This window comes from Bombina bombina, chromosome 4, assembly GCF_027579735.1.
Source record: "Bombina bombina isolate aBomBom1 chromosome 4, aBomBom1.pri, whole genome shotgun sequence".
NCBI classification, from domain to species: domain Eukaryota; kingdom Metazoa; phylum Chordata; class Amphibia; order Anura; family Bombinatoridae; genus Bombina; species Bombina bombina.
The window spans coordinates 798,033,297-798,177,475 of NC_069502.1; the positions used below are offsets into that span (position 1 = coordinate 798,033,297).

The 144,179-nt window shown below is 41.7% G+C and overlaps 1 protein-coding gene across 1 annotated transcript; it reads left to right on the forward strand.

The window, feature by feature from the left end:
* Nucleotides 1-21,249: 21,249 nt before the first annotated feature.
* On the forward strand, nt 21,250-106,168 carry LOC128657872 (zinc finger protein OZF-like). Its single transcript, XM_053712301.1, has 4 exons — nt 21,250-21,325; nt 23,395-23,481; nt 80,768-80,875; nt 102,823-106,168. Exons 1-4 carry the CDS (start codon nt 21,250-21,252, stop codon nt 103,836-103,838), a joined length of 1,287 nt encoding a protein of 428 aa, XP_053568276.1. The 3' UTR covers nt 103,839-106,168.
* The last annotated feature ends 38,011 nt before the right edge of the window (nt 106,169-144,179 follow it).

A 144,179-nucleotide genomic window follows, 5' to 3' on the forward strand; every position in this document is an offset into this window, starting at 1 on the left:
TGAAAGGCTCCGTGGCAAATGTCAACAAGTCTTTAAGAACATTCACAGACCCACATTTTCAGCTGCTGTTGAGGCGAAGAGGTGTTTTTTTCTTTTGTTAAAAATGCATTATATTGATATCATCTAACTGATTAGCAGTGCAGTAAAATTGTTAGACGTTTATTTCTTAAAGGCACAGTATCTTGTCATGTTTAAATGTATTGACAAGTATTTAGTTAGTGTTTATATTCATTGTGTATATTTGGCCATAAATTGACAGTCTATATAATTTAAAGGAGCCAAGACCAATATTTTCTTGCTTTTTGCTATCATGGATTCGGATGATATCCAGAATGTTCCATGTGTTTGAATGCCACTGTGGACCCTCCTGTTCCTTTTTGTCCCTAATGCATTGAGTGGGCTTTACACTATAGAGAAACATTTTTTTTTATATAAAACTGTGCCCAAGGCAGATGCTTCTCAGGAGTCTACAGATGAGATGCAGAGTATGCCGCAGCTTTCTCCCCAAGCGTCGCAGCCCTTAACGCCTGCTCAATCGGTGCCATGTATTTCACCAGTTTCTGCAGCATTCACGTTAAAGGACATAGCTGCAGTTATGTCCTCTACACTTTCTGATGTGTTATCTGCCTTTCCCATATTGCACGGCAAGCATACAAGAAGGGAGATCTACGTAGTCAATGCAACCTCTGATACTATAATGGCGATCGCGGATGTACCCTCCCGGGGTTCTGAGTTGGAGGGTACGGAGGTCCTATCCGAAGGTGAACTTTCTGACTCGGGGAGTGCCTTACCCCTGACTGTTTCTGAAGTGGTTTCTTTCAGGTTTTAAGCTTGATCACCTCCGCCTATTACTGAGGGAAGTGTTGGTGACTTTTGATGATTGTGACTCAATAGTGGTTCCTCCAGAGAAATTGAGTAAGTTGGACAGATACTTGGAAGTTCCTTCTTACTCTGATATTTTTCCAGTTTCAAAGAGGACTTCAGAGATTATTGCGAAGGAATGGGAGAGACCAGGCATTCCCTTCTTTCGTTTTTAAAAAGATGTACCCTATAGCCGACCCTGTTAGGGACTCTTGGCAGACGGTCCCTAAAGTAGAGGGAGCTATTTCTACCCTGGCCAAATGAACTACTATTCCTATTGAGGATAGTTGTGCTTTCAAGGACCCTATGGATAAGAAGTTAGAGGGTCTCCTTAAGAAGATTTACGTTCACCAGGGATTCCTATTGCAACCAGCGGCTTGCATTGTTACAGTTACCAGTGCGGCTGCTTATTTGTTTGATGCTCTGGAAGAGTCTCTTAAGACTGAGACTCCTTTGGAAGAGATACAGGATCGGATTAAAGCTCTTAAATTAGCTAATTTGTTTATTACGGATGCTTCTCTGCAGATTACTAAATTGGCGGCTAAGAGTTCGGGCTTTTCCATCTTAGCACGCAGAGCCTTATGGTTGAAGTCTTGGTCTGTGGATGTGTCATCCAAGTCTAAACGTTTGGCTATTCCTTACAAGGGGAAGACCCTGTTCGGACCTGACTTGAAGGAAATTATTTCTGACATCACGGAAGGCAAGGGTCATCTCCTCCCTCAGGATAAAAAATCCAAACAGAGAGGTCGACAGAGTAATATTCGTTCCTTTCAAAATTTCAAGGGAATCCCCCCTTTTCCTCTAAACAGGAAGGGAACTATTCACAAACCAAGTCCACTTGGAAACCCAACCAGTCTTGGAACAAGGGTAAACAATCCAAGAAGCCTGCTGCTGCTTCCAAGTCAGCATAAAGGGTCGGCCCCCAATCCGGGACCGGATCTAGTGGGGGGCAGACTTTCCCTCTTCATCCAGGCTTGAATAAGAGATGTTCAGGATCCCTGGACACTAGAAATAGTGTCTCAGGGATACAAATTGGAGTTCATAAATTCTTCCCCCAGAGGAAGGTTTCTTCTTTCATGATTATCTACAGACCAGATAAAAAGAGACGTTTCTTACGTTGTGTAGGAGACCTCTCCTCCATGGGAGTAATCTGTCCCGTTCCAATACAGGAACAGGGACAGGGGTTTTATTCAAATCTGTTTGTAGTTCCCAAAAAAGAGGGAACGTTCAGACCTATTTTAGACCTCAAAAGTCTAAACATGTTTCTCAGAGTTCCATCCTTCAAGATGGAAACTATTCGTACCATTCTTCCATTGATCCAGGAGGGTCAATTTATGACGACAGTGGATCTAAAGGATGCATATCTTCATGTTCCTATACACGCAGATCATCACAAGTTTCTGAGGTTTGCCTTTCTGGACAAACATTTTCAGTTTGTTGTTCTCCCTTTCGGTCTGGCCACGGAGCCCAGAATTTTCACAAAGGTTCTGCGGTCTCTGCTGGCGGTTCTAAGACCGCGGGGCATTGTGGTCGCGCCTTATCTGGACAATATTCTGATTCAGGCATCATCTTATCAACTAGCAGAGTCCCATGCCGACATTGTTCTATCCTTCCTGAGAACTCACGGATGGAAAGTAAATCTGGAAAAGAGTTTGTTAATCCTGCAAACAAGGGTACCCTTCTTGGGAACTCTAATCGACTCTCTATCCATGAAAATTTTTCTGACGGAGGTAAGAAGGTTAAAGATCCTGAATACATGTCGAGCCCTTCAGTCCAATCCTCGGCCGTCAGTGGCTCAGTGCATGGAGGTAATTGGATTGATGGTAGCGGCAATGGACGTCATTCCGTTTGCTCGGTTTCACCTCAGGGCTCTGCAACTGAGCATGCTCAGGCAGTGGAATGGAGATTATACAGATTTGTCTCCTCGAATAACCCTACATCAGGAGACGAGGGACTCTCTTCTGTGGTGGTTGTCTCTGGATCATCTGTCATGGGTGATTGTGACAACGGATGCCAGCCTTTTGGGGTGGGGAGCAGTCTGTGGCTCTTTAAGGGCTCAGGGAGTATGGACTCAGACAGAGTCTCTCCTTCCCATCTACATTCTAGAGCTGAGGGTGATATTCAATGCGCTTCTGGCCTGGCCTCAGTTGGCCTCGGCCCAATTCATCAGATTCCAATCAGACAACATAACGACAGTGGCTTACATCAATCATCAGGGAGGAACAAGAGTTCCTTGGCGATGACCGAGGTAGCCAAAATAATTCATTCGGCGGAGACTCGTTCTTGCCATCTGTCGACGATCCACATCCCAGGGGTGGAAAACTGGGAAGCGGATTTTCTGAGCAGGCAGACCTTTCATCCGGGAGAGTGGGCGCTTCATCCGGAAGTATTTTCCAACAAGATTCTTTGGTCTTTCAGCCCTGCATATGTATTCCCCCCGTTTGCTCTCCTTCCCCGGGTGATTGCTCGAATCAAACAGGAGAGGGCATCGGTGATCCTCATTGCTCCTGCGTGGCCTCACAGGATTTGGTATGCCGATCTGGTAGACATGTCATCTCTGCCACCGTGGAAACTTCCATTGAGGAAGGACCTTCTTGTGACGGATACCCCGGCTAACCCGACTGGGTAGCTCCGCCAAACGGGTCCTGCTTCCTCCCTGCCGACTGCAGCTATGTAGCTGGCAAGTGACCACAGCCTGTAGCCACCCCTGATGCCCGACAGCATCAGTACCCAGGGTCCCACCCTGTGGAAGACTCCAGCTACCCAGACTGGGTAGCTCTGCCTGATGATCCTTTCTCTGCCTGGAACAGGCTGCTATGTAGCCCAGGAAAGTGATTTTAGCTTGAGCCAACCCAAATAACTAGACAGATTAGCCTTTAGGTGAAACAAGAACTGATTTTATTGTAAAACATACACTCCTTTTATACACACAGCTCATCTTGATAACACAAAGGACAATCCCACAATTTCCCCGCCATTCCTGCCCCTCCAGACAGCCCGGCACCTCCATAGGAGCCACAGTCTCTCATAATCCCATTACCTAGGGGTGGCAGTTTCGGGTGAGGCGGCGGCACTTCCAGTGTGTCATTTTAAAGCCCTCGGTCCCCAGATGCCACAGTCCAAAAATCAGCATGATTCGTTACTGGGGACTGGAGTTACAGTCTGTTGAAGTTATGGGGTTAGGGGTGTCCAAAAACCCCAGTTCCCAAAGGAGCTCCCCTCTGATAATTCCTACAGCTCTCGTCCTCCCTAGGGGCTACCAATCCCCAAAAGAGCGGAGCTCTGGGTCAAAGGGCTGCTGGAGCGACCAGCGGTAAAGTTAGCGGGTGTCCTGTGGCCAACCGGGAGTTCCAGGAGCCCAGGCGGCCTGAGAGGAGTTAGGCGGGTGTCCGTTGTGAGGCGGCCGACCAGGAGTTCCAGGAGCTCGGCCAGCCTAGGAGGGTTTCCCTGGTCATAAACCAACTCTTCTCTGAACACAAAAACAAGCCAACACAAAGCAAACAAACAGCTTCCAGAGATGGTGGTTGCTCTGAGGAGCCCAAAACCACTGAGAAACAACAGGGGTGAGGTTAAGGGTTTAACCCTTGCAGCCCAGTATCCGTGAGATCTCCCCCCCTCCAGTTCGGCAGACCCTTAACGGGTCGGTCTGGGGCTGTCCGACGGTGGGCCTCCACTTCTCGGTTGCTGGGAGAGGTTATTCTATCTCTCCTGAGCTTGGCGCATCCTGGGGGATTCCTGCTGTAGTTTATACCCTGCACCCTGGGCGCAGGGATAGTCACATAAGGCAAAGTCCCAAACAAGTTTGCTAAGGCCGGCTCCCAAACAATTGCTGTCCCACAAGTTCCAGTGTCCTTAAGTTCCATGGACACACTGCCTCTCTCTGTGACACTCTGTTTAGTACCGGCTGACCCACCCACAAACAAAGCTAGTGCTGGCTTCCCAGCTGTATTCCCACCCCATACCGGAGGGTGAGGTTGCTCCTTGGTGGGGCAGGCAAAGCTCGGGTGCCCAAACATGTGGCACCAACTGCATAAGCTTTTATCCTCCTTGCCCAATGCAACGCCTGCCCCCGGTGATAAATACTCTGACAAGAAAAGGGTAGAGACCCTGCCAAGCTACTGAGGGGAGAGACCGTCTGTCTCCTTCTCCCGAGAAGGAGATCTACCGCTGGGGAGGGAGGTCTGCACTCTCCGCTCCATGGGAAACTGTGCTGCCGCTGGGGAGAGAGACCAACTGTCTCCTCTCCCAGAAAGAGATTCAGCCGCTGGGGAGAGATACCGACTGTCTCCTCTCCCAGGAACGGGTTCTGTTTACTGGGAGGGAGGACGACTACCTCTGCTCCCAGGGAATGGCTCTGCCGCTGGGGAGAGAGACTGACTGTCTCCTCTCCCGGCTCCTGGCTCTGCCACTGGGGAGAGAGACCGACTGTCTCCTCTCCCGGGAAGGGGTTCTGTTTACGGGGAGGGAGGACGACTACCTCCGCTCCCAGGGGATGGCTCTGCCGCTGGGGAGAGAGACCGACTGTCTCCTCTCCCAGGAAGGGATTCTGTTTACGGGGAGGGAGCACGACTACCTCCGCTCCCAGGGGATGGCTCTGCCGCTGGGGAGAGAGACCGACTGTCTCCTCTCCCGAGAAGGGGTTCTGTTTACGGGGAGGGAGGACGACTACCTCCGCTCCCAGGGGATGGCTCTGCCTCTGGGGATAGAGACCAACTGTCTCCTCTCCCAGGAAGGGATTCTGCTGCTGGGGAGAGTTATCAACATCCATCTCTCCCTACAAGGGGTTCTCTGTAAGGGGAGGGAGTACGACTTCCTCCTCTCCCTGGTTTCCTGGAGCTGTTACAGGTGCTGTGCAGAGGCCGGCGGCTCTCTGCCCTGTTGCCAGCGCTTCTGCTGGGGTGGCTCCTTTGTCCAGGTCTATAAGCTCGGGCCCAGGCTGCTGATCTGTATCTAGCAGCTCGTCGTCGCTTATGCTCAGTTGCCACTCATCTAAGGCCAACCTCCATGATTCCCAGAGTGCTGCAGGGGAGGGGATTTTGAAAATAAACTGGTCAAGAAAGAAGCTGAACTGATCTATGATTTCAATACACTTCATCCACTCGGCCTGAATTCAGAGTTGGAATTAGCCCCCTTTTTGAACTATGTTTTATATTTAGACTTGAATTATTAGGGTGTATTCTTGATATGAATTCATTTTAAATCTAGGTTTTTTTAACTAGGTTTTAAATTTGATCAGACTGGAATTCTCTTGATATGAATTAATTTTAAATATTTTTAAAAAAACTTTTGGTTGAATCCTTATAGTCATACTATTTTCCTTATGTCTATTTAATGAAATAGTGGTTTTATCTATATTTAGTTTTTTTTTAGAATTTTATATGAATTTTATATGAACTTAACATTGATTTGAGGTTAACCCTGCACTCTTTACCCTTTAAGTCATTTATTGGATCCCCATCTGTTTAATCCAGTTTTTTACATACATTAAAATTTTTTAGTCCTATTTCAGAATGTTTTAGAGTAGATTTATATTAATTTTGAATCGCTCTTTAAGAAATTATGGTTTGAAGTTATGTCTTTCAATATGTGTGGAAGTAATGTATAATTGGGTTAGATTATTGTAAGAAGTCTTGAATAGCTGTTCCAGAAATATGGGTTTGCATGAAATTTATCAAGGATGGCTGATTAAGGAAAGAACTACATGTGCAGCTACCTTTCCCCCCAGAAATAGATACTTGTCAAAAGGAAGTGGAGCGCCGACGAATCACCTGTGTAGACAGGATATTTAAGGATTGAAGATGCAGGAAATAGTATCTTGACAAAGACCCTGAAAGGGGTTGAAACGTGTAAGAGGACTATCCTGCTGTTTGAAATTGCTGTTTGCTGTTTGAAATTGTGTATAATACTGAACTCTGCGTACCCTGGTGTACTCAAGTGCAGTGGATCGTCTGGACACAACCGTAGTAATACTTGCGCAAGTAGTCACCTAGGATCCGGAAACCGGGTGACATCACTAACGGAATTTAGAAGCCGATACCAGAGGAGAAGCCGCAGTGTTGAGTCAGGTGAGAAGGCCGACAAGAAGACATAAAGAGTAGGTAAGAAAGCCTCCCTGCTCCATCCAGTATTAGAGACTTTTTTCATCGCTGACACAGCAAAAGGGGAAGAGGAGGTAAGCCGCTCTAAATATTGCAGACACATTATACCGAAGCTATCAAAGGTTAAGCGAGGACGCTGACAGCTGGGGGCACATAAAAAAGTTTCTGTTTGGAGGACTTTAAAGTCATTTAATTTATTGGCCCTAAGATTTCTGGATTCTTATTTGGGGATCCCCTAAAGAGACATTAACAGCTGGACATTTATGATCATTAGCATTGAACTTATTGTCGTTATACATATCTGAGAGTGTTATGTGTTTAACGATTCTGAGAGATTGGTGTTTTGATTGAATCAGTGTGAATGTGTTTTTGGTTATTATTTTTTAGCTTTTCTGAGGCATAGATTTTACATTTTTACTGTGATTTTAAAAGAGAATATTAAATTTTATGTTACTTTTGGTTTACTAATCCTTTACACATAAGGTTGTATATACCTATCTATATATCCTACAGCTCTTTAGCGCCTTCTACACCTATTGTTTTGTTTATTTGTTTTTGGACTATCTAGGGAGGAGATAGTTAAATATAGTTAGGCTTAAGTGGGATTGGTCTAGCGCTTTACCCTATCAATTTTTTGATATACAACTTCCCAGAGTGCTGCACCACAGCTCTGTGCAAACTCCATGGCATGCTGCAGAACTCAGTCTAGCAGCCTCTTGTATGCCTTTTTCAGTCCCCATTCTTGGACAATAAGCGATACCATATCGGATACCAGCCAGGGTACCCCCGAGAGAACAGCTGCTCTTGGGAGTGGCCAATGTTCGTTACTCTCAGCTCCGCCCCACTCCCACATTCTGGGTCTTCTGTCAACTTTTCCAATAATAACCTAAGGCCGCCGAAGCCAAAGCCCTCTGTGGGGGAGCAATCCTCCAGCCATGGCCGTTCTTGCATAGCGAGCCATCGGAGGTCCCGATAGCCGTCCTCCACCCACATCTCTGCCCGGACCAGTCGGTCTAGATCTGATAGCCATTCCTCCATGGGCTGCTCTCCCAGGAAAAGCACTCGCAAGTCCCACCGGACCCAGTACCTCTCATCATCTGTGGGGAGGACCTTTCCATCACAATCCTTTTCTTGTTGAAGCCTCTCCCTCCATAGTTGCTGGCGGACAATGCTCCTGCAGCTCAGCTGGTCCAGTTCAGAACCAGGATCGTCCAGCTGGGTCAGTGCCTCCTTTACTCTCCTTAGGTACTCGGTTTCCATAGTTACCAGCTACTGTGGCCCTTCTCTGTCAGCAGGAAATGTGTGGAAGAAGCAGATCCCACCGCTGCCAGCCAATGTGACGGATACCCTGGCTACCCCGACTGGGTAGCTCCGCCAAACGGGTCCTGCTTCCTCCCTGCCAACTGCAGCTATGTAGCTGGCAAGTGACCACAGCCTGTAGCCACCCCTGATGCCCGACAGCATCAGTACCCAGGGTCCCACCCTGTTGCAGACTCCAGCTACCCAGACTGGGTAGCTGTGCCTGATGATCCTTTCTCTGCCTGTAACAGGCTGCTATGTAGCCCAGGAAAGTGATTTTAGCTGGAGCCAACCCAAATAACTAGACAGACTAGCCTTCAGGTGAAACAAGAACTGATTTTTTATTTTTTTTTCCAAAAGGTTTTTTTTTATTGAGGATTAAACATTACAGCAGATGTCACAGCGCAGGTGACCAACAGGTTAACATACACAAAAACATTATGCCGTTGTAATGACACAGTAGACCTAGCTATTAATGAAAATACTGAGCATATAGGTCAAGCATGTCAAATATGAAATAAGATATCTACCATATAAACCTCATTTTCGATTAATGTGAACTAAGAAATATATCAATTATGAAAACCTCGTTTACGAACAGTATGAACAAACTTAGAATACAAGGACCGGGTAGTACCTCAGTCCTGCACAGTAACTCAACTTTCTAGGAATTTCGTGAAGTCAGTTTAGGAGTACCTCTCCGTGTACTGCAACTAGTAATTATAGTGCGCATCTCCAGGCGGGGGGGCCCGGTAGGAAAAGAGGCGGGGGGAGGAGGAGTATGAGCTTTCATGCTACATGAGGGGGGAGGGGAAGAAGGGGGGAAGGACAAGAATGTGGTGGTAGGGGTGGCTGGCATCTTAGATTCGACTTGGCATTTAGCTTTGAGCTCCCTGGTAGTTAAACCAGGACTCCCAGATCTGCCAGTAAAGCTCTTCCTTGTCCATATAGGAATAGAAACTTTGTTCCATTTTGGCGTACACCTGCATTATAGATGTAACAACTGTTACATCTGGGGGATGGGTTTGTTTCTAGGCCCTTGCTATCGCCAGTTTTGTGGCCGCTAGGACAAAGATGACCAATTTAGAGACGTGGGTTGGGACGCTCTTCGGGAAAATGTGTAGAAGAGCGATTGCAGGAGTGAGTGGGATAGAGAGCCCAAGGTTAGCACAGAGGGTTTTTACCTGTGTCCAGAGAGGTGCCAGTTTTGGGCAGTCCCACCAAATATGCATATCTGAGCCTCTTTGCTTGCACTCCCTCCAACAAAAAAGGGGGCGTAGTGGGGAACATCTGTGACAACCTCGTGGGGGTATAGTACCATTTTAGGAATAATTTCATGTAAGCTTCTAATGTGTTTGCACAGTGTACCGTCTTTTTAGTTAGCGTCATGGCTGTGGATAGGTCTTTATCTGAAATAGGTCTGGATAAATCTCCCTCCCAAGCCCTTAGCTGCCATGGTCTGTCTTTGTTAGTGGACGACTATAGAAGATCATAGTGGAACGATATGAGCCTAGGAGTCCTAATAGGGAGTTGTCATAGCTTTTCCCAGTTAGTCAGGGGCCTGTTTAGGGCTTTGGGGAATCCCCAAGATGTCATAAAAGCGTAGAGCCTCGAATGTTCAAAAGAGGCCCACGGGGGGGGGCTCTGGGATCATGGTACTGATATTATGGGGTGAGATTAAGGTGCCCGAGAGGTATACACGGGAGACCACTTTCAGGTCCCAATCACTCCACTGCTGTATGTGTGTGTCAGGGAGAGCCGCCAGTAAGGCTAGTATAGAATGAATGGGAGACGGGTGTGGAGCGATGTCGCGTAGGTTTCTAAGGCTATACCATACTTTCAGATTATCTCTGATAATGACATTTTGTAATCCCAAGCTGTCAACACAGTGCCTAGGGATCCAGGGTAAGTCTGCCAACTTTAGGCCCAGGGGAAGGGCAGATGTTTCTATGCTTTTCCAGCCTTGTTGTTCCCCCTTGTCTGCCCACGCTGTGATATGAGAAAGCCTGGCTGCCTCATAATATCCACGTATACTAGGCATTGCAACTCCTCCATATTCATATCTTTTTTGGAGTATCTTTGCCGCTATCCGGGGCCTGGACTTATTCCAGATATAGTGTTGCCTAAGTGATTGGAGCTTATCTATTAGAGCGGTAGGTACATTAAGAGGGATACAGCGAAAATAGTACAGAATTTTTGGCAAGATCGTCATTTTGAAGGAGGCGATGCGGCCCAGCCATGAAATTTCTTTAAGACTCCACGAGGATGTAAGCTCAGTAACCTCTTTAATGAGGTTTGTATAGTTAATGGAAATAACTAATTTCGGGTCTGGACCAAGTTGTACCCCCAAATGCCGAATGGTGGTTCGTGACCATTGGAAGGAGTATGATGTTTGTAGTGTATCCAATTCAAATGCTGGTATGCATACTGGTAAAGCCTCTGTTTTGGTGACATTTACCTTGTAGTAGCTGTGAGCTCCGAACTCAGTGATAGTATCAAAGAGTACTGGCAGGGAGCCTATTGGGTTTGTTAAGAAGAGCGTAACATCGTCCGCGTACAGTGCGACCTTCACAGTCACGCCTCCAAACTGGACTCCTCTTACTGCAGGTGATTGCCTAATAGCCTGAGCTAGAGGTTCAATGGCCATGGAAAAAATTAAAGGTGACAGGGGGCATCCTTGTCTGGTGCCGTTGGTGATACATATTTCCGGGGAGGCAAACCCCATACCCTTAACTACTGCTGAGGGGCAAGAATACAGGGCACGAATTGCTTTAATCACGGTCTCTGGTATGCCAAATTGAGCAAGCGTATGCCATAGGTATTCCCATCTGACCCTGTCAAACGCTTTTTCTGCGTCTAGCGACAGGGCCAGCATGGGTGTCCTCAGTCGGGAGGCTTCTGTAAGTATGTTTAGCGTTTTTCGAGAATTGTCTGGGCCTTCTCTACCAAACGTGAAACCAACTTGGTCTGTATGTATCACCTTCGGGAGCATGCTATTAAGGCGGTTAGCCCATAGCTTTGCATATAGCTTTACATCACCATTTATCAAGGAGATTGGTCTGTAACTCGTACATTGTGAGGGATCTTTGTTTGGTTTCGGAATGGGCAGAATTACTGCTTGTAAAAATTCTTTATGGAATGAGCCTGCCTCTCGGGCTTCCGAAAAGACCTTGAGGAGGATCCCATGGAGTTCCGATTTAAACAATTTATAGAAGGCTGTTGGGTATCCATCTGGGCCTGGAGCCTTGTTATTTTGGGAGTGTTTAATGGCTAAACTAAGCTCATTTAGTGAAAATGGAGCTTTAAGTGCTTCTCCATCCCCGTCTGGGAGGGATGGCAAGCCCAGCGTCTGTAAGAAATGTACTATTTCACACAAGGAGGACTCTTTAGTAGCCATCGAGGGCTTAAGATGGTACAGATTAGAGTAATATTCCGCGAACGTCTCTCCAATTTCCCTAGGGGAGTAGACCGAAATGTTACCTCTCTGGAGAGATAAGATCCTAGCCGCCGCTGTCCTGCTCCTTAATTTATGGGCAAGGAGGGTTGAGGCCTTATTACCTTGGCAATACATCAGCTTCTTGAATCTAGCATAAGAGTCTTTAACACTTTGTAGGTCTCTATCTGCCAGTTGCGTTCGCAGTTCCTTAATTTTATCAGCTAGGCTTGTAGTTGGGGAGTTTTTATTCTCCTGCTCTACAGCGCGAAGCTCAGCCATGAGAAGGCCTAGGGGTAGACCTGCTTGACGTCGTAACATTGCCTACCTTCGAATGCATATCCCTCTTATGTATGCTTTCAGAGCGGCCCATATTGTTTGGGAAGACATATCCGGGGTTTCATTTATTCTTAAAAACTCTACAATAGAGGCTTGGAGGGAGATTCTAAATGTTTTATCTTGGAGCATTTGTTTTGGGAATTTCCAGCTAGGTCTAGTCTCTGTGGCTAAGTCAGTAGAGAGAGTAAACTTCAGAATATCGTGATCTGACCATGAGCAGACCCTAATGTGTGACGTTAGGACTCTATTAAGTGTCCATGAGTCGGTGAAGAAATGGTCGAGCCTCGAGTACGAATTATGGGGTCTAGAAAAATATGTATAGTCTCTATCATTGTGGTGTAGTGCCCTCCAGATGTCATACAGATTATGTTGGATAATGTGTTGTCGAAATTTGTTGGCAGTAGTCACAGAGTATGTGTCTATTGTTTTCCCACTCTGAACCTTCTTATCTAGTAGGGGGTCCCATATCATATTAAAGTCCCCCCTAGTATAATAGTCCCAGCTTTGTGTTTCTCAATTTTAGACAGTGCGTCTTTCAGGAACTTAGTTTGCATTTGATTTGGGGCGTAGATGTTAACCAGAGTGAACAGTATACCGTTTAGTTTACAATTGAGCAGTAGAAACCGTCCCTGGCTATCTCTCTCTGCGTGAATGTGGTCAAAATGTATAGATTTGTGTATGGCAATCGCTACTCCTCTAGATTTCTCAGTATGAGAAGCTAGGACCACCACCGGATATTCTGGGGTCCTATATGGAGTCTGGTTTGACGCCAACCAGTGTGTCTCTTGTAGAAACATGACTTGTATTTTCAGAGACTTCATGGTATTGGTTAGCATACTTCTCTTGTCTTGTGAGTTAAGTCCTTTGACATTTAATGTTGCAAAGGATATGTTATTAGGGGTTGTCGCCATCTTGAGCTTGGGGGGGGGGTGATGGGTAGGGAGAGGGAAGGTAGAGGGAAGGGTTTAGATGATAGACTCACCCCGTCTGGATCTGCGCACCTGAGTGTGGCCCTCGCCGGGCACAAAACTTGTTTATCGTATCCTTAATCAAGAAGGGCCACTAGGGATTATTTCCCTTAGGGAGCTTAATTTCACCTAGAGAGTGATAAAAAAGAGATATATTGAACAGTTGAATATGAGAAACAACTAGTCAATTCAAATAGTATAATAAATGTCTTAGAAATTTGGACCAAGTGTATCTATGTTGGTAATTTGAGGTTTTGAATATTATCAGGTATGGTGAACCTCTGGATCACCAAAGGGAGAAGTGTGTCTGAATACTAAACTGACTTCTCCAGTCCCCGTAAAAGGGGATAACACAAATAAAATTTGCGTATATGGGGTGGGGGGGGGGAGGTAGTACAAGTATTAAACTTGTATGTAGAGATTGACTGTCATTGGGGGAGTGTGAATAAAAGGAATATACCAAAGTTTGTTCGTTTAAACTAAATAAAACATCACATTACTGCAAGCATAGTAACATGTAAAGTCAGTGATATAAGATATATTGTAAACACTATTATATCGCTATACAGTTTAGGTCAGTAGCATATAGGTGCCTGAGAGAGACTAGATAACCTGTGGAACTGAAAAGAAGCGACATGGGGAGAGCTCGCGAGTCCCGTCATAACCAAATGGCCACTAACAGAGTAGAGCAGGTACTGCTGGGCAAGCGCCCGTTCGCCCATGGGAAGTCACAGGTCCCCCCATGTCCCTTGCACATTAGACAGCTGATACCTGGAAATTACATTTAACAATATATACATGTTTACTAGTTATAGACCAGAACTATTTATTTATCTTTTGGTGAACCATATACCAGTGCCTGTCTTTTAAGTTATTACTAACGCATGAGATATACATCTAACAATATGTACGTGTGTACCAGCTTCAGACCAGCAGGCATAGCAACATGTAAAGTTAGTGATATAAAATATGTTGTAGACACTATTAACTCGCTATATAGTTTAGGTCAGTAGCATATAGGTGCCTGAGAGAGATTAAACCACCTGTGGAACTGGAAAAGAAAAAAAACAACAAAAAAAAAACGAGATGAGGAGACCCCTTGAGTCCCAACAGAGCCAAATGGCTACTAGGATAGTAGAGTAGGTGTTGTTGGACAAGCGTCCTTTCTCCTATGGGAGGTCACGGGTCTCCACCTGTCTCTCATGTGTTAGACAGCTAATACCTGGAAATAACATTTAACAATATATACATGTTTACCAGCTGGAGACCAGGACGGATTATTTACCATTCGGTGAACCATATATCAGTCCTTTTCCTTTAAGATATCACTAACCCATGATAAATACAGCTAACAATATATACATGTGTACTAGCTTCAGACCAGAGCTCTTTATGTTATCATTTGGTGGGCTTTTGTAGTCTAGGGGTAAAATCTGGGGCGCCCGCCCGGATTTCAGTGGCAATAGGAATGTCCTTTACATTAGATCTTGGTGAAGGTTGGACCATGTCCGTAATAGCCGGCCTATCTCTAGGGAGCAAAGAATCAGTGTCCTTTCGGGATTTGGTGGATGCTAAGCCCCAGTCTTGTAGCAGGTCAAAGCCTTCTTTAGGAGTGAAAATTGTGTGTGTCTCACCATCTTTAGAAACTATAAGCCTTGTCGGGTATCCCCATCTGTATCTAATATTTTCTGTTCTCAGAATTTGGGTGATGGTCCTGAAGGACCTTCTCTTTTGTAAAGTGTAGCTGGAAATGTACGGGAACACCGCTATTTGTTGAAACTTATCAGGAAGTTGTGGTTTATTTGCCAGCTCTCTCATTATCTTCTCTTTGTGGGTAAAGAAATGGACCCTAGCTAGAACATCTCTTGGTTTTTCTTGAGAGACAGTTCTAGGTCGTGCTACTCTGTGGACTCTGTCAAGTAGGAGACCGGGCGTCTCCGAAGAGGATAATAAGATATTACAGAACTCCAGAACATATGACTCCAGTTCTTGGGGGCCAACCTCTTCAGGTATTCCGCGGAATCTCAGATTATTCCGTCGGGAGCGGTCTTCCATGTCAGCCAGTTTCAATTCTAGGTCAGATATTTGGATTGCTAGATTTTGGGAATAGGCTTGTAAGTGGGCATGGTCCACAGCAAGATCTTCTTGTTTACGCTCCAAAGTTTCAGTGCGTTCTCCCAATGCACCAATTTCTCTACGGAGCTCAGCTGTGGAACCCTTAATTTCCTTTGTCAGTGTCTCTTGAAGGAGATTCATTCGCCTGGTTAGGACATCCACAATGTTTGCAGATAAAGTATCTGACATAGGAGATTGAGAATCTATACTGCCTTCAGATTCACTGCCTTCCAATGCAGGAGTGGAGTCCCTGTACATTTGAGTTTTCCCAGCGTGATGGTTTTTAAAATGATCTGCAACAGTTTTTCCAGATGTGTGAGACGGTTTAGTTTTTCTTTTGGAATTTTGGGACATGGTTTCCGGATTGTTTCTTCTGTCAAAGTCAGGTGTTGAGACACTGGTTTTGCAGTGTAGGATATATTGAATAGAACAATGGTGAGGAGAATGATACTAAAGTCCCCCTGACGTCAATCTTAGTTTAGGTAGCCATATTTAGCTGTGTTCCGCAAGCCACAATGAAGTTCTGCTGCTTAACCCTCGGTATTATCAAATCTAGGTCAGTCCTCCTCGAGGGTGGGTAAAATGAAAAGCTCCGTAGACACCCCCTCCAGGGAGATTGCCCTCACCTGGCCAGGACGGGAAAAGGAATTGAGGATATGACCTGCTGTCTCTTCGTACAGCAGGAAATGGATGGAGAGAGTGTCAGAGAGTATCAGAGGAGTTAGGCTCTATTCTGCAGTACCTGCTGAGTAGCAGCACATCCAGGGGATTGCGCCTCTATGATATTTTAGAAATTGGGTAGGTCAGTTACACTCTTAAGTTGCATATAAACATACCTTTATACCAAGATACCTTGCTCTGAATCTAGTGCACCAGTCCTGAGAAGTGTGGCCTTTTAACTGTCCAACCTGTAAATTGCAGATAGTGAGAATGCTGTAATAGATAGGACCTGTAGGTAAAAACAATTGTTAGACAGAAATAGTAAGTAAATAACACTCCACTCTGGCCTAAGGGCCCAGATATACACAGGCCGACGCAGCGGCAACAACAACACACAGTAACAAGGCAGGTTGTTCTGATAATGTATTTTCCCAGGTCAACTGAGGTTGCTCAGCATGAATGGATCACCTAAAAGAGGGCAGCTCAGGCAGAAGCAACAGATGATGTGGGGGAGCATAGAGAGTCCCTCTCCTAGGTAGACAACTGGGGAGCTTCTTATCACCCGCACTTTTATGTGCTGCTCTCAGGACCACAAACAATTTTAAGGCAGAAAGGTGAAAATGTCTCAGAGAAATCCACTCTAAATGCTTAAGTGGCTAATAAGGAGGGACTCTGTATGTTCACTTGTTTGGTGGGTGTCTCACAAACTTTATGGGCCCATTCCCATATCCTGCAGATCTTGTAAAGGCTTTAGTTACAGTGCCCTAGTTCACAACACAAACAATGGCGTCTTTATAGGAGGGAGCTATAGTTGGTGCAGGGGTAGCAATAGTTGGTGTAGGGGTATTTATTAGTTTGTTTAGCAGATAGATTGGGTGTAGCTGCACTTGGTGATCTGTGCGGTATAGAGAGGAGGGGGAAGGACACACACCCCCCCTAAAAGCAGGGCAATCCCAGCAAGCAAAGGTGGAAGTCCTTGAGGTAAATAGTAGTTGTGCCCCCCGTTTTAAAAGTCCTATGGGCTACCTTTAGTGGGGATGTAGAGTGTGTAATGGGTTTTTACTGCTTATCAGTTGCGGTATACGGCAGCATAGTATCAGTGTGCAACTCGCACTGGGAATAGGCCTCACCTGTTCCTTAATGCGGCTCCAGCCCAGAGTGCAGGCTATATAAGAACAAGCCTACCCAATGATCCCTTAAGTCAGGCTTACCCGTGCTCCCACTTGCGGTGTCAATCTCAGGCCTGTCTTCGTAGTGCTAGTAGGCTCAGGTAGGCCTCTCCTATAGCTGTAGAGAAATGGGTCACCCGCCGGAGCTTTCCAGGAGCCCCTTACAGTGTCCAGGCAAACTCTCAGCCGACACCGGGTCTTTCGTGGACTGTTACCAGAAGGGCAGCTGCAGGATCTTATAGGCACAGTTTTCTCCCCTCACATGCGGCAGCTTCTTCTTGATGTCTGCGGGCAAGATGGCCGCAGTTCGCGCCAAAGTGGATCACAGGTGGGTGTCCCGAGCTCTAGGTGACCTCTTTCCCCTCAGCGGGCTCCGTTTACTGCCACCTCACCTCCGCTCTCTCTCTAAGGGGACACAGCCTGGCTTGGTGGCTAAAGTGCCGGTTCGTGTCGAGTGACCGGTAAGGTGCTTAGTTAAGCTTGGAGGCTCAATTGCGGTCAGTATCACCCCGGCCGGGCTGTATCTGTGGCACAGTTCTTCAGCTCCGGAGCGGATCCCCGACCCTCCGGAGCCTGATGGGGTGCAGCTTTTCTGTCTCCTGTATGTAAGCGGCTTGTTGACGGTAGGAGTGTGGCTCAAAGCTTTACTTCTGACGCCGCCGAGACTTCTCTTTTAAAGGAGGCAGTGGGTGCCTAAAGTGGTAGGAAGAACTATGTTACCTTTTAAGTATAAATTCGGCGGCTAAACACTTGTTTTATTCTGGTTTTGGCTGAATAAAGCCTGGAGCACTGATAGTGTGCGTCCGGTCGGCTCTGCGGTTAGCTCCGCCCCCCACAAGAACTGATTTTATTGTAAAACATACACTCCTTTTATATGCACAGCTCATCTTGATAACACAAAGGACAATCCCACAATTTTCCCGCCATTCCCGCCCCTCCAGACAGCCCGGCACCTCCATAGGAGCCACAGTCTCACATAATCTCATTACCTAGGGGTGGCGGTTTCGGCTGGAGCGGCGGCACTTCCAGGGTGTCATTTTAAAGCTCTCGGACCCCAGATGCCACAGTCCAAAAATCAGCATGATTCTTTACTGGGGACCGGAGTTACAGTCTGTTGAAGTTATGGGGTTAGGGGTGTCCAAAAACAGCGGGTGTCCGTTGTGAGGCGGCCGACCGGGAGTTCCAGGAGCCTGGCCAGCCTAGGAGGGTTTTCCTGGTCATAAACCAACTCTTCTCTGAACACAAAAATAAGCCAACACAAAGCAAACAAACAGCTTCCAGAGATGGTGGTTGCTCTGAGGAGCCCAAAACCACTGAGAAACAACAGGGGTGAGGTTGTAGGGGGTAGGGTTTTAACACTTGTAGCCCGGTATCCGTGACACTTCTCATTCAGGGCCACTTCCATCACCCAAATCTAGTTTCTCTGCAGCGGACTGCTTGGAGATTGAATGCTTAATTTTAGCCAAGCAAGGTCTTTCTGATTCGGTCATAGATACTTTGATTCAGGCACGTAAGCCTGTCACTACGAAGATTTACCATAAGATATGGCGCAAATATCTTTATTGGCGTGAGTCCAAGGGCTACTCATGGAGTAGGGTTAGGATTCCTAGGATTTTATCTTTTCTCCAAGAAGGATTGGAGAAGGGGTTATCTGCGAGTTCCCTAAAGGGACAGATCTCTGCTTTATCTATTTTGTTGCATAAGCGTCTAGCAGATGTTCAATCTTTTTAGTTCTTAAGGTTCTTCAGGGGGTTCCGTTTGAACCTATGCATTCCATAGATATTAAGTTATTGTCTTGGAAAGTTTTATTTCTTGTTTCTATCTCTTCTGCTCAAAGAGTATCTGAGCTTTCTGCATTGCAATATAATTCCCCTTACCTTATTTTTCATGCGGATAAGGTGGTGTTGCGTACTAAACTTGGTTTTCTTCCTAAAGTTGTTTCAGACAAGAACATTAATCAGGAGATTGTTGTTCCTTCCTTGTGTCCTAATCTTTCTTCTTGGAAGGGATGTCTGCTGCACAATTTGGATGTAGTCCGTGCATTGAAATTTTACTTACAAGCGACTAAAGATTTTCGTCAATCGTCTTCTTTATTTGTTGTTTTTTTGGGAAAACGTAGGGGTCAGAAAGCTTACGGCTACCTCTCTTTCCTTTTGGCTGAAGAGTATCATCCGCTTTGCATATGAGACTGCTGGACAGCAGCCTCCTGAAAAGATTACGACTCATTCCACTAGGGCTGTTGCTTCCTCATGGGCATTCAAAAATGATGCATCTGTTGAGCAGATTTGCAAGGCTGCAACTTGGTCTTCTCTTCACACTTTTTTCTAAATTTTACAAATTTGATACTTTTGCCTCGGCTGAGGCTGTTTTTGGGAGAAAGGTTCTTCAAGCAGTGGTGCCTTCCGTTTAGGTTCCCTGTCTTGTCCCTCCCTTTTCATCTGTGTACTATGGCTTTGGTATTGTATCCCACGATTAAAGGGACACTGTACCCAAATTTTATCTTTTGTGATTCAGACAGAGCATGCAATTTGAAGCAACTTTCTAATGTACTCCTATTATCAAATTTTCTTCATTCTCTTGGTATGTTTATTTGAAAAGCAAGAATTTAAGTTTAGATGCCGGCCCATTTTTGGTGAACAACCTGGGTTGTCCTTGCTGATTGGGCAGCACCAATAAACAATTGCTGTCCATGGTTCTGAACCACAAATTTGCTGGCTCCTCAGCTTAGATGCCTTCTTTTTCAAATAAAGATATCAAGAGAATAAAGAAAAATTGATAATAGAAGTAAATTAGAAAGTTGCTTAAAATTGCATGCTCTATCTGAATCACAAAAGAAAAAAATTGGGTACAGTGTCCCTTTAAGGATGAAATCCGTGGACTCATTGTGTCTTTAAAAAGAAAAGAAAATGTATGCTTACCTGATAAATTTGTTTCTTTTTAGACACGATGAGTCCACGGCCCGCCCTGTTATTTGAGACGGGTTTTTATTTTTGGTTAAACTTCGGTCACCTGTGCACCTTAGCTTTTCCTTTCTCTTCCTAACTTCGGTCGAATGACTGGAGTGGGAGGGAAGGGAGGAGCTATATATACAGCTCTGCTGTGGTGCTCTTTGCCTCCTCCTGCTGACCAGGAGGCGTAATCCCACAAGTAAGGATGAAATCCGTGGACTCATCGTGTCTAAAAAGAAACAAATTTATCAGGTAAGCATAAATTTTCTTTTTATTACCTGTTTTATATCTGTCTCTAATTCTCTTCAGCAGGAAAACAGATAAAGGGCAACTTAAGCTCAAACATGGCAGCTCCCATACTTTATAGAAACTAAGTGGAATTTAGAAATCAAAAAATGTCTTGGTTAAATTACAGGAAAAGGGAACAAAATAAATAAGTATATTGGTAAGTCTTTTTTAGCTACATATAATTAAACATTTTATATTACAGCTTCATACTCTCTAATATCCCTTTAATTCCTGATATATACTGTGCATATATACAATATTTACTGTAGGTGCAGATATTTTGCAATGCAACACTTAATTCCTGATATATACTGTGCATATATTCAATATTTACTGTAGGTGCAGATATTTTGCAATGGTTTTCCATGTGACCATGATGAGATGGGGAATGTGATAACAGGATACACACAAGTGATGTGAGAGGGGTCAGTGATGTTTTTATGTTTTACTCTTGCAGCGTGTGACTAACTCACTGACAGCGAGTGACATGACCGGGGACAAGATGACAACAGAGAGGATACTGACCCACACCCTGCAGATCATGTACCTGTTGACAGGGAAGGTGATGGAATATGTCATAATAACAGCCACGTGTCCCTGTCACTGGTTGTATTTCTCTATTTACACATATTAACATGGTTTGTAATGATTAGAATATGCTTTTTGCAGTCTGACATGTCCTCGCTCAGTCTGTACATGGGGTATATAACCTTTTCATACTAAGGGCCAAACATATGTATCTTTTTTTATATACTTTAAAAAGCAAGGGTAATCTGAAAAACAAAACATCCAAAAACATATTATTATATTACACCAAATATATTCAAATATTTATGTAAAGTTTTTAGCATTTCTTATCACTGAGGATGCCCACAAAGCTGGCACATTTCAAAGAAATTTGTTTATGCAAAGAAAAGTTACAAGCAAGATTATTTTGCAATGGTTTCCATGTGACAATGATGAGATGGGGAATGTGATAACAGGATACACACAAGTGATGTGAGAGGGGTCAGTGATGTTTTTATGTTTTACTCTTGCAGCGTGTGACTAACTCACTGACAAGCGAGTGACATGACCGGGGACAAGATGACAACAGAGAGGATACTGACCCACCACCCTGCAGATCATGTACCTGTTGACAGGGAAGGTGATGGAATATGTCATAATAACAGCCACGTGTCCCTGTCACTGGTTGTATTTCTCTATTTACACATATTAACATGGTTTGTAATGATTAGAATATGCTTTTTGCAGTCTGACATGTCCTCGCTCAGTCTGTACATGGGGTATATAACCTTTTCATACTAAGGGCCAAACATATGTATCTTTTTTTATATACTTTAAAAAGCAAGGGTAATCTGAAAAACAAAACATCCAAAAACATATTATTATATTACACCAAATATATTCAAATATTTATGTAAAGTTTTTAGCATTTCTTATCACTGAGGATGCCCACAAAGCTGGCACATTTCAAAGAAATTTGTTTATGCAAAGAAAAGTTACAAGCACCTGAAAAATGTCTGTTAGGGGTATAGTGGTTGTGGGGAATTATTGTAGTGGGTCCTGGCAATTAAGCGGTTAAATGTTATAAGGGTGTGTCAGTTTATGTGTTTATTGCGGAGGGGTTATGGAGCCTATAATGCCAGTGGGTACTGCTCGCGGTCATTCTATGAATTGTGCACGTGATATTCAGCTGGTAATATTATGCTAAGTTTGGCCAGCACGCTAATTAGCACATCTTATTATAAGCATGTGATGCACTAACTAAGTTGTCTACAACAAACAAGTCTTTCAGAAATATTTTAACCAGTGAATTCTAATACCAAATTGAGAAATACTATAAAACTCGGACCAAAATCTCTCTTGACTTGTAATCTAGATTCTAATAGTTTGTTCTGGTTAGTGGTGGCATATATTTGACTCTAAAGGTCACATACCAACCCTTGGTCTTGGTTGGAAAATGTTCTCTATACCATTACAGGAAATATCCACCCCCCCCCCCCCCCTTTGCAGCAGCATTCACTGACTGATTATAGAGGTGCGCACTGCTGGGGAATGTGACATTATACTAGTGCCAGGGCTCAGTAACTCATTACTTACATATCTGGCCCTTTGAGTATATTCCTAACTTCTGTCTGTGTCTCTGTATGTTCTCATTATCCTGGCTCTGTCAGTAAAAGTGTGTGACAGAACCAGTCCCTGTGTCAGCGCTGAATGAGTTGTGTGTGTTTCAGGTGCCTATAAAGTGTGATGATGTTGCTGTGTATTTCTCTATGGAGGAGTTGGAGTATATAGAGGGACACAAGGAGCTTTACAAGGACGTCATGATGGAGACTCGCCAAGCACTAAGCACTATGGAGATCCCAGGAAATGAGAGCTCAGGTAATGCTGTGTAGTAATAAATATCTCACTCAGGAAATGCACAAACACTACTGACAGAGAGTAAATCTACAATCCGTCATGTGTGTTAATCTAATGAGCTGTCTAATTATAAACAAGTTTTATACCCAATAAATATCAAAACATTTTTTACAAGGGTGTGAGAGGCAAAACGTTTGTCAGGGATATTAATGCAATATATGAATATTTTTATATGCACACATTTATTTAAGGTGATGATAAACTCGCCCTTTATAAAAACAGATCTGTAACATTAGTGATATTTTAGATGGAGTTTAAGTCATCAGTGGTAATGAAGATGTGCAATAACTTTTTAATATAGATATGAAATTCAAATGCTCCGCTTCCCACTTCAAAAGTCAAATTTTCTGTGAGCTAACGGTTTTAATTGTCAAATCAGCACTCTCCCCATTTGTCAATTTTGTTGTAGCTAGAGTGCCGATTGGAGAGCAATTGAAACCGTTAGCTCACAGAAAAAAATAATTTTGAACTGGGTGGCGGGCGCAAGCTATCTGAACTTCATATCTATAATAAAAAGTAAGTTATAGTGCATCTTCATTGCAACTGATGAGTTAAACTCTGTTTAAAATATCAGTAACATTCCGCATCTGATTTAATAAATAAGAGACTTTACTATCACTTTAAGCAATGGACTAGCAGGAAATGCATTTCACATTCTTAGGTTGTGATGCGCATTGGCTGATAGAGAAATGTAGCTTTATCCAGCATCAGATCAGCTTTAAACAATTCTAATAGAGTACATTGTACATTGTTTAATGATTAGCAAAATAAACTAAATGTATTCTCTATTAGAACTAACAGGTCACAGAGATGAAAATCTAGACACAGGAGCACAAAGAGAACTTGTACAGATTATTCAACCATCAGTTGTCTCTGCAAGTGAGTGATCTATTGTATAAGCTTCACAGTTAGAAAAAAAACCTCTGATTCTGATATTATTTCACCCTATAAAAATAATGAGCCTCAGTACAGACAGATTGCAATGCTAAAATCTATTTGGTACATAAACATACCTTCCCTTCTCTCTCACCCTCTGCTGCATGCAAATACTATGCATACACACATGCTGTCTGTTGTCTCTCACCCTCTGCTTCATGTGAATAGTGCACACACACACACACCCTCTAGTCTCTTCACTCTCACTCTCTGATTTATATAAATGGTACACACACACCCTCTATTCTCTTCACTCTCACCCTCTGATTTATGTAAATGGTACACACACACCCTCTATTCTCTTCACTCTCACCCTCTGATTTATGTAAATGGTAAACACACACCCTCTAGTCTCTCCACTCTCACTCTCTGATTTATATAAATGGTACACACACACCCTCTATTCTCTTCACTCTCACCCTCTGATTTATATAAATGGTACACACACACACACCCTCTAGTCTCTTCACTCTCACCCTCTGATTTATGTAAATGGTACACACACACCCTCTATTCTCTTCACTCTCACCCTCTGATATATATAAATGGTACACACACACCCTCTATTCTCTTCACTCTCACCCTCTGATTTATATAAATGGTACACACACACCCTCTATTCTCTTCACTCTCACCCTCTGATATATATAAATGGTACATACACACACACACCCTCTATTCTCTTCACTCTCACCCTCTGATTTATATAAATGGTACACACACACCCTCTATTCTCTTCACTCTCACCCTCTGATTTATGTAAATGGTACACACACACACCCTCTATTCTCTTCACTCTCACCCTCTGATTTATGTAAATGGTACACACACACCCTCTATTCTCTTCACTCTCACCCTCTGATTTATATAAATGGTACACACACACCCTCTAGTCTCTCCACTCTCACTCTCTGATTTATATAAATGGTACACACACACCCTCTATTCTCTTCACCCTCACCCTCTGATTTATATAAATGGTACACACACACCCTCTATTCTCTTCACTCTCACCCTCTGATTTATGTAAATGGTACACACACACACCCTCTAGTCTCTCCACTCTCACCCTCTGATTTATATAAATGGTACACACACACCCTCTATTCTCTTCACTCTCACCCTCTGATTTATGTAAATGGTACACACACACCCTCTATTCTCTTCACTCTCACCCTCTGATTTATATAAATGGTACACACACACACCCTCTAGTCTCTTCACTCTCACCCTCTGATTTATATAAATGGTACACACACACACCCTCTAGTCTCTTCACTCTCACCCTCTGATTTATATAAATGGTACATACATACACACACACCCTCTAGTCTCTCCACTCTCACCCTCTGATTTATATAAATGGTACACACACACCCTCTAGTCTCTTCACTCTCACCCTCTGATTTATATAAATGGTACACACACACCCTCTAGTCTCTTCACTCTCACCCTCTGATTTATATAAATGGTACACACACACCCTCTAGTCTCTTCACTCTCACCCTCTGATTTATATAAATGGTACACACACACCCTCTAGTCTCTTCACGCTCACCCTCTGATTTATATAAATGGTACACACACACCCTCTAGTCTCTTCACTCTCACCCTCTGATTTATATAAATGGTACACACACACACCCTCTAGTCTCTTCACTCTCACCCTCTGATTTATATAAATGGTACACACACACACCCTCTAGTCTCTTCACTCTCACCCTCTGATTTATATAAATGGTACATACATACACACACACCCTCTAGTCTCTCCACTCTCACCCTCTGATTTATATAAATGGTACACACACACCCTCTAGTCTCTTCACTCTCACCCTCTGATTTATATAAATGGTACACACACACCCTCTAGTCTCTTCACTCTCACCCTCTGATTTATATAAATGGTACACACACACCCTCTAGTCTCTTCACGCTCACCCTCTGATTTATATAAATGGTACACACACACCCTCTAGTCTCTTCACTCTCACCCTCTGATTTATATAAATGGTACACACACACACACACACACCCTCTATTCTCTTCACTCTCACCCTCTGATTTATGTAAATGGTACACACACACCCTCTATTCTCTTCACTCTCACCCTCTGATTTATGTAAATAGTAAGCACACACCCTCTAGTCTCTCCACTCTCACTCTCTGATTTATATAAATGGTACACACACACCCTCTATTCTCTTCACTCTCACCCTCTGATATATATAAATGGTACATACACACACACCCTCTATTCTCTTCACTCTCACCCTCTGATTTATATAAATGGTACACACACACCCTCTATTCTCTTCACTCTCACCCTCTGATATATATAAATGGTACATACACACACACCCTCTATTCTCTTCACTCTCACCCTCTGATTTTATATAAATGGTACACACACACCCTCTATTCTCTTCACTCTCACCCTCTGATTTATGTAAATGGTACACACACACACCCTCTATTCTCTTCACTCTCACCCTCTGATTTATGTAAATGGTACACACACACCCTCTATTCTCTTCACTCTCACCCTCTGATTTATATAAATGGTACACACACACCCTCTAGTCTCTCCACTCTCACTCTCTGATTTATATAAATGGTACACACACACCCTCTATTCTCTTCACCCTCACCCTCTGATTTATATAAATGGTACACACACACCCTCTATTCTCTTCACTCTCACCCTCTGATTTATGTAAATGGTACACACACACACCCTCTATTCTCTTCACTCTCACCCTCTGATTTATGTAAATGGTACACACACACCCTCTATTCTCTTCACTCTCACCCTCTGATTTATATAAATGGTACACACACACACCCTCTAGTCTCTTCACTCTCACCCTCTGATTTATATAAATGGTACACACACACACCCTCTAGTCTCTTCACTCTCACCCTCTGATTTATATAAATGGTACATACATACACACACACCCTCTAGTCTCTCCACTCTCACCCTCTGATTTATATAAATGGTACATACACACACACCCTCTAGTCTCTTCACTCTCACCCTCTGATTTATATAAATGGTACACACACACCCTCTAGTCTCTTCACTCTCACCCTCTGATTTATATAAATGGTACACACACACCCTCTAGTCTCTTCACTCTCACCCTCTGATTTATATAAATGGTACACACACACACACACACACACCCTCTAGTCTCTTCACGCTCACCCTCTGATTTATATAAATGGTACACACACACCCTCTAGTCTCTTCACTCTCACCCTCTGATTTATATAAATGGTACACACACACACACACACCCTCTAGTCTCTTCACTCTCACTCTCTGATTTATATAAATGGTACTCACACACACACACCCTCTATTCTCTTCACTCTCACCCTCTGATTTATGTAAATGGTACACACACACCCTCTATTCTCTTCACTCTCACCCTCTGATTTATGTAAATGGTAAACACACACCCTCTAGTCTCTCCACTCTCACTCTCTGATTTATATAAATGGTACACACACACCCTCTATTCTCTTCACTCTCACCCTCTGATATATATAAATGGTACATACACACACACCCTCTATTCTCTTCACTCTCACCCTCTGATTTATATAAATGGTACACACACACCCTCTATTCTCTTCACTCTCACCCTCTGATATATATAAATGGTACATACACACACACCCTCTATTCTCTTCACTCTCACCCTCTGATTTATATAAATGGTACACACACACCCTCTATTCTCTTCACTCTCACCCTCTGATTTATGTAAATGGTACACACACACACCCTCTATTCTCTTCACTCTCACCCTCTGATTTATGTAAATGGTACACACACCCCCTCTATTCTCTTCACTCTCACCCTCTGATTTATATAAATGGTACACACACACACCCTCTAGTCTCTTCACTCTCACCCTCTGATTTATATAAATGGTACATACACACACACCCTCTAGTCTCTCCACTCTCACCCTCTGATTTATATAAATGGTACATACACACACACCCTCTAGTCTCTTCACTCTCACCCTCTGATTTATATAAATGGTACACACACACCCTCTATTCTCTTCACTCTCACCCTCTGATATATATAAATGGTACATACACACACACCCTCTATTCTCTTCACTCTCACCCTCTGATTTATATAAATGGTACACACACACCCTCTATTCTCTTCACTCTCACCCTCTGATTTATGTAAATGGTACACACACACACCCTCTATTCTCTTCACTCTCACCCTCTGATTTATGTAAATGGTACACACACCCCCTCTATTCTCTTCACTCTCACCCTCTGATTTATATAAATGGTACACACACACACCCTCTAGTCTCTTCACTCTCACCCTCTGATTTATATAAATGGTACATACACACACACCCTCTAGTCTCTCCACTCTCACCCTCTGATTTATATAAATGGTACATACACACACACCCTCTAGTCTCTTCACTCTCACCCTCTGATTTATATAAATGGTACACACACACCCTCTAGTCTCTTCACTCTCACCCTCTGATTTATATAAATGGTACACACACACCCTCTAGTCTCTTCACTCTCACCCTCTGATTTATATAAATGGTACACACACACCCTCTAGTCTCTTCACTCTCACCCTCTGATTTATATAAATGGTACACACACACACACACACCCTCTAGTCTCTTCACTCTCACCCTCTGATTTATATAAATGGTACACACACACCCTCTAGTCTCTTCACTCTCACCCTCTGATTTATATAAATGGTACACACACACACACCCTCTAGTCTCTTCACTCTCACCCTCTGATTTATATAAATGGTACACACACACACCCTCTAGTCTCTTCACTCTCACCCTATGATTTATATAAATGGTACACACACACACCCTCTAGTCTCTTCACTCTCACCCTCTGATTTATATAAATGGTACACACACACACACACACCCTCTAGTCTCTTCACTCTCACCCTCTGATTTATGTAAATGGTACACACACACCCTCTAGTCTCTTCACTCTCACCCTATGATTTATATAAATGGTACACACACACACCCTCTAGTCTCTCCACTCTCACTCTCTGATTTATATAAATGGTACACACACACCCTTTATTCTCTTCACTCTCACCCTCTGATTTATGTAAATGGTACATACACACACACCCTCTAGTCTCTTCACTCTCACCCTATGATTTATGTAAATGGTACACACACACCCTTTATTCTCTTCACTCTCACCCTATGATTTATATAAATAGTACACACACACCCTCTAGTCTCTTCACTCTCACCCTCTGATTTATGTAAATGGTACACACACACCCTCTAGTCTCTTCACTCTCACCCTATGATTTATATAAATGGTACACACACACACCCTCTAGTCTCTTCACTCTCACCCTATGATTTATATAAATGGTACACACACACCCTCTAGTCTCTTCACTCTCACCCTCTGATATATATAAATGGTACATACACACACACCCTCTATTCTCTTCACTCTCACCCTCTGATTTATATAAATGGTACACACACACCCTCTATTCTCTTCACTCTCACCCTCTGATTTATGTAAATGGTACACACACACACCCTCTATTCTCTTCACTCTCACCCTCTGATTTATGTAAATGGTACACACACACCCTCTATTCTCTTCACTCTCACCCTCTGATTTATATAAATGGTACACACACACCCTCTAGTCTCTCACTCTCACCCTCTGATTTATATAAATGGTACACACACACCCTCTATTCTCTTCACTCTCACCCTCTGATTTATATAAATGGTACACACACACACCCTCTAGTCTCTTCACTCTCACCCTCTGATTTATATAAATGGTACATACACACACACCCTCTAGTCTCTTCACTCTCACCCTCTGATTTATATAAATGGTACACACACACCCTCTAGTCTCTTCACTCTCACCCTCTGATTTATATAAATGGTACACACACACCCTCTAGTCTCTTCACTCTCACCCTCTGATTTATATAAATGGTACACACACACCCTCTAGTCTCTTCACTCTCACCCTCTGATTTATATAAATGGTACACACACACACACACACCCTCTAGTCTCTTCACGCTCACCCTCTGATTTATATAAATGGTACACACACACCCTCTAGTCTCTTCACTCTCACCCTCTGATTTATATAAATGGTACACACACACACACCCTCTAGTCTCTTCACTCTCACCCTCTGATTTATATAAATGGTACACACACACACCCTCTAGTCTCTTCACTCTCACCCTATGATTTATATAAATGGTACACACACACACCCTCTAGTCTCTTCACTCTCACCCTCTGATTTATATAAATGGTACACACACACACACACACACACCCTCTAGTCTCTTCACTCTCACCCTCTGATTTATGTAAATGGTACACACACCCTCTAGTCTCTTCACTCTCACCCTATGATTTATATAAATGGTACACACACACACCCTCTAGTCTCTCCACTCTCACTCTCTGATTTATATAAATGGTACACACACACCCTTTATTCTCTTCACTCTCACCCTCTGATTTATGTAAATGGTACATACACACACACCCTCTAGTCTCTTCACTCTCACCCTATGATTTATGTAAATGGTACACACACACCCTTTATTCTCTTCACTCTCACCCTATGATTTATATAAATAGTACACACACACCCTCTAGTCTCTTCACTCTCACCCTCTGATTTATGTAAATGGTACACACACACCCTCTAGTCTCTTCACTCTCACCCTATGATTTATATAAATGGTACACACACACACCCTCTAGTCTCTTCACTCTCACCCTATGATTTATATAAATGGTACACACACACCCTCTATTCTCTTCACTCTCACCCTCTGATATATATAAATGGTACATACACACACACCCTCTATTCTCTTCACTCTCACCCTCTGATTTTATATAAATGGTACACACACACCCTCTATTCTCTTCACTCTCACCCTCTGATTTATGTAAATGGTACACACACACACCCTCTATTCTCTTCACTCTCACCCTCTGATTTATGTAAATGGTACACACACACCCTCTAGTCTCTCCACTCTCACTCTCTGATTTATATAAATGGTACACACACACCCTCTATTCTCTTCACCCTCACCCTCTGATTTATATAAATGGTACACACACACCCTCTATTCTCTTCACTCTCACCCTCTGATTTATGTAAATGGTACACACACACACCCTCTATTCTCTTCACTCTCACCCTCTGATTTATGTAAATGGTACATACACACACCCTCTATTCTCTTCACCCTCACCCTCTGATTTATATAAATGGTACACACACACCCTCTATTCTCTTCACTCTCACCCTCTGATTTATGTAAATGGTACACACACACACCCTCTATTCTCTTCACTCTCACCCTCTGATTTATATAAATGGTACACACACACACCCTCTAGTCTCTTCACTCTCACCCTCTGATTTATATAAATGGTACACACACACACACTCTAGTCTCTTCACTCTCACCCTCTGATTTATATAAATGGTACATACATACACACACACCCTCTAGTCTCTCCACTCTCACCCTCTGATTTATATAAACGGTACATACACACACACCCTCTAGTCTCTTCACTCTCACCCTCTGATTTATATAAATGGTACACACACACCCTCTAGTCTCTTCACTCTCACCCTCTGATTTATATAAATGGTACACACACACCCTCTAGTCTCTTCACTCTCACCCTCTGATTTATATAAATGGTACACACACACACACACACACACCCTCTAGTCTCTTCACGCTCACCCTCTGATTTATATAAATGGTACACACACACCCTCTAGTCTCTTCACTCTCACCCTCTGATTTATATAAATGGTACACACACACACACACACCCTCTAGTCTCTTCACTCTCACTCTCTGATTTATATAAATGGTACACACACACACACACACACCCTCTATTCTCTTCACTCTCACCCTCTGATTTATGTAAATGGTACACACACACCCTCTATTCTCTTCACTCTCACCCTCTGATTTATGTAAATGGTAAACACACACCCTCTAGTCTCTCCACTCTCACTCTCTGATTTATATAAATGGTACACACACACCCTCTATTCTCTTCACTCTCACCCTCTGATATATATAAATGGTACATACACACACACCCTCTATTCTCTTCACTCTCACCCTCTGATTTATATAAATGGTACACACACACCCTCTAGTCTCTTCACTCTCACCCTCTGATTTATATAAATGGTACACACACACCCTCTATTCTCTTCACTCTCACCCTCTGATATATATAAATGGTACATACACACACACCCTCTATTCTCTTCACTCTCACCCTCTGATTTATATAAATGGTACACACACACCCTCTATTCTCTTCACTCTCACCCTCTGATTTATGTAAATGGTACACACACACACCCTCTATTCTCTTCACTCTCACCCTCTGATTTATGTAAATGGTACACACACCCCCTCTATTCTCTTCACTCTCACCCTCTGATTTATATAAATGGTACACACACACACACCCTCTAGTCTCTTCACTCTCACCCTCTGATTTATATAAATGGTACATACACACACACCCTCTAGTCTCTCCACTCTCACCCTCTGATTTATATAAATGGTACATACACACACACCCTCTAGTCTCTTCACTCTCACCCTCTGATTTATATAAATGGTACACACACACCCTCTAGTCTCTTCACTCTCACCCTCTGATTTATATAAATGGTACACACACACCCTCTAGTCTCTTCACTCTCACCCTCTGATTTATATAAATGGTACACACACACCCTCTAGTCTCTTCACTCTCACCCTCTGATTTATATAAATGGTACACACACACACACACACCCTCTAGTCTCTTCACGCTCACCCTCTGATTTATATAAATGGTACACACACACCCTCTAGTCTCTTCACTCTCACCCTCTGATTTATATAAATGGTACACACACACACACCCTCTAGTCTCTTCACTCTCACCCTCTGATTTATATAAATGGTACACACACACACCCTCTAGTCTCTTCACTCTCACCCTATGATTTATATAAATGGTACACACACACACCCTCTAGTCTCTTCACTCTCACCCTCTGATTTATTTAAATGGTACACACACACACACACACCCTCTAGTCTCTTCACTCTCACCCTCTGATTTATGTAAATGGTACACACACACCCTCTAGTCTCTTCACTCTCACCCTATGATTTATATAAATGGTACACACACACACACCCTCTAGTCTCTCCACTCTCACTCTCTGATTTATATAAATGGTACACACACACCCTTTATTCTCTTCACTCTCACCCTCTGATTTATGTAAATGGTACATACACACACACCCTCTAGTCTCTTCACTCTCACCCTATGATTTATGTAAATGGTACACACACACCCTTTATTCTCTTCACTCTCACCCTATGATTTATATAAATAGTACACACACACCCTCTAGTCTCTTCACTCTCACCCTCTGATTTATGTAAATGGTACACACACACCCTCTAGTCTCTTCACTCTCACCCTATGATTTATATAAATGGTACACACACACACCCTCTAGTCTCTTCACTCTCACCCTCTGATTTATGTAAATGGTACATACACACCCTCTAGTCTCCTCACTCTCACCCTCTGATTTATGTAAATGGTACACACACACACCCTCTAGTCTCTTCACTCTCACCCTCTGATTTATGTAAATGGTACACACACACCCTCTAGTCTCTTCACTCTCACCCTCTGATTTATATAAATGGTACACACACACCCTCTAGTCTCTTCACTCTCACCCTCTGATTTATATAAATGGTACACACACACACCCTCTAGTCTCTTCACTCTCACCCTCTGATTTATGTAAATGGTACATACACACACACCCTCTAGTCTCTTCACTCTCACCCTCTGATTTATGTAAATGGTACACACACACACCCTCTAGTCTCTTCACTCTCACCCTCTGATTTATGTAAATGGTACATACACACACACCCTCTAGTCTCTTCACTCTCACTCTCTGATTTATATAAATGGTACACACACACACCCTCTAGTCTCTTCACTCTCACCCTCTGATTTATGTAAATGGTACACACACACACCCTCTAGTCTCTTCACTCTCACCCTATGATTTATGTAAATGGTACACACACACCCTCTAGTCTCTTCACTCTCACCCTCTGATTTATGTAAATGGTACACACACACACACCCTCTAGTCTCTTCACTCTCACCCTCTGATTTATATAAATGATACATACACACACACACCCTCTAGTCTCTTCACTCTCACCCTCTGATTTATATAAATGGTACATACACACACACCCTCTAGTCTCTTCACTCTCACCCTCTGATTTATATAAATGGTACACACACACACACCCTCTAGTCTCTTCACTCTCACCCTCTGATTTATATAAATGGTACACACACACCCTCTAGTCTCTTCACTCTCACCCTCTGATTTATGTATTGGTACATACACACACCCTCTAGTCTCTTCACTCTCACCCTCTGATTTATGTAAATGGTACATACACACACCCTCTAGTCTCTTCACTCTCACCCTCTGATTTATGTAAATGGTACATACACACACCCTCTAGTCTCCTCACTCTCACCCTATGATTTATATAAATGGTACACACAAACACCCTCTAGTCACTTCACTCTCACCCTCTGATTTATGTAAATAGTACACACACACCCTCTAGTCTCTTCACTCTCACCCTCTGATTTATGTAAATGGTACAGACACACCCTCTAGTCTCTTCACTCTCACCCTCTGATTTATATAAATGGTACACACACACACCCTCTAGTCTCTCCACTCTCACTCTCTGATTTATATAAATGGTACACACACACACCCTCTAGTCTCTTCACTCTCACCCTCTGATTTATGTAAATGGTACATACACACACACCCTCTATTCTCTTCACTCTCACCCTCTGATTTATATAAATGGTACATACACACACCCTCTAGTCTCTTCACTCTCACCCTCTGATTTATGTAAATGGTACACACACACACCCTCTAGTCTCTTCACTCTCACCCTCTGATTTATGTTAATGGTACACACACACCCTCTAGTCTCCTCACTCTCACCCTCTGATTTATATAAATGGTACACACACACACCCTCTAGTCACTTCACTCTCACCCTCTGATTTATGTAAATGGTACATACATACACACACACCCTCTAGTCTCTTCACTCTCACCCTCTGATTTATGTAAATGGTACAGACACACACACCCTCTATTCTTCACTCTCACCCTATGATTTATATAAATGGTACACACACACACCCTCTAGTCTCTTCACTCTCACCCTCTGATTTATATAAATGGTACACACACACACCCTCTAGTCTCTTCACTCTCACCCTCTGATTTATGTAAATGGTACACACACACCCTCTAGTCTCTTCACTCTCACCCTATGATTTATATAAATGGTACACACACACACCCTCTAGTCTCTCCACTCTCACTCTCTGATTTATATAAATGGTACACACACACCCTTTATTCTCTTCACTCTCACCCTCTGATTTATGTAAATGGTACACACACACACACCCTCTAGTCTCTTCACTCTCACCCTATGATTTATGTAAATGGTACACACACACCCTTTATTCTCTTCACTCTCACCCTATGATTTATATAAATAGTACACACACACCCTCTAGTCTCTTCACTCTCACCCTCTGATTTATGTAAATGGTACACACACACCCTCTAGTCTCTTCACTCTCACCCTATGATTTATATAAATGGTACACACACACACCCTCTAGTCTCTTCACTCTCACCCTATGATTTATATAAATGGTACACACACACACCCTCTAGTCTCTTCACTCTCACCCTCTGATTTATGTAAATGGTACATACACACCCTCTAGTCTCCTCACTCTCACCCTCTGATTTATGTAAATGGTACACACACACACCCTCTAGTCTCTTCACTCTCACCCTCTGATTTATGTAAATGGTACACACACACACCCTCTAGTCTCTTCACTCTCACCCTCTGATTTATGTAAATGGTACACACACACACACCCTCTAGTCTCTTCACTCTCACCCTCTGATTTATGTAAATGGTACACACACACACCCTCTAGTTTCTCCACTCTCACCCTATGATTTATGTAAATGGTACACACACACCCTCTAGTCTCTTCACTCTCACCCTCTGATTTATGTAAATGGTACACACACACACCCTCTAGTCTCTTCACTCTCACCCTATGATTTATGTAAATGGTACACACACACCCTCTAGTCTCTTCACTCTCACCCTCTGATTTATGTAAATGGTACACACACACACACCCTCTAGTCTCTTCACTCTCACCCTCTGATTTATATAAATGGTACATACACACACACCCTCTAGTCTCTTCACTCTCACCCTCTGATTTATATAAATGGTACATACACACACACCCTCTAGTCTCTTCACTCTCACCCTCTGATTTATATAAATGGTACACACACACACACCCTCTAGTCTCTTCACTCTCACCCTCTGATTTATATAAATGGTACACACACACCCTCTAGTCTCTTCACTCTCACCCTCTGATTTATGTAAATGGTACATACACACACCCTCTAGTCTCTTCACTCTCACCCTCTGATTTATGTAAATGGTACATACACACACCCTCTAGTCTCTTCACTCTCACCCTCTGATTTATGTAAATGGTACATACACACACCCTCTAGTCTCCTCACTCTCACCCTATGATTTATATAAATGGTACACACAAACACCCTCTAGTCACTTCACTCTCACCCTCTGATTTATGTAAATAGTACACACACACCCTCTAGTCTCTTCACTCTCACCCTCTGATTTATGTAAATGGTACAGACACACCCTCTAGTCTCTTCACTCTCACCCTCTGATTTATATAAATGGTACACACACACCCTCTAGTCTCTCCACTCTCACTCTCTGATTTATATAAATGGTACACACACACACCCTCTAGTCTCTTCACTCTCACCCTCTGATTTATGTAAATGGTACATACACACACACCCTCTATTCTCTTCACTCTCACCCTCTGATTTATATAAATGGTACACACACACCCTCTAGTCTCTTCACTCTCACCCTCTGATTTATGTAAATGGTACACACACACACCCTCTAGTCTCTTCACTCTCACCCTCTGATTTATGTTAATGGTACACACACACCCTCTAGTCTCCTCACTCTCACCCTCTGATTTATGTTAATGGTACATACACACACACCCTCTAGTCTCTTCACTCTCACTCTCTGATTTATATAAATGGTACACACACACCCTCTAGTCACTTCACTCTCACCCTCTGATTTATGTAAATGGTACATACATACACACACACCCTCTAGTCTCTTCACTCTCACCCTCTGATTTATGTAAATGGTACAGACACACACACCCTCTATTCTCTTCACTCTCACCCTCTGATTTATGTAAATGGTACACACACACACCCTCTAGTCTCTTCACTCTCACCCTCTGATTTATGTAAATGGTACATACACACACACCCTCTAGTCTCTTCACTCTCACCCTCTGATTTATGTAAATGGTACACACACACACCCTCTAGTCTCTTCACTCTCACCCTCTGATTTATGTAAATGGTACATACACACACACCCTCTAGTCTCTTCACTCTCACTCTCTGATTTATATAAATGGTACACACACACCCCCTCTAGTCTCTTCACTCTCACCCTCTGATTTATGTAAATGGTACACACACACACCCTCTAGTTTCTCCACTCTCACCCTATGATTTATGTAAATGGTACACACACACCCTCTAGTCTCTTCACTCTCACCCTCTGATTTATGTAAATGGTACACACACACACCCTCTAGTCTCTTCACTCTCACCCTATGATTTATGTAAATGGTACACACACACCCTCTAGTCTCTTCACTCTCACCCTCTGATTTATGTAAATGGTACACACACACACACCCTCTAGTCTCTTCACTCTCACCCTCTGATTTATATAAATGGTACATACACACACACCCTCTAGTCTCTTCACTCTCACCCTCTGATTTATATAAATGGTACATACACACACACCCTCTAGTCTCTTCACTCTCACCCTCTGATTTATATAAATGGTACACACACACACACCCTCTAGTCTCTTCACTCTCACCCTCTGATTTATATAAATGGTACACACACACCCTCTAGTCTCTTCACTCTCACCCTCTGATTTATGTAAATGGTACATACACACACCCTCTAGTCTCTTCACTCTCACCCTCTGATTTATGTAAATGGTACATACACACACCCTCTAGTCTCTTTACTCTCACCCTCTGATTTATGTAAATGGTACATACACACACCCTCTAGTCTCCTCACTCTCACCCTATGATTTATATAAATGGTACACACAAACACCCTCTAGTCACTTCACTCTCACCCTCTGATTTATGTAAATAGTACACACACACCCTCTAGTCTCTTCACTCTCACCCTCTGATTTATGTAAATGGTACAGACACACCCTCTAGTCTCTTCACTCTCACCCTCTGATTTATATAAATGGTACACACACACCCTCTAGTCTCTCCACTCTCACTCTCTGATTTATATAAATGGTACACACACACACCCTCTAGTCTCTTCACTCTCACCCTCTGATTTATGTAAATGGTACATACACACACACCCTCTATTCTCTTCACTCTCACCCTCTGATTTATATAAATGGTACATACACACACCCTCTATTCTCTTCACTCTCACCCTCTGATTTATGTAAATGGTACACACACACACCCTCTAGTCTCTTCACTCTCACCCTCTGATTTATGTTAATGGTACACACACACCCTCTAGTCTCCTCACTCTCACCCTCTGATTTATGTTAATGGTACACACACACACCCTCTAGTCACTTCACTCTCACCCTCTGATTTATGTAAATGGTACATACATACACACACACCCTCTAGTCTCTTCACTCTCACCCTCTGATTTATGTAAATGGTACAGACACACACACCCTCTATTCTCTTCACTCTCACCCTCTGATTTATATAAATGGTACACACACACACCCTCTAGTCACTTCACTCTCACTCTCTGATTTATATAAATGGTACACACACACACCCTCTAGTCTCATCACTCTCACCCTCTGATTTATATAAATGGTACACACACACCCTTTATTCTCTTCACTCTCACCCTCTGATTTATGTAAATAGTACACACATACACCCTCTAGTTTCTCCACTCTCACCCTATGATTTATGAAAATGGTACACACACACCCTCTAGTCTCTTCACTCTCACCCTCTGATTTATGTAAATGGTACACACACACCCTCTAGTCTCTTCACTCTTACCCTATGATTTATGTAAATGGTACACACACACCCTCTAGTCTCTTCACTCTCACCCTCTGATTTATGTAAATGGTACACACACACACACCCTCTAGTCTCTTCACTCTCACCCTCTGATTTATATAAATGGTACACACACACCCTCTAGTCTCTTCACTCTCACCCTCTGATTTATATAAATGGTACACACACACACACACCCTCTAGTCTCTTCACTCTCACCCTCTGATTTATATAAATGGTACATACACACACACCCTCTAGTCTCTTCACTCTCACCCTCTGATTTATGTAAATGGTACATACACACACCCTCTAGTCTCTTCACTCTCACCCTCGGATTTATGTTAATGGTACACACACACCCTCTAGTCTCTTCACTCTCACCCTCTTATTTATGTAAATGGTACACACACACACACACACTCACCCTCTAGTCTCTTCACTCTCACCCTCTGATTTATGTAAATGGTACACACACACACACACCCTCTAGTCTCTTCACTCTCACCCTCGGATTTATGTTAATGGTACACACACACCCTCTAGTCTCTTCACTCTCACCCTCTTATTTATGTAAATGGTACACACACACACACACACACACTCACCCTCTAGTCTCTCCACTCTCACCCTCTGATTTATATAAATGGTACACACACACACCCTCTATTCTCTTCACTCTCACCCTCTGATTTATGTTAATGGTACACACACACACCCTCTAGTCTCTCCACTCTCACCCTCTGATTTATATAAATGGTACACACACACCCTCTAGTCTCTTCACTCTCACCCTCTGATTTATATAAATGGTACACACACACACACACACCCTCTAGTCTCTTCACTCTCACCCTCTGATTTATGTAAATGGTACACACACACACCCTCTATTCTCTTCACTCTCACCCTCTGATTTATGTTAATGGTACACACACACACCCTCTAGTCTCTTCACTCTCACCCTCTGATTTATATAAATGGTACACACACACACCCTCTAGTCTCTTCACTCTCACCCTATGATTTATGTAAATGGTACACACACACACCCTCTAGTCTCTTCACTCTCACCCTATGATTTATGTAAATGGTACACACACACACACCCTCTAGTCTCTTCACTCTCACCCTATGATTTATATAAATGGTACACACACACACCCTCTAGTCTCTTCACTCTCACCCTCTGATTTATGTAAATGGTACACACACACACCCTCTAGTCTCTTCACTCTCACCCTCTGATTTATGTAAATGGTACACACACACCCTCTAGTCTCTTCACTCTCACCCTCTGATTTATATAAATGGTACACACACACACCCTCTAGTCACTTCACTCTCACTCTCTGATTTATATAAATGGTACACACACACCCTTTATTCTCTTCACTCTCACCCTCTGATTTATGTAAATGGTACACACACACACCCTCTAGTTTCTCCACTCTCACCCTATGATTTATGTAAATGGTACACACACACCCTCTAGTCTCTTCACTCTCACCCTATGATTTATGTAAATGGTACACACACACCCTCTATTCTCTTCACTCTCACCCTCTGATATATATAAATGGTACATACACACACACCCTCTAGTCTCTTCACTCTCACCCTCTGATTTATGTAAATGGTACATACACACACCCTCTAGTCTCTTCACTCTCACCCTCTGATTTATATAAATGGTACATACACACACACCCTCTAGTCTCTCCACTCTCACTCTCTGATTTATATAAATGGTACACACACACACACCCTCTAGTCTCTTCACTCTCACCCTCTGATTTATATAAATGGTACATATACACACACACCCTCTAGTCTCTTCACTCTCACCCTCTGATTTATATAAATGGTACACACACACACACCCTCTAGTCTCTTCACTCTCACCCTCTGATTTATATAAATGGTACATACACACACACCCTCTAGTCTCTTCACTCTCACCCTCGGATTTATGTTAATGGTACACACACACCCTCTAGTCTCTTCACTCTCACCCTCTTATTTATGTAAACGGTACACACACACACACACTCACCCTCTAGTCTCTTCACTCTCACCCTCTGATTTATGTAAATGGTACACACACACCCTCTAGTCTCTTCACTCTCACCCTCTGATTTATGTAAATGGTACATACACACACCCTCTAGTCTCTTCAGTCTCACCCTCTGATTTATGTAAATGGTACACACTCACACCCTCTAGTCTCTTCACTCTCACCCTCTGATTTATATAAATGGTACACACACACACCCTCTAGTCTCTTCGCTCTCACCCTCTGATTTATATAAATGGTACATACACACACCCTCTAGTCTCTTCAGTCTCACCCTCTGATTTATATAAATGGTACACACACACACCCTCTATTCTCTTCACTCTCACCCTCTGATTTATGTAAATGGTACACACACCCTCTAGTCTCTTCACTCTCACCCTCTGATTTATATAAATGGTACACACACACCCTCTAGTCTCTTCACTCTCACCCTCTGATTTATATAAATGGTACACACACACACCCTCTAGTCTCTTCACTCTCACCCTCTGATTTATGTAAATGGTACACACACACCCTCTAGTCTCTTCACTCTCACCCTCTGATTTATATAAATGGTACACACACACACACACCCTCTAGTCTCTTCACTCTCACCCTCTGATTTATGTAAATGGTACATACATACACACCCTCTAGTCTCTCCACTCTCACTCTCTGATTTATATAAATGGTGCACACACCCTCTAGTCTCTTCACTCTCACCCTATGATTTATATAAATGGTACACACACACCCTCTAGTCTCTTCACTCTCACCCTCTGATTTATATAAATGGTACACACACACACCCTCTAGTCTCTTCACTCTCACCCTCTGATTTATGTAAATGGTACACACACACCCTCTAGTCTCTTCACTCTCACCCTCTGATTTATATAAATGGTACACACACACACACACCCTCTAGTCTCTTCACTCTCACCCTCTGATTTATGTAAATGGTACATACATACACACCCTCTAGTCTCTCCACTCTCACTCTCTGATTTATATAAATGGTGCACACACCCTCTAGTCTCTTCACTCTCACCCTATGATTTATATAAATGGTACACACACACACCCTCTAGTCTCTCCACTCTCACTCTCTGATTTATGTAAATGGTACACACACACACTCTAGTCTCCTCACTCTCACCCTATGATTTATATAAATGGTACATACACACACCCTCTAGTCTCTCCACTCTCACCCTCTTATTTATGTAAATGGTACACACACACACACACACAAACACCCTCTAGTCACTTCACTCTCACCCTCTGATTTATGTAAATAGTACACACACACCCTCTAGTCTCTTCACTCTCACCCTCTGATTTATGTAAATGGTACAGACACACCCTCTAGTCTCTTCACTCTCACCCTCTGATTTATATAAATGGTACACACACACCCTCTAGTCTCTCCACTCTCACTCTCTGATTTATATAAATGGTACACACACACACCCTCTAGTCTCTTCACTCTCACCCTCTGATTTATATAAATGGTACACACACACCCTCTATTCTCTTCACTCTCACCCTCTGATTTATATAAATGGTACACACACACACACACACACACCCTCTAGTCTCTTCACTCTCACCCTCTGATTTATGTAAATGGTACACACACACCCTCTAGTCTCTTCACTCTCACCCTCTGATTTATGTTAATGGTACACACACACCCTCTAGTCTCCTCACTCTCACCCTCTGATTTATATAAATGGTACACACACACCCTCTAGTCTCTTCACTCTCACCCTCTGATTTATGTTAATGGTACACACACACCCTCTAGTCTCCTCACTCTCACCCTCTGATTTATATAAATGGTACACACACACCCTCTATTCTCTTCACTCTCACCCTCTGATTTATATAAATGGTACATACACACACACCCTCTAGTCTCCTCACTCTCACCCTCTGATTTATATAAATGGTACACACACACCCTCTATTCTCTTCACTCTCACCCTCTGATTTATATAAATGGTACATACACACACCCTCTAGTCTCTTCACTCTCACCCTCTGATTTATGTTAATGGTACACACACACCCTCTAGTCTCCTCACTCTCACCCTCTGATTTATATAAATGGTACACACACACACACACACCCTCTAGTCACTTCACTTTCACCCTCTGATTTATGTAAATGGTACATACACACACACCCTCTAGTCTCTTCACTCTCACCCTCTGATTTATGTAAATGGTACAGACACACACACCCTCTATTCTCTTCACTCTCACCCTCTGATTTATATAAATGGTACACACACACACCCTCTAGTCACTTCACTCTCACCCTATGATTTATGTAAATGGTACATACACACACACCCTCTAGTCTCTTCACTCTCACCCTCTGATTTATGTAAATGGTACATAAACACACACCCTCTAGTCTCTCCACTCTCACTCTCTGATTTATATAAATGGTACACACACACCCTCTATTCTCTTCACTCTCACCCTCTGATATATATAAATGGTACACATACACCCTCTAGTCTCTCCACTCTCACCCTCTGATTTATATAAATGGTACATACACACACCCTCTAGTCTCTTCACTGTCACCCTCTGATTTATGTAAATGGTACACACACACCCTCTATTCTCTTCACTCTCACCCTCTGATTTATGTAAATGGTACACACACCATCTAGTCTCTTCACTCTCACCCTCTGATTTATATAAATGGTACACACACACACCCTCTAGTCTCTTCACTCTCACCCTCTGATTTATGTTAATGGTACACACACACCCTCTAGTCTCCTCACTCTCACCCTCTGATTTATATAAATGGTACACACACACACCCTCTAGTCTCTCCACTCTCACCCTCTGATTTATGTTAATGGTACATACACACACGCTCTAGTCTCTTCACTCTCACCCTCTGATTTATATAAATGGTACACACACACACCCTCTAGTCTCTCCACTCTCACCCTCTGATTTATGTTAATGGTACATACACACACGCTCTAGTCTCTTCACTCTCACCCTCTGATTTATGTAAATGGTACACACACACCCTCTAGTCTCTTCACTCTCATCCTGTGATTTATGTAAATGGTACACACACCCTCTAGTCTCTTCACTCTCACCCTCTGATTTATATAAATGGTACACACACACACCCTCTAGTCTCTTCACTCTCACCCTCTGATTTATATAAATGGTACACACACACACCCTCTAGTCTCTCCACTCTCACTCTCTGATTTATATAAATGGTACACACACACACCCTCTAGTCTCTTCACTCTCACTCTCTGATTTATATAAATGGTACACACACACACCCTCTAGTCTCTTCACTCTCACCCTCTGATTTATATAAATGGTACATACACACCCTCTAGTCTCTTCACTCTCACCCTCTGATTTATATAAATGGTACACACACATACCCTCTAGTCTCTTCACTCTCACCCTCTGATTTATATAAATGGTACACACACACACCCTCTAGTCTCTCCACTCTCACCCTCTGATTTATGTTAATGGTACACACACACCCTCTAGTCTCTTCACTCTCATCCTGTGATTTATGTAAATGGTACATACACACACACCCTCTAGTCTCTTCACTCTCACCCTCTGATTTATATAAATGGTACACACACACACCCTCTAGTCTCTCCACTCTCACTCTCTGATTTATATAAATGGTACACACACACCCTCTAGTCTCTTCACTCTCACCCTCTGATTTATATAAATGGTACATACACACACACCCTCTAGTCTCTCCACTCTCACTCTCTGATTTATATAAATGGTACATACACACACACCCTCTAGTCTCTTCACTCTCACCCTCTGATTTATATAAATGGTACACACACACACCCTCTAGTCACTTCACTCTCACTCTCTGATTTATATAAATGGTACACACACACCCTCTAGTCTCTTCACTCTCACCCTCTGAGTTATATAAATGGTACATACACACACCCTCTAGTCTCTCCACTCTCACCCTCTGATTTATGTAAATGGTACACACACACACCCTCTAGTCTCTCCACTCTCACCCTCTGATTTATATAAATGGTACACACACACACCCTCTAGTCTCTTCACTCTCACCCTCTGATTTATATAAATGGTACACACACACACCCTCTAGTCTCTTCACTCTCACCCTCTGATTTATATAAATGGTACATACACACACACACCCTCTAGTCTCTTCACTCTCACCCTCTGATTTATATAAATGGTACACACACACCCTCTAGTCTCTTCACTCTCACCCTCTGATTTATATAAATGGTACACACACACCCTCTAGTCTCTTCACTCTCACCCTCTGATTTATATAAATGGTACACACACACCCTCTAGTCTCTTCACTCTCACCCTCTGATTTATATAAATGGTACACACACACACCCTCTAGTCTTTTCACACTCACCCTCTTATTTATGTAAATGGTACACACACACCCTCTAGTCTCTTCACTCTCACCCTCTGATTTATGTAAATGGGACACACACACCCTCTAGTCTCTCCACTCTCACCCTCTGATTTATATAAATGGTACATACACACACACACCCTCTAGTCTCTTCACTCTCACTCTCTGATTTATATAAATGGTACACACACACACCCTCTAGTCTCTTCACTCTCACTCTCTGATTTATATAAATGGTACACACACACACCCTCTAGTCTCTTCACTCTCACCCTCTGATTTATGTAAATGGTACACACACACACCCTCTAGTCTCTTCACTCTCACCCTCTGATTTATGTATATGGTACACACACACCCTATAGTCTCTTCACTCTCACCCTTGGATTTATATAAATGGTACACTCACACACCCTCTAGTCTCTTCACTCTCACCCTCTGATTTATGTAAATAGTACACACACACACACACCCTCTAGTCTCTTCACTCTCACCCTCTGATTTATGTAAATGGTACACACACACCCTCTAGTCTCTTCACTCTCACCCTCTGATTTATGTAAATGGTACATACACACACCCTCTAGTCTCTTCACTCTCACCCTCTGATTTATGTAAATGGTACACACACACACCCTCTAGTCTCTTCACTCTCACCCTCTGATTTATGTAAATAGTACACACACACCCTCTAGTCTCTCCACTCTCACCCTCTGATTTATGTAAATAGTACACACACACACACTCTAGTCTCTTCACTCTCACCCTCTGATTTATGTAAATGGTACATACACACACCCTCTAGTCTCTTCACTCTCACCCTCTGATTTATATAAATGGTACACACACACACTCTCTAGTCTCTTCACTCTCACCCTCTGATTTATATAAATGGTACACACACACACTCTCTAGTCTCTTCACTCTCACCCTCTGATTTATGTAAATGGTACACACACACACCCTCTAGTCTCTTCACTCTCACCCTCTGATTTATATAAATGGTACACACACACCCTCTACTCTCTCCACTCTCACCCTCTGATTTATATAAATGGTACACACACACACCCTCTAGTCTCTTCACTCTCACTCTGATTTATATAAATGATACACACACACACCCTCTAGTCTCTCCACTCTCACCCTCTGATTTATGTAAATGGTACACACACACCCTCTAGTCTCTTCACTATCACCCTCTGATTTATATAAATGGTACACACACACACCCTCTAGTCTCTTCACTATCACCCTCTGATTTATATAAATGGTACATACACACACCCTGTAGTCTCTTCACTCTCACCCTCTGATTTATGTAAATGGTACACACACACCCTCTAGTCTCTTCACTCTCACCCTCTGATTTATGTAAATGGTACACACACACCCTCTAGTCTCTTCACTCTCACCCTCTGATTTATGTAAATGGTACACACACACACCCTCTAGTCTCTTCACTCTCACCCTCTGATTTATGTAAATGGTACACACACACACCCTCTAGTCTCTTCACTCTCACCCTCTGATTTATATAAATGGTACACACACACACCCTCTAGTCTCTTCACTCTCACCCTCTGATTTATGTAAATGGTACACACACACACACCCTCTAGTCTCTTCACTCTCACCCTCTGATTTATATAAATGGTACACACACACCCTCTAGTCTCTTCACTCTCACCCTCTGATTTATATAAATGGTACACACACACCCTCTAGTCTCTTCACTCTCATCCTCTGATTTATGTAAATGGTACACACACACCCTCTAGTCTCTTCACTCTCACCCTCTGATTTATATAAATGGTACATCATACACACCCTCTAGTCTCTTCACTCTCACTCTCTGATTTATATAAATGGTACATCATACACACCCTCTAGTCTCTTCACTCTCACCCTCTGATTTATGTAAATGGTACACACACACCCTCTAGTCTCTCCACTCTCACTCTCTGATTTATATAAATGGTACATACACACACCCTCTAGTCTCTTCACGCTCACCCTCTGATTTATGTAAATGGTACATACACATACACACACCCTCTAGTCTCTCCACTCTCACCCTCTGATTTATGTAAATGGTACACACACACACCCTCTAGTCTCTTCACGCTCACCCTCTGATTTATGTAAATGGTACACACACACACCCTCTAGTCTTTTCACTCTCACTCTCTGATTTATATAAATGGTACAAACACACCCTCTATTCTCTTCACTCTCACCCTCTGATTTATGTAAATGGTACAAACACACACCCTCTAGTCTCTTCACTCTCAACCTCTGATTTATGTAAATGGTACACACACACCCTCTAGTCTCTCCACTCTCACCCTCTGATTTATGTAAATGGTACACACACACCCTCTAGTCTCTTCACTCTCATCCTCTGATTTATATAAATGGTACACACACACCCTCTAGTCTCTTCACTCTCACCCTCTGATTTATGTAAATGGTACACACACACACACACCCTCTAGTCTCTTCACTCTCACCCTCTGATTTATGTAAATGGTACAGACACACACACCCTCTATTCTCTTCACTCTCACCCTCTGATTTATATAAATGGTACACACACACACACCCTCTAGTCTCTCCACTCTCACCCTCTGATTTATATAAATGGTACACACACACCCTCTAGTCTCTTCACGCTCACCCTCTGATTTATATAAATGGTACACACACACACACCCTCTAGTCTCTCCACTCTCACCCTCTGATTTATGTTAATGGTACACACACACACCCTCTAGTCTCTTCACTCTCACCCTCTGATTTATATAAATGGTACATACACACCCTCTAGTCTCTTCACTCTCACCCTCTGATTTATATAAATGGTACACACACACACCCTCTAGTCTCTCCACTCTCACCCTCTGATTTATGTTAATGGTACACACACACCCTCTAGTCTCTTCACTCTCATCCTGTGATTTATGTAAATGGTACATACACACACACCCTCTAGTCTCTTCACTCTCACCCTCTGATTTATATAAATGGTACACACACACACCCTCTAGTCTCTCCACTCTCACTCTCTGATTTATATAAATGGTACATACACACACACCCTCTAGTCTCTTCACTCTCACCCTCTGATTTATATAAATGGTACATACACACACACCCTCTAGTCTCTTCACTCTCACCCTCTGATTTATATAAATGGTACACACACACACCCTCTAGTCACTTCACTCTCACTCTCTGATTTATATAAATGGTACACACACACCCTCTAGTCTCTTCACTCTCACCCTCTGAGTTATATAAATGGTACATACACACACCCTCTAGTCTCTCCACTCTCACCCTCTGATTTATGTAAATGGTACACACACACACCCTCTAGTCTCTCCACTCTCACCCTCTGATTTATATAAATGGTACACACACACACCCTCTAGTCTCTTCACTCTCATCCTCTGATTTATATAAATGGTACACACACACACCCTCTAGTCTCTTCACTCTCACCCTCTGATTTATATAAATGGTACATACACACACACACCCTCTAGTCTCTTCACTCTCACCCTCTGATTTATATAAATGGTACACACACACCCTCTAGTCTCTTCACTCTCACCCTCTGATTTATATAAATGGTACACACACACCCTCTAGTCTCTTCACTCTCACCCTCTGATTTATATAAATGGTACACACACACCCTCTAGTCTCTTCACTCTCACCCTCTGATTTATATAAATGGTACACACACACACCCTCTAGTCTTTTCACACTCACCCTCTTATTTATGTAAATGGTACACACACACCCTCTAGTCTCTTCACTCTCACCCTCTGATTTATGTAAATGGAACACACACACCCTCTAGTCTCTCCACTCTCACCCTCTGATTTATATAAATGGTACATACACACACACACCCTCTAGTCTCTTCACTCTCACTCTCTGATTTATATAAATGGTACACACACACACCCTCTAGTCTCTTCACTCTCACTCTCTGATTTATATAAATGGTACACACACACACCCTCTAGTCTCTTCACTCTCACCCTCTGATTTATGTAAATGGTACACACACACACCCTCTAGTCTCTTCACTCTCACCCTCTGATTTATGTATATGGTACACACACACCCTATAGTCTCTTCACTCTCACCCTTGGATTTATATAAATGGTACACTCACACACCCTCTAGTCTCTTCACTCTCACCCTCTGATTTATGTAAATAGTACACACACACACACACCCTCTAGTCACTTCACTCTCACCCTCTGATTTATGTAAATGGTACACACACACCCTCTAGTCTCTTCACTCTCACCCTCTGATTTATGTAAATGGTACACACACACACCCTCTAGTCTCTTCACTCTCACCCTCTGATTTATGTAAATAGTACACACACACCCTCTAGTCTCTCCACTCTCACCCTCTGATTTATGTAAATAGTACACACACACACACTCTAGTCTCTTCACTCTCACCCTCTGATTTATGTAAATGGTACATACACACACCCTCTAGTCTCTTCACTCTCACCCTCTGATTTATATAAATGGTACACACACACACTCTAGTCTCTTCACTCTCACCCTCTGATTTATATAAATGGTACACACACACACCCTCTAGTCTCTTCACTCTCACCCTCTGATTTATGTAAATGGTACACACACACACCCTCTAGTCTCTTCACTCTCACCCTCTGATTTATATAAATGGTACAGACACACCCTCTAGTCTCTCCACTCTCACCCTCTGATTTATACAAATGGTACACACACACACCCTCTAGTCTCTTCACTCTCACTCTGATTTATATAAATGATACACACACACACCCTCTAGTCTCTCCACTCTCACCCTCTGATTTATATAAATGGTACACACACACCCTCTAGTCTCTTCACTCTCACCCTCTGATTTATGTAAATGGTACACACACACCCTCTAGTCTCTCCACTCTCACCCTCTGATTTATGTAAATGGTACACACACACACACCCTCTAGTCACTTCACTCTCACCCTCTGATTTATGTAAATGGTACACACACACACCCTCTAGTCTCTTCACTATCACCCTCTGATTTATATAAATGGTACACACACACACCCTCTAGTCTCTTCACTATCACCCTCTGATTTATATAAATGGTACATACACACACCCTGTAGTCTCTTCACTCTCACCCTCTGATTTATGTAAATGGTACACACACACCCTCTAGTCTCTTCACTCTCACCCTCTGATTTATGTAAATGGTACACACACACACCCTCTAGTCTCTTCACTCTCACCCTCTGATTTATGTAAATGGTACACACACACACCCTCTAGTCTCTTCACTCTCACCCTCTGATTTATGTAAATGGTACACACACACACCCTCTAGTCTCTTCACTCTCACCCTCTGATTTATGTAAATGGTACGCACACACACCCTCTAGTCTCTTCACTCTCACCCTCTGATTTATATAAATGGTACACACACACACCCTCTAGTCTCTTCACTCTCACCCTCTGATTTATGTAAATGGTACACACACACACACCCTCTAGTCTCTTCACTCTCACCCTCTGATTTATATAAATGGTACACACACACCCTCTAGTCTCTTCACTCTCACCCTCTGATTTATATAAATGGTACACACACACCCTCTAGTCTCTTCACTCTCATCCTCTGATTTATGTAAATGGTACACACACACCCTCTAGTCTCTTCACTCTCACCCTCTGATTTATATAAATGGTACATCATACACACCCTCTAGTCTCTTCACTCTCACTCTCTGATTTATATAAATGGTACATCATACACACCCTCTAGTCTCTTCACTCTCACCCTCTGATTTATGTAAATGGTACACACACACCCTCTAGTCTCTTCACGCTCACCCTCTGATTTATGTAAATGGTACATACACATACACACACCCTCTAGTCTCTCCACTCTCACCCTCTGATTTATGTAAATGGTACACACACACACCCTCTAGTCTCTTCACGCTCACCCTCTGATTTATGTAAATGGTACACACACACACCCTCTAGTCTCTTCACTCTCACCCTCTGATTTATATAAATGGTACACACACACACCCTCTAGTCTCTTCACTCTCACCCTCTGATTTATGTAAATGGTACAAACACACCCTCTATTCTCTTCACTCTCACCCTCTGATTTATGTAAATGGTACAAACACACACCCTCTAGTCTCTTCACTCTCACCCTCTGATTTATGTAAATGGTACACACACACCCTCTAGTCTCTCCACTCTCACCCTCTGATTTATGTAAATGGTACACACACACACACACCCTCTAGTCTCTTCACTCTCATCCTCTGATTTATATAAATGGTACACACACACCCTCTAGTCTCTCTACTCTCACCCTCTGATTTATATAAATGGTACACACACACACCCTCTAGTCTCTTCACTCTCATCCTCTGATTTATATAAATGGTACACACACACCCTCTAGTCTCTTCACTCTCACCCTCTGATTTATGTAAATGGTACACACACACACACACCCTCTAGTCTCTTCACTCTCACCCTCTGATTTATGTAAATGGTACAGACACACACACCCTCTATTCTCTTCACTCTCACCCTCTGATTTATATAAATGGTACACACACACACACACCCTCTAGTCTCTCCACTCTCACCCTCTGATTTATATAAATGGTACACACACACCCTCTAGTCTCTTCACGCTCACCCTCTGATTTATATAAATGGTACACACACACACACCCTCTAGTCTCTCCACTCTCACCCTCTGATTTATGTTAATGGTACACACACACACCCTCTAGTCTCTTCACTCTCACACTCTGATTTATATAAATGGTTCACACACACACCCTCTAGTCTCTTCACTCTCACCCTCTGATTTATATTAATGGTACATACACACACACACCCTCTAGTCTCTTCACTCTCACCCTCTGATTTATATAAATGGTACACACACACCCTCTAGTCTCTTCACTCTCACCCTCTGATTTATATAAATGGTACACACACACCCTCTAGTCTCTTCACTCTCACCCTCTGATTTATATAAATGGTACACACACACCCTCTAGTCTCTTCACTCTCACCCTCTGATTTATATAAATGGTACACACACACACCCTCTAGTCTTTTCACACTCACCCTCTTATTTATGTAAATGGTACACACACACCCTCTAGTCTCTTCACTCTCACCCTCTGATTTATGTAAATGGGACACACACACCCTCTAGTCTCTCCACTCTCACCCTCTGATTTATATAAATGGTACATACACACACACACCCTCTAGTCTCTTCACTCTCACTCTCTGATTTATATAAATGGTACACACACACACCCTCTAGTCTCTTCACTCTCACCCTCTGATTTATATAAATGGTACACACACACCCTCTAGTCTCTTCACTCTCACTCTCTGATTTATATAAATGGTACACACACACACCCTCTAGTCTCTTCACTCTCACCCTCTGATTTATGTAAATGGTACACACACACACCCTCTAGTCTCTTCACTCTCACCCTCTGATTTATGTATATGGTACACACACACCCTATAGTCTCTTCACTCTCACCCTTGGATTTATATAAATGGTACACTCACACACCCTCTAGTCTCTTCACTCTCACCCTCTGATTTATGTAAATAGTACACACACACACACACCCTCTAGTCACTTCACTCTCACCCTCTGATTTATGTAAATGGTACACACACACCCTCTAGTCTCTTCACTCTCACCCTCTGATTTATGTAAATGGTACATACACACACCCTCTAGTCTCTTCACTCTCACCCTCTGATTTATGTAAATGGTACACACACACACCCTCTAGTCTCTTCACTCTCACCCTCTGATTTATGTAAATGGTACACACACACCCTCTAGTCTCTCCACTCTCACCCTCTGATTTATGTAAATAGTACACACACACACACTCTAGTCTCTTCACTCTCACCCTCTGATTTATGTAAATGGTACATACACACACCCTCTAGTCTCTTCACTCTCACCCTCTGATTTATATAAATGGTACACACACACACTCTAGTCTCTTCACTCTCACCCTCTGATTTATATAAATGGTACACACACACACCCTCTAGTCTCTTCACTCTCACCCTCTGATTTATGTAAATGGTACACACACACACCCTCTAGTCTCTTCACTCTCACCCTCTGATTTATATAAATGGTACACACACACCCTCTAGTCTCTCCACTCTCACCCTCTGATTTATATAAATGGTACACACACACCCTCTAGTCTCTTCACTCTCACCCTCTGATTTATGTAAATGGTACACACACACCCTCTAGTCTCTCCACTCTCACCCTCTGATTTATGTAAATGGTACACACACACACACCCTCTAGTCACTTCACTCTCACCCTCTGATTTATGTAAATGGTACACACACACCCTCTAGTCTGTTCACTATCACCCTCTGATTTATATAAATGGTACACACACACACCCTCTAGTCTCTTCACTATCACCCTCTGATTTATATAAATGGTACATACACACACCCTGTAGTCTCTTCACTCTCACCCTCTGATTTATGTAAATGGTACACACACACCCTCTAGTCTCTTCACTCTCACCCTCTGATTTATGTAAATGGTACACACACACACCCTCTAGTCTCTTCACTCTCACCCTCTGATTTATGTAAATGGTACACACACACACCCTCTAGTCTCTTCACTCTCACCCTCTGATTTATGTAAATGGTACACACACACACCCTCTAGTCTCTTCACTCTCACCCTCTGATTTATGTAAATGGTACGCACACACACCCTCTAGTCTCTTCACTCTCACCCTCTGATTTATATAAATGGTACACACACACACCCTCTAGTCTCTTCACTCTCACCCTCTGATTTATGTAAATGGTACACACACACACACCCTCTAGTCTCTTCACTCTCACCCTCTGATTTATATAAATGGTACACACACACCCTCTAGTCTCTTCACTCTCACCCTCTGATTTATATAAATGGTACACACACACCCTCTAGTCTCTTCACTCTCATCCTCTGATTTATGTAAATGGTACACACACACCCTCTAGTCTCTTCACTCTCACCCTCTGATTTATATAAATGGTACATCATACACACCCTCTAGTCTCTTCACTCTCACTCTCTGATTTATATAAATGGTACATCATACACACCCTCTAGTCTCTTCACTCTCACCCTCTGATTTATGTAAATGGTACACACACACCCTCTAGTCTCTCCACTCTCACTCTCTGATTTATATAAATGGTACATACACACACCCTCTAGTCTCTTCACGCTCACCCTCTGATTTATGTAAATGGTACATACACATACACACACCCTCTAGTCTCTCCACTCTCACCCTCTGATTTATGTAAATGGTACACACACACACCCTCTAGTCTCTTCACGCTCACCCTCTGATTTATGTAAATGGTACACACACACACCCTCTAGTCTTTTCACTCTCACCCTCTGATTTATGTAAATGGTACACACACACCCTCTAGTCTCTCCACTCTCACCCTCTGATTTATGTAAATGGTACACACACACACCCTCTAGTCTCTTCACTCTCATCCTCTGATTTATGTAAATGGTACACACACACCCTCTAGTCTCTCCACTCTCACCCTCTGATTTATGTAAATGGTACACACACACACCCTCTAGTCTCTTCACTCTCATCCTCTGATTTATATAAATGGTACACACACACCCTCTAGTCTCTTCACTCTCACCCTCTGATTTATGTAAATGGTACACACACACACACACCCTCTAGTCTCTTCACTCTCACCCTCTGATTTATGTAAATGGTACAGACACACACACCCTCTATTCTCTTCACTCTCACCCTCTGATTTATATAAATGGTACACACACACACACCCTCTAGTCTCTCCACTCTCACCCTCTGATTTATATAAATGGTACACACACACCCTCTAGTCTCTTCACTCTCACACTCTGATTTATGTAAATGGTTCACACACACACCCTCTAGTCTCTCCACTCTCACTCTCTGATTTATATAAATGGTACACACACACACACCCTCTAGTCTCTTCACTCTCACCCTCTGATTTATATAAATGGTACATACACACACACCCTCTAGTCTCTTCACTCTCACCCTCTGATTTATATAAATGGTACACACACACACACACCCTCTAGTCTCTTCACTCTCACCCTCTGATTTATGTAAATGGTACACACACACCCTCTAGTCTCTTCACTCTCACCCTCTGATTTATATAAATGGTACACACACACACCCTCTAGTCTCTTCACTCTCACTCTCTGATTTATGTAAATGGTACACACACACACACCCTCTAGTCTCTTCACTCTCACCCTCTGATTTATGTAAATGGTACACACACACACACCCTCTAGTCTCTTCACTCTCACCCTCTGATTTATATAAATGGTACACACACACACATACCCTCTAGTCTCTTCACTCTCACCCTCTGATTTATATAAATGGTACACACACACCCTCTAGTCTCTTCACTCTCACCCTCTGATTTATGTAAATGGTTCACACACACCCTCTAGTCTCTCCACTCTCACCCTCTGATTTATGTTAATGGTACACACACACCCTCTAGTCTCTCCACTCTCACCCTCTGATTTATGTAAATGGTACACACACACACACCCTCTAGTCTCTCCACTCTCACCCTCTGATTTATATAAATGGTACACACACACCCTCTAGTCTCTCCACTCTCACCCTCTGATTTATGTAAATGGTACACACACACACACCCTCTAGTCTCTCCACTCTCACCCTCTGATTTATGTTAATGGTACACACACACACCCTCTAGTCTCTTCACTCTCACCCTCTGATTTATGTAAATGGTACACACACCCTCTAGTCTCTTCACTCTCGCCCTCTGATTTATGTAAATGGTACACACACCCTTTAGTCTCTCCACTCTCACCCTCTGATTTATGTAAATGGTACACACACACCCTCTAGTCTCTTCACTCTCACCCTCTGATTTATATAAATGGTACACACACACCCTCTAGTCTCTTCACTCTCACCCTCTGATTTATATAAATGGTACACACACACCCTCTAGTCTCTTCACTCTCATCCTCTGATTTATGTAAATGGTACACACACACCCTCTAGTCTCTTCACTCTCACCCTCTGATTTATATAAATGGTACATCATACACACCCTCTAGTCTCTTCACTCTCACTCTCTGATTTATATAAATGGTACATCATACACACCCTCTAGTCTCTTCACTCTCACCCTCTGATTTATGTAAATGGTACACACACACCCTCTAGTCTCTCCACTCTCACTCTCTGATTTATATAAATGGTACATACACACACCCTCTAGTCTCTTCACGCTCACCCTCTGATTTATGTAAATGGTACATACACATACACACACCCTCTAGTCTCTCCACTCTCACCCTCTGATTTATGTAAATGGTACACACACACACCCTCTAGTCTCTTCACGCTCACCCTCTGATTTATGTAAATGGTACACACACACACCCTCTAGTCTTTTCACTCTCACTCTCTGATTTATATAAATGGTACAAACACACACCCTCTATTCTCTTCACTCTCACCCTCTGATTTATGTAAATGGTACAAACACACACCCTCTAGTCTCTTCACTCTCACCCTCTGATTTATGTAAATGGTACACACACACCCTCTAGTCTCTCCACTCTCACCCTCTGATTTATGTAAATGGTACACACACACACCCTCTAGTCTCTTCACTCTCATCCTCTGATTTATGTAAATGGTACACACACACCCTCTAGTCTCTCCACTCTCACCCTCTGATTTATGTAAATGGTACACACACACACCCTCTAGTCTCTTCACTCTCATCCTCTGATTTATATAAATGGTACACACACACCCTCTAGTCTCTTCACTCTCACCCTCTGATTTATGTAAATGGTACACACACACACACACCCTCTAGTCTCTTCACTCTCACCCTCTGATTTATGTAAATGGTACAGACACACACACCCTCTATTCTCTTCACTCTCACCCTCTGATTTATATAAATGGTACACACACACACACCCTCTAGTCTCTCCACTCTCACCCTCTGATTTATATAAATGGTACACACACACCCTCTAGTCTCTTCACGCTCACCCTCTGATTTATATAAATGGTACACACACACACACCCTCTAGTCTCTCCACTCTCACCCTCTGATTTATGTTAATGGTACACACACACACCCTCTAGTCTCTTCACTCTCACCCTCTGATTTATGTAAATGGTACAGACACACACACCCTCTATTCTCTTCACTCTCACCCTCTGATTTATATAAATGGTACACACACACACTCTAGTCTCTTCACTCTCACACTCTGATTTATGTAAATGGTTCACACACACACCCTCTAGTCTCTCCACTCTCACTCTCTGATTTATATAAATGGTACACACACACACACCCTCTAGTCTCTTCACTCTCACCCTCTGATTTATATAAATGGTACATACACACACACCCTCTAGTCTCTTCACTCTCACCCTCTGATTTATATAAATGGTACACACACACACACACCCTCTAGTCTCTTCACTCTCACCCTCTGATTTATGTAAATGGTACACACACACCCTCTAGTCTCTTCACTCTCACCCTCTGATTTATATAAATGGTACACACACACACCCTCTAGTCTCTTCACTCTCACTCTCTGATTTATGTAAATGGTACACACACACACACCCTCTAGTCTCTTCACTCTCACCCTCTGATTTATGTAAATGGTACACACACACACACCCTCTAGTCTCTTCACTCTCACCCTCTGATTTATGTAAATGGTACACACACACACACCCTCTAGTCTCTTCACTCTCACCCTCTGATTTATATAAATGGTACACACACACACATACCCTCTAGTCTCTTCACTCTCACCCTCTGATTTATATAAATGGTACACACACACCCTCTAGTCTCTTCACTCTCACCCTCTGATTTATGTAAATGGTTCACACACACCCTCTAGTCTCTCCACTCTCACCCTCTGATTTATGTTAATGGTACACACACACCCTCTAGTCTCTCCACTCTCACCCTCTGATTTATGTAAATGGTACACACACACACACCCTCTAGTCTCTCCACTCTCACCCTCTGATTTATATAAATGGTACACACACACCCTCTAGTCTCTCCACTCTCACCCTCTGATTTATGTAAATGGTACACACACACACACCCTCTAGTCTCTCCACTCTCACCCTCTGATTTATGTTAATGGTACACACACACACCCTCTAGTCTCTTCACTCTCACCCTCTGATTTATGTAAATGGTACACACACCCTCTAGTCTCTTCACTCTCGCCCTCTGATTTATGTAAATGGTACACACACCCTTTAGTCTCTCCACTCTCACCCTCTGATTTATGTAAATGGTACACACACACCCTCTAGTCTCTTCACTCTCACCCTCTGATTTATGTAAATGGTACATACATACCCTCTAGTCTCTTCACTCTCACCCTCTGATTTATATAAATGGTACACACACACCCTCTAGTCTCTTCACTCTCACCCTCTGATTTATATAAATGGTACACACACACACCCTCTGGTCTCATCACTCTCACCCTCTGATTTATGTAAATGGTACACACACACCCTCTAGTTTCTCCACTCTCACCCTCTGATTTATGTAAATGATACACAAACACCCTCTCTTCCTTTCTCTCTCACCCTCTGATTTATGTAAATGATACACCCACACCCTCTCTTCATTTCTCTCTCACCCTCTAGTTCATCAAATTGTATTCTGAAAAATCTGATTTATTGTGAATTCAGTCATATTGGCGCTTAATAAATATATAAATTAATATAGGAATACTTTAGCAACTGGTACTTTGCAATCTAATTATTCTTTTAAATTGATGACTTCGGTATTGCCTGGCTTTTGTAGTTTGTTGTCTGTAAGTACTGTACATTATATCACTGGGCAGGGTGTCTCCTTAATCACACACTCAGTGTCACAGTACAATATAGCCTGATACTCACTGACTGTTGTCACATTTGTAGAGTTTATCCTGATCACATGACACCCAAGCCCTATACAGCTGCTGTTATTTATATCTGCCAGAGTATAATCATTGTGATCTGATCAATTGCAAATACACTGGACTTTGTGTAGAATAAAATAAGCGCTATGTTATCTTTTAAGCTGCTCATCTGTATGTTCTGTCTGTATATTGTGAGTTAAAGGATGTGAAAGACCAGAAGGGCAGCCTGCTCATTATATTTATTTTTAAATAGAACATTTTAAAAGGGACATTGTACTCTGCCAGCAAGCCACAGCATTAAACACAGAACCAACCAAACAGATATAGAGAGCACAATACACGTGCAAAAAAGGCAATATTAGTGATACTTAACCAGGTGAGAAGTGGCAGCAATGATGACCATAGAAATTGTCTAAGTATGAAATAGTGTACCCAGTCAACTTAAGTGTTGTAATTAGCTGTTCACATGGACACACACGTGTTAATGCAGGGATGCTGCCCATTGGTGGCACATTTATTTTAGATACATTTAATAAGGAAGACCATGAACCTTTGTAATATTGTACATGTTTGTATAAAGTAATTAGGATTTGACTCTGTGGGTGTGTGTAGGAGCTTGTGTAGTGTTCCTGTTTCCAGGGGCTGCTGGAATACTAGTGTTGTATTGTCTCTGTCAGGTATAGAGGCAGTTGTAAAACTAGTGCTATATTGTCCCCATGTCAGGTATAGGGGCTGTTGGAATACTAGTACTGTATTATCCCTGTCAATGATGCCGGGCTGCAGGGGTTAAACTCCTACCCCCTCTTGTAACTCAGCGTTTTTGGGCTCCTCAGAGCAACCACGATCTTGCAGACCTCTTGTTTTGGTTATGTAAAATCTGATCTTGAAAGAGCTGGTCTCTGACCGACCCATCTCTCTCATGCCGGCCAGGCCCATGGATCTACTGGCTGGCCGCCGCACCCGGCATCCTCCAGAAATCTTTACCTCTGACCACTTCAAAGGCCCCTTGCCCCAGAGCTCCGCTCTTTTGGAGATTGGTACTCCGTGGGGAGAGTGAGAGGTGGGCCTATTGCCGTAGGTGAGCTCCATGGAGAACCAGGGTTTCCGGCACCGTGGAATTGTCGGCCGCAGCAGCTCAGATTCCCGGTCCCCTTTAACTCAGGTCGCTCCAGCGGCTACTTGTCCTAGAGCTCCACTCTCCTGGGGGCAGGGCCGCCACTAGAAATTTTGGGACCCCTGACTTAACCATTGTTCAGCTCCCCTCCCTTTGACATGTGCAATTTTTGACCAAGTGACTAAAACATATATGCACTTTTTATTCTTAAGTATAGTCAAGCTTGGAAATGTAAAGGTAGTAACACACAAACACAGACACACTCATACACTGAAACACACACTCACAGATAAGTATTCACATATAGGCACTCTAGCAGACACGCAAAGAATCACACAAACACTCTCAGACACAGACACCCAAACAGACACTCAGCACTTGTTTACATTGACCTGACAAGTAATGAGGTAGACTACAGTTTTGTCAAAAAAGGAGATTTACAAAACCAAATATGATTATCTTTTTTGTCAAGGAAGATGCCAACTAAATGATGACGACAGCATGCAGTGGCTGAAAGGAAGGGCCCTGAACTGCCTAAACAAGAATTTAAAGGTTAAATGGTTGATTGATTACTTCCGGAAAGGTCTCATTAGTCTCAAAGTCTGTAGAAAGATGTGAATAACAGTAGTAGTGTCAAAATATCCTAAAAAGGAACAGACAATGAACATACACACAAACTTGCACATACACCCAAGGAAACACAAACAGAGACAGCCACAGAAAACACACAAAGACATACACACACACACAGAGAGACAACCACATAAAACACAGAAAGACATAAATACACACACACCCTCACTGAGACATCTACAGAAAAAATGCAAAGACATACACACACTCTCACAGAGAAACTCACAAAAAATGCACAGACAGACACACACCCTCACAGAGACACCCACAGAAAACACACACCCTCTCAGAGACATCCACAGAAAACACACATACATATATACACACACATACCCTCACAGAGACATCCACAGAAAACACAGACATACATACATACACACACCCACCCTCAGACACATCCACAGAAAACACAGAGACATACACACCCACCCTCACAGAGGCATCCAGAGAAAATACACAAATACATACATACACTCACCCTCACAGAGACACCCATAGAAAAAGCACAAAGACATACACACCCTCACAGACATCCACAGAAAATGCACAAAGACATACACAACCACCCTCACACAGAGACCCACAGAAACAAAATAAATACACACTTATAGAGACACAAAAAAGCACAAAGACATAAACACAGACACCCACAGAAGCACTCACAGGAGGTAAAATTTCTGCACTTTGCATTCCCTAAATCAACAGTGTGTGACATGCATGATAAAAAAAATTCTGAAATTAAGAGATTACTTTTTAAAGAATCATATTTGTAAATGTGCAAACAAAAATAATTCTGTGAATTCAAAATTGTACATTAATGATCTAGGTAGATGGCTAGATGAAGCAAAGTACTTTTAAAAGGTTGACATATGTTTGTTTTTTCCCCAACCAAGAGCACCACTTCAAATATAGTGTACAAATGTTCCCATCTGTCAGCTATACTTATGGATTTCAAAAATGCTGTACTCTATATGGTCTTGGTGGAAGCATAAACTGTGGTACTAATACCATTAGATCTGGTTAAATGCAGTATTTAAGCTTGTTTGTATGTATTTCAAAATTAAGTCAGCTGTAGTGTAAACTGAACAGTTTTAAGTTATCCTGTCTCATTTCAAACACTGAGCAATCTTAGTCTGAGAGTATAACATTTTATGCAGATATAAAAATCCTAGATAAAATGCCTCCTTGCATCTGAAAAGTCCTTGCATAAAGGGGCAGTAAACTGGAATGCAAAATATATATATATATATATATATATATATTGATATATATATATTGATTAAAAAAACACATATCTGCCAAAAGGCCACCTACCATTTGTGTATTGAAGGGGAAACATTTCTGCATGGCTTTAAATATAGAATTTCTACAGCATTGTCAAATAATCATAAATACACTGCTGCTAAAAAAAAATGTTTTTATGGACCCCTGGACCCACTATACAACTACTACCACACTGAAGTTTCATTCCAAAATTTCACTAAGAAATAAAAAACATTTACTAAGTAAGTCCTACCTCCTCTGCAAATTAAAGTGATCTGCCGTCTGACTCAGGCCCACACTGTACAAACAATGTGCCAAGTCTGTCTCACACTGGCATAGTGGTTTAGTGCACACTCAGAAATCCTCTCAAATGCTGATACTTTACTCCTTGTAATAACATTTTCCTTGCTCAATTACACTCTGCTGTAGTACCCACTGGTGGCTGCCAAAATTTAAAAAAAAAAAAAGTTTTTTTTAGTTGTTCTTGCCTCATGGGGCCCCCCTGGCCCATTATGCCCCTGACAGGAGTCACTCCTGTCACCCCCTGATGGCGGTGCTGCCTGGGGATTTGGTCCTCTCAGGGAGGACTATTGAGGTGGGTGATTTTCAGGGGTGAGCTCTCTCAGGAACCAGGGGTTTTGGACCCTCCATCATTACCCCCTTTCCCAATGACTTTCCCAGTGTACATTGGATAGCCCATAACTCTGAGCCCCAGTAATGAATCAAGGCACTTTTTGGACTGAAGCAGCTGGGGTCAAAGGCTTTCCAATGACACCCTGGAAGGGCCGCCGATCCCCTGGGATCACCCCAAATACACCATCCTTGTACCGCTGGGCACTGGGGAACAATGGACACAATGGAGGCGCCAGCCTGTCTGGAGGGGTGGGAATGGCGGGAGATGTGAAGGTCAGATAAGGCTTGTTATCAAGATCAGTTTCGGTATAAATGTTGTGTGTTTTCCCTCATAAAATGTTCTTCTTTGTTCACCTGAATACTAGTCTGTCTAGTTATTTGGGTGGGGCTTTGCTAAGATTGCTTTCTCCACTACATAGTGACTGGTTCCAGGTGCTGGAAGGATCCTTGGCGGAGCTACCCAGTCGGGTTAGCCGGAGAGCCATCACAATCCCCATGTCAGGTATAGGTGCTGTTGGAATACTATGCTGTATTATCCCCTGACATGGGGCTGTGGGACTACTAGTGCCGTATTGTTCCCATGTCAGGTATAGGGTCTGTTTGAATACTATTAGATTAGGGCGATTCTTTTTGATAAAAAAAAATCATCAGATGTGGCTGTACTGCTTTTATTTGTATGTGATGTCTTGTAAACCAGCTCCATCTAGTGTTTGTTTTTAGCACACATTTGTAAAATGGCAGGTTTTACTTTCACTTTCTACAAACGTGTTCTATTTGTGATATCAGTAGCAGCCGATCAATCTATGTCTAAAAGCAGAGCCCACGCAGAAGAGTGAAGAGGAGATTAAATCACTTACTTTTATTTCCCCATATGGTCGTCTGCAGTCTGAAACTTAGGGTATGTAATCATTATGGAACCTCCCACACAACCTCCTGCTCTCTGAGAAACCGCTCAAATACATAGCAGATGCAGTTAGCTCCACGGCTACCAAAAAGGCTAAAACTGTAGTCCCCTCTGCTAGCTGCTGGGTTAACTGCATCTACAATGTATTTGATATCAGCAAGGCACAGCATTTCTGAAAGGAGCAGCCCCCCACCCCTACTGCTATATGCCTGTATTGGATTCCTGGACAGGAGCAGGGCTCATTATCGGTCAAGATAAAATGTTTAAAAAAAGAGAAAAATAAATAAAAAAAATAAATATATATATATATATATATATATATATATATATATATATATATATATATCTATATCTCAAGTAGGAGAAGGCACCCACTGGTCTTTTTTTAGTGTACTTTATTTCAAAAGTGTGATGTTTCGGGGACACACTCCCCTTCCTCAGACCTGTGGAAGAGAAGTTTGTCCCTGAAACGTCACACTTTTGAAATAAAGTACACCTGAAAAGACCAGCGAGAGCCTTCTCTTGATATATTTCACCGCTGGCACCCTGGCAGTTGCCATTAAGGTGAGAGTGCTCATTATTGCATTATATATATATATATATATATATATATATATATATATATATATATATATATATATATATATATATATATATATATATATATATATATATACATACACACACACACACACACAGGGCTCAAAATTTCCACTAGCCATTTTCAATTGAAAATTTAACAGTGACGAGTGAAAGTTAGTGAGAGAATGTTGGGCTACCAGCTACAAATATTATCTAAAGGGATATTATTTATCAATGGCTAGGATATGGCTTTCCTTTAGGGCTATAGGGACCCCATTAGTGATTAGACTGTTACTTCGGAGAGGGAAAACAGGGGCAGAGAGAGATTGGAGAGAAAAAGTAAGAGTGTAGAAAAAGATAGCGTTAAGAAAGAGTGAAGAGATATGAGAGAGAAAGAGTGTAAAGATAAGTTATGGCCTGATAGAGAAGGGGGGGGGTAAAAAGAGAGATTGGAAAGAGGAGGCAGTGGAGAAAGAGAGATGAGAGATAATTATAAAAATAAATTTAAGGTCTACTATGACCTCACATTAATGTCAACACTCTGCACTCACTCAGTTCAACAACATTTTTCTGTCTAGCTGTTGTCTTACCCAGAATCCTAGTGGATGTTACTAACTGCTATGCACTTATTTTTGTTAATTTATTACTGTGTGTAGCATTATTTAATTTATGGTATAAAACATAAAGAATATTAAAAAAAATTCACAATAAGGTGTTTCACATTGGCTAAACATATGCAAAAAAGGGTGTGGGTTAGTGGGTGTGGTATGGGTAGGTAGTGTGCGAGATCAAAAGCTAGTAGCTTAGGGCTTGACATTTTGAGGCTTCTGTATATATATATATGTATATATATATATATATATATATACAGTAGAATCTCAATTATCCGGAACTCAAGCAACCAGCACTCTCAAGCAACCGTAAAAAAAAAAAATGTTAGAGCATAAATGTGCTAAATAAATAGTCCGGATCTCTTTAAACAGCAGGAGCTGCGGTAGCTGCATTAAATAGAGCGATAGACACACTTATCTGCTAAGTAATAGGGACAGAATACAGGTAATACTTCCGATTGCATCAGCTTGGGAATCAGGGCGGGCTATCTTGCGGCGGTACAGCATTCCTCTGTCATGTATCCCTCTTCCGGACCAGGGGTCACACTACTACTGGCAAGGTAGAGCCCAATAATTCTCAATCAATAACAAATTCCCAGGATGGCTTAATCTCTTGCTGAAAACAATGTGTTTATTCAGGATAAAATACAAGTGTATTTCCAGAATAAACACATTGTTTTCAGCAAGAGATTAAGCTATTCTGGGAATTTGTTATTGATTAAGCTTCCTGTTGAAGCCTCGTAAGATACGTATATCCTGTCTAGTGTGCGCCTCTAACCGGCTCCTGCCCATGTGATCCATTATAGAACTAGTTAGACATATTTTTAATAGTGACTCTCAAGCAACCAGAAATACACTTATCCGGAATATAGCTTAGTGAAACTTTTAAATCCAGAGAGTGCATTATATATATATATATATATATATATATATATATATATATATATATATATATATATATATATATATATATATCTATATATATATATCTGTTTAGCTTTATCTGATTTTGTATACATACAATAAATAAGAGTACATTATAGCTTTTTTTAAGTACCAAGAAGTACCTACAGCAATTTTTTTGTTTTCTCCAACATAGGTGTGTCCGGTCCACGGCGTCATCCTTACTTGTGGGATATTCTCTTCCCCAACAGGAAATGGCAAAGAGCCCAGCAAAGCTGGTCATATGATCCCTCCTAGGCTCCGCCTACCCCAGTCATTCTCTTTGCCGTTGCACAGGCAACATCTCCACGGAGATGGCTAAGAGTTTTTTGGTGTTTAAATGTAGTTTCTCCAACATAGGTGTGTCCGGTCCACGGCGTCATCCTTACTTGTGGGATATTCTCTTCCCCAACAGGAAATGGCAAAGAGCCCAGCAAAGCTGGTCACATGATCCCCCCTAGGCTCCGCCTTCCCCAGTCATTCTCTTTGCCGTTGCACAGGCAACATCTCCACGGAGATGGTTAAGAGTTTTTTGGGCACTAGTAGCACCTTGGACCTTCAACCTAGCTTATGTGTTCCCACCATTTCCTCTCATTCCCAGGCTGGTAGCCAGGATCAAACAGGAGAGGGTATCGGTGATCTTGATAGCTCCTGCGTGGCCACGCAGGACTTGGTATGCAGACCTGGTGAATATGTCATCGGCTCCACCATGGAAGCTACCTTTGAGACAGGACCTTCTTGTTCAAGGTCCGTTCCAACATCCGAATCTGGCCTCACTCCAACTGACTGCTTGGAGATTGAACGCTTGATTTTATTAAAGCGAGGGTTCTCAGACTCTGTCATTGATACTCTTGTTCAGGCTAGAAAGCCTGTAACTAGAAAAATCTACCATAAAATATGGAAAAAATATATCTGTTGGTGTGAATCTAAAGGATTCTCATGGAACAAGATAAAAATTCCTAAGATTCTATCCTTTCTTCAAGAGGGTTTGGAGAAAGGATTATCTGCAAGTTCTTTGAAGGGACAGATTTCTGCTTTATCTGTTTTACTTCACAAAAAGCTGGCGGCTGTGCCAGATGTTCAAGCTTTTGTTCAGGCTCTGGTTAGAATCAAGCCTGTTTACAAACCTTTGACTCCTCCCTGGAGTCTCAATTTAGTTCTTTCAGTTCTTCAGGGGGTTCCGTTTGAACCCCTACATTCCGTTGATATAAAGTTATTATCTTGGAAAGTTTTGTTTTTGGTTGCAATTTCTTCTACAAGAAGAGTTTCAGAGTTATCTGCTCTGCAGTGTTCTCCTCCATATCTGGTGTTCCATGCAGATAAGGTGGTTTTGCGTACTAAACCTGGTTTTCTTCCGAAAGTTGTTTCTAACAAAAATATTAACCAGGAGATAGTTGTACCTTCTTTGTGTCCAAATCCAGTGTCAAAGAAGGAACGTTTATTGCACAATTTGGATGTAGTTCGTGCTCTAAAATTCTACTTAGAAGCTACAAAGGATTTCAGACAAACATCTTCCTTGTTTGTTGTTTATTCTGGTAAAAGGAGAGGTCAAAAAGCAACTTCTACCTCTCTTTCTGGCTTAAAAGCATCATCCGATTGGCTTATGAGACTGCCGGACGGCAGCCTCCTGAAAGAATCACAGCTCACTCCACTAGGGCCGTGGCTTCCACATGGGCCTTCAAGAACGAGGCTTCTGTTGATCAGATATGTAAGGCAGCGACTTGGTCTTCACTGCACACTTTTACCAAATTCTACAAATTTGATACTTTTGCTTCATCTGAGGCTATTTTTGGGAGAAAGGTTTTACAAGCCGTGGTGCCTTCCATCTAGGCGACCTGATTTGCTCCCTCCCATCATCCGTGTCCTAAAGCTTTGGTATTGGTTCCCACAAGTAAGGATGACGCCGTGGACCGGACACACCTATGTTGGAGAAAACAGAATTTATGCTTACCTGATAAATTACTTTCTCCAACGGTGTGTCCGGTCCACGGCCCGCCCTGGTTTTTTAATCAGGTCTGATGAATTATTTTTTCTAACTACAGTCACCACGGTATCATATGATTTCTCCTATGCATATTCCTCCTTTACGTCGGTCGAATGACTGGGGAAGGCGGAGCCTAGGAGGGATCATATGACCAGCTTTGCTGGGCTCTTTGCCATTTCCTGTTGGGGAAGAGAATATCCCACAAGTAAGGATGACGCCGTGGACCGGACACACCGTTGGAGAAAGTAATTTATCAGGTAAGCATAAATTCTGTTTTTATTTTAATACTCTCAGCCTGTATTGAACAATGAGAAATATGTACTTTACGATTCTGTACAGTTAAATACATTTTTTTTTTAAATTTTATTTTTATTTGTGGTTTTGAGAAAATAATGTAACTAATGGGGACTCGCAGGACCCCTTTACAAAAATAAAATTCAATAAAAGTGTTGGACCTTCTGGTCCTACAGAACATACTTTGTACATTGAAAGGAAGAGAATCAAAACAAATTGTTCCCAACACGTGTGAAGTTGGAGTGTAAGTTATGTTATGTAGCGTTGGGAGAGTCAATGGTTATGTAATGGAGCACTTAACCTGTATGTGATAAGTACGGGGAGGGGAAGAGAAGGGGGGGGCACATATGTGGGGAAATAGGGGGAACGGGAGGAGCAAGCCTCAACTATTCCGTCTAGCTGTCTGTACAGCCTACAGGGAGGGGAGAATGGGCAGAGCGCTAGTTATTGGGTCAGGCATCCTGTGTCATGGCAGGCGCGTGCCATAGAGTATTGTATCTGTCTTTCCAGTCAGCCCAAGCCATTTCAAATACGTCAGATTTGTTGAGGTCGAGGTATATGGCCTTTTCTATGGTATACAAATAGGCCATTGTATTTACAATGTCTTCCCACTTGGGAGGGATTTCTTTTTCTTCTATAAGGTACGATGAGTCCACGGATTCATCCTTTACTTGTGGGATATTATCCTCCTGCTAATAGGAAGTGGCAAAGAGCACCACAGCAGAGCTGTCTATATAGCTCCACCCGCCAGTGATTCTCTTTGTCTACTCTAAGTACTAGGAAGGGTAAAGTGAAAGAGGTGATAAAATATTAGTTTTTAATTTCTTCAAAGCAAGAGTTTTTTTTGTTTTAAATGGTACCGGTGTGTACTATTTACTCTCAGGCAGCAGATGGATGAAGACTTCTGCCTGGAGGATGATGATCTTAGCATTTGTCACTAAGATCCAGTGCAGTTCCCACAGAAGCTGAGGGGTACAGGAAACTTCAGTGTGAGGAACGTTTTCATGCTTAATAGCAGTTAGGTATGTTCAGTCATTTTTTCTGGAGAGACTGTGTATTTCAGAAAGGCTGACAGTATCCCCATGAGGGTAAGGGTAAGCAGTAATCCTAAGAGCTTTAGAAGGGCATTACTAAGCTTGCATAAGGGGCTAATTAAAAAATGGTTGACACTGGTTTTTGAATGTTTGTGGGCAAACGTTTTATGAACTGGGAGTGCTATTAACGTTTTGTGGGCAATAACGTTTTTGTTGGCAACTTTATTGAGGGTACACTTGGCTTAATTTTTGGGTCTCGGAACCCACATGGCTAGTTTAAAACCGCTCTGGTGCGGTTCTTTGAGGCTGTAGAGACATCGAGTGAGATGGGCGGGGCCTATTTTCGCGCCTCAGATGCACAGTTGTTTTCACTCAGCAAGCAGCAAGCTCCAACTCCTGAGGGCCCTTGTGGATGTTTTGGGCCAAATTGAAGCTTTAACCCCATATTTACTATCCCTGAGGGCAGGTAGGCGCCACATCAGGGCTGTGGCAAGGTGCTGGGGGTGTTTTTTTTTCCGGATTTAGGCCTTATTTCAATCCGGTTTGCACAATAAATGGTTAAATGTTTTATTTTCTTGTGGGGCAAACTTAACTACACAAATTGAGTCTGCTATCAAATATTTGAAAAGTTTGGTGTATTTTAAAGCAGTTTTGCAGAACGTGTATGCTTTTTTTCTCTTAAAGGCGCAGTACCGTTTTTAAAATTGTTGTTTTTTTCACTACATAAAGTGTTTTCAAGCTTGTTTGTAGTCATTACTAGCCTGTTCAACATGTCTGACATTGAGGAAAGTCATTGTTCAATATGTTTAGAAGCCATTGTGGAACCCCCACTTAGAATGTGTCCCTCATGCACTGAAAGGTCAATAAATTGCAAAGAACATATTTTAGCTACTAAAAGTAGGTTGCAGGATGATTCTCAGTCAGAAGGGAATCAGGTTATGCCATCTAATTCTCCCCAAGTGTCACAACCATTAACGCCCGCACAAGCAACGCCAAGTACTTCTAGTGCGTCTAATTCTTTCACCCTGCAAGATATGGCCGCAGTTATGAATACTACCCTCACAGAGGTTTTATCTAAGCTGCCTGGGTTGCAGGGGAAGCGCAGTAGGTCTGGTCTGAGAACAAATGCTGAGCCCTCTGACGCTTTATTAGCCATATCCGATGTATCCTCACAATGTTCTGAGTTGGGGGTGAGGGATTTGCTGTCTGAGGGAGAGCTTTCTGATTCAGGAAAGATGTTCCCTCAGACAGACTCAGATATGACTGCTTTTAAATTTAAACTAGAACACCTCCGCTTGTTGCTCAGGGAGGTTTTAGCGACTCTGGATGATTGTGACCCTATTGTAGTTTCAGAGAAATTGTGTAAAATGGACAGATTTCTAGAGGTTCCTGCCTACACTGATGTTTTTCTGGTCCCTAAGAGGATTTCGGACATTGTTACTAAGGAGTGGAATAGACCAGGTCTTCCGTTCGCTCCCCCTCCTACTTTTAAGAAAATGTTTCCCATATCAGACACCATGCGGGACTCGTAGCAGACGGTCCCTAAGGTGGAGGGAGCTATTTCTACCCTGGCTAAGCGTACAACTATACCTATTGAGGACAGTTGTGCTTTCAAAGATCCTATGGATAAAAAATTAGAGGGTCTCCTAAAGAAAATATTTATTCATCAGGGTTTTCTTCTCCAACCTATAGCGTGCATTGTTCCTGTAACTACTGCAGCTGCTTTTTAGTTCGAGGCTCTGGAGGAGGCTCTTCAGGTTGAGACCCCATTGGATTGATATTCTGTATAGAATTAGGGCTCTCAAGCTAGCTAATTCTTTCATTACAGATGCCACTTTTCAACTGGCTAAATTAGCGGCAAAGAATTCAGGTTTTGCCATTTTAGCGCATAAAGCGTTATGGCTTAAGTCCTGGTCTGCTGATGTGTCATCAAAATCTAAGCTTTTAGCCATCCCTTTCAACGATAAGACCCTATTCGAGCCTGAACTGAAAGAGATCATTTCAGACATCACTGGTGGGAAAGGCAAGGCCCTTCCTCAGGATAAGACAAATAAGATTAGGACCAAACAAAATCATTTTTGTTCCTTTTGAAACTTCAAAGGTGGTCCCTCTACCTCTTCCCCTGCTGCAAAGCAAGAGGGGAATTTTGCTCAATCCAAGTCAGTCTGGAGACCTAACCAGACTTGGAACAAAGGTAAACAGGCCAAGAAGCCCGCTGCTGCCACCAAGACAGCATGAAGGGGTAGCCCCCGATCCGGGACCAGATCTAGTAGGGGGCAGACTTTCTCTCTTTGCTCAGGCTTGGGCAAGAGACGTTCAGGACTCCTGGGCTTTAGAAATAGTAACCCAGGGGTATCTTCTGGATTTCAAAGATTCTCCTCCAAGAGGGAGATTCCATCTTTCTCAATTGACTGCAGACAAAAAGAGAGGCGTTCTTACGCTGTGTAGAAGACCTATATACCATGGGAGTGATCCGCCCAGTTCCGAAAGCAGAACAGGGTCAGGGGTTTTACTCCAATCTGTCTGTGGTTCCCAAAAAAGAGGGAACCTTCAGACCAATTTTAGATCTCAAGATCCTAAACAAATTCCTCAGTCCCATCTTTCAAGATGGAGACCATTCAGACTATTTTACCAATGATCCAGGAGGGTCAATATATGACCACCGTGGACTTAAAGGATGCGTATCTACACATCCCTATCCACAAAGATCATCACCAGTTCCTCAGGTTCGCCTTTCTGGACAAGCATTACCAGTTTGTGGCTCTTCCCTTCGGGTTGGCCACAGCTCCCAGAATTTTCACAAAGGTGCTAGGGTCCCTTCTGCCGGTTCTAAGACCGCGGGGCATAGCAGTGGCGCCTCATCTGGACGATATCTTAATTCAGGCGTCGACTTACCAACTAGCCAAGTCTCACACGGACATTGTCTTGGCTTTTCTAAGATCTCACGATTGGAAGGTGAACGTAAAAAAGAGTTCACTTATCCCTCTCACAAGAGTTCCATTCCTAGGAACTCTGATAGATTCGGTGGACATGAAAATTTTTCTGACGGAGGTCAGGAAATCAGATTATGACCACCTGCCAAGCTCTTCATTCAATTCATCGACCGTCAGTGGCTCAGTGTATGGAGGTAATTGGACTGATGGTAGCGGCAATGGACATAGTGCTGTTTGCTCGCTTGCATCTCAGACCACTGCAACTATGCATGCCCAAACAGTGGAATGGGGATTATGCAGATTTATCTCCTCAGATAAATCTGGATCAAGAGACCAGAGACTCTCTTCTTTGGTGGTTGTCAAAGGATCATCTGTCCCAGGGAATGTGTTTCCGCAGGCCAGCGTGGGTCATAGTGATGACGGACGCCAGCCTATTGGGCTGGGGTGCAGTCTGGAATTCCCTGAAAGCACAGGGTTTGTGGACTCAGGAGGAGGCTCTCCTCCCGATAAATATCCTAGAACTGAGAGCGATATTCAACGCACTTCAGGCGTGGCCTCAGCTGGCTTCGGCCAGATTCATAAGATTCCAGTCAGACAATATCACGACTGTAGCATATATCAATCATCAGGGGGGAACAAAGAGTTCTCTAGCGATGATAGATGTTACCAAAATAATTTGATGGGTAGAGACTCACTCTTGCCATCTATCAGCAATCTATATCCCAGGAGTGGAGAACTGGAAAGCGGATTTTCTAAGTCGTCAGACTTTTCATCCGGGGGAGTGGGAACTCCATCCGGAGGTGTTTGCACAATTGATTCAGCAATGGGGCACACCAGAATTGGATCTGATGGCGTCTCGTCAAAAAGCCAAACTTCCTTGTTACGGGTCCAGGTCAAGGGATCCTCAGACGGTACTGATAGATGCTCTAGCAGTACCCTGGTCTTTCAACCTGGCTTATGTGTTTCCACCATTTCCTCTCCTTCCTTGTTTGATTGCCAGAATCAAACAGGAGAGAGCTTTGGTGATTTTGATAGCACCTGCGTGGCCACGCAGGACTTGGTATGCAGACCTGGTGGACATGTCATTTCTTCCCCCATGGACTCTGCCACTGAGACAGGACCTTCTGATTCAAGGTCCGTTCCAGCATCCAAATCTAGTTTCTCTGCGGCTGACTGCTTGGAGATTGAACGCTTGATTTTATCCAAGCGGGGTTTCTCTGAGTCGGATACCTTGATTCAGGCTCGAAAGCCTGTCACTAAGAAAATTTATCATAAGATATGGCGTAAATATCTTTATTGGTGCGAATCCAAAGGCTACTCATGGAGTAAGATCAGGATTCCTAGGATTTTGTCCTTTCTCCAAGAGGGATTGGAGAAGGGGCTATCAGCTAGTTCCTTAAAGGGACAGATATCTGCTTTATCAATTCTACTGCACAAGCATCTGGCAGATGTTCCAGACGTTCAGTCGTTCTGTCAGGCTTTAGTTAGAATCAAGCCTGTGTTTAAACCTGTTGCTCCGCCTTGGAGTTTGAATTTAGTTCTTAAAGTTCTTCAAGGGGTTCCGTTTGAACCTATGAATTCCATAGATATTAAGCTTCTATCTTGGAAAGTTCTGTTTTTAGTTGCTATCTCTTCGGCTCAAAGAGTTTCTGAACTATCTGCATTGCAATGCGACTCGCCTTATCTTGTTTTCCATGCGGATAAGGTGGTTTTGCGTACCAAACCTGGATTCCTTCCTAAGGTTGTTACTAATAGGAATATCAATCAGGAAATTGTTGTTCCTTCTCTGTGTCCTAATCCTTCCTTAAAGAAGGAGCGTCTGTTGCACAACTTGGACGTGGTTCGTGCTTTGAAGTTTTACTTGCAAGCAACCAAAGATTTCCGTCAAACATCTTCTTTGTTTGTTGTCTATTCTGGAAAACGTAGAGGTCACAAAGCTACGGCTACCTCTCTTTCTTTTTGTCTGAAAAGCATCATCCGTTTGGCATACGAGACTGCTGGACAGCAGCCTCCTGAAAGGATTACAGCTCACTCAACTAGAGCGGTGGCTTCCACATGGGCTTTTAAAAATTATGCTTCTGTTGAACAGATTTGTAAGGCTGCGACTTGGTCTTCGCTTCATACCTTTTCCAAATTTTACAAATTTGATACTTTAGCTTCTTCGGAGGCTATTTTTGGGAGAAAAGTTCTTCAAGCAGTGGTGCCTTCTGTTTAACCATCTGTCTTGTCCCTCCCGTTCATCCGTGTCCTGTAGCTTTGGTATTGTATCCCACAAGTAAAGGATGAATCCGTGGACTCGTCGTACCTTATAGAAGAAAAGTAAATTTATGCTTACCTGATAAATTAATTTCTTCTATGGTACGACGAGTCTACGGCCCGCCCTGTCATTTTAAGACAGATTATATTTTTTTTATTTAAACTTCAGTCACCTCTGCACCTTTTAGTTTCTCCTTTTTCTTCCTGTACCTTCGGTCGAATGACCGAAGGTACAGCTAAGGGAGGAGCTATATAGACAGCTCTGCTGTGGTGCTCTTTGCCACTTCCTAGCAGGGATAATATCCCACAAGTAAAGGATGAATCTGTGGACTCATCGAACCATAGAAGAAATTAATTTATCAGGTAAGCATAAATTTACTTTTTCCATGTTCTGGCTATATTGGTTTTGATCGAGGACAGTAGATAAGCGCCAAAAAGGCTTTGATGTTTGAGGAAGGTGTGAAGGCCTAGATGGAGAAGGGCGAGGGCTGGACCCTCAGGCATCCTAATGCCAAAGTCAGTAAGGATGCGGAACCCTTTCTTCCAAATGGGTCTGATGCTAGAGCACTCCTACCAAATGTGCATCAGGCTACCCTGTAGGCCACAACCTCTCCAGCATTGGGGCGAGGTTCCTGCATACATTTTAGACAGTCGGGTAGGGACAAGGTACCAGTGAGAGAGAACCTTGTAATAAGTTTCGAACATTGTTACGCAGTGTAGGGTTTTTTTTCTTCAGTAAAATGGCCTTTTGCCAAGAGTCGGTGGGAGTATTAATACATAGAAGAGTGTCCCATCTAGTCAGATGTGGGGCTAGTGTGGGCGGCAAAGTGCCCTCTAGAAGATTGTAATGTATTGAAAGCAGCCTGACAAGCCTGCGTCCCCCTTGCCAGATGGATTCCCAGGGGGTAGAAGGGCGGGAGGAGGAGGGAAAGAAGCCCCAACTTTTAAGGAAGCTTTTAATCCTGCGCTTTTCAAAGGGGAGAAATGCAGGGATATCCGTGTGCTAGCCTAGTTGTGCTAAATCTGTAAACCCGTCTGGTTGCGTGGCGGACCAGAAATCTGAAACTTTGCTAACCTTCATCCGTAGCCCAAATATTAGCGTGAGTATCGGTCAAGCCCGTAAATAAGCCAGCTACCGAGGTGATGGGGGAGGGGTGGGGAGCGATAAGTTGGTGATGTCTAACCTTATCCCAAACAGACAGGCACTCCAAGATGACTAAATTGCATATGCCCAAGGTTCTACGACAATATGGCGGGGTCCAAATAACATCATTGAGGAGGACATTGGATGGTAAAGAAGCCTGTTCGATTTCTCTCCACCTATCGCAAGATTGGAGTACTCCCCATTGAGAAATATGCATAAGCATAGCACCTTCGTAACATTTTGCAACTGACGGGGATGCAAGTCCACCCAGGTGAATGGGGAGCTGTAGAGTTTTATGAGCAATTCGAGCAGTCTTACCCTACCAAATGAATTTTGTGATCTCGCTCTGGAATTGGGAGAGGAGATACATGGGGACTCTAATCGGTAGGCAGTGAGAAAGGTAGGTTAGTTTAGGAAGGACACTCACTCCTAAGAAACTGCGCTAACCAATAAATTCAATAATAAGCTTTCACTTTAATAAAATGACTAATATAAAACCTTTAAGGCTACTCAAGGTGTATTCATTCAACAATTAGTGTGACTTCAGTCGTTTACAATTCAGTATCTTGTTACACACAATATCTTGTTACACACAATAAGAACCTTTTATCACAAATTAGACCATATATAGCCTTGAGAAACAACACAATAATTATATATTACTTAACCGAGTGAATAATGTTCGTAGCTGTGAGTATACTGACTTTTTCTCACCTTAATGTCTCAGGGAGTATGGTAGAAATAGGTATTCTCAGAAATCCTTTGTTCCTGCTTGTTGGAATCTCCCCTGCTTCCTTGCGAGTGTGGTGCTGCTTCACAGTTCACTGAACACTAAGGAGTGTTTCAGACTACAATGATACTACAAAACAAAAGAAGAGAGAGTGCAGCCACGACTCACAGTGAAAGTTTTATTATTTCCACTTTGCGCATGCATACATATTGCACTTACAAGAATTAAAATTTAGACAAGCGCCTCTAGATCAACACACAGTTCCCGGCTTTCAACTCGGCAATAGCCGTTTCCAGCTCCTTACTCCTGTCCCTCTCCGGCGTGTGAGCTCCGTCACTGGTCGTCTTTGTACTGAACGTCTTTATGCTTACTATTGCAGCGGTGCTGTTGGTGACTGGTCCTACGCCGTCTACGCGTTTCGTCTGGCTTCTGCAGACTTTTTCAAGACTTTTGGACAATGCCATTGCACCGCTGCAATAGGAAGCATTAAGACGTTCAGTACAAAGACGACCAGTGACGGAGCTCACACGCCGGAGAGGGACAGGAGTAAGGAGCTGGAAACGGCTGTGTGTTGATCTAGAGGCGCTTGTCTAAATTTTAATTCTTGTAAGTGCAATATGTATGCATGCGCAAAGTGGAAATATTAAAACCTTTACCGTGAGTCGTGGCTGCGCGCTCTCTTCTTTTGTTTTGTAGTAGTTTAGGAAGGAAGGACATTTTAAGGGAAGCTATTCTTCCCATCCATGAAATGGATTTGTGGTCCCATGTATTTTTTTAAATTACGCAGTTCTGATAGTAGGGGGAGGTAATTATCTTTAATCATTTGCGGAATACTATTTGATAACTTTACACCCAGGTGGGTAAACCTGCTCAGTCATCCACTTAAAGTTAAACTGATCCTTCAGTTTGTGGATGTAATTTTGTGGGTAACCCCACCAAAATATTTCAGTTTTGAGTGTGTTAAGTTTATAGAAGGAGAGATCCCCAAATGTCTTTAAGGTATCCATCAGTCTGGTAATGGCTTTGGCCGGGTCTGCAGTGAATATGGTAATATCATCCACAAATAATGCGATTTTATGCAGAGTGTCTGATAGTCTAATTCCTGGTAATAACATGTCAGACCGAATTTTTGTGGCAAGAGGTTCAATCGCTAAGGCGAATAGTAGGGGCGAAAGTGGGCATCCCTGCCTAGTGCCATTCGATATGCAAAAAGGCGGGGTCTGGAAGCCAAGGCCCTTGACAATAGCGGTTGGAGTTAATACATTTTTTATTGAGAGATGTATGTTTATTGTTTAACAGTTATTTTTTTTTAAATCACGATTAAAATCATAATCGCAATATTTCATTGTCAAAAACGCGATATTATTTTCCCCCCATATCGCACAACCCTACTAGTGTGATCTATGTCCCCATCAAGTATAGGGGCTGTTTGAATTCTAGTGCTGGATTGTCTGTATGTTAGGTGTAGGGCTTTTGGTTTAAAAGTTCTGTATTATTCCCATGTCAGTTATAGAGGCTGTTGGAATACAAGTGTTGTATTGCCTCCATATCAGGTATAGAGGCTGTTGATATACTAGTGCTGTATTGTCCCCATGTCAGGTATAGGGGCTGTTGATATACTAGTGCTGTATTGTCCCCATGTCCGGTACAGGAGCTGTTGATATACTAGTACTGTATTGTCCCCATGTCAGGTACAGGGGCTGTTGATATACTAGTGCTGTATTGTCCCCATGTCGGGTACAGGGGCTGTTGATATACTAGTGCTGTATTGTCCCCATGTCAGGTACAGGGGCTGTTGATATACTAGTGCTGTATTGTCCCCATGTCAGGTATAGGGGCTGTTGATATACTAGTGCTGTATTATCCCCATATCAGGTATAGGGGCTGTTGATATACTAGTGCTGTATTGTCCCCATGTCAGGTACAGGGGCTGTTGATATACTAGTGCTTTATTGTCCCCATGTCAGGAATAAGGGGTGTTACTGTGATGTGAGTGCATTTGCAAAGGATATATGAGGTTTAATAAAAAAAAAATAGAATGCATTCTGATTGGCTACAATGGGGTGTATTGTCAGCTAGTAAAGTCACTAAATCCCAGCTAACTTGCTTTACTACATGGCACATGCTGTACTTACTGATATGACTGCTAGTGATCTAAGATCATGTTTAGTTAAATACAATTACAGATTTTTTACATTTTAATTTAATCTTAAGTTTTTAAAAGAGACCATTGACACTGTAAATAGTTATTCTTTGTTTGTTTTTTTCAGGTGAAAATGATGCTAAGATTTCATGTAACACGGAACAAACAGAAGATCAGTGGCTAAGACATATAACAGAAGCTGCAGAGCAGGAAATATGTGACAATATAAGTACAGGTGAGTGTGTGTGACGTGTCTGAGGGTTACAGGGCACAGCTGAGTGTACATGTGTGACGTGTCTAAGGGGAACAGGTGAGTGTACATGTATGACGTGTCTGAGGGGCACAGGCGAATGTATATGTGTGACATGGCTGTGAGAAACGGCACAGGTGAGTGTACATATGTGACATGTAAGGGATGCAGGACATAGGTGACTGTACGTGTGTCACGTGTCTGAGGGACACATGACACAGGTTAGTTTACATGTGTGACATGTAAGGGATGCAAGGCACAGGTGAGTGTACTTGTGTCTGAGGGGCACATTGCACAGGTGAGTGTACGTGTGTGACATGTAAGGGACGCAGGACACAGGTGAGTGTTAGTGTGTCACATGTAAGGGATGCAGGACACAGGTGAGTGTACGTGCGTGACATGTAAGGGACACATGGCACAGGTGAGTGTATGTGTGTGACATGTAAGGGACACAAGGCACAGGTGAGTGTACGTGTGTGACATGTAAGGGACACATGGCACAGGTGAGTATTCATATCTGACATGTAAGGGACACAGGTGAGTGTATGTGTGCCACATGTCTGAGGGACACATGGCACAGGTAAATGTACATGTGTGACATGTAAGGGGCGCAGGTGAGTGTATGTGTGTGAGGTGTCTGAGCGAAACGGCACAGGTGAGTGCACGTGTGTGACATGTAAGGGACGCAGGGCACAGGTGAGTGTACGTGTGTTACGTGTCTGAGCGAAACGGCGCACAGGTGAATATACCTACCTGTGTAACAGGGCACAGGTAAGTGTATTTGTGTGATGTCTCACTTTTAGTTCTACTACTCCCAACCCATTTAAACACATAGATGAAAACTCACCTTTTATTTTTGGTGATTGTGATATAACTTATGTAGGGTTGAATTCTAGATATAATTGTAGCAAAAGACTTGAAACCGCTTCAGGACAAGGGTATGAAATGGCTCAGCAGTTAAAGGGATGGGAAAGTCAAAATTAAACTTGCACGATTCAGATAGAGCATACAATTTTAATACCCTTTTTAATTCACTTCTATTTTTCTCTTGGTATCCCTTGTTGAAAAGGAATACGCACATATCCTACACTAGTGGGAGCTAGCTGCTGATTCTTGTCTGCACACATTTGTCTGTTGTGATTGATTAACTAGATGCGTTCATCTAGCTGTGCAATGCTGTTCCTTCAGCAATGGCTAACAGGATAATGTAGCACATTTGATAATAGAAGTAAATTAGAAAGTTTTTTTGAAATTGTATGTTCTTTCCAAATCATTGAAGACCATAATTAAGATAATTAAATGGGCTATAGTGAGATTTTAAAAAAAAAATATATTTTAAAAATTTCCCAAAATCCTATAATACGGCGCACATAGGAATTGGTTAAAATTGGGGCTGTATTTGCAGCAAGTAAAATAACTGATACTAATTAACTCACTTTACTGCATGACACGGGTTGTATTTACTGTTGTGCTGATGTCATTACATAGAATGTTTCTTACTGATGTGACTGCTACTGATGTAGGCTCAGGCGTATTTAGCTTAAGTTACACAATTTTTCACATTTTGTTTTAAACCATTTTTTAAAAAGATACTACAGAAATTGTAAAGAGTTATTTATTTATTTATTTTAAGGTGAAAATTATGCTAAAATTTCATGTAACATGGAACAAACAGAAGATCAGAGGCAGGGAAATATGGCAGGTGCTGCAGAGCAGGAAATATGTGACAATATAAGTACAGGTAGGTGAGTCACACTTGAGTGTATATAAGTGAATGTATATACACAGGTGAGTGTATATAAGTGACACGTGAGAGGGATGCAGGGCACAGGTGAGTGTAAGTGTGTTATATGTCTGTGGGAAGCAGGGGATAGGCGAGTGTACATGTATGACATATTTGAGGAAAGCAGGGCACGCGTGAGTATACGTGTGTTATGTCTAAGAGAAGCAGGGCACAAGTGAGTGTATGTAACACGTGAGAGGGATGCAGGGCACGGGTGAGTGTAACTGACATGTCTGTGGGAAACAGGACAAATGTGAGTGTTTGTGTGTGACACTTGAGAGGGATGTAGGGCACATGTAAGTGTTTGTGTGTGGCATGTCTATTGAAAACAGGGCACAGATAGTGTATGTGTGCGACGTGTGAGGTTGCATGGCACAGTTGAATGTAAGTGTGTGACGGGTCTGTGGGAAACGGCAGAGATGCGTGTACATATTAGTGAACATGCACATCACACGCATACAGGGCACAAGTGAGTGTACGTGTGATGTGTATGTTCACTAATATAGTTTATTTTACATATTATATATTACTTTTTATATAAAATGATAATCTGGTCTTCATTACAAGTAAAGAATATATGGCATAAATGCAACATTCTTAAACAATAAAACAATCATTTATGTTGCATATTAAAGTGCTTTTACACTTAACCCTCATTGCTGTGATGTAAATGCTCAGTCTATTTAGATTTCTAAAGACTAAGAAGAATCACACAAAGAATGTGGATATCTCCTGTAAGTATGCACCTGTAAGCACTCTCAGCCTAGACTATGAGGCAGTAATTCCAGAACGGGTTAAAATAAAATATAACTTTTATTGTAAATTGCTCTTAAAATAAGGGTGACACACAAATTAAAAACGACACTAGCACCTCCAAGACATCTATGAAATAGTTCACTCTAAGGAGGACTCATTAAATCAAAGGCCTAATATAAATGATTGTATCCTCCTCGATAGAGTTATAATTGCTCTGCTATACTACTGCTGTTGGGTCCAAATAATGTTTGTGTATGGTCATAATATGACTAACACCCTGTATAAGGATATTTGGTTACCCTAATAGCTCTGGTTCATGTGGTATAAGCCAGAATTGTGTCTATTTATATAAGTTTTTTCTGTAAGGACAATAGCTGCTTAGTCTATCTTGGTGAAGCAACCACTCCTCACTAGTTAATGGTATAACTAGTGGGTGTTTATTGAAAAGTGATACTTAGTGTTGCTTATATACAAATATATACTACATCAAGTTCTGTAATATGAATAGTAGTTGTAACGTTTTGTGCGCAACACTGCAAATCTTTATTGTTATGTTAGTACTGTATTTTTTCTGTTATCCTTCACTTTATAAGTACTATAGGATTGCCATTGGTCTAGCTAATGCTATAGTCACTAATTGATTACTGATATATACAGCATAAAAATAGCAGCAACAAACAATGATATCACTATATTGTCCATATAAGTTACAATTTCTTCTTCTCTATTAGCGCAGTGTACATATCACCCACAATATCTAGTGTTAATTACAAAGCGTCAACACTATCATTGTGTTGCCACTTGGTATCACTGTTATGTTAGATTCAATCCGCGCTACAAACTTGTAACCAGAAATTATAGTGTCTTACATACAGGACAAAACTGTCAATCTCTGTCGCTGTATTGTGTGGTTCAGTTTGAACTGGTTTGATACCTCTACTTCTATCAGTTCTGATTGCTACTAACTCGGTTTGTTCTTTTTTTCTCTCTATTGTCCTGCACAGTTGAAAGTATGGCTGTCCGTATTATTATTAACGAGGACTCTGGCTAAGTCTGGCACAACCCAGACTGTTCAACAAATTAACTAAGTATGGCAGATACTAAATATAGGTATAATTTAGATTAACATGGAAGTGCTAGGCTTTTAAAAGATTGAGAGCGCCCAAACACTCGCTATGACTCCTGACTAGTTTCGCCCCTCCAGGCTTTGTCAAAGGCGGCGAGACGCCGATTCTTTGGGAGTATATACCGGTTAAACCGGAAGTCCCGCCTTTCTTCTTTTGTAATTGACTCATGATTGGACAAGATTCATTGATTGACAGCTTCCACTTCCAATCATGTATTGCTGTTGTTAGTATGTGTCCTCTGCTGGGGTTACGCGAGCTGTCAGAGAATTGTGTGACAGATTCAGTCAGTGCTCTGTACTACTTCTTTAAGTAGTCTAATTGAATTAATATTGTCATGGTGTTTAAAATATTGATACGTGTTCCATTATTAGAAGGGATACTAATTATTATAGCTATACATTCATTCCCATTTAAATATATGTTTCAATTCTAGTCTGCTAGAAATTTATAAATACTTTGTATTACTGATAAAAAAAGGGGGGGGGAATAACTTTAGACTATCTATATATATATTACTATTGATATTTGTTATAGATTTTGGCCTGTGCTACAGTGGAGAAATGATGTAGTGTTTTAATATTAATGTGCACATACGTGAAACTACCTATAAGTGTTGGTGAAAAAGTATATGTGTAAATAAAAAAGGATTATTAAATCTCAATATTGCTGTGAGTGCTTCCATTATTTGAAGAACACCTCTATGTTAAATAAAACATTTTCTCCAACATTGGTGTATCCGGTCCACAGCGTCATCCTTACTTGTGGGAAATATCTCTTCCCCAACAGGAAATGGCAGAGTCCCAGCAAAGCTGGACATATAGTCCCTCCTAGGCTCCGCCCACCCCAGTCATTCTCTTTGCCGTTGCACAGGCAACATCTCCACGGAGATGGTTAAGAGTATGTGGTGTTTAGTTGTAGTTTTTTTATTCTACTATCAAGAGTTTGTTATTTTAAAATAGTGCTGGTATGTACTATTTACTCTGAAACAAAAAGGATGAAGATTTCTGTTTGTGAGAGGAAGATGATTTTAGCAGACAGTAACTAAAATCGATTGCTGTTTCCACATAGAACTGTTGAGATGAAGTAACTTCAGTTGGGGGAAACAGTTAGCAGACTTTTCTGCTTAAGGTATGACTAGCCATATTTCTAACAAGACTGTGTAATGCTGGAAGGCTGTCATTTCCCCTCATGGGGACCGGTAAGCCATTTTCTTAGTCTCAAACAGAATAAAGGGCTTAATATGGGCTATAAAACTGGTAGACACTTTTATGGGCTAAATCGATTGCTTTATTTGGACATTTTATACATGTTTATGCTGATAATTCACACATATAAACTTGGGGAACGTTTTTTAACGTCAGGCACTATGTTAGACACCTTTTCCAGTCGGGAAGGGCCTTCCCAGTTATAGGCTGAGCCTCATTTTCGCGCCATTACTGCGCAGTTGTTTTTGAGAGCAAGACATGCAGATGCATGTGTGAGGACCTGAAAGTAGTTGGAAAAGTTCCTAAAAGGCGTCATTTGGTATCGTATTCCCCTCTGGGCTTGGTAAAGTCACAGCAAAGGCTGTAGCTGGGACTGTATAGGGGTTAAATCTGTAACCGACTCCGGTTTCGTTATTTTAAGGGCTAAAGCTCTGAAAATTGGTGTGCAATACTTTTAATGCTTTAAGACACTGTGGTGAAATTTTGGTAAATTTTGAACAATTCCTTCATATTTTTTCACATATTCAGTAATAAAGTGTGCTCTGTTTAAAATTTAAAGAGACAGTAACGGTTTTGTTTTAAAACGGTTTTTGTGCCTTATTGACAAGTTTAAGCCTGTTTAACATGTCTGTGCCTTCAGATAAGCTATGTTCTATATGTATGAAAGCCAATGTGTCTCCCCCTTCAAATTGTGTGATAATTGTGCCATAGCGTCCAAACAAAGTAAGGACAGTACTGCCACAGATAATGAAATTGCCCAAGATGATTCCTCAGATGAAGGGAGTAGACATGGTTCTACATCATCTCCTTCTGTGTCTACGCCAGTTTTGCCCACGCAGGAGGCCCCTAGTACTTCTAGCGCGCCAATGCTTATTACCATGCAACAGTTGACGGCTGTAATGGATAACTCCATAGCAAATATTTTATCCAAAATGCCTGCATATCGGAGAAAGCGCGATTGCTCTGTTTTAAACACTGAAGAGCAGGAGGGCGCTGATGATAATTGTTCTGTCATACCCTCACACCAATCTGAAGGGGCCATGAGGGAGGTTTTGTCAGATGGGGAAATTTCAGATTCAGGAAAAATTTCTCAACAGGCTGAACCTGATGTTGTGACATTTAAATTTAAATTAGAACATCTCCGCGCACTGCTTAAGGAGGTATTATCTACTCTGGATGATTGTGACAACTTGGTAATTCCAGAAACATTATGCAAGATGGACAAGTTCCTAGAGGTTCCGGTGCACCCTGACGCTTTTCCTATAGTTCACGCACTTAAATTGGCTAACTCTTTTATTTTAGATGCCGCTTTGCAAATAGCTAGATTAGCGGCGAAAAATTCAGGGTTTGCAATTGTGGCACGCAGAGCGCTTTGGCTAAAGTCTTGGTCAGCGGATGTATCATCCAAGACAAAATTGCTTAACATCCCCTTCAAGGGTAAAACTCTCTTTGGACCAGAATTGAAAGAGATTATCTCAGACATCACTGGGGGAAAGGGTCACGCCCTCCCACAAGATAGGCCTTTCAAGGCCAAGAATAAGTCTAATTTTCGTTCCTTTCGTAATTTCAGGAACGGACCGGCCTCTAATTCTGCATCCTCTAAGCAAGAGGGTAATGCCTCACAGTCCAAAACAGCCTGGAAACCGATGCAAGGCTGGAACAAGGGTAAGCAGACCAAGAAGCCTGCTACCGCTAACAAAACAGCATGAAGGAGTAGCCCCCGATCCGGGACCGGATCTAGTGGGGAGCAGACTCTCTCTCTTTGCTCAGGCTTGGGCAAGAGATGTTCAGGATCCCTGGGCGCTAGAAATAGTTTCTCAGGGTTATCTTCTGGAATTCAAGGAACTACTCCCAAGGGGAAGGTTCCACATGTCTCACTTATCCTCAAACCAAATAAAGAGACAGGCGTTCTTACATTGTGTAGAAGACCTGTTAAAGATGGGAGTGATACACCCAGTTCCAATGACGGAACAAGGAATGGGATTTTACTCAAATCTGTTCGTGGTTCCCAAAAATGAGGGAACCTTCAGACCAATTCTGGATTTAAAGATCCTAAACAAATTTCTCAGGGTACCATCGTTCAAAATGGAAACCATTCGAACGATTCTACCCACTATCCAGGAAGGTCAATTTATGACTACCGTGGATCTAAAGGATGCGTACCTACATATTCCTATCCACAAAGAACATCATCAGTTCCTAAGGTTCGCCTTTCTGGACAAACATTGCCAGTTTGTGGCCCTCCCATTCGGATTAGCCACTGCTCCAAGGATTTTCACAAAGGTACTCGGGTCCCTTCTAGCGGTTCTAAGACCGAGGGGCATTGCAGTAGTACCATACTTGGACGACATTCTAATACAAGCGTCGTCCCTTTCAGATGTCAGAAAGTCAAAACTTCTAAGCTCTTGTCAAGTGCTTCATTCTGTTCCTCGTCCTTCCATAGCGCAGTGCATGGAAGTAGTAGGGTTGATGGTTGCAGCAATGGACATAGTTCCTTTTGCGCGAATTCATCTAAGACCATTACAACTGTGCATGCTGAAACAGTGGAATGGGGACTATACAAACTTGTCTCCAGTGATTCAAGTAGATCAGAAGACCAGAGATTCACTTCGTTGGTGGATATCCCTGGACCACCTATCCCAGGGAATGAGCTTCCGCAGACCAGAGTGGGTCATTGTCACGACCGACGCCAGTCTAGTGGGCTGGGGTGCGGTCTGGGAATCCCTGAAAGCTCAGGGACTATGGTCTCGGGAAGAGTCTCTTCTCCCGATAAACATTCTGGAACTAAGAGCGATATTCAATGCTCTCAGGGCTTGGCCTCAGCTTGCAAAGGCCAGATTCATAAGATTCCAATCAGACAACATGACGACTGCTGCATATATCAATCATCAGGGGGGAACAAGGAGTTCCCTGGCGATGAAAGAAGTAACCAAAATAATACAATGGGCGGAGAATCACTCCTGCCATCTATCTGCGATCCACATCCCAGGTGTGGAAAACTGGGAAGCGGATTATCTGAGTCGTCAGACATTCCATCCGGGGGAGTGGGAACTCCACCCGGAGATTTTTGCCCAATTGACTCAATTATGGGGCATTCCAGACATGGATCTGATGGCGTCTCGTCAGAACTTCAAGGTTCCTTGCTACGGGTCCAGATCCAGGGATCCCAAGGCGACTCTAGTGGATGCACTAGTAGCGCCTTGGACCTTCAACCTAGCTTATGTGTTTCCACCGTTTCGTCTCATTCCCAGGCTGGTAGCCAGGATCAAACAGGAGAGGGCCTTGGTGATCTTGATAGCCCCTGCGTGGCCACGCAGGACTTGGTATGCAGACCTGGTGAATATGTCATCGGTTCCACCATGGAAGCTACCTTTGAGACAGGACCTTCTTGTTCAGGGTCCATTCGAACATCCAAATCTGGTCTCCCTCCAGCTGACGGCTTGGAGATTGAACGCTTGATTCTATCAAAGCGTGGGTTTTCAGATTCTGTGATTGATACTCTGGTTCAGGCCAGAAAACCGGTAACTAGAAAGATTTACCATAAAATATGGAAAAGATATATCTGCTGGTGTGAATCCAAGGGATTCCCTTGGAATAAGATAAAAATTCCTAAGATTCTTTCCTTTCTGCAAGAAGGTTTGGATAAAGGATTATCTGCGAGTTCTCTAAAGGGACAGATTTCTGCTTTATCTGTCTTACTACACAAACGACTGGCAGCTATGCCAGATGTTCAAGCATTTGTTCAGGCTCTGGTTAGGATCAAGCCTGTTTACAGACCTTTGACTCCTCCCTGGAGTTTAAATTTAGTTCTTTCAGTTCTTCAAGGGGTTCCGTTTGAACCTCTACATTCCATAGATATTAAGTTGTTATCTTGGAAAGTTTTGTTTTTGGTTGCTATTTCTTCTGCTAGAAGAGTTTCAGAGTTATCTGCTCTGCAGTGTTCTCCGCCCTATCTGGTGTTCCATGCAGATAAGGTGGTTTTGCGTACTAAGCCTGGTTTTCTTCCAAAGGTTGTTTCTAACAAAAATATTAACCAGGAGATAGTTGTACCTTCTTTGTGTCCGAATCCAGTTTCAAAGAAGGAGCGTTTGTTACACAATTTGGACGTAGTCCGTGCTCTAAAATTCTATTTAGAAGCTACAAAAGATTTCAGACAAACATCTTCTCTGTTTGTCGTCTATTCTGGTAAAAGGAGAGGTCAAAAAGCGACTTCTACCTCTCTTTCCTTTTGGCTTAAAAGCATCATCCGATTGGCTTACGAGACTGCCGGACGGCAGCCTCCTGAAAGAATCACAGCTCACTCCACTAGGGCTGTGGCTTCCACATGGGCCTTCAAGAACGAGGCTTCTGTTGATCAGATATGTAAGGCAGCGACTTGCTCTTCACTGCACACCTTTGCCAAATTTTACAAATTTGATACTTTTGCTTCTTCGGAGGCTATTTTTGGGAGAAAGGTTTTGCAAGCCGTGGTGCCTTCTGTTTAGGTAACCTGATTTGCTCCCTCCCTTCATCCGTGTCCTAAAGCTTTGGTATTGGTTCCCACAAGTAAGGATGACGCCGTGGACCGGACACACCAATGTTGGAGAAAACAGAATTTATGCTTACCTGATAAATTACTTTCTCCAGCGGTGTGTCCGGTCCACGGCCCGTCCTGGTTTTTTAATCAGGTCTGATAAATTATTTTCTCTAACTACAGTCACCACGGTACCATATGGTTTCTCCTATATTTTTCCTCCTGTCCGTCGGTCAAATGACTGGGGTGGGCGGAGCCTAGGAGGGACTATATATCCAGCTTTGCTGGGACTCTTTGCCATTTCCTGTTGGGGAAGAGATATTTCCCACAAGTAAGGATGACGCCGTGGACCGGACACACCGTTGGAGAAAGTAATTTATCAGGTAAGCATAAATTCTGTTTTTTTGTGATTTATTGGTGTATATTGTGATGCTTAAATATTAGTATTGTTATAAAAGTTGTCTTGCTATTGATTTCGAAGCAAGCTGTGTGAATCTGTGCTGTTGAATGTGTGTATTAATTATGTGATTGGTTGAATTTGTTTGTTTATTATGAAGGCACTGGTTGGACAATCTATACCAGTGATTCGTGACTGTGTTGTTCTAGATAGATTTTGTGACACTTAATTTATTTGTGAAAAGTTAGGGGAAGGGGTGAAAAGACTGTTTTGACAAAACCTTCTCTATTTTTATGACTCTTCAATTTGTAAATTATTATTTATATTGTTTCTTATTGTTTTTCATATAATGTGTCTAGCTTTCTAATTGTGATCTGTTTCTAATAATTCTTTGATCATTTGATTTGAACCCTTTACATATTCTATACGGTTCATGTATCCATATATACATCATGATGTTTACAGAAAAATATAATAGTTGTTCTGTTCATTAAGCCCATGTGGTTGGACTGAGTTTAATAGTTTTTATAGGTTTTGGCCTGTGCTACAGTGGAGAAATGATGTAGTGTTTTAATATTAATGTGCACATACGTGAAACTACCTATAAGTGTTGGTGAAAAAGTATATGTGAAAATAAAAAAAGGATTATTAAATCTCAATATTGCTGTGAGTGCTTCCATTCCACAGATTCAGTCAGTGCTCTGTACTACTTCTTTAATTGTTTACTAGAAAATTGTTTCTGAAAAAAATCTTCTCATCGGAAGAAAATATGTCAGGATGGACAGAAGAAGAAAGATTAACTTTAAATGATCTAGAAGATTTACTAGGTGAATCAGAACCTAAGACTCCAGACAGATGGAGAGGAAACATAAGAAACAAATCCACATTTGTACCAAAAAATTACAACAATCCTCAAATTGAGATGTTCAGAGACTGTGTGTGCCGGTATATTACATCACTCAAACTAGCCCCCAAAAAATACAATTTAACGTTTGAAGAACAACAGGCAATACGCGAAATGACACAATGGGACAAAGTAGTCATTCGTGGATCAGACAAAGGTGGCAACATAGTCATCTGGCCTATAGATCTGTACCTTAAAGAGGCCAACAAACAACTAAAAGATAAGTCCTGTTATACTAGATTGTTACATAATCCCATGGAAGGCTATTCAAAAATTTATTCCAACATGGTCAACAAGGCCTTCAAAGAAGGAGTCATCACAACTAAAGAACACAAATATCTAAAAGTGGACAAACCTAAGGTTGCCACTTTTTATATGATACCGAAAATACATAAAAATGCACAAATTCCACCAGGCAGGCCCATAGTGTCAGGCATTGAGAGCTTAACAGAGAGAGCTAGCTCATATATTGATTTAAGATTACGTCAGTATGTAGAAGAACTGCCCTCATATGTACAAGACTCTAGGCAGGTTCTACAAAGACTAGAAAATTTAACTCTAAATGACACTACTTGGCTAGTCACTACAGATGTAGAGTCCCTTTATACCTCGATTAACCATCAACAAGGGTTACAAGCCATCAGATACTTTTTAGAAAGATATTCTGAAGAAAACAGGGAACATGACAAGTTCATTTTAAACATGTTGGATTTTGTACTGAATTACAATTTTTTCACATTTGATGGCCAGTTCTATCTTCAGACCAGAGGCACAGCAATGGGCACTACCTGTGCCCCCACTTATGCCAACTTGTTTCTAGGCTGGTGGGAGAAAGAATTTGTGTTTACAGAAAGCAATCAAAAGTATACTGACAATATCCCGTTGTGGATACGGTTCATAGAGGACATCCTTTTCATCTGGGAGGGCACACACAGTGAGTTATTAAATTTCTTAAAACATTTAAATCAAAATGATCTGAACATCAAATTAACACATGAAGAAAGTCTCACCAAAATAAACTTTTTGGACATAACAATTAATAAGAACAATGACGGTAATGTGACTACTGATCTATACAGGAAGCCTACTGCTGCAAACAGTGTGCTACACAGTACAAGTGCACACGCTCCGGGCACAATGAAAAGTCTACCAACCGGAGAATTTTTAAGACTACGCAGAAATTGCTCAGATGAGCAGGTATTCAACATCAGGGCAAAAGAATTGGAAGAAAGACTGTGGAAAAGAGGGTACAGTAAAAGGAGTACCAAAAAAGCTAAATATAGAGCAGCACATACTCCAAGACATGACCTCCTCTTCAAAAAACACAAAAAGAGCTCTAATATACCCAGGCTAATTATGACATACAACAGCCAAACTCCACAAATTTTGAACATCATACAGAAACATTGGAATATCTTAATGTTGGATCCGACACTAAAGACCACTCTAGGTGATAGACCCTCAGTAGGATACAGAAGGACGAAAAAAGTAAAAGATCTCGTAACTAGTAGTCACTTTCAAAAGAAGAAAACTAAAACAGCATTCAAACAAGGAGCACGTAAATGTGGCAACTGCAGCACCTGTAAATACATACGTAACACAGATACCATCAGAGATAGATTCGGGAAAAAACATAACATCAAAAGATACATAAGTTGCAATACAGAGAGTGTAATTTATGTATTACACTGTACATGCAACCTATACTATGTAGGAATGACCTCAAGGAAACTACATCTGAGGTTAATGGAACCCTTAAGAAATATCAAAAATGCAGCGAAAGATAAGGAAGTGTAGCTGCACATTTCTTAAAATTCCACAATTCAAACCCAAATGATTTACAATGCTGGGGTATAGAAAAAGTGAGTTTAGGAATGAGAGGAGGAAATTTAGAGACAGCCCTATTGAAAGCTGAGAGCAGGTGGATCTATTTATTAAACTCAGTCCAACCACATGGGCTTAATGAACAGAACAACTATTATATTTTTCTGTAAACATCATGATGTATATATGGATACATGAACCGTATAGAATATGTAAAGGGTTCAAATCAAATGATCAAAGAATTATTAGAAACAGATCACAATTAGAAAGCTAGACACATTATATGAAAAACAATAAGAAACAATATAAATAATAATTTACAAATTGAAGAGTCATAAAAATAGAGAAGGTTTTGTCAAAACAGTCTTTTCACCCCTTCCCCTAACTTTTCACAAATAAATTAAGTGTCACAAAATCTATCTAGAACAACACAGTCACGAATCACTGGTATAGATTGTCCAACCAGTGCCTTCATAATAAACAAACAAATTCAACCAATCACATAATTAATACACACATTCAACAGCACAGATTCACACAGCTTGCTTCGAAATCAATAGCAAGACAACTTTTATAACAATACTAATATTTAAGCATCAAAATATACACCAATAAATCACAAAAAATGTTTTATTTAACATAGAGGTGTTCTTCAAATAATGGAAGCACTCACAGCAATATTGAGATTTAATAATCCTTTTTTATTTTCACATATACTTTTTCACCAACACTTATAGGTAGTTTCACGTATGTGCACATTAATATTAAAACACTACATCATTTCTCCACTGTAGCACAGGCCAAAACCTATAACAAATATCAATAGTAATATATAAAGATAGTCTAAAGTTATTTCCCCCCCCCCCCCCTTTTTTTATCAGTAATACAAAGTATTTATAAATTTCTCCAACATTGGTGTGTCCGGTCCACGGCGTCATCCTTACTTGTGGGATATTCTCTTCCCCAGCAGGAAATGGCAAAGAGTCCCAGCAAAGCTGGCCATATAGTCCCTCCTAGGCTCCGCCCACCCCAGTCATTCTCTTTGCCGTTGCACAGGCAACATCTCCACGGAGATGGTTAAGAGTTTTTTGGTGTTTAAATGTAGTTTTTATTCTTCTATCAAGTGTTTATTTTAAAATAGTGCTGGTATGTACTATTTACTCTGAAACAGAAAACGATGAAGATTTCTGTTTGTGAGAGGAAGATGATTTTAGCAGACAGTAACTAAAATCGATTGCTGTTTCCACATAGGACTGTTGAGATGAAGTAACTTCAGTTGGGGGAAGCAGTTAGCAGACTTTTCTGCTTAAGGTATGACTAGCCATATTTCTAACAAGACGATGTAATGCTGGAAGGCTGTCATTTCCCCTCATGGGGACCGGTAAGCCATTTTCTTAGTCAAACAAACAGAATAAAGGGCTTATTATGGGCTAAAAAACTGGTAGACATTTTTATGGGCTAAATCGATTGATTTATTTGGGCATTTTATTCATATTTATGCTAACAATTTGCATTTATAAACTTGGGGAACGTTTATTAAACGGCAGGCACTGTGTTAGACACCTTTTCCAGTCAGGGGGCCTTCCTAGTTGTAGACTGAGCCTCATTTTCGCGCCATTACTGCGCAGTTGTTTTTTGAGAGCAGGGCATGCAGATGCATGTGTGAGGATCTAAAAATTGCTGGAAAAGCTTCTAGAAGGCGTCAATTGGTATCGTATTCCCCTCTGGGCTTGGTTGGGTCTCAGCAAAGACTATAGCTGGGACTGTATAGGGGTTAAATTTATAAACGGCTCCGGTTCCGTTATTTTAAGGGTTAAAGCTCTGAAATTTGGTGTGCAATACTATTAATGCTTTAAGACACTGTGGTGAAATTTTGGTAATTTTTGAACAATTCCTTCATACTTTTTCATATATTCAGTAATAAAGTGTTTTCTGTTTAAAATTTAAAGAGACAGTAACGGTTTTGTTTTAAAACGTTTTTTTGTGCTTTGTTGACAAGTTTAAGCCTATTTAACATGTCTGTACCTTCAGATAAGCTATGTTCTATATGTATGAAAGCCAATGTGTCTCCCCATTTAAATTTATGTGATAATTGTGCCGTAGCGTCCAAACAAAGTAAGGACAGTACTGCCACAGATAATGAAATTGCCCAAGATGATTCCTCAGATGAGGGGAGTAAACATGATACTACATCATCCCCTACTGTGTCTACACCAGTTTTGCCCACGCAGGAGGCCCCTAGTACATCTAGTGCGCCAATGCTTATTACCATGCAACAATTAACGGCTGTAATGGATAACTCCATAGCAAATATTTTATCCAAAATGCCTACTTATCAGAGAAAGCGCGATTGCTCTGTTTTAAACACTGAAGAGCAGGAGGGCGCTGATGATAATTGTTCTTTCATACCCTCACACCAATCTGAAGGGGCCATGAGGGAGGTTTTGTCAGATGGAGAAATTTCAGATTCAGGAAAAATTTCTCAACAAGCTGAACCTGATGTTGTGACATTTAAATTTAAATTAGAACATCTCCGCGCACTGCTTAAGGAGGTGTTATCTACTCTGGATGATTGTGACAACTTGGTCATTCCAGAGAAATTATGCAAGATGGACAAGTTCCTAGAGGTTCCGGTGCACCCCGACGCTTTTCCTATACCCAAGCGGGTGGCGGACATAGTAAATAAGGAGTGGGAAAAGCCCGGCATACCTTTTGTTCCCCCCCCCCTATATTTAAGAAATTATTTCCTATGGTCGACCCCAGAAAAGACTTATGGCAGACAGTCCCTAAGGTCGATGGGGCAGTTTCTACTCTAAACAAACGCACTACTATTCCTATCGAAGATAGTTGTGCTTTCAAAGATCCTATGGATAAAAAATTGGAAGGTTTGCTTAAAAAGATTTTTGTACAGCAAGGTTACCTTCTACAACCAATTTCGTGCATTGTTCCTGTCACTACAGCAGCGTGGTTCTGGTTCGAGGAACTAGAAAAGTCGCTCAGTAGAGAGACTCCATATGAGGAGGTTATGGACAGAGTTCACGCACTTAAATTGGCTAACTCTTTTATTTTAGATGCCGCTTTGCAATTAGCTTGATTAGCGGCGAAAAATTCAGGGTTTGCTATCGTGGCGCGCAGAGCGCTTTGGCTAAAGTCTTGGTCAGCGGATGTGTCATCCAAGACAAAATTGCTTAACATCCCTTTCAAAGGTAAAACTCTATTTGGACCAGAATTGAAAGAGATTATTTCAGACATCACTGGGGGAAAGGGCCACGCCCTCCCACAAGATAGGTCTTTCAAGGCTAAAAATAAGTCTAATTTTCGTTCCTTTCGCAATTTCAGGAACGGACCGGCCTCTAATTCTGCATCCTCTAAGCAAGAGGGTAATGCCTCACAACCCAAACCAGCCTGGAAACCGATGCAAGGCTGGAACAAGGGTAAGCAGGCCAAGAAGCCTGCCGCTGCTAACAAAACAGCATGAAGGAGTAGCCCCCGATCCGGGACCGGATCTAGTGGGGGGCAGACTCTCTCTCTTTGCTCAGGCTTGGGCAAGAGATGTTCAGGATCCCTGGGCGCTAGAAATAGTTTCTCAAGGTTATCTCCTGGAATTCAAGGAACTACCCCCAAGGGGAAGGTTCCACATGTCTCACTTATCCTCAAACCAAATAAAGAGACAGGCATTCTTACATTGTGTAGAAGACCTGTTAAAGATGGGGGTGATACACCCAGTTCCAATAAAGGAACAAGGAATGGGATTTTATTCCAATCTGTTCGTAGTTCCCAAAAAAGAGGGAACTTTCAGACCAATTTTGGATTTGAAGATCCTAAACAAATTTCTCAGGGTACCATCGTTCAAGATGGAAACCATTCGAACGATTCTACCCACTATCCAGGAAAGTCAATTTATGACTACCGTGGATCTAAAGGATGCGTACCTACATATTCCTATCCACAAAGAACATCATCAGTTCCTAAGGTTCGCTTTTCTGGACAAGCATTACCAGTTTGTGGCCCTCCCATTCGGGTTAGCCACTGCTCCAAGGATTTTCACAAAGGTGCTAGGGTCCCTTCTAGCGGTTCTAAGACCGAGGGGCATTGCAGTAGTACCTTACTTGGACGACATTCTAATACAAGCGTCGTCCCTGTCAAAAGCAAAGGCTCATACAGACATCGTTCTAGCCTTTCTCAGATCACACGGATGGAAAGTGAACATAGAAAAAAGTTCTCTGTCTCCGTCGACAAGAGTTCCCTTCTTGGGAACAATAATAGATTCCTTAGAAATGAGGATTTTTCTGACAGAGGTCAGAAAATCAAAACTTCTAAGCTCTTGTCAAGTGCTTCATTCTGTTCCTCGTCCTTCCATAGCGCAGTGCATGGAAGTAGTAGGGTTGATGGTTGCAGCAATGGACATAGTTCCTTTTGCACGAATTCATCTAAGACCATTACAACTGTGCATGCTCAAACAGTGGAATGGGGACTATACAGACTTGTCTCCAATGATTCAAGTAGATCAGAAGACCAGAGATTCACTCCGTTGGTGGCTGACCCTGGACCATCTGTCCCAGGGAATGAGCTTCCGCAGACCAGAGTGGGTCATTGTCACGACCGACGCCAGTCTAGTGGGCTGGGGCGCGGTCTGGGAATCCCTGAAAGCTCAGGGTCTATGGTCTCGGGAAGAGTCTCTTCTCCCGATAAACATTCTGGAACTGAGAGCGATATTCAATGCTCTCAGGGCTTGGCCTCAGCTAGCAAAGGCCAGATTCATAAGGTTCCAATCAGACAACATGACGACCGTTGCGTACATCAATCATCAGGGGGGAACAAGGAGTTCCCTGGCGATGAAAGAAGTGACCAAAATAATTCAATGGGCGGAGGATCACTCCTGCCACCTGTCTGCGATCCACATCCCAGGTGTGGAAAACTGGGAGGCGGATTTTCTGAGTCGTCAGACATTCCATCCGGGGGAGTGGGAACTCCATCCGGAGATCTTTGCCCAAATAACTCAATTATGGGGCATTCCAGACATCGATCTGATGGCGTCTCGTCAGAACTTCAAGGTTCCTTGCTACGGGTCCAGATCCAGGGATCCCAAGGCGACTCTAGTAGATGCACTAGTAGCACCTTGGACCTTCAACCTAGCTTATGTATTTCCACCGTTTCCTCTCATTCCCAGGCTGGTAGCCAGGATCAATCAGGAGAGGGCCTTGGTGATCTTGATAGCTCCTGCGTGGCCACGCAGGACTTGGTATGCAGACCTGGTGAATATGTCATCGGCTCCACCATGGAAGCTACCTTTGAGACAGGACCTTCTTGTTCAGGGTCCATTCGAACATCCAAATCTGGTCTCCCTCCAGCTGACGGCTTGGAGATTGAACGCTTGATTCTATCGAAGCGTGGGTTTTCAGATTCTGTGATAGATACTCTGGTTCAGGCCAGAAAACCGGTAACTAGAAAGATTTACCATAAAATATGGAAAAGATATATCTGTTGGTGTGAATCCAAAGGATTCCCATGGAATAAGATAAAAATTCCTAAGATTCTCTCCTTTCTACAAGAAGGTTTGGAGAAAGGATTATCTGCAAGTTCTCTAAAGGGACAGATCTCTGCTTTATCTGTCTTACTACACAAAAGACTGGCAGCTGTGCCAGATGTTCAAGCATTTGTTCAGGCTCTGGTTAGGATCAAGCCTGTTTACAGACCTTTGACTCCTCCCTGGAGTCTAAATCTAGTTCTTTCAGTTCTTCAAGGGGTTCCGTTTGAACCTTTACATTCCATAGATATTAAGTTACTATCTTGGAAAGTTTTGTTTTTGGTTGCAATTTCTTCTGCTAGAAGAGTTTCCGAGTTATCTGCTTTGCAGTGTTCTCCGCCCTATCTGGTGTTCCATGCAGATAAGGTGGTTTTGCGTACTAAGCCTGGTTTTCTTCCTAAGGTTGTTTCTAACAAAAATATTAACCAGGAGATAGTTGTACCTTCTTTGTGTCCGAATCCAGTTTCAAAGAAGGAACGTTTGTTACACAATTTGGACGTAGTCCGTGCTCTAAAATTCTATTTAGAGGCTACAAAAGATTTCAGACAAACATCTTCCATGTTTGTTGTTTATTCTGGTAAAAGGAGAGGTCAAAAAGCGACTTCTACCTCTCTTTCCTTTTGGCTTAAAAGCATCATCCGATTGGCTTATGAGACTGCCTCCTGAAAGAATCACAGCTCACTCCACTAGGGCTGTGGCTTCCACATGGGCCTTCAAGAACGAGGCTTCTGTTGACCAGATATGTAAGGCAGCGACTTGGTCTTCACTGCACACTTTTGCCAAATTTTACAAATTTGATACTTTTGCTTCTTCGGAGGCTATTTTTGGGAGAAAGGTTTTGCAAGCTGTGGTGCCTTCCGTTTAGGTAACCTGCTTTGCTCCCTCCCTTCATCCGTGTCCTAAAGCTTTGGTATTGGTTCCCACAAGTAAGGATGACGCCGTGGACCGGACACACCAATGTTGGAGAAAGTAATTTATCAGGTAAGCATAAATTCTGTTTTCTAGCAGACTAGAATTGAAACATATATTTAAATGGGAATGAATGTATAGCTATAATGATTAGTATCCCTTCCAATAATGGAACACGTATCAATATTTTAAACATCATGACAATATTAATTCAATTAGACTACTTAAAGAAGTAGTACAGAGCACTGACTGAATCTGTCACACAATTCTCTGACAGCTCGTGTAACCCCAGCAGAGGACACATACTAACAGCAATACATGATTGGAAGTGGAAGCTGTCAATCAATGAATCTTGTCCAATCATGAGTCAATTACAAAAGAAGCAAGGCGGGACTTCCGGTTTAACCGGTATATACTCCCAAAGAATCGGCGTCTCGCCGCCTTTGACAAAGCCCGGAGGGGCGAAACTAGTCAGGAGTCATAGCGAGCGTTTGGGCGCTCTCAATCTTTTAAAAGCCTAGCACTTCCATGTTAATCTAAATTATACCTATATTTAGTATCTGCCATACTTAGTTAATTTGTTGAACAGTCTGGGTTGTGCCAGACTTAGCCAGAGTCCTCGTTAATAATAATACGGACAGCCATACTTTCAACTGTGCAGGACAATAGAGAGAGAAAAAGAACAAACCGAGTTAGTAGCAATCAGAACTGATAGAAGTAGAGGTATCAAACCAGTTCAAACTGAACCACACAATACAGCGACAGAGATTGACAGTTTTGTCCTGTATGTAAGACACTATAATTTCTGGTTACAAGTTTGTAGCGCGGATTGAATCTAACATAACAGTGATACCAAGTGGCAACACAATGATAGTGTTGACGCTTTGTAATTAACACTAGATATTGTGGGTGATATGTACACTGCGCTAATAGAGAAGAAGAAATTGTAACTTATATGGACAATATAGTGATATCATTGTTTGTTGCTGCTATTTTTATGCTGTATATATCAGTAATCAATTAGTGACTATAGCATTAGCTAGACCAATGGCAATCCTATAGTACTTATAAAGTGAAGGATAACAGAAAAAATACAGTACTAACATAACAATAAAGATTTGCACTGATCAATCGGTTGTGAAATGTATTGAACTTATACATCAGAAAGCAATTCTACATATGTGTTTAAAATAATATATAACACCAGTGTTGCGCACAAAACGTTACATATTTGTATATAAGCAACACTAAGTATCGCTTTTCAATAAACACCCACTAGTTATACCATTAACTAGTGAGGAGTGGTTGCTTCACCAAGATAGACTAAGCAGCTATTGTCCTTACAGAAAAAACTTATATAAATAGACACAATTCTGGCTTATACCACATGAACCAGAGCTATTAGGGTAACCAAATATCCTTATACAGGGTGTTAGTCATATTATGACCATACACAAACATTATTTGGACCCAACAGCAGTAGTATAGCAGAGCAATTATAACTCTATCGAGGAGGATACAATCATTTATATTAGGCCTTTGATTTAATGAGTCCTCCTTAGAGTGAACTATTTCATAGATGTCTTGGAGGTGCTAGTGTCGTTTTTAATTTGTGTGTCACCCTTATTTTAAGAGCAATTTACAATAAAAGTTATATTTTATTTTAACCCGTTCTGGAATTACTGCCTCATAGTCTAGGCTGAGAGTGCTTACAGGTGCATACTTACAGGAGATATCCGCATTCTTTGTGTAATTCTTCTTAGTCTTTAGAAATATATTTATTTATGCATTAGCACCATTCCCTATATAATTAATATTTGACTGACTAAGAATATTATTTAGTCTGTAATTATTCAATAAGAGGGAAAAAGCCCTTGTGGTGCCATTGTTCGTGTGTAGTAACATCAGTCTATTTAGAGTTAATTCACTAACGGCTAGATTTAGAGTTTTGTCGCTAACGACCCGTGTAGCTAACGCTGGCTTTTTTTCCCCCGCACCTTTTAAATACCGCTGGTATTTAGAGTTCACAGAAGGGCTGCGTTAGGCTCTAAAAAGGGAGCGTAGAGCATAATTTACCGCCACTGCAACTCTAAATACCAGCGGTGCTTACGGACGCGGCCAGCTTCAAAAACGTGCTCGTGCACGATTCCCCCATAGAAAACAATGGGGCATTTTGAGCTGAAAAAAAAAACTAACACCTGCAAAAAAGCAGCGTTCAGCTCCTAACGCAGCCCCATTGTTTCCTATGGGGAAACACTTCCTAAGTCTACACCTAACACCCTAACATGAACCCTGAGTCTAAACAGTCCTAACCTTACACTTATTAACCCCTAATCTGCCGCTATTGCTGACACCTGCATATTTTTTTTAACCCCTAATCTGCCGCTCTTGCTGACACCTGCATATTTTTTTTAACCCCTAATCTGCCGCTCCGTACACCGCCGCAACCTACGTTATCCCTATGAACCCCTAATCTGCTGCCCCTAACACCGCCGACCCCTATATTATATTTATTAACCCCTAATCTGCCGCCCCCAATGTCGCCTCCACCTACCTACAATTATTAATCCCTAATCTGCCGACCGGACCTCACCGCTACTATAATAAATGTATTAACCCCTAATCCGCCTCACTAACCCTATAATAAATAGTATTAACCCCTAATCTGCCCTCCCTAACATCGCTGACACCTAACTTCAAGTATTAACCCCTAATCTGCCAACCGGACCTCACCGCTACTCTAATAAATGCATTAACCCCTAAAGCTAAGTCTAACCCTAACACCCCCCTAAATTAAATATAATTTAAATCTAACAAAATAAATTAACTCTTATTAAATAAATTATTCCTATTTAAAGCTAAATACTTACCTGTAAAATAAACCCTAATATAGCTACAATATAAATTATAATTATATTGTAGCTATTTTAGGATTAATATTTATTTTACAGGCAACTTTGTATTTATTTTAACCAGGTACAATAGCTATTAAATAGTTATTTACTATTTAATAGCTACCTAGTTAAAATAATTACAAAATTACCTGTAAAATAAATCCTAACCTAAGTTACAATTAAACCTAACACTACACTATCAATAAATTAATTAAATAAAATACCTACAATTATCTACAATTAAACCTAACACTACACTATCAATAAATTAATTAAATACAATACCTACAAATAAATACAATTAAATAAACGAACTAAAGTACAAAAAATAAAAAAGAACTAAGTTACAAAAAATAAAAAATATTTGCAAACATTAGAAAAATATTACAACAATTTTAAACTAATTACACCTACTCTAAGCCCCCTAATAAAATAACAAAGACCCCCAAAATAGAAAAATGCCCTACCCTATTCTAAAATTAAAATAGAAAAGCTCTTTTACCTTACCAGCCCTTAAAAGGGCCTTTTGCGGGGAGGGCAGATTAGGGGTTAATACTATTTATTATAGGGTTATTGAGGCGGATTAGGGGTTAATAACTTTATTATAGTAGCGATGAGGTCCGGTCGGCAGATTAGGGGTTATTAATTGTAGGTAGGTGGAGGCGACGTTGGGGGCGGCAGATTAGGGGTTAATAAATATTATGTAGGTGTCGGCGGTGTTAGGGGCAGCAGATTAGGGGTTCGTAGGGATAACGTAGGTGGCGGCGGTGTGCGGTCGGCAGATTAGGGGTTAAAAAAATTTAATAGAGTGGCAGCGATGTGGGGGGACCTCGGTTTAGGGGTACATAGGTAGTTTATGGCTGTTAGTGTACTTTAGAGCACAGTAGATAAGAGCTTTATGAACCGGCGTTAGCCCAGAAAGCTCTTAACTCCTGACTTTTTTCTGCGGCTGGAGTTTTGTCGTTAGATTTCTAACGCTCACTTCAGCCAAGATTCTAAATACCGGCGTTAGAAAGATCCCATTGAAAAGATAGGATACGCAATTGGCGTAGGGGGATCTGCGGTATGGAAAAGTCACGGCTGGAAAGTGAGCGTTAGACCCTTACCTACAAGACTCTAAATACCAGCGGTAGCCCAAAACCAGCGTTAGGAGCCTCTAACGCTGGTTTTGTCGGCTAATGCAAAACTCTAAATCTAGGTGTTACTGTGGTGGTTTGATGTTATTTTGGAGATTTGTCACAAGTTGATATCCTTTTGGTTTAGCTGTATTGGGGTATTTAAGCTTTTTCAGCTAAATAATCATCATCTAAATGGTATAACAGAATTGCCTGAGTAACACAGCTGGCTGGGGAGCTGCTCATTATCCCAGAAGGTGTAGTTGACACGTGAGTGAGATTCTTCTCTATGATGAAGATTTTATATATTGCTTAGATATACTACACCACCTGGGGCCATTTTCTTTGTTGTTTTTGTTGTTCTAGAGTCATCCTTGTTTTAAACAAAAGCAAGCAAGCAAACAGTAGTTACAATTATTTCAACCCATAAACTTATCTTTATATTACTAAGTTTCTGTGAACATAATTTTAAAAGGACTAGATACATTAGGTAGAAAAACAACATTCATTTTCTATTTAGTTTGGTTTTTAATTAAGTGTGAATTCTCAGAAATGGTCCCTAATGTCCAGTAAACTGCCCTTAAGCCTTAGCATGGAAGCTGGGAAAAGGTCTATTTGTCACAGTGTCTACTACAAGTGTAGGGGAATGACTAAATCAGAACAGTTTATATGTTCTCATTATAAAATAATGATGTAATTAATAACATTACTCCCGTTGTGTTTCTTTTTGATAGGTGAATTCACAAACTGCAATAATCCTAGTCATGATCAGAGTGCAGATGCTTCTTTACATCTTCAAAATCAAAAAAGCCACGTGGGAAATTTATGTTCTGAATGTGGGAAATGTTTTCTTAAAAAATCACATCTTCTTAAACATCTAAATATTCATACAGGAAAAAAGCAATTTTCCTGTCCTATATGTGGGAAATGTTTTAACCGTAAAAAATATCTTGTTGCTCATCAGAAAATTCATACAGGAGAAAAAGAATTTTCATGTTCTGATTGTGGGGAATGCTTTAATCAGAAATCAAATCTTATTCGTCATCAGAAAATTCATACAGGGAAGAAAGGATTTTTATGTTCTGACTGTGGAAAATGTTTTACTCTGAAACTAACTCTTATTAAGCATCAGAAAACTCATAAAGTGGAGAAAGCATTTTCATGTTCTGACTGTGGAAAATGTTTTAATCAGAAATCAAATCTTCTTATGCATCAGAAAATTCATACAGGGGAGAAAGCATTTTCATGTTCTAACTGTGGGAAATGTTTTACTCTTAAATCAAATCTTATTATGCATCAGAAAATTCATACAGGAGAAAAAGCATTTTCATGTTCTGACTGTGGAAAATGTTTTACTCGGAAATCAAATCTAATTATGCATCAGAAAATTCATACAGGAGAAAGGGCATTTTTATGTTCTGACTGTGGAAAATATTTTACTCGGAAATCAACTCTTCTTATGCATCAGAAAATTCATACAGGAGAAAAAGCATTTTCATGTTCTGACTGTGGAAAATGTTTTACTCGGAAATCAAATCTTATTATGCATCAGAAAATTCATACAGGGGAGAAAGCATTTTCATGTTCTGACTGTGGAAAATGTTTTAATCAGAAATCAACTCTTCTTATGCATCAGAAAATTCATACAGGAGAAAAAGCATTTTCATGTTCTGACTGTGGAAAATGTTTTACTTGGAAATCAAATCTTATTATGCATCAGAAAATTCATACAGCAGAAAATGCAATTTGATGTTCTGACTGGAAAATGTTTTAGCCTGAAAACAAATCTTATTACACATCAAAAAAATCATACAAAACATTACAGCAATGAATAAACAGCATCTTGTTATATCATTAAAAACTAATATATAGGGGGCGGAGCTAGCCTGCTTCAGAAATGGACGCAAGCTGAAAGAGCTCCGGTGTGAGGCCAGTTTTATTAAGACTTTTAAAGGCTTAGGAACATCCTTATATATGTGACTCTTAGCTACAGAACATCCGCTAACATCACTGATCGAGTAATTGAAGTTTTAACCTACAGCCATCACCGAAGAAGATCAGCATTCCTAACACAGTGCGGCTGACCACACGGTCCGACACAAACACCCGGAGGCCACTATATTTTCAAACCACAGGCCTGTCCGGCTGAATTACCGTCATCTTACCTCTCCGGAATACAGGAGACTGCGATCAGACATTGAGGCAATATGTGACTGCAAAATCCAACGGCTCCAGACACCGCAGTGAGTAAATCCTTCAGAGCTCCCACGCAAGGCCATACATATAGAGCCGCTGCATAAAGGAGTATGAAACCCTTTGAAAATATATATAGATGAGTCTGTTACACACCATATGTGAGCGCAACCCAAGACACAGTGAATACCTCAACGATATTGGGCAGTTATCTCCGCCATACTCAGGCCACGTGGATAACTAGATATCATTTGCAGAGGCCCTCTTTGTCACAATCCTCTCCATTTTTACCAAGAGTGACCAGTCTCCTCACAGCGGGCAGCAACCTAGCTCACAACCCGGCATTAGCCTGACCCTGATAGTTACATCTAAACCTTGTTTAACATTGCTCTTTAATGGCTACTAGGAAAGGGCCCAGAACTGAAAAAACATTAAAGGGAACTGGGGCAGTTATACCTAAAGTTCACTCTTTCTTCAAGGCCATGGATAACCCCACTGCACACACTCCCTCTTCTCCTTCAAAATCTCCCCCTGCGCAGGCAGAGACTGACATAACATTGGAAGAAGACAATATTCTTACTAAGGCAGATATACTATCTCTTCCCTCTAAAGAAGATTTCTCCAACTTCATAACACAAGTGAGCTCAATGATTAAATCAAGCCTCACTGAGGTTAAAAAAGAAATTAGCGAAATAGGCAATAGAATTGCAAATCTGGAAGAAAGCCTAGAAAGCACAGACAGGCTACTTGACCAACAAATCCAACATTCTACCTGCAATTCCAATATTATTCAGCAACTACAAGATCAGGTTGAGGACCTGGATAATAGAGGCAGGCGCCACAACATCAGGATACGGGGAGTCCCTGAATCTATTAAAGCTGCAGATCTGTTGCCCTTTCTCCAGAAACTGTTTAATGAGCTCATGGGAAACAAAAATCAAGAAGTCAGGGGTAAAGAATATCTGCTGGACCGTTTTCATCGTGCCTTAAGACCCCTGCCCAAAGACCCTGCACCCCCGCGGGACATTATACTGAAATTTACAAATTATAAAGACAAAGAAGATATCCTATCTGCAGCACGACAACATGCACCTATTACATTTGAGGGACATGCTTTACAATTTTTTGCAGACCTGAGCCAAATGACTTTAACAAAGAGGAGGGAGGCTAAACCCCTGACGTTGCTTCTGAGAGAACAAAAAATACCATATCGTTGGGGCTTCCCTTTTTGTCTCAGAGTAGTAAAGGACAATGTTTCTGCAATCTACAGAAGCCCCGAAGATCTGGAATCATTCTGCTCCCAACTGGGCATTCGGCCCCCTACTCTTCCCTCCATATCCGACATGCCTCCTCCACCTAAAGACCAGCGAACACGACGACAAGATTGGACTCAGGTCTCACGCCACAAACGGAACAGAACACAGACCAAAGACCCATCCTCAAACCCGGACTGACTCACTTGAAAAACATTTAACTAATGTATTGAATGTGCGGTTTTGCTTTCTGCTTTTTATTAGCCATACTGTACATGCCTAGAATAAACATCTGGTCCCTAGCCATCTAGATTTATAGCAGTAACATTAGAATCCCAGTTTTACTGTCCCCCTACTTAGTCCCTACATATGGTTAATGAGGTTTGTTGATTATCCTAGCTGTCAAAAGTGAGATTAACCTCCCATATGGCTTGTTACATTTGCTGCCCATATTTCTAGACGACCTACCAGAATACACGTTCCTATAAAATAACGTCATTAGAAAACCGGCCTGCTACCAAACGTAGTAGCAGCCACTTTTTCCCCCCTACTCTACCTATGAGTACTCCTGTTAGAATACTCATGCACTGTTTGTATAATTTTTTGTGTATTAATATTGATGTTCAGTTTATAACTGGATTACTAATCATTGTGTTTTATTTTTTTAGACTTCTATCTGTCCTTTGCTTCCCCCTTCTCTTCTCTACACTTCCCCCCTCTATTTGGTCTGGACGGGGCGGTACACTTCGAGAGGAATTGCGGCTTCAGGTAAGAACTACCCTTTCTATTCCCCTTAGTAAACACGTTAGCATCCACCTGCATACACTTAAGCTAAACATCATAAACCGCTGGATACCCAGAATATCATGGCGCCTCCGTTAGTCTCAATAGTCACACAGAACGTTAAAGGGCTAAACTCTCCTACCAAGCGCTCTGTAGCCCTGGCGTGGTTCAAAAAGATAAAAGCAGACATAGTCTTCGTCCAGGAGACCCACTTCCCTAAGGATTCCCCCCCTCTATTCTCTAACAAAGACTACCCTGTGGGATACTTCTCCCATAATACCAGAAAAACAGGAGGGGTGGGGATTCTGTTCCACAGACACTTACCATTCCAACTGCTAGAAACTGTCACTGACCCGGGAGGTAGATGGATAATAGTGACTGGCCTACTATTTAATAGGCCGTTAACATTGACCAACATTTATGTTCCTAACACAAAACAGACCAAATTCCTGAAAACACTCAAACGTCATATACTCTCTCACCTGAAGGGACCCCTTGTTCTAGCAGGGGACTTTAACTTGGCATTTGACCCCATCTTGGATTGTTCGACGGGACGTAGCAGTGTTCCCCCTAAAACACTCACTGACACAGTGTCCCTCATTCAAACCCTGACTTTACTTGACACATGGAGACTGAAACACCCTTCCCAACGCACCTACACCTTTTACTCAAACCCACACAGAAACTATTCCCGCATAGATTATGTTTTAGCTGATCAATCTATATACGGCCATATTCAGAATGCAGAAATCACCCCAACTAGCTGGTCTGATCACGCTATGGTGTCGATAAACCTTGAGTGGTCAGAAGCCCCTCTATCCCCCTTTGTTTGGAGGCTAGACGAAGCATTGCTAAAAAAATAAAATACTCTCCAAACACATAGCAGACACCATCGAGGAGTATTTTAGAATTAATAACACAACTGACATCTCCCCCCACTCACTTTGGGAAGCACATAAATCGGTCCTGCGTGGAGAACTGATCAAACATAAAGCTTTACAGGCGAAACACTTTAGAACACAAATCTCGACTATCCTGCATTCCATACGCACTCTAGAGAAACAACACCAAGAAACACCCGCCGACCTCTCCCTTTCTGACCTCCTGAGACAACACAGAAATGACTTAAACAGACTACTTTACAAGGAAGCCCAGACTAGGGCGATATATCTCAAAAAGACATCCCTGGCTAGGTCTAACAAGATAGGCCCCTCTCTAGCTAGAGTTCTTAAAGAGCGTAGGCTAAGCACGCATATTCATAAGATAGTGAACGACGCGGGGAATAGTTTAGTAAGCAGCCCCTCAATAGCTGAGGAGTTTAAAAACTTCTATAGCAGTCTCTATAACCTACAAGCCCCCCCAGCAACTGCAACGCCCTCAGCCACAGAACAGTACATAATAGACGCCTCTCTTCCCAGCATCCCTAAAGAATTATCAGAACTTCTAGACAGCCCCATTACACCTCAAGAAGTAGCAACAGCCATAAATTCCCTCCCCTTACATAAAAGCCCAGGTCCAGACGGGTTCTCAAATGCCTACTATAAACAATTTAAAAATCTGCTTATCCCCCATCTAACAACTCTATTTCAGTCCATAGATAAGGGAACAACATGGTCAGAGGGCTCCCTTGAGGCATACATATCAGTTATCCCTAAGCCAGACAAGGACACTACTCAGGTGGGCAATTATAGACCAATATCTTTACTTAATACAGATATTAAGCTTTACTCAAAAATTTTAGCGACCAGAATGAATAAAATCTTGCCACAGGTTATTCACACCGACCAATCTGGCTTTATTCCAAAAAGAGAGGCAAGGGACAATACCACAAGGGTCTTGCACCTAATTGAGCAGTCCGGCTGGTCAAAAATACCTACCATCCTGATTTCAACCGATGCTGAAAAAGCATTTGACCGGCTGGACTGGGCCTTCTTAAGGCTTTGCCTGACCGCTATTGGGATGGGACCCATGATGCTTCGGAGGATCTTTAGCCTCTACTCCTGCCCGACCGCCAAGGTTAGGGCAAATAACACACTCTGACAGCTTTAGAATTCGAAATGGCACGAGACAGGGGTGTCCCCTGTCTCCCCTACTGTTTGCCGTATCAATTGAGATATTAGCGGCCCACATACGGAGAAACTCACATATCACTGGCCCACAGTTAGGTCCCAACACGTATAAGCTCACTCTTTATGCTGATGACGTTCTCACCTTCTTAACGCACCCACATAAGTCCCTGCCACACTTATTGACAGAATTTGAGAGATTTAGTGCCCACTCTAACTTCTCCATCAATGCTAGAAAATCTGAAATCCTTAATATTAACCTACCAAAAGAAAGCTTTGAGAATCTCAAAACCCTATGCTCATACACCTTACTTCAGGATAAACTCAAATACCTTGGAATTTATTTGGCCCCCTCTATTAATAAATTGTTTAAATTTAACTACATACCACTATTATACAAACTTAGGAAAGATTTTGATTCCTGGCAGGAGAAACCCCTGTCTTGGTGGGGAAGGATCCAGGCAGTTAAAATGACCACCTTGCCCCAAATCCTGTATCTACTTCAGGCTGCACCAATCCAACTGCCATTGCATTACCTGACTAAACTACAATCCATGATAAATTCCTTTATTTGGGGAAAGGTAAAACCCTGTATTAGTAAAAAGATCTTGACGAAACCCTTATGCAAGGGAGGCTTGGGGGTACCACTAATACCACATTACTACAAAGCTGTAGTACTGCAAAAAATCCTAGAGTGGCATGATGTCACACACACAAAAGCATGGTCCTCCATAGACTCCTTCCTGTTGCGCTCACCCACTTTAGGGCCACTGTGTTGGATTAAACAAACATGTAGACCCACACTATCCAGAACCTCCCCTCTCTACGCTCACTACTTCCGTACATGGGATAATATCCGACTTAAGACTAAAGGCCTCACGACATACATCTCACCAATGACACCAATTCCGATAAATGCGGAATTCCACAGGGGGCTTATCCTGAACGAAGCGTACTCCCCTGATACAGGCCCAACTATACCGTTCACTTACCTGACTGAGGGAGGAAAATTGAAACTCAGATCGCAGCTTACAGAACTAGTCGGTGGAACCTTCTCCCGATGGCTAAAGTATGCTCAAATTACACATTTACTAGGCTCATCACCCCATAAACAGGATTTATTGAGGGAACTGACAAAATTTGAAAGACTCTGTCTGGAGGGAGTGACGCCCAGAGGTTCACTGTCCATCACTAAAAGACTGTTAGATGACACCCTTACCCTACCCACATCTTCATATATCTCTAACTGGCAAACTGATTTAGGAATTTCTATACCCAAAGAGCAATGGGATAACATATGTTATAACTCTGCCAAGTCCTCCTCCTCCCCCAGAATATTGGAGCTTAACCACAAAGTTCTGTTTAGATGGTATCTTACCCCTGACAGGCTTAAACGAATATATCCTCAATCTAATGCTACATGTTGGAGAGGTTGCGGGTCTCCGGGCACAATGGCCGATATCTGGTGGCACTGCCCGAAACTACTCCCATTTTGGGAAGACATTACTCATAATTTGAAAACTATCATGGGAGAACAATTTGAACTGCCCCCAATCACAGCCCTTCTAAATTACAAACCAAAGAAAATATGCAAAATAAAATGGAAACTCCTACAATATAGCTTAAACGGAGCCAAATTACTTATTGCACGCAAGTGGAAATCTGCCCAGATCCCAACTCGGCAGGAATGGCTGCATAGCACATCAGAGCTACTAGAGATTGAAGAATACGCACACTTTAAGAATGGTAGTCTTGACTTTTACCATAACATACAATTTTACTGGCAGACCCTTCTACATTCATAGACAGTCTAACAGACTCTGCAGCTTTGGGGTGGGCCGCCCCTTCTGGATCAACTCTCCAACTTATCAAATTATTAAGCCTTCCCTTTCTCCTATTCTTCTTCGCCCTTTCCCCTTTCTCTATTCCCATCTCTCTTTTTGTTCCTCTTTCTTTTCTCTTTTTCTTTTTCCTTCTTGTTTTTGCCCGTATGGGCACATGTTTTGAAATGTTATGGTTTCCATGTTGTTTATGTTTGTGAGGAGTGCACTTTATCTGCAAGGATACCGGATGGAGAAGTAAATGTTATATTGAACTGTTGAAAAGCCAGGTAATGAGTGGTATGTATCATCACTAACTTAAACGAACTACTCCTTTTCAGCACCGTGCCTGCTAATATTACCTGACTCTTGGGGAGTTTCCCTAATCACTAGTTTTATCAAAGGCTCTCTCTCAATGGACAATGCCCCCCCCTAACCGTCTGTGTAATACTGTTCACTCACACGATTTATCTGAGTATCTATACGTACAACGTTATGGTTATTTTCATTGTAAGTGTATTCTTTTCTTACACAATAAAAATGTTTAAAAAAAAAAAAAAACTAATATATATTTCAGGATGAATAACCTTTGGATTATAATGTATCGTGAATAGCAACTATCTTTAGATAGATTTTTCCTCAGAAAGCATTTTAAAAAATATATCCTTTTTAAAGTTTTATCCACCCTGTGTGACCCAGTGTATTTGCCATCTGGGGGGGGGGGGTCCAGGGTCCCTTTGTAGGTTTGAATAGCCAAGTGATCACCTGGAGCCTCCATGTTATTTTTAATTTTCTTTCTAAATGGAAAGAGTCCACAGCTGCATTCGTTACTTTTAGGAAATAAGAACCTGGCCACCAGGCGGAGGCAAAGACACCCCAGCCAAAGACTTAAATGCTCCCACTTCCCTCATCCCCCCAGTCATTCTTTGCCTTTCGTCCCAAGAGGTTGGCAGAGAAGTGTCAGAAGTTGTCTTATGGAGGGTAGTACTCTTCGACATGGGACGGGAGTTTTAAGTAACCTTATCAGTCTCTCAGTGAGAACCTGGATGAAAATTAGAGTCCAGAGATGCAGGGAGAGTCTTTCTGCGAAACCATCCCAACTCATATTAACAACTCCACAAGCAATCAGCGTTGTCGAAATTAGCTTTGCTGCCTGCTTTTTTCTCTCAAGTCCATGGCGGAAGCGCTGCTTCTATTCGTCACACTTGAGGGGCTGTGTGCCTGTTCCATGGTGTAGATTCCGGTAAGATCATTTCATTTTACTTCATCAGAATGTACTGTAACTTATTAATGTTTCCCGTAAGGAACTGTCTTGCGGGACTTATTAAGTATATTTTAGGGCCTCAGTGAGGCTCCTTTGGTATCTTGGAATCAAGGTTTAATATCTTCCGAGGGGGATTATTGAACAGGGTTTTTTTTAATCATGTTTGTTATGTGATTCAATCTGCTTATTTGTAGTGTTATCTGGGCTCTTGGCATAGAACATAAAGGCCTTTGGAAGTGACACAACCTTATGGTTGGGTGCGCTTTTTTTGAACTGTGCGGTTCACCTTGTGACTGGACATGTTTTCGTTCTGGTCTTCCATTTCCACATTCCTGACCATGTGGCGACTCAAAAATTAGAGTCTGTTTGTGTCTGGTTCTAGGAGGTGGTGTCAGGTACCCTTTAATTTTTTCCTAGTCCATAATAGTATATTTTCTATCTTAGTTATGGAGGATTCTGATGCTGAGACTGTTCAGATTCTTCGACTTGTGAAGAATACGAATTGGCCCCGTTGACACAGGTCAATCAGTTATGTTCGATATGCCATAATAGAGCACCCTGTTCCTCGGGCTAGGGGAATCAGGAGTCTGCTGAGCCATGCGCCTCTGGGGGTTCCATCTTCCGAGAGACGAGTTCCCTACCGCTCCCTACTACTACACATGCGGGTAACCCTGATTATGGTTCATCCCTCCTTACAGGGCAGCTTGTTCCCCCCCGGATGTTGCAGCTCGTTTTCACTTTAACATATTTTTGGTGATTATGCGTCTGCAAAGTCCAGATGTTTATTTGCGTTTGTGCTCATGCCCAATCATCCTGGGTCTACCAACCTTGGGTGGGCCCTTACAGTTCCCTGCGGGTGTAGCTGTCCCTGAGTGTTGTGCCTTTTGTTACAAAATAGAGCTTCTTAGCGTTTTACTGAGACACGTTTTTGAGTTATTGGAGGATCCTATACATAACGGATACGGGAATTCGAAGTATTCTACTTTGAATGGCTCACCTCATTAGACATGAGGGGATGATGTAATTTCCAAATTGCTTATTGAGATCTTTCCCAGTTTTTTGTTGGAAGATCAGGGTTCCGTTTGGCTGGTCCTGTGGGTATGCCTGTTTTCTTCTTGTGTGTTAACCTACGGGTTGCCTTATATTTTCTTTTAATTTTGATTATGTGTTTCCTTCGGGAACTTCTGGAATCGATTCTCTCTGGTTGCTTCTTTCGAAGCTTGTTAAGGGACATGTTAGTCCTAGGTTTGTCTGTTTTACCTTCTCCTCTGAGGGAGGATTTAGCCAACTTGACAGTTATGACCCCAGCTGTGGCTGGTCCTGCTGGAATTTAGATCTTCTGTCCTGTGGCCTGTTCAGACACGTGGCGCCTGTTCTGCCTGGCTGGTCCGGTGTGGCGCTGAGTGCTCACATTTTTTGTGTGTCTTGTTTTTATTTACAAGTTCAGCTAAACACTCTAAAAGGATCCGTATGGCTGGAAGGATTGTGTCAATCCTTATTCAGCACTCAATCTGGTGACCGGATCAGTGGAGTTCTGCTGCATCACTCTCTGTGCTCCGATTTTCTCGGGGCCTAGCGTTTCTTTCCTCTCTGGGGAGGATTGGGGGCTTAGCGCCTCCTTACCGCTGTTTTGAGCGGTTCTGCCTTCTGAGGCTCTGGAATTGTCCTTGGACTTGTTCCTGCTGTGGTCCTCTTCTTGAGACCTTGCGGGCTTCGTCCATTCCTTGGGTTCCTTAGGGGGACCTGGTTCCCTTTGGGAGTTGGTTCCTTTTTAGGGACATGGGCAGTGGGGTCTCCTTTAGCTCTGTTTAGGGTTCTACCTGGAGCTCGGGGATGTTCTGCATCCTTCTTTTCCTCTGATTTTTGGGGGTGATGTGGAGGCTAGCATTTGTTCGAGAGACGTTGTCCTCAAGGTATCCCCCTTGTTCTTGGTCGTAGGTGGCTGTTGCGCCTAGGGCTCTAGTGACCTTGTTTCGATCTTTGCTTCCTTAGCTCCTTGGAGCGTTGGACTCTGGCAGGGGGTGGTCTCGTCTTTTGGTCGGGACTTGCAAGTTTTTCTCGTTATCCATTTTACTTTGGACATTGTATGGTATCTCCCGGGGTCTGGTTTTTTATCAGATGGGGGATTTCAGTTTCCGGGTTCTTGTTTATTTGGGGGCTCGGACCTCTCCTCGCTCTGGCTCTTCCGTTGGATGAGTTTTTCACTCAGCATTTCCTTTGTGTATCCTGTTGTGGGTTGTACCGGACTGTTAGGATCTAGAGCTGGCTCGGGGTCCCCAGTTCCAGGAAACTTGGGCAGTGTCATTTGGTTGGGCTAGCTGATCTGGTTCAGTAGACCAGGTTTGTCTGGGTGCCGATGCCCCTTGGGCTTGCCTTTTGCCTATGGTCGATTTCCCTTGGTTGGCTTGCTGAAATAGTGTGATGACTTTGCTGCTCTGCAAGCAAAGGGTTTCACTTTGCAGCCACTGTAGCTATGGCACCTTGTCTGTGTGCTAGCCAGTTAGTTCTTCAGGGGATTCCTTCCAGGTTAAGGCATTGGAGTTTTGTTTTCTAGGTTCAGCTTGCCGGCTCTCCTTTGTCTTGGAGGGTTTATAGCCTTCTTTCGGAAGTGTGGTTCCTATCTTAGGGCTTCTCCTGGCTTCAGGAGGTTAGGACAGATGGGTTAACCCATTTCGGAAAGAGGTACGCTCTTTGGGTTGTTCTGTCCATTTGGAGAGTTGCTGGCTCCGCCTTGAGTCTATGTAGCTAGACCTCTAGGTCTAAGGCCTTGTCGACGTTCTCCATGTGGTATTTTGGGTTGACACCCGAGCACTATTGTAATGGCTGTGCCATTTTTTCCGCTCTTTGTTTGAGCCTGGGGTTTTTCTGGTCCCATGGATTCAGACCTGCCGATGCTTGGGCTGGGCCGGCGGGAGGTAGGTCCTGAGATCTGTTGTTCTCTCGTATCTTGGGGTTGCATTGGTCTTTGTTGAGGTTCTGGGCTCTCCTTTTATTTCGGGGCCTATGTGTAGGTCTGGCGTTTTTGGTTGCCTAAAGTGTGCCTTCTGTAATGGAGGTTTAGAACTCTACATTTTGGTAGCCGCTTCTAGCAATCATTTCTTCTGTGTCATTTCTTCTGTGAGTTCTTGACTCAGGTGTTTACCTCGTCCTGGAAAAGCAAAAAGGTGTTAAAGATACTGACACTCTTCTCTAATAAGCTACCCCAAATGGTTAGTAGATCTCCTAACTACCGACCGAAAGAAAGGATGTATGAGTGAGTGAGGGATAGCGCTAACAAAGCATAGAGAATACTAAAAGGATATAAATGTATATGTGCAACTCTCACCTGAGAGAGAAAATATTTTCAAATAATCAGTGCTAATAAACAACAAAAGTGGCCAACTTTGTGCTAAGTGTATCTGAAAAAAGGATACAAATATCAAGAGGATTATAATAGGTAACAAACGATGTACTATGTAGATATATGTAACTGTTGTGAAAAAAATGGTATAAAAGTTGATATAAAAATTAATATAAAAGTTGATATAAAAATTGATACCGATGAATATGATTCAAAATATATATTTCATGCATGCAAAAGACAATAGTGTCAACAATATATACAATAGACTAGTGAGATGCGGGCATCTAATACAGTAAATCCAACAATAATATAGTGTTTTAACCGTATTCAGGTCACATGTAAAAATTGAATAAGAACATAGATAAAAACATCAAGCTGGTGATAAAGTGCACTAATGCATTGGTAATCAATGCTTATTTAAGCAAATGTCCGTATCCTTGCTAGCAGGAATAACAACAGATTAAATGTCTTTCCTTTGTGTTACTGTTTATAGTGTTACCGTGACTCCAGATGAAGTAATCTCAGCAAGCGGATGTATCTTACTTGCATTTACCAGACCGGATGCAAGCGGCTGGGTTGTGACAGTAATTAAACCGGGGACAGCTTCCGATGTTAGAGATTAATTTCAGGTATATGCTGGGACCGAGGTGTTTGCTGGCAGCTACGATATCGGTTCTGACTGTACCTCCAGGTCCTAATACCTGTTCCGGTGTTAGAGGTCAAATTTCCAAATCACAAGTGTGAATAGTGTATAATCCGAAACTGGCAATGTTTTTAATTTAGTCTCTTTATATACAAAAAGTTAGTGAATAGATCCTGGGTAAGGGATTACGCATATGGAGACCACTTTATGAGTATTAAGTTGCTCAATGCACCTCAACTTCTATCACAATTTGTCCAAAGTCGGGTATAAATGAGCAAGTCTACGCGTTTCAGCCCCATAGGCCTTTATCAAGAATCGTTTATCAAGAACGTTTACCTCGTCCTGGTCTGCTACATGTAATTTTGCCAGAACTCCTCAAGGTTCCAAATTGGAGGGTCTCCTTAAGAAAATTTTTATTCATCAAGGTTTTATTCTCCAGCCTCTTGCATGCATAGCCCCAGTTAATGCTGCAGCGGCTTTTTGGTTCGAGTTTCTTGAGGAGGCTCTGCAGGTGGAGACTCCACTAGACGATATTCTAGACAGGATTAAAGCCCTTAAGTTAGCTAATTCCTTTATTTCTGACGCCGTTTTTCAGTTAACCAAACTAACGGCTAAGAATTCAGGTTTTGCTATTTTGGCGCGTAGGGCGCTATGGCTTAAGTCCTGGTCAGCAGACGTTACTTCAAAGTCTAAGCTCCTTAACATCCCCTTCAAGGGACAGACCCTATTCGGGCCTGGTTTGAAGGAGATCATTTCTGATATTACTGGAGGAAAAGGTCACGCCCTTCCTCAGGATAGGTCAAATAAGTTAAGGATCAAACAGAATAATTTTCGTTCCTTTCGAAACTTCAAGAGTGGCGCAGCTTCCGTTTCCTCTAATGCAAAGCAAGTGGGAAATTTCGCCCAGTCCAAACCAGTCTGGAGACCTAACCAGGCTTGGAACAAGGGGAAGCAGGCCAAGAAACCTGCGGCTGCCTCTAAGACAGCATGAAGGAGTAGCCCCCGATCCGGGACCGGATCTAGTAGGGAGCAGACTTTCTCTCTTCGCCCAGGCTTGGGCAAGAGACGTCCAGGATCCCTCGGCGCTAGAGATTGTTTCCCAGGGATATCTTCTGGAATTCAAAGGTTCATCTCCAAAGGGGAGATTTCATCTCTCACAACTATCTGTAAACCAGATAAAAAGAGAGGCATTCTTACGTTGCGTTCAAGACCTACTGGTTATGGGAGTGATCCACCCAGTTCCAAGAGAGGAACAGGGGCTTGGTTTCTACTCAAACCTGTTTATAGTTCCCAAAAAAGAGGGAACTTTCAGACCTATCTTGGATCTCAAGATCCTAAACAAATTTCTCAGGGTCCCATCCTTCAAGATGGAGACAATCCGAACCATCCTCCCTATGATTCAGGAGGGTCAATATATGACTACCGTGGACTTAAAGGATGCTTATCTCCACATTCCGATTCACAGAGATCATCATCAGTTCCTCAGGTTCGCCTTCCTAGACAGGCATTACCAGTTTGTGTCTCTTCCCTTCGGGTTAGCCACGGCACCAAGAATCTTTACGAAGGTTCTAGGGTCCCTTCTGGCGGCTCTAAGACCGCGGGGCATAGCGGTAGCCCCTTACCTAGACAACATTCTGATTCAGGCGTCGACTTTTCAAATCGCCAAGTCTCATACGGACATTGTTCTGGCCTTTCTGAGGTCTCACGGGTGGAAAGTGAACATAGAAAAGAGTTCTCTCTCCCCTCACAAGAGTTTCCTTCCTAGGAACTCTGATAGATTCAGTAGAAATGAAAAAAATTCTGACAGAAGTCAGGATATCAAAACGTCTAACTTCTTGCCGTGCTCTTCATTCCACTTCTCAGCCATCAGTGGCTCAGTGTATGGAAATGATCGGCTTAATGGTAGCGGCAATGGACATAGTTCCGTTTGCCCGCCTACATCTCAGACCACTGCAACTTTGCATGCTCAACCAGTGGAATGGGGACTACACAGATTTGTCTCCTTTGTTAAATCTGGATCAAGAGACCAGGGATTCTCTTCTCTGGTGGTTATCTTGAGTCCATCTGTCCAGGGGAATGGGTTTCCGCAGGCCAGAGTGGACTATAGTGACAACAGATGCCAGCCTTCTGGGCTGGGGCGCAGTCTGGAACTCCCTGAAGGCTCAAGGTTCGTGGACTCAGGAGGAAGCCCTCCTTCCGATAAACATTCTGGAACTAAGAGCGATATTCAATGCTCTTCAGGCTTGGCCTCAACTAGCTGCGGCCAAGTTCATCAGATTCCAGTCGGACAATATCACGATTGTAGCCTATATCCACCATCAGTTGGGAACAAGGAGTACCCTGGCAATGATGGAGGTTTCCAAGATAATTCTATGGGCAGAGGTTCACTCTTGCCATCTCTCAGCTATCCATATCCCAGGAGTAGAGAACTGGGAGGCGGATTTTCTAAGTCGGCAGACTTTTCATCCGGGGGAGTGGGAGCTCCATCCGGAGGTATTTGCCCAGCTGATTCAACTTTGGGGCAAACCAGAACTGGATCTGATGGCATCTCGTCAGAACGCCAAGCTTCCTTGTTACGGGTCCAGGTCAAGGGATCCCCAGGCAGCGCTGATAGATGCTCTAGCAGTGCCCTGGTTCTTCAACCTGGCTTATGTGTTTCCACCGTTTCCTCTCCTCCCTCGTCTGATTGCCAAGATCAAGCAGGAGAGAGCTTCAGTGATTTTGATAGCGTCTGCGTGGCCACGCAGGACTTGGTATGCGGATCTGGTGGACATGTCATCCTCTCCACCATGGACTCTGCCGCTGAGGCAGGACCTTCTACTCCAAGGTCCATTCAAACATCCAAGTCTAATTTCTCTGCGTCTGACTGCTTGGAGATTGAACGCTTGATTTTATCAAAACGTGGTTTCTCCGAGTCGGTCATTGATACCTTGATTCAGGCTCGAAAGCCTGTCACCAGGAAAAGGGACAGATTTCTGCTCTGTCTATTCTTTTGCACAAGCACCTGGCTGATGTGCCAGATGTTCAGGCGTTTTGTCAGGCTTTGGTTAGAATCAGGCTTGTGTTTAAACCTGTTGCTCCGTCATGGAGTTTAAATTTAGTTCTTAAAGTTCTTCAAGGGGTTCCGTTTGAACCCTTACATTCCATAGATATCAAGCTTTTATCTTGGAAAGTTCTGTTTTTAGTAGCTATCTCTTCGGCTCAAAGAGTTTCAGAGTTATCTGCCTTGCAGTGTGATTCCCCTTATCTGATCTTCCAGGTTTGGTACACAAAACTACCTTATCTGCATGGGTTTCTTCCTAAGGTAGTATCTAATAGGAATATCAATCAGGAAATTGTTGTTCCGTCACTGTGTCCTAATCCTTCAAAGAAGGAACGTCTGTTACACAATCTTGACGTGGTTCGTGCTTTAAAGTTTTATTTACAAGCTACTAAGGATTTTCGTCAAACATCTGCATTGTTTGTTGTCTACTCTGGAAAGAGGAGAGGCCAAAAGGCTTCGGCAACTTCTCTTTCTTTTTGGCTGAGAAGCATAATCCGTTTAGCTTATGAGACTGCTGTCCTAAAGCTTTGGTATTGGTATTCCACAAGTAATGGATGAACCCATGGACTGGATACACCTTACAAGAGAAAACAAAATTTATGCTTACCTGATAAATTTCTTTCTCTTGTGGTGTATCCAGTCCATGGCCCGCCCTGTCACTTTAAGGCAGGTGTTTTTTATTTTTAAACTACAGTCACCACTGCACCCTATAGTTTCTCCTTTTTCTTGCTTGTCTTCGGTTGAATGACTGGGGGTGGCAGTTAGGGGAGGAGATATATAGACAGCTCTGCTGTGGGTGTCCTCTTGCAGCTTCCTGTTGGGAAGGAGAATATCCCACAAGTAATGGATGAACCCGTGGACTGGATACACCACAAGAGAAAGAAATTTATCAGGTAAGCATAAATTTTGTTTTTGCCAATCGAGCATGCATTTCACTTGCTGAAGACAAAACTTAAGGCAGAAAAACTTATGAACAAATAACAACTGAAGACAGCTGCAGTAAAGGCCTGGCAAAGCATCACAAAGGAGGAAACCCAACGTTTGGTGATCTCCATGCATTCCAGACTTCAAGCAATCATTGCCTGCAAAGGATTCTCGAGGAGTTATTAAAAATGAACATTTTATTTATGATTTGTTAATTTGTCCAATTATATTTGAGCCCCTGAAATTAGGGGACTGCATATGAAAATTGTTGCAAATCCTAAATGTTTCATATAATATTTTTGTTCAACCCCTTGAATTAAAGATGAAAGTCTGCACTTCAATTGCATCTTGGTTGTTTAATTTCAAATCCATCGTGGTGGTGTACAGAGCCAGAATTATGAAAATTGTGTCAGTGTCCACTGAATATACATGAGGCATAGGTGTGTGTTTGTGTATATATATATGTGTATGTGTATATATATATATATATATATATATATATGTATATACAGTGGATATAAAAAGTCTACACACCCCTGTTAAAATGTCAGGTTTCTGTGATGTAAAACAAAATGAGACAAAGATAAATCATTTCAGAACTTTCTCCACCTTTAATGTGACCTATAAACTGTACAGCTCAATTGAAATACAATGTTTTAGGTAGAGGGAAGAAAAAATACTTTGTTGAAGCACCTTTTGATTTTTTTTACAGCACTCAGTCTTTTTGGGTATGAGTCTATCAGCATGGCACATTTTGACTTGGCAAGATTTGCATACTCTTCTTTGCAAAAACACTCCAAATCTGTCAGATTGCGAGGTCATCTCCTGTGCACAGCCCTCTTCAGATCACCCCACAGATTTTCAATCGGATTCAGGTGTGGGCTCTGGCTGGGCCATTCCAAAACGTTAATCTTATTCTGGTGAAGCCATTCCTTTGTTGATTTGGATATATGCTTTGGGTCGTTGTCATGCTGAAAGATGTTCAGCTTTCTAGCAGAAGCCTGAAGGTTTTGTGCCAATATTGACTGGTATTTGGAACTGTTCATAATTCCCTCTAGCTTAACTAAGGCCCCAGTTCCAGCTGAAGAAAAACAGCCCCAAAGCATGATGCTGCCACCACCATGCTTCACTGTGGGTATGGTGTTCTTTTGGCGATGTGCAGTGTTGTTTTTGCACCAAACATATCTTTTGGAATTATGGCCAAAAAGATCAACCTTGGTTTCATCAGACCATAACACCTTTTCCCACATGCTTTTGGGAAACTTTAGATGTGTTTTTGCAAAATGTAGCCTGGTTTGGATGTTTGGATTGTTGTCACATGTACCACACAGTCAGTACTTGCCAGATATTCCTGCAGCTCCTTTAATGTTGCTGTAGGCCTCTTGGTAGCCTCCCAGACCAGTTTTCTTCTCGTCTCATCAATTTTGGAGGGACGCCCAGTTCTTGGTAATGTCACTGTTGTGCCATATTTTCTCCACTTGATGATGACTGTCTTCACTGTGTTCCATGGTATATCTAATGCCTTGGAAATTCTTTTGTACCCTTCTCCTGACTGATACCTTTTAACAATGAGATCCCTCTGATGCTTTGGAAGCTCTCTGTGGACCATGGCTTTTGCTGTGGGATGCGACTAAGAAAATTTCAGGAAAGACCAACTAGAGCAGCTGAACTTTATTTGAGGTTAATCAGAGGCACTTTAAATGATGGCAGGTGTATGCTGACTCCTATTTAACATGATTTTGAATGTGATTGCTTAATTCTGAACACAGCTACATCCCCAGTTAAAAGTTTTTTTGTTTTCTTCCCTCAACCTAAAAGATTTCAGTTTGTTTTTCAATTGAGTTGTACAGTTTATAGGTCACATTAAAGGTGGAAAAAGTTCTGAAATGATTTATCTTTGTCTCATTTTTTTTACATCACAGAAATCTGACATTTTAACAGGGGTGTGTAGACTTTTTATATCCACTGTATATATATATATGTTGTGGGTAAAGTCAGAAATTGGGTTATCCTAGCATTACCCGGGTAATCCTATGATTACCCAAGCAGCTCTGAGTAAAATCCAAAGTAACCCTCTGGGGAGACCCATAATATCGGGCATTGGTTCAATCACCTGTAACTTATCAGAGTATATCGATAAGAAACTTCAAAAGTATGTTAAAGATCTCCCTTCCTATCTCAGGGACTCTACTGAGGTCCTCAATATACTGAATGACCTTGAATGGGGAGATAACTATATTTTAGCCACATGTGATGTGACTGCCCTATACACAAGTATTCCACACAATTTAGGCATAGAGGCAGTCAATTATTTTTTAGAAAAAGACGATGGGGTAAGTCATGATCAAAGAGAGTTTATTTTAGATAGCATCCACTTCATTTTAACGCATAATTATTTTTATGATGGAGGAAAATTCTACAATCAAATTTGCGGTACTGCCATGGGGACCAGGTTTGCGCCTAGTTATGCAAATCTGTATATGGGTAAATGGGAGAACCTATTTTGGGAATCCTGCCCAGCAGGCGCAGACCTGGTCCTCTTCAAAAGGTATATAGATGACATTTTAATAGTGTGGAAGGGGACTATTGAAGATTTGGAACACACTATATATGTAATGAATAAAAATACCGCAAATTTAAGATTCACTTACGAACTAAGTAAGAAGAATATCCACTTCTTAGACTTAGACATATATGTGGAGAAAGGCAAGATATATACCTCAACATATTTCAAGGAAGTGGATTGCTGCAACTACATCCATCAAACAAGTTGCCACCTCCAGAGATGGAAGACCAACATTCCCAAAGGTCAAATGATGAGGATAAGAAAGAACTGCTCGGATGTTAACAAATGGAGGGAACAGTCAAAGATCATAAAGAAGAGATTCCTTGAAAGATGGTATGAAGAAAAGAGTATAGATAAAACCATAGAAGAAATCGATAACATGGACAGGAAACCGATGTTACAATATAAACAACAGAAAACACGTGAAGAGATTAAAGGATTTGAAGTACCGTTCATAACAGAGTATAGTGAGAATCGATTCTTAATCGAAAACATTATAAGGAAAAATTGGCACTATCTAAAGGAGGATAATATCATTGGAAAAGACCTGAACGAAACACCCAGGTTTATTTACAGGAAGACAAGAAATTTGAAAAACATTCTTGCACCAAGTGTCCCGAAGACTCCGAACAACAGAACAAATGATATTTTAGGTCAACAACTAAAAGGTATTTTCCCATGCCACTTATGCAAAGCGTGTAAGCATGGTAGGAAAACAAGGACTTTCAAATCTAAAACGACAGGAGAGGTTTTTAACATAAGAGACATGATCAAATGCCAAGATAGCGGCATTATATATCTAATAGAGTGTGGATGTGGACTTCAATATATAAGTCAAACTTCCAGGAAACTCAAAAACAGGATAAGAGAACACCTGCTACAGATTAAATGGAAAAAGGAGGATTTTCCCCTATATAAACATTTCAAAGAAGTCCACGACAGTTCAACAAAACTCTCAGATATATGGGAATAAGCAAAATTAGAAAGAATTGGAGAGGAGGGGATTTTGAAAAGTCACTCTTGAGAGAAGAGTCCAAATGGATTTTTAATTTAGACTGCGTATTCCCCAAAGGTTTTAACGGTAATACAGAGATTTTACATCTATTATAAGAGTAGCCATAACCTTGTTTTAAATCTCCAATTCCAACCTTTAAGTTTTATTCCATTTTAAATGTTAAATTTAAAATTTTACAACATCTCCCTGTTATTAACACTCTCTTTCTACAATAATTCAAAGCTTTTAAGAAGATTTTAGACTTTTTATGATTTTTTAAATTTTAAAATATTTTTTGGGACTTTTTAAGATTTTAATAAGGACCTCTCTATGGACTAATTATCCCAGTACCGTCTAATAGGTATTAGATATTCTATAGCATTTTCAAACGATACTATTAATTCTGATTTTATCATTTTTATTCAATCGAACATCACATGTGGCTAAGTGTATGTATAATCTGTTTTAGACAATGTACATTGGAATTATAAGAATTTTAAATAGTTTTTTAATTTTTCAATATTTTATATTCTATATTTTACATTTTAATCAAATGTTATAATGTTTTTTGCAAGATGTACCTTTATATACTGGTTTTAATAGATACATCGCATTTTTATTTGTTAATATGTATTTGTATTATTATTTGTTTATATGTATTTGTATTTTTATTTTCTAATATGTATTTTATACATCTGTCAATTGTGTTTTTAACTTTTAGCAAATGCTTTTAATATTTCTTTAAGTCGTGTTTTTTAGTTTTAACACACTTAACAATCAGGAGCATTAATGTGTTTAAGGGAATTTGTAGCAATATTCGGATATTTTGATCCTATTCAGATATTTGTGGCCATTTTATGTAAGGTAATTATACTCCCGATAAAAGACTTGAGCCAATATACCGCTATAGGGACTCATCCCTCTAACTGTTATGAAGTGGAAACGAAACTCCGGAAGTGACGTCATACGCAGAACGCCACTTCCGGTTTCGGCACTTAGATAAACCAATTTCGATAACGAGCTCCACCAGAGGACTGCTACGAAGTGAAAACGAAACTCCGGAAGTGACGTCATACGCAGAACGCCACTTCCGGTTTCGGCACTTAGAGCAAACAGTTTTAACAGCGGACAACAAATAAGAAGTACAGGAAGTCAGTAGCACAAATCCGGTGAATAAGAACATCCGGATCAGCACACTACTATTAAGGGATACTAATTCCGGGTCCAAACGGACCAATGGAAATAGCGCAATTTTGGCGCAAAAAAAAAACGCGGAGACTTACACTGGTATAACGGCTCAGGTCCCTATCTGGTGAGTATATTACCATTTTTAGCCACTTGTAGTAGCTTTATTGCACTATATATTTTTATTTTTATTCAGGATAATGAAGACATAATGGAACATTAGGAACATTAGGAGTCAATCATTACCAACAGCACCCCAAAAAAGGATATATTTGGACACATACCATTACCTAGAAGATTTTTGGATTCCAATACAGGAAACTACTCATAACTAACTTTTCACAACGTATATACAAATTTCACAAATACCACCCACAAGGAATTTGACCTTAAGACTTTAAAGGTGTACACCTATTTCTTTCATGTAATTAGCAAGAGTCCATGAGCTAGTGATGTATGGGATATACATTCCTACCAGGAGGGGCAAAGTTTCCCAAACCTCAAAATGCCTATAAATACACCCCTCACCACACCCACAAATCAGTTTTACAAACTTTGCCTCCTGTGGAGGTGGTGAAGTAAGTTTGTGCTAGATTCTTCGTTGATATGCGCTCCGCAGCAGGTTGTAGCCCGGTTTTCCTCTCAGCGTGCAGTGAATGTCAGAGGGATGTGAAGAGAGTATTGCCTATTTGAATTCAATGATCTCCTTCTACGGGGTCTATTTCATAGGTTCTCTGTTATCGGTCGTAGAGATTCATCTCTTACCTCCCTTTTCAGATCGACGATATACTCTTATATATACCATTACCTCTACTGATTCTCGTTTCAGTACTGGTTTGGCTTTCTACTACATGTAGATGAGTGTCCTGTGGTAAGTAAGTCTTATTTTCTGTGACACTCTAAGCTATGGTTGGGCACTTTTATATAAAGTTCTAAATATATGTGTTCAAACATTTATTTGCCTTGATTCAGGATGTTCAACGTTCCTTATTTCAGACAGTCAGTTTCATATTTGGGATAATACATATGAATAAATCATTTTTTCTTACCTTAAAATTTGACTTTTTTCCTGTGGGCTGTTAGGCTCGCTGGAGCTGAAAATGCTTCATTTTATTGCGTCATTCTTGGCACGGACTTTCTTGGCGCAAATTTTTTTTTTGTCATTTCCGGCGTCATACGTGTCGCCGGAAGTTGCGTCATTTTTTTTGACGTTTTTGCGCCAAAAAATGTCGGCGTTACCGAATGTGGCGCCATTTTTGCCGCCAAAAGCATTTAGGCGCCAAATAATGTGGCTTTTTTGGCGCTAAAAAAATTGAGCGTCATTGTTGTCTCCACAATATTTAAGTCTCATTATTTATTGCTTCTGGTTGCTAGAAGCTTGTTCATTGTCATTTTTTTCCCATTCCTGAAACTGTCATTTAAGGAATTTGATCATTTTTGCTTTATATGTTGTTTTTTCTATTACATATTGCAAGATGTCTCAGATTGTCCCTGAATCAGAAGCCACTTCTGGAAAAACGCTTAACTGAGTTTCAGTTCTACCAAAGCTAAGTTCATTTATTTTAAATGTTATAAATGTTTATCTTTAGCTATGGTTTGTAATAAGGTATTATGATATACTTTTACATGCAGAATCCATTAGTGTTTATGCTTTATTGCCATTCTTACATCTTATGTACAAGAAATATTTAGAAGATTTATAAGAAATATTTTCTGATTCTATTTTAAAGGCTTTGTCTGACTTCGTGCCTTCTAATAAAATTTTTAGGTCTTTTTCACTTCTTTTTTAATTATTGAAGTTTCAAATGACCAACAATATACTGATTTATCCTTCTCTGATGATGTTTTTTCTCTTTCAGAAATTTTCTTCATCAGATATTGACACTAACAAATCTACTTTTATTATTTTTCTATTGTTAAAGTACATTTGTTCTTTGTTGAAAAGGTGTTGATTATTTTGGATATTAAGGTAACTAGTTATTTAAGACTAGCTGACACTATTTCTGCCTATTTTTTTCTTCTGTATTTTCAGAGGTTTTCTTTCCAATTCCCCATTCTAGGGAATGGAATAGGCTGAGAATTTTCTTTATTCCTTTTTCAAAGGTTTTAAACTATATTCTTTGCCAGCAGTTAAATTCAATTTGGAGGTTTCTCCAATTTATTGGGGCTATCTCTGATTCTACTAATTATGCTATTGTTTCTATAGCAAAATAGTATTTATTTTCCTTTAGATAGTTGTATCTTGTTTATGGAAAATTATTTAGTTTCAGGTACTTTTCTTGGTCCTGTGATTTATTTGGATATTGCAATTGCTTCATTTTTTTCTGTTTACTTTAAGATCAAGTATCAGATTATGATTTATTTTAGCATTGTTAAAGGACAACATTTACTAGACTAGGTGCTGTTGCATTTGTCTTGTTGTTTTGCATTTATTGATTATGCAAGTCCACTGTATTGGCTGGTCCTTTAAACTGGACTATCATGCTAATAATTTCATTTGTGTCTTCATTTTATTGAATATTTTTCGCAAATGAGGGTTAATCTATGTCTTTAGCTATTTTAGCTAGAAGAATTTTGTTCTAAGATAATCAATTATTTGTTTTATAATTGGATTCAATTCTTAACTGTTACTCTGGGCTTCAAGATTGAGTTCTAAGACTAAAACTTTAAGCTTATACTAGTTTAGTTGTTCTTAATAAGGAACGAATTCCTGAGTTCTTTCCTAAGTAACATGTTTGTAATTGGGGTTCGAAATCAGCTCCCTAATATTGCAATGTACGTGCCGTATTCCAGCTTGGCTGGTAAGGGGCAGGTTAAGACTTCTTTGAAATTTATTTGGTTCTATTTTGTCCAAATTTCTTTGATTTTATTCCAGTAAGGCTAACACTTTCTTTAAGTGTGTTTCTGTCCTATATATTTTGGGTACTGTTGAAGCATGGCTGGGCACCCATGGGGTTCAAGCGCTGCTCAGACCTGGAATCTTCTGGGGTATTTCTTCCAGTTCCTTTTTTAGGAACCGGGTTTGGAGTTTTATTCAAACTATTTTGCTTTTTTATGGTCATTGATAGCATTATTTGTTTTCATTAGATACAATAAATGCATATTTTCATTTTTCTGTTTTCATTCAGATTATTTTCTGAGGATACGGAATCTCACTTGCTCTTCAGGACATAGTTAGAGGATCTTTTTTTCGAAAGCTCTTGATTCCTCACACAAGGGTCACCTTTTTTAGGTTTCCAGAAAGTTTGTGTCACTGTCTTTGTCTCTATCAGACAAGGGATAATTCTATTGGGTTCCGTCTGTCGGTACCTTTAGTCTCTATTATTTAGGTCTTATGGCCACGGCATTGGATTCAATTCCCTTTGCTCATTTTCACTAGAAAGAACATTTCCAGTCTTTTATGAGTGTTGTTTCTTCTAGAATATGGTTGGAGGATCAATTTACCAAAAAGTTTGTTGATTCCTCAGACAAGGGTAACCTTTTTAGGTTTCCTGATAGATTCAGTGTCCTTGACTCTGTCTCTGACGGACAAGAGACATCTGAAATTGGTTTCAGCTTGTCGAAACCTTCAGTCTCAATCTTTCCCTTCGGTAGCCTTATGCATGGAAATTCTAGGTCTTATGACTGCTGCATTGGACGCGGTTCCCTTTGCTCATTTTCACATGCGACCTCTTCAGCTCTGTATGCTGAACCAGTGGTGCAGGGATTATACAAAGATATCTCAATTAATATCTTTAAAACCGATTGTTCAACACTTTCTGACGTGGTGGACAGGCCACCATCGTTTAATTCAGGGGGCTTCTTTTGTTCTTCCAATCTGGACTGAGATTTCAACAGATGCAAGTCTGACAGGTTGGGGAGCTGTTTGGGGGTCTCTGACAGCACAAGGGGTTTGGGAATCTCAGGAGGTGAGATTACCAATCAATATTTTGGAACTCCGTGCAATTTTCAGAGCTCTTCAGTCATGGCCTCTTCTAAAGAGAGAGTCGTTCATTTGTTTTCAGACGGACAATGTCACAACTGTGGCATATGTCAATCATCAAGGAGGGACTCACAGTCCTCTGGCTATGAAAGAAGTATCTCGAATACTTGTATGGGTGGAATCCAGCTCCTCTCTAATTTCTGCGGTTCATATCCCAGGTATAGACAATAGGGAAGCGGATTATCTCAGTTGCCAAACGTTACATCCGGGCGAATGGTCTCTTCACCCAGAGGTATTTCTTCAGATTGTTCAAATGTGGGGACTTCCAGAAATAGATTTGATGGCTTCTCATCTAAACAAGAAGCTTCCCAGGTATCTGTCCAGATCCAGGGATCCTTAGGCGGAAGCAGTGGATGCATTGTCACTTCCTTGGAAGTATCATCCTGCCTATATCTTTCCGCCTCTAGTTCTTCTTCCAAGAGTAATTTCCAAGATTCTGAAGGAATGCTAGTTTGTTCTGCTGGTGGCTCCAGCATGGCCTCACAGGTTTTGGTATGCGGATATTGTCCGGATGGCCACTTGCCAACCGTGGACTCTTCCATTAAGACCAGACCTTCTGTCACAAGGTCCTTTTTTCCATCAGGATCTCAAATCCTTAAATTTGAAGGTATGGAGATTGAACGCTTGATTCTCAGTCAAAGAGGTTTCTCTGACTCTGTGATTAATACTATGTTACAGGCTCGTAAATCTGTATCTAGGAAGATATATTATCGAGTCTGAAAGAGTTACATTTCTTGGTGTCTTTCTCATCATTTTTCCTGGCATTCTTTTAGAATTCCGAGAATTTTACAGTTTCTTCAGGATGGTTTGGATAAAGGTTTGTCTGCAAGTTCCTTGAAAGGACAAATCTCTGCTCTTTCTGTTCTTTTTCACAGAAAGATTGCTAATCTTCCTGATATTCATTGTTTTGTACAAGCTTTGGTTCGTATAAAACCTGTTATTAAGTCAATTTCTCCTCCTTGGAGTTTGAATTTGGTTCTGGGGGCTCTTCAAGCTCCTCCATTTGAACCTATGCATTCACTGGACATTAAATTATTTTCTTGGAAAGTTTTGTTTCTTTTGACCATCTCTTCTGCTAGAAGGGTTTCTGAATTATCTGCTCTTTCTTGTGAGTCTCCTTTTCTGATTTTTCATCAGGATAAGGCGGTGTTGCGAACTTCTTTTAAATTTTTACCTAAGGTTGTGAATTCTAACAACATTAGTAGAGAAATTGTGGTTCCTTCATTATGTCCTAATCCTAAGAATTCTAAGGAGAGATCATTGCATTCTTTGGATGTAGTTAGAGCTTTGAAATATTATGTTGAAGCTACTAAGAATTTCCGAAAGACTTCTAGTCTTTTTGTTATCTTTTCCGGTTCTAGAAAAGGTCAGAAGGCCTCTGCCATTTCCTTGGCGTCTTGGTTGAAATCTTTAATTCATCATGCTTATGTCGAGTCGGGTAAAACTCCGCCTCAAAGGATTACAGCTCATTCTACTAGGTCAGTTTCTACTTCCTGGGCGTTTAGGAATGAAGCTTCAGTTGATCAGATTTGCAAAGCAGCAACTTGGTCTTCTTTGCATACTTTTACTAAATTCTACCATTTTGATGTGTTTTCTTCTTCTGAAGCAGTTTTTGGTAGAAAAGTTCTTCAGGCAGCTGTTTCAGTTTGATTCTTCTGCTTATAATTTCAGTTTTTTTCATTATAAGATTTAAACTTTATTTTGGGTGTGGATTATTTTCAGCGGAATTGGCTGTCTTTATTTTATCCCTCCCTCTCTAGTGACTCTTGCGTGGAAGATCCACATCTTGGGTATTCATTATCCCATACGTCACTAGCTCATGGACTCTTGCTAATTACATGAAAGAAAACATAATTTATGTAAGAACTTACCTGATAAATTCATTTCTTTCATATTAGCAAGAATCCATGAGGCCCACCCTTTTTGTGGTGGTTATAATTTTTTTTTTGTATAAAGCACAATTATTCCAATTCCTTATTTTTTATGCATTCGCACTTTTGTCTTATCACCCCACTTCTTGGCTATGCGTTAAACTGATTTGTGGGTGTGGTGAGGGGTGTATTTATAGGCATTTTGAGGTTTGGGAAACTTTGCCCCTCCTGGTAGGAATGTATATCCCATACGTCACTAGCTCATGGACTCTTGCTAATATGAAAGAAATGAATTTATCAGGTAAGTTCTTACATAAATTATGTTTTTTTGATATTTTTGTTTTTTCCACTCTCTTTTTCCTAAAGAATAGACACATTTTTGGAGCAATTGCACCCAGCATAATTTTATTTTTATTTTTTCATATTTGAGTATTTTTGAATTTCACATTTTTTCATTTTCTCACGAGTACACTTTTGTGATTTAACATTTTGTGATTTAACTTTTGTAACCGGATATATTCCTTGTAAACAGATGTAATTTAGAGGTTTGAAATCGACCAATGGTTATTATCTTTGCTTTTAAATTTAAATTTTTGTTACAATAAATATGTACATTTTTAAAGTATAATTCCTCAAAATCCTCTTTGACTCTACTTAGCAGAGACTCCTATTTGAGGTTTTCTCAGCGCTCCTTCTAGCTTTAATTGTTTAAAATCCAAAGTAACATCATAAGTCTACTCAGAGCTGTGGGTAAAGCCCCATGTAACATCATAAATCTACTCAGAGTGAATTGACTCACCGCATCAAACATATATACAATGCACTGTAATTTCCACATATTCTATATATATGATTAAAGAAAAAAATTACCTGCTTTTTAGCACATTTCAATGACAAATACATTTATCAAACATATATACAATGCACTGTAATACTTACTATCTATTTTTTCCTCTGCCTGGGGGGTGTCAAAGGGGGCCATAGAATCAGCGGGCGCCTTCCTTGAGGCAAAAAAAAATTGTGTAGATGGGGAATTACAGTACTTCAGGCTTTACACAGAGGGTAATCCTAGATTTCTGACTTTACCCATAACATATACATTATATATATATATATATATATATATATATATATATATATATATATATATATATATATATACACACACACACACATACATATACATCTTTAAACATGTATATGCATGTATGTCTATGTTAAAGTCCTTTGCCTGACATTTTTCTTCTTCTAGATACGACGAGTCCATGGATTCATCCTTACTTGTGGGATATTATCCTCCTACTAACAGGAAGTGGCAAAGAGCACCACAGCAGAGCTGTATATATAGCTCCTCCCTTCTCTCCACCTCCAGTCATTCTCTTTGCCTATACTAAGTAATAGGAAGAGGTAAAGTTAAAGAGGTGTTAAAATTATAGTTTTTATTTTCGTCAAGCAAGACTTTTTTTATTTTAAATGGTACCGGTGAGTGCTATTTTTCCTCAGCCAGCAGATAGATGAAGATTTCTGCCTGGAGGCTGATGATCTTAGCAATTGTCACTAAGATCCAGAGTAGTTCCCACAGAATGGCTGAGGAGTACTTGAGAAGCTTCAGTGTGAGGAACGTTTTTCATGCTACAAGCATTGAGGTATGTTCAGCCATTTTTTTCTGGAGAGACTGGTATTTCAGAACTGGCTGACATAGTTCCCTTAAGGGAAGGGGTAAGCAGTAATCCTACATGTAAAGAAGGGGTATTACTGGAACCTGTATATTATGGAACAATTTGGTTGACACTGTTAACATAATGTTTTGTTGGCAAAACGGTTTCATGTTTTGGGGATACTTAACGTTTTTATATACAAACGTTTTTATGGCTGATGGCACTGTAGGGGTTCACATGGATTTCATTATTAGATGGGTTATATGTAAACCCACAGGGCTAGTTTGCTAGACCGCTTTACAGTGGTTTCCACAAGGCAGAGAGACATCGATATAGATGGGCGGGGCCTATTTTTGCGCCTCAGATGCGCAGTTGAAATGCTTATGAAGACAGCAAGCTCCAGCTCCGGTGGGCCTAGGCTGCAGATTTAGACTAAACGAAGGAGATAGTGTGAATTACAGACCCCTGAGAATTGTGAATTACAGACCCCTGAGAGCAGGTAGGCATGGGTTTGCTATATTATTTTTCATAAACATTTTTGAGTAACGTTTTTTTCCATAAAGGGTTAACTTTTCCTTACTTGTGGTGCAATCTTAGCTGGCAAGATTAAACACATTTATGCTAAAATTGTGATATTTATTACATTTTAAGACAGTTTTGGAAAAATTGTATGCTTTTTTACTCTTAAAGGCGCAGTATCGTTTTTTTCAGATTGTTGTTTTTTTCACTAAATAAAGTGTTTTCAAGACCTTTTGTGGTTATTACTAGCCTGTTCAACATGTCTGACATTGAGGAAAGTCAATGTTCTATGTGTTTAGAAGCCATTGTGAAACCCCCACTTAAGATGTGTCCCTCATGTACTGAAAGGGCCTTACATTGCAAAGAACATATTTTAGGTGATAAAAGTATGTCTAGGGATGATTCTCAGTCTGAAGAGAATCAGGTTATGCCATCCAATTCTCCCCAAGTGTCACAACATTTAACGCCCACTCAAGCGACGCCAAGTACATCTAGTGCGTCTAATTCTTTTACCCTGCAAGATATGGCTGCAGTTATGTCTACTACCCTTACAGAGGTATTATCTAAACTGCCAGGTTTACAGGGTAAGCGCAGTAGGTCCGGTATTGGAGTAAATGCTGAGCCTTCTGATGCTTTATTGGCCATCTCCGATGTGGGGTAGGGGAATTGCTGTCTGAGGGAGAACTTTCAGACTCAGGAAATGTGTTCCCTCAAACGGACTCGGACGTGACGGCCTTTAAATTTAAGCTTGAACACCTCCGCCTGTTACTCCGGGAGGTTTTAGCGACTCTGGATGATTGTGACCCTATTGTAATCCCACCAGAGAAATTGTGTAAAATGGATAAATATCTAGAGTTCCCTACTTACACTAATGTTTTTCCAGTACCTAAAAGGATTTCAGACATTGTTACTAAGGAATGGGATAGACCAGGCATTCCGTTCTCTCCCCCTCCTACTTTTAAGAAAATGTTTCCCATATCTGATACCATTCGGGATTCCTGGCAGACGGTCCCTAAGGTGGAGGGTGCTATTTCTAGTGGACAAATATGATAGATACTCTCCTACTGGAGGAACTACCAAATATACTCCAATTGGTGGTGTTATTTTAAATTTAAAATGCAGAAAAACACTCAAAAAAGGTGGTTTTACCTCCGTAATGACCACCTATAAACTAAAAATAGTTTAGAGAAATAGGAGCTAAATGTATTTTGGAGTGCGCCTGAGATAGCTAAAAACGATTGTCTCAGTCTAAATTTGCCTAAATTCTATTTCTACCCTGACTAAGCGTACAACTATGCCTATTGAGGACAGTTGTGCTTTCAAAGATCCAATGGATAAAAAATTAGAGGGTCTTTTAAAGAAGTTGTTTATTCATCAGGGTTTTCTTCTACAGCCTATAGCATGCATTGTTCCAGTTACTACTGCAGCAGCTTTTTGGTTTGAGGCTCTAGAGGAGTCTCTTAAGGTTGAGACCCCATTAGATGATATTTTGGATATAATTAAGGCTCTCAAGCTAGCTAATTCTTTTATTACTGATGCCGCTTTTCAAATGGCTAAATTAGCGGCTAAAAATGCAGGCTTTGCCATTCTAGCGCGTAGAGCGTTATGGCTTAAGTCTTGGTCTACTGATGTGTCATCAAAATCTAAACTCTTAGCTATTCCTTTTAAAGGTAAGACCCTATTCTGGCCTGAACTAAAGGAAATCATTTCCGACATTACTGGAGGTAAAGGTCATGCCCTTCCTCAGGACAAGACTGTTAAAATGAGGGTTAAACAAAATAATTTTTGTTCCTTTCGAAACTTTAAAGGCGGACCCTCTCCTTCCTCCTCCGCCACAAAGCAGGAGGGGAATTTTGCACAATCCAAGTCAGTCTGGAGACCTAACCAGACCTGAAATGAAGGTAAACAGGTCAAGAAGCCCGCTGCTGCTACCAAGACAGCATGAAGGGGCAGCCCCCGATCCAGGACCGGATCTAGTAGGGGCAGACTTTCTCTCTTTGCTTGGGCAAGGGACTTCAGGATCCCTGGGCATTAGAAATCGTGACCCAGGGGTATCGACTAGAATTCAAGGATTTTCTCCCAACAGGGAGATTTCATCTTTCATGTTTGTCTGTAGACCAGACAAAAAGAGAGGCGTTCTTACGCTGTGTAGAAGACCTCTATACCATGGGTGTAATCTGTCCAGTTCCAAAACTAGAACAGGGGCAGGGGTTTTACTCAAATCTGTTCGTGGTTCCCAAAAAAGAGGGAACCTTCAGACTGATTTTAGATCTCAAATGTCTAAACAAATTTCTCAGAGTCCCATCGTTCAAGATAGAGGCCATACGAACAATTTTACCAATGATCCAGGAGGGTCAATATATGACCACCGTGGACTTGAAGGATGCGTATCTTCACATTCCTATCCACAAAGATCATTACCAGTTTCTCAGGTTCGCCTTCCTGGACAAACACTACCAGTTTGTGGCCCTCCTTTTCTGGTTGGCCACAGCTCCCAGAATTTTCACAAAAGTGCTAGGGTCCCTTCTGGCAGTTCTAAGGCCACGGGGCATAGCAGTGGCACCCTATCTGGACGATATTTTGATTCAGGCGTCATCTCACACAGACATCGTGTTGGCTTTTCTAAGAACTCATGGGTGGAAGGTGAATATACAAAAGAGTTCACTAGTTCCACTGACAAGAGTTCCATTCCTAGGAACTCTGATAGACTCGGTAGACATGAAAATTTTTCTGATGGAGGTCAGAAAGTCAAAGATCCTAACTACTTGCCGAGCACTTCATTCCATTCCTTGGCCATCAGTGGCACAGTGTATGGAGGTCATTGGATTAATGGTAGCGGCAATGGACATCGTTCCGTTTGCTTGCTTATATCTCAGACCACTGCAGCAGACCACTGCAGCTGTGCATGCTCAGACAGTGGAATGGGGATTATGCGGATATAACTCCTCGGATAACTCTGGATCTAGAGACCAAAGACTCTCTTCTTTGGTGGTTGTCCAGGATCATCTGTCCCAGGGAATGTGCTTCCGCAGGCCAGCATGGGTCATAGTGACGACGGACGCCAGCCTCTTGGGCTGGGGTGCAGTCTGGAATTCCCTGAAGACTCAGGGTGTTTGGACTCAGGAGGAGTCCCTATTACCAATAAATATTCTGGAACTGAGAGCAATATTCAACGCGCTTCAAGCGTGGCCTCAGTTGGCTTTGGCCAAATTCATAAGATTCCAGTCGGACAATATAACGACTTTAGCATATATCAATCATCAAGGGGGAACAAAGAGTTCTCTAGCGATGACAGAGGTTTCCAAGTTAATTCGATGGGCAGAGACTCACTCTTGCCATCTATCAGCAATCTATATCCCAGGAGTAGAGAACTGGGAAGCGGATTTTCTAAGTCGTCAGACTTTTCATCCGGGGGAGTGGGAGCTCAATCCAGAGGTGTTTGCGGCATTGATCCGCCAATGGGGCACACTGGAATTGGATCTGATGGCATCTCGTCAGAATGCCAAACTTCCTTGTTACGGGTCCAGATCAAGGGATCCCCAAGCAGTAATGATAGATGCTCTAGCAGTACCTTGGTCGTTCAACCTGACTTATGTGTTTCCTCCTTTTCCTCTCCTACCTCGTCTGATTGCCAGAATCAAACAGGAGAGGACTTATCTTGATAGCGCCTGCGTGGCCACGCAGGACTTGGTATGCAGATCTGGTGGAAATGTCATCTCTGCCACCGTGGAAACTGCCACTGAGACAGGACCTTCTCATTCAAGGTCCGTTCTAACATCCAAATCTAAATTCTCTGCAGCTGACTGCCTGGAGATTGAACGCTTGATTTTATCTAAGCGGGGATTCTCTGAGTCGGTCATTGATACCTTGATTCAGGCAAGCCTGTCACTAGGAAAATTTACCATAAGATATGGCGTAAATATCTTTATTGGTGCGAATCCAAGGGCTACTCATGGAGTAGGGTTAGGATTTCTAGGATTTTGTCCTTTCTCCAAGAAGGATTGGAGAAGGGATTATCGGCTTGTTCCTTAAAGGGACACATTTCTGCTTTGTCAATTTTACTACACAAGCGTCTGGCGGATGTCCCAGATGTTCAGTCTTTTTGTCAGGCTTTAGTTAGAATCAAGCCTGTGTTTAAACCTGTTGCTCCGCCATGGAGTTTGAATTTAGTTCTAAATGTTCTTCAAGGGGTTCAGTTTGAACCCATGCATTCCATAGATATTAAGCTTTTATCTTGGAAAGTTTTGTTTTTAGCTGCTATCTCTTCTGCTCAAAGAGTTTCTGAGCTTTCTGCATTACAATGTGACTCGCGTTATCTTATATTCTATTCTGATAAGGTGGTTTTGCGTACTAAACCTGGATTCCTTCCTAAGGTTGTTTCAAATAAGAATATTAATCAGGAAATTGTTGTTCCTTCTCTGTGTCCTAATCCTTCTTCTAAGAAGGAGCGTCTGTTACATAACTTGGACGTGGTTCATGCCTTGAAGTTTTACTTGCAAGCGACCAAGGATTTCCGTCAAACATCTTTTCTATTTGTTGTTTATTCTGGAAAGCGTAGGGGTCAAAAAGCTACGGCTACCTCTCTTTTTTTTTTTTGGCTGAAAAGCATCATCCGTTTGGCATACGAGACTGCTGGACAGCAGCATCCGGAAAAGATTACAGCTCATTCTACTAGAGCGGTGGCTTCCACATGGGTTTTTAAAAATGATGCTTCTGTTGAACAGATTTGTAAGGCTGCGACTTGGTCTTCCCTTCATACATTTTCCAAATTTGATACTTTTGCTTCTTCTGAGGCTATTTTTGGGAGAAAAGTTCTTCAAGCAGTGGTGCCTTCCGTTTAGGTATCTGTCTTGTCCCTCCCGTTCATCGGTGTCCTGTTGTTTTGGTATTGTATCCCACAAGTAAGGATGAATCCGTAGACTCGTCGTATCTAATAGAAGAAAAGGAAATTTATGCTTACCTGATAAATTGATTTCTTCTACGATACGACGAGTCCACGGCCCTCCCTGTCATTTTAGACAGATAATATTTTTGTTTTTCAAAACTTCAGTCACCTCTGCACCTTTTAGCTTTTCTTTTCTCTTCCTATACCTTCGGTCGAATGTCTGGGGGTGGAGAGAAGGGAGGAGCTATATATACAGCTCTGCTGTGGTGCTCTTTGCCACTTCCTGTTAGCAGGAGGATAATATCCCACAAGTAAGGTTGAATCCGTGGACTCGTCGTATCGTAGAAGAAATCAATTTATCAGGTAAGCTTAAATTTCCTTTTTTCTAACACCTGAGACCTCATATTTTTGTGCACTTATAACTTTTTTTGTGTAATATTTTTTCTAATAATTTTATTAGATGATGGTGTTATGGAGTGTAACTGTACATTGTAAAGTATCTCTTATGTGTTTTGTGCAACTTTTTAATGTAGCAAAACAGTTAACTATAGCTCTGAGACAGCAAGATTACGAGTTTTGAGCGCTATAGGGATTTTAACAACCACCACAAAAGCGGCGTTATTTCACCTGCCTATAGCGCTGCTATTACAAGTTTACAAAAAGCAGGCTTGTGCGGGTGATATGGTTGCGTTGAGCTCCATACCGCACCCAAATACACGCGCTGCTTTGACGTGCTTGTGCACGATTTCCCCATAGACATCAATGGGGAGAGCCTGCAAAAAAAAAGCCTAACACCTGCGATCACGGAAAGAAAAGCTCTGTAACGCAGCCCCATTGATGTTTATGGGAAAAGAAAAAGTTTTGTTTAAGCCTAACATAAAAACCACGTCTAAACACCCCTAATCTGCCGCCCCCGACATCGCCGCCACCTACATAATGTTATTAACCCCTAATCTGCTGCCCTTAACATCGCCGCCACCTAAATAAAACTATTAATCCCTAATCTGCGCTCCCATATATCGCCACCACCTACATACAGTTATTAACCCCTAATCTGCTGCCCCAAATGTCGCTGCCACTATACTAAAGTTATTAACCTCTGGGCTCCAACATCACTAACACTAAATAAATATATTAACCCCTAAACTTAGCCCTAACGTAACCTTAACCCTGAGCATAACCCTAACGTAAACCTAAATCTCAACCCTAACACCCCCTAACTTAAATATAATTAAAATAAAGCTAAATAAACCTTACCATTATTACCTAAATAATTCCTATATAAAACTAAATACAAACTTTCCTGTAAAATAAAATCTAAGCTAGCTACAAAATAACTAATAGTTATATTGTATCTATCTTAGGTTTTATTTTTCTAAATAACAAAAAAAATAAACACTAAATTACAAAAAATAAAAAACAAAATTATCAAAAATAAAAATGAATTACTCTTAATCTTATAGCACTATCAAAATAAAAAAGCCCCCCCAAATAAAAAAAAAACCTAACCTACACTAAATTGCCAATGGCCCTTAAAAGGGCCTTTTGCAGGGCATTGCCCCAAATAAATCAGCTCTTTTACATTGCAGTAAAAAATACAAACAATCCCCCAAAAGTAAAACCCATCCAACCAAACCCCCCAAATAAACCTAAGCTAACCATTGCCCTGAAAAGGGCATTTGGATGGGCATTGCCCTTAAAAGGGCATTTAGCTCTTTTACGAATTGCCCAAAACCCTAACCAAAAAAAAAAAACACCCAAAAAAACCTTAAAAAAACCTAACACTAACCCCCGACGATCCACTTACAGTTATCGAAGTCCGGACATCCATCCTCCTCCAGCCTGCGAAGTCCTCATCCAAGCAGTAAGAAGTCTTCATCCATGCGGCCTCTTCGATCTTCATCCAGCCCGGGGAAGTCCTCATGCAAGCGAGAAGAAGTCTTCATCCAGACGGCCTCTTCGATATTCATCCAGACGGCAAAGTCCTCATGCAAGCGAGAAGAAGTCTTCATCCAGATGGCATCTTCTATCTTCATCCATCCGGCGCTTAGCGGGTCCATCTTCAAGGAATCCAGGGCAGAGCATCCTCTTCTTATGGTCGTCGGCGTCAACTGAAGGTTCCCTTTAAGGGACGTCATCCAAGATGGCGCCCCTTACATTCATATTGGATGAAAGATTTCTATCAGCCAATAGCAATTAAAGGGGAAAGAATCCTATTGGCTGTTGCAATCAGCCAATAGGATTGAGCTCTCATTCTATTGGCTGATTGCAACAGCCAATAGGATTTTTTCCCCTTTAATTCCTATTGGCTGATAGAAATGTAAGGGACGCCATCTTGGATGACGTCACTTAAAGGGAACCTGATGCAGACGACAGTAAGTAGAGGATGCTCAGCGCCAGATGTCTTGAAGATGGACCCACTCCACGCAGGATGGATGAAGATAGAAGATGCCGTCTGGATGAAGACTTCTTCTCGCTTGGATGAGGACTTCTTCGGCTGGATGAAGATCGAGGAGGCCGCATGGATGAAGACTTCTTGCCGCTTGGATGAGAACTTCGTCAGCTGGAGAAGGATGGATGTCCAGACTTCGATATTCGGTTTATTTAGATAGGTTTTTATTTGGGGGGTTTGGTTGGGTGGGTGGTGGGTTTTACTGTTGGGGGGTTGTTTGTATTTTTTATTGCCCTTTTAAGGGCCATTGGCATTTTAGTGTAGGCTAGGGTTTGTTTTTTATTTTGGGGATGCTTTTTTATTTTGATAGTGCTATTAGATTAGGAGTAATTCATTTTTATTTTTTGTAATTTAGTGGGGGGGGGGGGTTGTAAGTTAGTAAATTGTATTTTATTAATGTAATTTATTTCATTTTATTGTAATGTTAGGTTTTAGTGTAAGGCAGGTTAGGTTTTATTTCACAGGTAAGTCTACCTACTTAAAATAAATACAAACTTACCTGTGAAATAAAAAATAAAACCTAAGATAGCTACAATATATCTATTAGTTCTTTTGTAGCTAGCTTAGGGTTTTTTACAGGTAAGTTTGTATTTAATTATTATTATTTTTTTTAACAAATTTTTATTCGGTTTTAGAATGCAAGGTAACACTTGGGGACACGCAGGACCCCTGTTCAAACATACACAAACAAAAGGATCGGACACACAGGTTCGGTTGCAATAGCTGACAAACATTGATACATCATAAGTAAATTGCAGGGATTTGTGGTGAAAATAATTCATTGAGATTGAACCCTGGTGTGGGCTCTGAATAAGGGAGTGGGGGGAGGTGATACTTATAATTTAAATTTAATGCCCCAAAGATCAAGTCAGGATAAGTTGCAGTAATATGTATTAATGGATTTATCCATATAGATTGAGGAGCAGGGTCTGTCAACATCTTGTGATGCAGGTAACAAAAAATTCCAGAGACAAGTGAGATGCACATTGTACCTAGTACAAACTGTATTTAGCACCCACTGTATCTAGCACTCATTGTGCCTAGCACACACTGAACCCAGCACTCATTGCACCTAGCACTCGTCGCATCTAGCACTCATTGCACCTAACACACCCCTTACCCAGCACACATTGTACCTAGCACACATTGTACCCAGCAAACATTGTACCTAGCAAACATTGTACCCAGCACACATTGTACCTAGCTCACGCTATTCCTAGCACACGCCGTACCCAGCACTCGCCTTGCCGAGCACACTCGGTACCTAGCACACATTGAACCTGGCACACGCTGTACCTAGCACACGCCGTACCCAGCACCCGTCTTGCCGAGCACACACGGTACCTAGCACACGCTGTACCTAGCACACATGATACCTTGCACCCACTGTACCTAGCTCACGCTATACCTCGCACACGCCATATCCAGCACTTGCTGAGCACACGCGGTACCTAGCACACATTGAACCTAGCACACGCTGTGCCTAGGACACATACCTAGCACGCATTATACCTAGCACACATGGCACCTAGCACCCACTGTACCTAGCTCACGCTATACCTAGCACACGCCGTACCTAGCACCCACCTTGCTTAGCACACGCGGTACCTAGCACACGTTGAACCTAGCAACATTGTACCTAGCTCACGCTATACCTAGCACACGCCATACCCAGCACCCGCCTTGCCTGGCACACATGATACCTAGTACACATGATACCCAGCACACATGATACCCAGCACACATGATACCCAGCACACATGATGCTCAGCACACATGATGCTCAGCACACATGATGCTCAGCACACATGATACCCAGCACACATGATACCCAGCACACATGATACCCAGCACACATGATACCCAGCACACATGATACCTAGCACACATGATAGTTTCTAGAGTCAATTATAAATTTCCATATAGCATACAGTGTAGGAGTAAGTAAATGTAGAACTGGTCCTAACTCCCATCTCAACATACCTTCATTTAACCCACTCCACGTCACCTAGCCATGCAATACCTAGCTCACATAGTACCTAGCACACATAGTACTTAATACACACAATACCTGGCTCACAAAGTACCCAGCACACACAATACCTAGCACATATAGTACCTAGCACCCATACTACCTAGCGCATGAAATACCTAGCACACTTAGTACCTAGCACAAACAGCACCCAGCGCACCCAGCACACACAGCACCCAGCACACACATCATCTCTACAGAACTGCAACTTTTTTTTTTAAAAAAAACATGCTTATTGAAAACAATATAGAATATAGAGTATTAACTAGACCGTATTGTGAGCATCGCTTATTGATATACAAAACAATATTTTCTAGCTGCAATAGCGATCAGGGGTGCAACATGCAACAACGTCAAATGGTCAACATCAGCCTACCCCAGTCCGCTAGGTTAAGGGGTTCTCTTGTGGGCTTAGGTATGGTCTTAGTCCCCTATTATCAGGTTACACACACTACCTAGGTAGAACATTATCCAACCTGACCATTATCTGACCGTTATCTATACACAACTGCTTTTAAGCCCATGTTCTACTGGTTCTGAGGATCATAGGAAAAGAAACTTCAAACAAAATAAACTCAAACATCTAAAGATATATCAGGTAGATATTTAAACTATATAATCTGATCTAGGGTACCATATTATAGTGATTCTGATTAGATACTTAGTGCATAAACTAACAAATAAACATATCTAACGGTTAGCAGGAGGGATATCAGACCCAAAATCTAAATGTCCCCACAGTCGTCACAGTGTCTCCATAACTTCTTTACCCCACACCGGCTCGAACAATAGGAGACCATCTCTCCATGTCAGTATTGGGCTCTATTACCAGGCCTGTAGCTTAGTATAACCGCTTCTCCATCTATTTTCTATACTATCAGCTGTCTTTGAGCTTCCAGACTTTGTGCCGATGCTTAGATTCAGGGAGAGCTGTGGGAAGTATGTGTTTCTGTTGTATTTGCCTGTTCCTCAAAGCTTTCAGCTTTTGTAGGATTGAGTCTCTGAATTGCTGCAGTCTGCAAAGATCTTTGCGGGTCACTCGGCTGCACTGTTAAGGTCTCATGAAAATAGAAGCGCACTGTTTCTGTTGTCTCCTCTACAGCCAGGACGAAATGCACAGCCAGAGTTCCCCCAGCCGCTCCACAGAGCCGACAGCCTAGTCTCCCGAATGCAGGTCAATGTTTAAGCCTTCAAATGGGCTTAAGTCCACGCATCTAAAAGCTAGCTCTTTGATAGTGGCGCCCACCTTGTGCCTTTACCAGTCCCTTGTCCAGATGCTCCGCTCCGTTGTCAGTCAACTTTGTTGCATCGGTATTATGCGCTGCGTAGGCAAGATAGCGCCTGCCGAGTTATTGAAAAGTTGCACAAAGTGAGTGATCCATATGCCATAGAATTGCGGCTCCCAGTGATCACCTGTAGATGTTTAGGCATAGTCCTCTGGTTGTGAACGTGGCTGCGTATATGCAAAGTTTAGGTCCTTAGACTCCCCGGTACATATTACCTCCAGGGGGGCCCACTGTATTGAAGGCCTCAGAAGCCTTGATGTTTCCTGAGGCCGGATGGTGGTCTGCAAATGCACCTGAAGCAAACATATGTTTGAGGGGTCTCTAATCATAACCCGAGTGATCTTCAGTGTATTGGGCACATAGTTGGGCAGATCAAATTATCATAGCCTGAAATAAAAGGTTTATAACAGGGTCTATCGCAGGAGTTCTACATAAACACGTCTACCCTGCTCAGCTGCCGATTACGCCCCTAGTTTGTATTTAATTTTAAATAGGAATTATTTAGTTAATAATTGTAAGTTTTATTTAGATTTATATTAATTATATTTAAGTTAGGGGGTGTTGGCTTAGGGTTAAGTTAGGGTTAGATTTAGGGTTACGTTAGGATTAGGGGTTAATATATTTATGTAGAGTTAGTGATGTGGGAGGTCAGTGGTTTAGGGGTTAATAGTTTATTTTAGTATATTTCGTTGTGGGGGGCTTGCGGTGTAGTAGTTAATAGGTTTATTAAAGCGGCGGTGTGGGCGGACGGCAGATTTGGGGTTAATAATATTTAAATAGTGTTAGTGATGCGGGAGGGCGGCAGTTTAAGGGTTAATAGGTTTATTATAGTGGCGACAATGTCGGGGAGCACCAGAATAGGGGTTAATAAATTTTAATAGGTGCAGCGATGTCCGGAGCGGTAGATTAGGGGTTAATAAATTTAATATAGTGTTTGCAATGCCGGAGGGCCTTGATTTAGGGGTTAATAGGTAGTTTATGGGTGTTAGTGTACTTTATAACACTTTAGGTATGAGTTTTATGCTACAGATTTATAACATAAAACTCATAACTACTGACTTTTGTTGGCGGTACAGATCTTGTCAGTATATGGTGTACCGCTCACTTATGGTATTTTCAGCGTTAAAACAGCACCGCAGCCATTACAAGTGTTGTCGGTATAGGTGTACCGCACACCTTTTAGCCTGTACTGCAACATCAGTCCTGCACACGTAAAAATTACGTATTTTTATGGGATTCTCATAGCGCTGCTATTATGAGTTTTGCAATGAGGCTAAAAAGTGAGCGGTACAGCCTAAAACCACAAGATCTGTAACGCCATCTAAAGTC

Bases quoted from the DNA above. Each gene is read 5' to 3' on its own strand.
- LOC128657872 (XM_053712301.1), top strand. From the start codon at position 21,250: ATGACCGGGGACAAGATGACAACAGAGAGGATACTGACCCACCACCCT. The intron at 23,482-80,767 runs GTGAGTGATCTA...ATTTATTTTAAG, and splicing joins ACCATCAGTTGTCTCTGCAA to GTGAAAATTATGCTAAAATT. The intron at 80,876-102,822 runs GTAGGTGAGTCA...TCTTTTTGATAG, and splicing joins ATGTGACAATATAAGTACAG to GTGAATTCACAAACTGCAAT.